This window comes from Theropithecus gelada, chromosome 5, assembly GCF_003255815.1.
Source record: "Theropithecus gelada isolate Dixy chromosome 5, Tgel_1.0, whole genome shotgun sequence".
In the NCBI taxonomy this organism is placed as follows: Eukaryota; Metazoa; Chordata; class Mammalia; order Primates; family Cercopithecidae; genus Theropithecus; species Theropithecus gelada.
This window is the reverse complement of record NC_037672.1, coordinates 86,752,978-86,897,156: the sequence shown is the minus strand read 5'-3', so window position 1 is coordinate 86,897,156 and position 144,179 is coordinate 86,752,978. Positions and strand designations below refer to the sequence as shown.

The window sequence follows — 144,179 nt, the reverse complement described above, 5'->3', positions numbered from 1 at the left end:
GTCAGGAAGGTCTGAGACAAGGCAGCAGTTAGTTATTCTCTGTGGGTAGCAGAGAGAATGACTTTGAAGCAGAAGGAGCAATGATGAAATGGTTTCTTTGATGAAAAAACGGGCAGCTTTTGGAATTGGGGTGAGCCGGAGTGAAAGGAAAGGTTAAAGGCTCAACAAAAGGAAACAGCTTCCAAGATTCCACTCTCTGAGGGGAGAATGAGACCTGGAATCCAAAGGGCACACCCAAGACAAATCAGTTGGAGACAAGGGGCCCCATCCCCGTGTGTTTTGAATCCCCTTACAGTTACAAGTATGGCTCAGTGCCTTCTGAAGCTCTCCTGGAATCTGGCCTTGGCTCACAGAACTTTCAGACTGAATTGCTCCTTCCTGACTTTGCTTGTTGCCTAATGCCCTTCTCTTGATCACCTTGGTCCCTGGAGTTCCCTTAACCATTTTCTGTTCAGGGCCACTCTAGAAATTAGATCTAGCTAAATGATGACCAACACCTCACAGAACTGACCCTCCCCTCCCTCCATGGGGTTGGTGAATTTACTGTAATCATCTGTGAATTAACAGCCCGTTGTTAAAGAGGCAGAGTCACATCTACCTCTTCCTCTTGGGGAAGGGGGTGTTTTGAAAAAACACACCTGGTATTCAGGTGATTTTTTAAAACACATTTGGTTTTCTCTCTCATAGCCATTAAAGTTCTAGAATAGAGAGGGTGAGCTAGAAGCTTGTGTATTTACAACCCTCATAGCTTCCCAGTTGATACAGTTTGGCTGTGTCCCCCGCCAAATCTCACCTTGAATTGTAGTTCCCCAAACCCCCACTTGTCGTGGGAGGGACCCAACGGGAGGTAGTTGAATCATGGGAGTGGTTACCTCCATGCTGTTCTCGTGACACTGAGTGAGTTCTCACAAGACCTGATGGTTTTATAAGGGGCTTTTCCCCCTAGTTCAGCGCTGCTCCTTCCCACCACCTTGTGAAGAAGGTGCCTTGCTTCCCCTTCACCTTGTGCCATGATTGTAAGTTTCCGGAGGCCTCCCCAGCCATGCTTAACTGTGAGTCAATTAAGCCTCTTTCCTTTACAAATTACCCAGTCTCGGGCAGTTCTTTATAGTAGTGTGAGAATGGACTAATGCACCAGTGTTCTTGGGAGACAGTCAACACTCCCCAGCAGCCTTCCTTCCTCTAGAGCTGTATTTTTCTGAGTCCCCTGTTTGCTTACTGAAGGCATAAAAATTTCTCTAAGGGGCCCTGCTTTTTACTGCTTAAATGTATACATCTGCTGCCTTGCAATACTCTTCTGGCCCTTTCTTCACCTGGCTAAATCCTACTCACTCTTCAAGTCCCAGCTTAGTCAGTCCTCCTCAGGGAAAGATTTTCTAATCCCCCAGACTAAATTGGGCCACTGTACTTCCGGAACTTAGCATGGCACCTGGCACATAGTAAGTGCTCAGTAAACATTGATGCTTCATAAATTCATTTGATGAACAAATGCATGAGTGACGGAACAAAAAGAGAAGCTAAAATCAATGTGAAAAACAAAGTTTTTAATTGGAAGATCAAGATAACAAAAGTCCCTACCACAAAGAGAAGGAGAAGAGAATAAAAGACAACGGTACAATATTTTAAGGTCTGATGTGCTTTTGCTTAAGGCAGTATCAGGTTGATCAGGTCAATCACCTGAGAAAGCAATGGGGTTCTAGGGCTTACCGTCAAAAAGTAATATGGTCAGCCATGTGAGCTGAGACTACAATGAGCTGGATTTCCCCTGGCAGAAGGGGTAACAGGAGGACACAGCCAGGAGAATCAAGCACATAGTGAACACCCTGCTTGGAGGGGTGAAGAAACTATACTGCAAGAACACAATTTCAAGTGTTTGCTCTGTCTTGATTCATTGTGTATGACTTTGGACAAGTCACTTAACCTTTGGAATTGCACTTCCTTTTAAAAAAATAAAGATGGGGGTCTTCTTAGGATGCCCAGGCTGGTGTTGAACTCCTGGGCTCAAGCTATCCTCCTACCTTGGCCTCCCAAAGGCTGGGATTATAGGCATGAACCACTGTGCGCAGCCGGAATTACACTTTCATTGTCCAGAAAAATAAACTGTGGGACTACTATGCGGATATTGGGAGAAACATGAATATTAGCCAAGTTCACGTATGGCCCAAGGTCCCACACAATAGTGGTATTATTCATGATCCCCAATGCTATCCCCAGCTGTTCCCCAGTAAGAGTTTATTAGTCCCACTGCTATTTCCTGATTTGTTTCCATTCAGGAAGCTTCGAACTAATGGTTAGCAGAGGAGCACATTGCAAAAATAAAAATTCTCACTTTTAACTTTTCCATCCCCTTTAATCCCCACTGCCCAGCCTTCCTCTCCCCGCAGCGAGGGCTGGAGTTGTGCCAACCCCGTGATCAATCACACACTGGGGAGCGCCTCGTGGCGGGGTGGAGGCTGCGGGCAGGGGGAGAGCTGGCCCAGCGCGTCTGTTGAGTGTGATGTCCTTTTGTGATGCCCTTACAAACAGAAGCGAGGAAACAGGCCGTCATTTATCATGTGGCTTTGTAGTGGATGCTGATAATGCAGAACAGCCAGGCCGCTCTTGAGGTCGCTCCAGTGAAGTACTTACTGAGTCAGCTGTCGGGAGCCAGTCGGAAAGGGAGGTTCCCCATGTGACTTGCCCTTCTGCCAGGGACCTCCCCGCGGTAACAACTGCCCACTCCTCGATGGAATGGAGCCTGCCATTTGCCCTCCGGAAGCCACCCAGCCTCCTGGCATATGTGCATTGACAGTTTTTGGCCTCTAGGGGGAGCTGAAGACTTCTCCCCATTCCAGCCCACTCGCCCCACTCACCCCACAGCTCCCCAAGCCAGGCACACCATTGGACAAGAGGGTGGAACTTTTTGGTGAGATGGTGGCTGCATGGTCCTTGAACCATTCACTGTGGCAGGCGCCATTCTGTTTAGCCAGACCTAGGTCACTTGCCTGCTCTTGGTTGGGGGTAAGGTAGCCTTAGCCACATCCTAAGCTCAGAGACACATGTTTCCAGAAGTGAGGGAAGGGGCAGTGTGATGGGCACTATAGCGACCACTGGCATAACGTCTTCTATTTCTCTGAATTTCCTCTACCCTCACCAGCACAACATCTAGAACCATGCCTTGGCCCAAAGGAGGGTTCAGTCAATGAATTTACTGGCAAGAAAACACTTAAATCCACAAACGAACACATCGTGAAAGCCAGGCAAGGGCAGAGCTCCCTGGAAGTGCTCTTTTAAAAGGGGCTTTTTCTCCACCAGGCACTCACCTAAGAAGATGCTCAGCCAAGAGAATGATATTGCTAAAAGGTCAGCCTCTCAACACAGCTATACTCTCTCCTTTTGACCTTGGCTGCTCTTTTCCATGTCATGACGGCCTCCGTGTTGCTAAGTTTGGTCCCATCTGACTCACCCCATCAGCAACATTTGACCCAGGTGATAACTTTCTTCTCCTTGAAACCTTTTCTTCTCTTGACTTTTAGGAGGTCACACTCACTTGGTTTTCCTCCTACCTTCCTGGTCATTCCTTCTCAGCTTCTTCTGCTGGTTGTCCTCATCCTTCCAATCCCTGATTGTTCAGCGCACATAGATCAGTACTTGGGCCTCCTCATTCCTATGGACACTCACTCCCTGGGTGATCTCATCCAGGTTATGGCTTTAATACCATCCATGTGCTACAACACCAGTATGTGTGTCTCTAGCCTAAATCCCTTTCCTGAACTCCAGATCTTACATCAGCCTTCCTATCTGAAATGTCTACTGGAATGTCCAATAGACATCTCCAACTAATCCCATCCAAAACTGAGCCCTTGATAACTCTCCCTCCACCACTACCAAAAAATACAGCTCCTCCCATAATCCTCCCATAATCCAGGCAAGCAGGCAAAAATCCATAGTGCTGTTCTTGAGTTCTCTCTTCCTCTTACACTCCACGTCTTATCTATTAGAAAATTCTATAGGCTCTATCTTCAAAAAATATTCAGAATTTAATACCACCTCCATTGCTACCACCCTACTTTTAACAAGTATCCTGCTTCCTGACTTTGCTTCCTACCCCACCCTTATCCTCACAGCCCATTCTTAACATATTAGCCAACTGATCCAATTAAAATATCAGTCAGATCATATTAATCCTCTGCTCCATAACCACAGTAGCTGTAAAAGCTGTGCCCTTGTGCCCTGGGTGGCCTATGCGATCTGCCTGTCACTCACTGTATCCCACTTACTAACACCCTTATTCTCTCTACTCCAGCCTCTTGGCCTCTGTCGTCAGATATTCCAGGCATGCCTCCACCCCAGGGCCTTTGCGCTTGCCTCTTTCCTCTTCCCAGAATGCTCTTTTCCTAAATATTCACACAATTCCTTCTCAACTCCTTCAAGTCTTTACTTGAAGGTCACTTTGTTAGAGAAGCTTTTCCTGAAATCACATCTAAATTTCAACATGCCCACCCTTTTTGTCCCTCTTCCCTTCTTATTTTTTTCCTTTCATCACTACAATTTATATATTCTTTTTAATAGTATTATTGATTATAATATTATTGTAGAATATTTATTAATATTCTTTAAGGAATATTTATTTGTTTAATATTTAATATGTAATTTATTTAATTGATATTTAATTATATTCTTTTTACCTATTTTATCTTTTTTTCATTTTGAGACAGGATCTTGCTCTACCACTCAATCTGAAGTGCAGTGGTGTGATCATGGCTCACTGCAGCCTCAACCTCCCAGACTCAAGCAATCCTCCCACCTCAGTCTCCTAAGTAGCTGGGAGTAGGTGCACGCCACCATGCCTTGCTATACCTACTTTATCTTGTATATGCATCTTCTCCAACTATGCTCCATAAGGACAGGAATATTTTCATATGTTTTGATCATCAAAAACAATTATCAATGTATTAGAAACTACAATAGTGCTTTCACATAAAAAAGAAAGCAAACAATATAGCCTAATTGTACAGCTAAGATCTGAGTCTTTTGAAATTCATACTATTTGGCCTTGACTTCCAGCTAAACTCAGTGATCAGGCAGGATGGATTTCCAAGTTTTGAGGCTAATTTTTGATAGAGAGGCAGCCATGAAAGTTTTCTACTCATGTCACTTCCTAGCTGAACAGTTTTCAACAGCTTCCCATTGCCTCTACTGCCTTAAGGAGCCAAGTTTATACCTCCCTCGTCCATACCTTTCTCAGGTGGTGTGCTGCATCAGCAATACATATAACTTCTTCAGCCAAACTGCCTTATCCACTGTTTCCCCAAATAGCCTTGAGCTTCCCTTTCTCCATATTCTTTCTCATTCCTTTCTTTCTTCGGAAATATCCTCCTTTATTTCCTCTATTCCTCTAAGTCCACAATTGTTTTAAAGACATGCTTTCTTTACCACCTGCTGATGGTATTTTGCTTCTACCTTTATTCCATCCCATTTCACAGTACAGTCACGCAGTAGTCCACAGCAGAGATTTGGAGCCTAAGTTGTATGACTTTGCACAAGTAATGTGGCCTCTCTGTGCTTCCGTTTCTCTCTCTGTAAAATGAGGTTAATAACAGTTCCTACCGTATAGGATTTTATGATGATTAACATGTAAAACACTTAGAACAAAATCTCTCCTCTGAGTGTTTTGATGTTTTTACTGCTGTTAGCAATTCTTTATTTTCAGTCCACTTGACTTTGTTGGGTGAAACATCACAGCTGGATTTCTTCTAGTTGCTTAATACATACACTTTAACCTTATTAAATAATGAGTGTATCATTTCCTTTTTCTCAATTTGGAGGTGCAGGTAAATTAAATCCAATGTAAAGAATTATTGATACTATAAACAATTTTATTGATTTTTTTTCTGAATACACAATGCATAACCACAATGCCAGAGTTACATTGAATTGAATTGAATTCCGATGTATTGGATTCAACTTAATCACACATGCTGTGAGGAACAGAAAGATGAAGACAAGGCCCTGACCTCATAGAACAACTATCTCTATTCAGCAAGATTAATATATACACAAGTAACTTTCCAATATTTGCTATATGCTGCATATCATATGGTTCTTTTACTTATATCTTAATGTTTCAGTTTTTCTCAGTCTTCCAATATCTTTTTATTATTTTGAACCCAGGGTGCATTAGTTCATTTGAACCAGTTTTTTGTTTTAATGTGGGAACATAAGCTATTAGTTGTAGTCTATTATTGTCTGCTTAATGAAATTGTTTTTGAAACCCTGCCCATTCACCTTTAACCTTGAGGCCCATGCATAGTTTCCGTATTTATTAAATGATTAACTCAGTTACTAGAGGTATTTATGAGTTCTTGGCTCAGCCTGAGCCTGCCAGGCCTGGTCGAGAGATAGGAATGGTTCCAGAATGACCTCCCCAGCCTTCTGCTGAGACACATCTCTCATCGCCCCCACGTGTCCTCCCTTCCTGATCATCCCTGCATGCTTTTCTTCCACATCCACTTCACTCTCTTCTCCAGGAGGTACAATTGCATCTGGTCCTCATTGTGGTGATAATTTCACTTTGCAGTTATTTTTATAAATGTTTAATCAGGTGTGCAGGCAAAAAGATGAAAAGTGAAGGGTGGCTGTTTCTAAATATTTATTCAGAAAACAAATTCAGCAATATTCAATCTAGCCTCTTCCCCAGGGACACTGGCATTGACATCCTCATAGCAGCAGCCTAAGACCTTCAGTCCTTGAAGGTGAGTCCTGGAACTATAGCCTAATACCCATGAAATTGTTTTTTCACGCCTAATAGTGTCCTCACCCTGCATGCTGGATAAACAGGCACTGAAGTGGTTTCTAGGCCAGATTTGTTTTCCTTCTGAAACATGATCCTTAAAGTAACTTCAGAAAACAGAAGGTCAACTCTAAAGACAAAAAAAAAAAAAGAATCCATGGTTATGTAAAAAAGCCTTTCAGTAAACTGAGATGCTATTCACAGAAGTTGTAAAATAATCTTTTACTAGTTCATAATTTTAAGTATTTAGAATAACAGGACTTATGAGGAAAGTGCCTATGAGCATCTAAGGGTAGTACCTTGGGTCATTTTTCTCAAGGTGATTAAGATGAAACAAAGTGCTCTTCATAGTATGATACAGGCCACTTTGAAATATAAAGCTCTGAGTATTTAACACTTAAAAGGTACAAAGAAATGTCAGATGATAACATGGATGCTAAAGGTTATGGCAATGATTCATTTTCCTAGCAAGCCCACAAGGCTGGCCAAGAGAGAATCACTTTCGCTTTGGAAATACATAAGTTTTACCTTCCAGGTATCTTTGGAAAGCAAGATCAGGGATTATGAATGAGCTCTCCCAAATACTCTCAGTGTCCTTCGACCTAGGTTAACAACAATGAAGATAAGACACAACGTTGTTTAAGAATCTGACCTGATTCTTAAACAGGTCCTGATTCTTAAATAGGAAGACTACAGGAAGCACTAAAATTCATATTGGGTAGTTTGGAAACTACTTTTCCCATCGCAGCTGTAACCACGCTATGACCACAAGAGTTTTGATGGACAGAGCCCTACCCTTTATCAGGCATGTGAACATCCCAATAAAATGACTATACCACTTACAAAAGATAAAGGAATTCACATGGTTTCCCAGACCAAGTTCTACTGATAGGATATGAAATTCAGTTAATGATCACAGCGAGTAAATAAAACAGAAATTTGAGATTACAAACCTTAAGGAGATGAATGAGGTAGATGAGGCCCTCCTGGGCAGAAAAAGCAGCAGAAGCAACAGTGATCTTCAGCCATGGTGTTCAGAAAAACAAATTGTGTCAGATAAGATTGAGTTATCAGAGGATTTGACTGCACTTTGCAAGCTTACATAATAAAAAGGAGAGGACCCATTTGTTCTGCTGAACAATGGTTTTCTGAAACTTCATCAAATTGAAAGGGTAATCCAGTTAATTAATCAGACTCTATCAGATACATATCGACTGGAAGCAAAAACCAACACTCGTTAAAATGAGGGTGAGGTTCTTGTGCCACAGTGAAAGGTACTACAACCTTTGCCAGAAGGTGTATGAAAATACTCTTTTTTAAAAAATCACATTACTTTTATTTAAAAATTTTTTATTTTTAATTTTTGTGGGTACATACTAACTTTTAATTTTTGTGGGTACATATTAATAGCACATATTAATAACCACTTTAACTGAGGTAAGATGATATCTCATTATAGTTTCGATTTGCATTTCTGAAAGTACTCTTTTGTGGAAAAGAAAACAAATGTCTCTGGGTGAGATGTTAACATTAAAGCAAAAAAGTACTAATCAATTAAAAGAAAGAAATCAATCTGCACCAGATATTTGTATCATTTCATCTTCTCAACATGTGAGGTTACAAAAAAGGAAGTGGAGGCTCAGAGAAGCAAAGTAGTTTAAGGACCTTTCCATAGCTAATAAGTTTCTAGCCAGCATTTCAGTTCAGAATTAGAAGTATCCATAGCCCCAGCTATTTCCACAATATGCTGCCACCATTTGAGGCAATGGTCTCTGCGTGGATGAAAGGAGAGAAGGGCCAAGGGAATGCTCTGAAGAGGTAAGTAGGAAGCTTTCCTGTCCTGAATAGTAAGATAATACCTGAAGGTTAAATGGGGAAGCTCTTCTGCATGTGGATGCTAATGAGATCACATTAATACGTCAGCTTTTGCTGGCTCCAAAGCTCAGCAACTAAACTGCAGGAAACCTACTCCCTCCTATTCAATATTCTCTTTCCTTTAGAATTTCAGGGAGTCCCTAAGTTTCACACTGCACAGCAGACTAATGTCATCCTTTGGTGACACTGCAGCCATCCCATCCAGCAGGTTGGCCCAGCTGCTCCTCCTTCACACCCCTCAGGGCTCTCCCTGCAGCGCTGCCACCCCCCCAGCTATTTGTTCAAAGCTGATGATTGATTACCTGAGCTGCTTCTCTGTTCCTCTCTACTTCGGTTCCCTTCTCTGAGTTCTGGGCCTATATACACAAATGTCTTTCACACTTCTCAACAGAATGTCCCAAAGATATCTCAAATACAACACATCCAATAAATAAATACATTATCTTCTCTAAAAATATTCTTTTTTCATGAGCTGAGTTTTGATAAATAAACGACACCGGTACTCACAGTGACTCAAATAAAAAACCTGGAGCCACATATACTCTGGCTTTTTCAACCTGACACCAAGTCCTATCAATTCTACCTTCTTCTCAACTATGATCTCTTTCCTCTCTATTTCCTGAAGGCTGAATGGGTAAACCAAATGCTCTGGGGTTCTATCCGCATTCCCATTCCCTTTGTCCAAGGTCTCATCAACTTTCTCCTCTTACTGACTTCCATGTTTCTTACCAGGGTCACCTTTCCATAATGCATATTGCACCAAATTACCAGGTTCCCTATGGTACAAAGTTCTAATGACCTTTGGTTTGGCATTGAAGGCTCTTTATGATTTGCCTCTCCTCATTTTTCTACCAAAGTTGAATCCATGGCACAATTATACTTTCTTAAATTTACTGACTCCAAAACAGCAAGAAGAGATGATGTACACTGGGGCTCAAGATGTAGACAGTGAATGATCGAGTTATGTTATCCAAGAATAATAAAGTTAAATAATAACCTGGATATCTTAAAGAAGAAACATAAGATGGTTTGCTATTTGGAATAAGCAATATGAGGGACAGAGAATACTGAACATCAGCAACTCTCTAAATTGTATCTGTGTTCTGTGTTCCAACAAATGAAAGAATATTCAAAACTAGCAAGTTTAGAAGGCAAATAACTTTATTGAGAATGTATGGATTGAATGTAGTCCACCTAAGAGGCATGGCTAAATGAATGTTCATGAAGGCCAGAGATGTGTGACCCTAAGAAACAAGACTGATGGTTTAATAAAGAACCAATGAAGACCAAGAAAAAAGATGAAAATGCTAACACTGAAAGATAAAACACCTGCTGCAGGATGTAGGAGAAATTTCTACTAACTGTAAAGCATGTGGTTTGAGGTGTTCATCTGCAAGGACGTGTATTGAGAAAACAAAATGGTGATTGGCCTATGCTTTTCTCATGAAGCAGAGCAACTCCAGCAGCCTGAGAGAAGGCAGAAAGACACATACGTTAATTTGTCTTGCTCAGACACACAGAGTCTATCTAAGAAGAATTGAATATGAGAGTGCTGTCTTTTGAGGTGGACATAGAACTCTTTCTTACTCCACCCCAACCCAAATTTCTAGATTTATTTGGAGACTACAACCTCCCTAAAACAACATGGGGTGTGTGTGTGTGTGTGTGTGTATGTGTCTGTGTGTGTGTGTGTGTGTGTGTGTGTGTAGCAAATGCATTATATAAGGCTGGCTCCTCATAAGTAATAAATAAAGTAATAAAGATGTGAGTGGAAAACAAAAGAGTTCATTCTAAGAATTGTGGTCCTTTTAATAAGAAGAAGAGGAGTAAGGAAAGAAAACATTTTTACAGAACTTAATGTGCATTTTATGTATTAATTAGTTCTGAGGACAATCCTATATTAGAATAGCATAAACTATGTTGTGGGAAAAAGAAATTTAAAACTCGAAAATCTTGGTAATTAAGTTAGCACAACACAGGTTTATTTCTTGCTCATGCCAAGTTTGATTTAGGCAAGCAGAGACTCTCTTCTACCTGGTAACTCAAGGATTCAGGCTCTCCCCATCTTGTGATACCACCCAAGTGCTCTGTGGTAGAAGGCACATCAGCTCTTAACTGCCTCAGCCTTGCAATGACACATGGTACTCCTACCCCCAGTCCACCAGTTAGAGCTAGTCAAATGGTCCCAGTCACACCAAGGGAGGTTAGGAAATGTTGGGAAGCTCATGAATATCTCAGCGAGCACTGTCTCCTCCATGCCCCTTGTGAGGAATGTAATAGCATGAGCCCCATGATTTTTACAGATGATGAGAAAGTGGCACAAGGGAAAAATAATGTATCCAGATTCACAGTGCTAGTAAGTGGCAGACCTGATCTTTCAACCAAACAATCTGGTTCTAGAATCCATACTTTTAAAAATTGTATTGTCTTTCAAACACAATAGAATTACCAATGACTTTATTAATGATTTATATTAGAGAAACAATCTATGGATGAAGACAGAAAATCCTCCCTTGGAACCCAGAGCCTTGCTATATGAGCACCAGCTGGATGCTGGTAATTAGACAACAAAATACTCAATCACTTTTCTGTAGACCTGAGAAGGGATTGAACAAGCAGGCTGGTGGTCAACAAGGGCGACCGAGGGAAATCCCTGCATCCTACCTATTGGCACGCATCTAGTCCAGACATGTCTCTCTTACTGACAGTAAGAGAGTTTAAAAAAAAAAAAAAAGTTCAGCCTGAGACATATGGGAAAAGTACTGAAAACCCGAGATAAAGGGAATAAGAGACTGACAAATACAGGAGTCTGTTCTCTAGAGCAGGGGTGGGTAAACATTCCTATAAAGGTCCATCTAGGAAATATGTTAGGATTTATGGAACCCTACAGTTTCTATCATGACTACCCAACTCTGCAGAACTGCAAAAGAACATTTCCATAAATGAAAGGGTATGGCTGAGACCCTATGAAACTTGATTTACAAAAACAGATTTGGCCCATGGGCTATAGTTTGCCAACCCCTGCTCTAAAAGAAGGAAACTGAGAAGAAATATAAATGATCAGTAAACATTTGAAAAATACTCTATTTAATAGGAATCCAGGAATTTACAAATCTAAACAGTGACGTAATTGTCATCAGCAAACAACTGACAATTTTTTTAAGAATTTATTGTTAGACGGTTTCTGTGACATGACTTTATATATTTCTGATAACAATGTGAGTAAGTATAGTTTTTCTTGAATTTAATTTGTGGACATAGGTCAAGAATCTACACACCTAAAATGTTTACTTCCGATATTAAAAAATAATCAAATAGGAGCTCCAGAACTTTTTTTATAAGTATTATTATCCCAGCATTACTTATGAAGTTTTTTAAATGAAAAATAAAACATTAATACAGCATATTATATTCAACCATGTTTCTGTTATTGTTTTATTTTTTCTTTTAAAATCTCATTTTGTTTTTGCTTTTAAAATTTCATTTTTGAGAACTATCTAGTGATATGAAAAATAAGACATAATGCTAGGTAAAAATAGTACAGGATATTATGTGTATATATGCATAGTATGTTAATATATACTCATATATATGTGCCAATTTCATAACTATGTATTTAAAACTGCAGAAGATAAGGACAGAACAGAAATCATAAATAGTAATAATCAGGATATAGAAATATAGGAGGGTGCCTCTTTGTTTTTCTGAGTTATTCACATTTTCTATGAAAACATTTCATAATCAGAAAAAATGTATAAAATGCAAAGTAAAACTCATGAGCTTTTGAGTCAGACATGATTTGAATTTTAGCTCTGCCAAAATCACTAGTTTGTGATCTTGAGCAAATTACCATATACCTTTGTACTTCCATGTTCTCATTTAAAAGATACAGCTAATAGCACCTACTCCACATGATTTTTTCAATGATGATATGAGTTAATATATATAAAGCCTCTAGTACATATTATGTTCTCAATAAATATTAGTTAATTACACTTTTAGAAAAGCATATGAATTTGGGATTGCACAAAAAAGACTGAGACTGGGAATCTGGGAGTGGGAGTGGTCATGATAAAAGTTGTAAAAGTTGGAGAGAGGGATAGCCAAGAGACTTTTTTGTGTAGGATTAGGGTAGGGGAAGATGGAAGGGAGAGACAGAGAGAGGAGACAGAGAAAGAAAGCAGGTGGGGAGGGAGAGAAACCAACTATTGTTTCAGAGACAGAGATGCTTTTCCCAGTCTGGATCAGGTGACTGTGAAACAGCTTCAGTCAGGAGTTGAGAGAGAGAACTGAGATGCCAGAAGAGGCACTATCGTTCTTTTTCTGAGTAGGGACTAAAAGAACAACCTTCTCCTAGAGGGAAGCTGGTAAAGAGGCTCTCAGGGATCAGGGTTGAATGCGAAAGGAGGGGCTCAATGCCACATGGAGCTGAGCAAGTGTTTATGCCCGGTGAATAGGTGCCCCTTGAAAGGAAGGTCTAGGACCTCACCCTAGACCTGACCACTGTGGGTTTGTTCCCCAGGACTTCCCACATCGCAGCAAAACCTTTCAACAAAGCACAGGGGACGCGAAAACAAACAAACATTTGGGAAGTGGTGGAAGAGGATGTGAGACAAGAAGAAAGGAATACCAAGGAGAAGTAGTGAAAAAAGGATTTCCCTCTAATAGTAGGGTCTTCATGGCAGAAGACTGTTCCTCGTTCCTGTGCAGGTCACTAGGGAATCCTCTGTAGATGACAGAGCCCCGTATATGACACCAGTGGCGCCAATCGCAGTTGAGCAAACAGCTTCTCAAATATCCCTTGCTCCTTCTCACCTCCCAGCCCACAACAGGTATATCCTCACAGCAGGTGCAGTTTTCAAATGCATCTTGTCTTGTCTCTTCCCGAATCTCCTGCTCCTACCTAAACACACAGTACATGCATGAACACAAATGTCTGCTCTTTCTGGCTACCTCCTTATATACACCTTTACTGCTCAGCACTAATGTCCCTTTCTCTGACCTCCAAGAAGAGTCACCCAGTGACCCTGTCTGTACGTTTGCCTGTCCCATCCATTCGATTGTGGTGGGCTCCTTGAGGACAGAGACCATGTCTCATGGGCCATTGTTGCTTAGGCTCCTAATGCAGCATCTAGCACATAATCTAGCTGGTCTCTTATGGTCCTTTTTTAGCACGCCTCTGTCACCACCATGGCACTCAATATAGCTCTTTTCAGTGCCTTAGGCCCCATCTGACACACAAGACAAAATGACCTCATAAGTCATAGAGTGAGAAGAAAGAGGAGCTGTAGGCAGCAGAGACTTGGTACACCATGAAGAACTGTGGACTCGAGCTGTGGTAACAGAGAGAACCAAGGCTGCAAAACAATTGCATAACTCCAACCTGTCTCATGTTCTGCCAGCCCTCCCCTTGGTTTCACATTTTCTGCAGTATTGCAACATGTCTACCAAAGACTGGGCCAAGATGAGTATAGGAAATCAGTCTGCGATTCTCCAGCTTGGCTGGCAGTTCTTGCTCTCCATACAATTTTGAACTTAAATCTGTAGCTCATATTTCTTGGCAATAAGTCAGCAACCTATTCTTGGCAGAACTAAGGACATGATCTTGTCAATAAGGCAATTAGAACTACTATCTATTGAGCATGTATATACTAGGTGTTTTACATACATCATTTTCCTTAGTCTTCACAACAAACCTTTGAGGTGAGCAACACTGTCTCAATTTTGCATATGAAAAAATTAATGGAGTTTGAATAACTCACCCAAGGTCACACAATTAAAAGTGTTACAGTCAGGATTTGAAATAAGTATTTCTATATTACTTAAACTCTACTGCCAAGAACCAGGGATAGAAGAAATTTACTAGAGATTTCTCTGAAAGCCAAAAACTTAGTTAGGAAACCTGACCTCAAATTAGATGTTCACTTATGATAGTAAGTGACTTATCTAAAAGACCATGGATCTAATTGAACTGTTGATAACTTTGCACCCTTTAAGAGACTTGGGTTGTAGTGGTAGCATCATAGACCTCAAAAGCATGTCGGAAGTTGACCCCAATTAACACCACTGGGCATACTCAGTTTAGCTGTAATATCATGTAACTGCTACAACATCCTTAAGACCCCAGGTTCTGTTTTCCAGGGAGACTGATGACAGTTTTGTTTTCAGAACAAACAAGTAGAGTGGGATAAGGATTCCCAGGGGATATTTAGTCTCTAGAGATGTCTATGACCCACATTTTAAGCCCTAGAAAGAAATACAGTCCACTTGCCGAAAGGTCTTCCCGTGATGTTTGTTCACAAAAAGATAAACCCAATTAGGTATAACCAACAAAGTGAGGAGGGCTGCTGAGCAGAGGAAAATTCCACACCATTAAAAAGGCAGTAAGACAAATCTAGTTTTCTATGGGTTTAAGAAGGCCTGGGGTGACTGGATTAACTCTGACATCTGTGCTCAGATTCAAACTTTTGGTGGAAGAAAAGCTTATAGCTTAATTTTGCAAGACCCAGCATGAAACCTTTGTTGGTCAGTAGGGAGATGGGGTCTGAGAAAATTGGATTAGAGCTCCTGAAATAAGGACTTGAGCAATGGAGAGGAAAGTGCAATTATAAGCAACTGTATCAGACAAGACTTTTTCCTGTGTGATGGATGTTTCAATTCCAGAAAAGATCACAAGCTGGATAACCAAGTCTTTACTGGTCTAGATTTCAACTGGATTCACAGTAACATATGCTGGCCTTGTGATTAAAATGTTCTTAATGAAAATATTTTGAACATACATTTTTATAAAACTAACAGAACCCTGCAAGTTTTAAGCTATCAATCCTTTAAAAAAAAATAAAATGTGATTTCCAGGTGCTGATTTTTTTTTAAATAAAATAAAATAAAATAAAAATGAACATGTATATTTGGGGGAAAACAGACATGGAGACTACAATTAAGAGATGTACCATCTATCGTATCAGAGTATAAGAAAGAGGTAGTAGAGAAAATGTAGAAGAAGGCAATATTCAAAGAGATGGTGACTAAGAATTTTCCCAAATTTATGAGGAAGAAATCCTAAGACATAGAAAACCAAATAAAGCAGAATAAATAAAAAGAGATTCAAGGCTAGACACTAGATACATTGTAAGATACTGCAGAATATCAAAACAAAGAAACAAAGAAAAAGGGAGGCAAATAGGGAGGGAGGAAAAGAGAAGGGAATATAATTTTTTTAATGAAAAAAAGAAAGCAAATCACAGAAGCAGCCGCAGAACAAGTCAGATTGCCGGTAGAGGTACAAATTTGATTGACATCTAACTGCTCAATAGAGAAAGTAGGGCCTATTCGCAATAGTCACAAGAAAAATCAGAAAATAATGGATTTTTCTTAAGCAGAGAGGAAAAAACCATCAACCTAGAATGGTATTGTTACAGAAATGATCTTTCAAGAACAATAGCAAAATAAAAAATATTTTTTAGAAAATAAAAATTGAGAGATTCTTTTTAAAGGAACGTCTAAAAGATTTACTCCAGAAAGAGGGAAAATGAGCCCCCAGGGAAGCCTGAGATGTAAGAAGAAATAGTGAGCAAACAAAATGTTAAGTGAGCGGATTAATCTAAAGCAACCTTGTAATTTGGGGGCTTAAAGACGAGAAGAACTAAAATTCTGGATAATAATAGCAGTTACTCATAAGTTAGGATGGAGTGAACAGAATTAAGGGTGTCGTAAGTTGTTTATATTATTTGGGAAAAGAATAAGTGAATGAATCAACTTTAGCCTTTGCTAAATTAAAATACATTCTAAATTTCTAGCGAATCATTTAAACAATGAAAATAAAGATACAATTTGTAATTAATTGAAGAGAAAAATGAAATGGAAAAACAAACTCAATTCCAAAGGAAGTATTTAAGAAGAGGAAAAGACATATGAAATACAAATAGAAATAAAGACAAATAGAAAACACAATATAAAAAGTAAAATAAATCTAAATATAGCTGTAATCACAATAAATGTAAATTCTTAAATGCTCCAGTTAAAAACCAAAGGCTGTCAGACCGGATTTAAAAAAACATTCACCAGTATGTTACTTACAAGACTGCCAATTAAAAACTAGGGACATAAATAGACTGAGACTAAAAGGATGAATATTATCATGCATATACTAAATTTCTAAATTGACATCAGACAAAATCAACTTAAAGGAGCAAAACATTGTTTAAGGTAATAAATCACTACACAGTTTTTTAAAAGTTAAAGTTGCTAACAAGGTGTAACAAATATAAAATTGATACATCCATCATTATAGTAAGAGATTTTAATATATCTCCACTGGTAACTGAGTGATCAGGTAGACAAAGAAACCAGCAAGAATATGAACTTGACTAATATAATTAATTAACAGATTTGATATAATGACGATATATCAAAGAATGTATCTAAAATTTGGTAAATTGGCATTTTTTTCAAACTTACACAGAACATATATGAAAATTGAATATGTGTAAGGCCATTAAATAAATCTCAAAGAATTTCAAGAAATCAGAATTTACACAAAAGTTATCTGACTAAAATGCAATTATATCAGAAATCAATAATGAAACAACCAGACTTTTTTTAAAAAAAAATTAAGCACATGCTTCTGAATAACTCCAGTGAAAAAATAAATCATTTAACAATTATTTTTAATTTTTAGTATGAAAAGAGAATAAAAACATACGTGATACAGCAAAACCAATGCTTAGGGCAAAATCTGCATTTCTCTGCTTACTTTTCTAGAAAGAAAGACTAACAAATCAGCAAGCCAAATATATAACTTAAGAAGTTAGTAACAGAATATATATATACAGTAGAAAAATAATAAATATAAAAGCTAAAGTGGAAAAAGTAGTAAATATAAAGCTAAAGCTAATGAAATAGTAAACAGATTAACTAGAGATATCATCAAAGCAAATGTGAGTTCTTTGAAAAAACTAATAAATTAACAAACCTCTGAAGATATTGTGAAGAAATGAAAAGGAAAAAATAAACAATATTTGAAAGAATTAATCCAACTGAATTACCAATGCAGAAGAGTGACAGGATAACAAGTGAACATTAGTAACAAGTAAATTTGAAAACGAAGATATATAAACACATCTCAGGGAAAAAAATGAGAAAACTAATTCAGGAAGACAGAAAATCTGAATAATCCTACATTTACTAAATAAATAAAATCAATAATTTTAAATATTCTTGCAAAGTGAAACTAATTCTTGAACATTTTACCGGTGAGTTCTACCAAACACTCAGAGAACAGATACCGGTTGAGTATCCCTTATTTAAAATGTTTGGTGGCTGGGGGCAGTGGCTTACACCTATAATCCCAGCACTTTGGGAGGCCGAGGTGGTTGCATCACCTGAGGTCAGAAGTTCGAGATCAGCCTGGCCAACATGCTGAAACTCCATCTCTACTTAAAAAAAATGTTAGCCAGGTGTGGTGGTGCATGCCCATAATCCCAGCTACTCAGGAAGCTGAGGCAGGAAAATCGCTTGAACCCAGGAGGCAGAGATTGCAGTGAGCCGAGATCACACCACTGCACTCCAGCCTGGGCAACGGAGTGAGACTCTGTCTCAAAATAAATAAATAAATAAATATATTTTTAAAATACAATGTTTGGGACCAGAAAAGTTTCAAATTTTGATTTTTTGAGGTGGAGGTGGGGGGAGTTTCAGAATATTTGCATTATACCAGTTGAGCATCCCAAATCTGAAAATCCTAAATCTGAAATGCTCCAACGAGCATTTCCTTTGCATATCATGTCAACACTAAAAAGTTTGGATTTGGAGATTCTCAGATTTGGATTTTGAATACTAGGGCAATCCCTCACTGTCCAGCATCATGTTAGGGATACTGAACTTGTGATGCTAATCTTACACAACTCTCTCAGGAACAGAAATAAAGAAAAGAAAAAATCCACCCACCTCATTTCATGAGGTTTCATGAGGCTAGTATAACCTTCATACCAAAAGCAGTCAGGAAATAAATCTTAAATATTAAAAGTAGGAAAGCAGGAATGAAAATTTAATAAAATGTCTGAAAAATAAAATTAAGAAAAATTTTCAAAAGACATAAAGGTATAAAACGTGAAAGATAATGTTAGAAAAGATTAGAGAATGTAAAAAGTAAAGTAGAGGTTCCTCTTCAAAGACTTTCCTCTCCATTTAATTAGAAATAAATAATAACTTCTCTTAGAAGCAAAATGTATTCAAAGACCCGTGCTAACATTCCTAAATATCTGCTAGCTGTAATAAAGAAATCAATGTCTTTATGTTCTTAGCTCCCACAATTTAGCCTACATATTCATGCTTATACTGGTCCAAGCAAGCATTAGGTCATAACCTGTTCCTCTTCCTTATTTAAAGGTGTTTCTGCCTTTCTCAGCATTCCACAAGTTACTTCCTCTTTCCTTTATTCTCCTCTACCTTTGCCTCTTTTAAAAAGTTCTAAGTTGCTAGCCAATCAAGACAAATACAGAATGTTAGGTTCCGTTCCAGCCAATGGAAACTGGACACAGCAGTAGGGTGGACGTGTCAGGTTATAAATGACCCTGTCTCCTTTATTCGGTGGTATACTCTCATGGCAAAATTGCTGGCAAGTGTACCCTTTCTGCAGGAAGTAAAAATGGCCTTGCTGAGTAAATTAATGTTCAAGTGCTTTTTCTTTACGACACCAGGGAACAAGCATTTCAATCAGAAAACCAAAGAGAATATAAAAGTTATTACTAGAAAATTGAAAGAAACAGTCTACTATATACTACAGATAGAAGTTCCAAAACAGCAAACACCAAGAATGGTGGGGAAAATATTATGAAAGAAATAAAATAAGGAAATTTCCTAGAACCACAGAAACAAGTTTCCAAATTGAAAAAGCCCACTGAATATTCATTATAATGAACGAATATATAAATGAAGACACCACCACATTGCATTATTGCAAACATCAAAACACCAAGCTATGCTTAATGCTATATCCCCAATGACAATAACAAATATCGAGCTTTTTGTGAAGTGTATCATTTTAATATACAGGATCAGGAATTATAATGACATGGGATTTCTCGCAGAGACCCAGCTTCTGTTGATCCTTTCCTTGTAGTAGATGGTTTAAAGAAACAAACAAAACAAGTAAGATGTAGCTATTTTAATCTCTGGTTGGAGAAAAGTATGTTCATTGCAGCACTATTCACAATAACAAAGGCATGGAATCAACCTGAATTCCCATCAATGATAGACTGGATAAAGAAATGTGGTACATATATACCATGGAATACTATGCAGCCATGAACAGTATGAGATCATGTCCTTTGCAAGGACATGGATGGAGTGGAAGGCTGTTATCCTCAGCAAACTAATGCAGGAGTAGAAGTCCAAATATCGCATGATCTCACTTACAAATAGGAACTGAATGATGAGTTCACGTGGACACATGATGGGATACAGCACACAGTGGGGCCTGTGGGAGGGTGGTGGGGGAGGAGCATCAGGAGGGAGAGTATCAGGAAAAATAGCTAACGGATGCTGGGCTTAATATCGGGGTGATGGGATGATCTGTGCAGCAAACCATCATGGCACACATTTACCTATGCAACAAACCTACACATCTTGCACATGTACCCCCTGAACATTTAAAAAAAAAATTAAAAAAAGGAAAAAGAAAATTATTGCTATGATCTATAAGGCTATATGTTACAGTAAATTTTTGAAATCATAAAAAACTACATGCAATAAAAACATTAAAAATGTTAAAAAAGATATGACATACATGTTGAATTTATCTGACAAAGATTTTAAAGCAGCTATCATAAAAATATTTTAATGTGTAATTACAAGCACACTTAAAATAAATGAAAAAAACAGAATGTCTCAGCAAAGAAATAAAAGATACAACAAAGAACCAAATTGAAATCTGAACTAAAAACCACAATAACTGAAATAAAATATTCATTGGGTGGGTTCAACAACACAATAGAGAGGTGAGAGGGAAGAATCAATGAACAGGAAAGTAGAACAATAGAAATTACCCAATCTGAAGAACAAAGAGAAAATAAACTGAAAACATAAAATCACATACTTAAGCCCTAACATTATTAATTACATTATCATAAATGATCTGAATGCACCAATTAAAAGGCAGAGGTTGGCAGAACAGTTTTGTTTTGTTTTGTTTTGTTTTTAATGACCCAACTCAGTGCTCAAGGGCATTTTTGTCAGTGAAAAAAGCCAACCTCAAAAAGTCATATACCAGCCAGGCGCAGTGTCTCATACCTGTAATCCCAGTGCTTTGGGAGGCTGAGGTAGAAGGATTACTTCAGGCCAGGAGTTCAAGAACAGCCTGAGCAACATAGTGAGATTCCTATCTCTACAAATTAAAAAAAAAAAATAGTGCGGAGGCGTGTGCATGTATAGTCCCAGCTAGAGGCTGAGGTGAGAGGATCACTTAAGCCCAGGAAGTGAAGGCTGCAGTGAGCCATGATCATGCACTGGGTGCATACTTCGGTGACAGAATGAGACCCTGTATCAAAAATAAAAAAGAAGTCATATACCATATAATTCCATTTGCATTACATTGTCAAAATGACAAAATTACAGAAGTGGAAAGCGGAGTAGTGGCTGCCAGGGGCTAGGGATGATGGGGGAGGGGGCTGGATATGATTACAAAGGGATAGCCTAAGGAAGATATTTGTGGTGATGGAACAGTTCTGTGTCTTGACTTCAGTGATGCTTATGTGAATCTATATACAGATAAAACGATAAAACAGTATGAACTATGCACAGGCATTGTACCAATGGTAGATTCCTGGTTTTAATATTGCTTTATAGTTGTATAAGCTATAATCATTGAGAGAAACTGAGCGAAATGTAAGTGGAACCTCTCTGTATTATTTTTACAACTTTCTGTGAATTTATAATTATTTCAAAATGAAAAGATTTTTAAAAACTTATAAAGCACATCTTTTTCCCAGGTCTTAGGCACACAGAGATGAATAAAACAGAGTTACTGCCTTCAAAGTCCTGCCATCTGGTTAACTATAAAATCCTTTTGGGAGGATGGGTAAAACCCAAAGATACAAAAGATAGAAATAGCCATTTTAAAAGGAGTTGTAGCTATATGAGTGATTATAAAATCTAAAGATGCCAAGACTCCAAGCACTGGGTCTTTTAATAACAATTTAAAATTCAAAGTGTTTGCTGGGCTTAGTTGCTCACGCCTGTATTCCCAGTACTTTGGAAGGCTGAGGCAGGAGGATTGCTTGAGGCCAGGAGTTCGAGAATAATTTATTATGAAACAGTCTGTGCCTACAACAGAATATGTGCAAAAGTATGAACTCACTCTGACCCGCCAGCAGACTAAAGAAGTCCCACATTAACCATACAATTGAAGATCACCCAACTCCCATCCTCCTCCCCTCAGACATAACTGCCACCCTGAATTTTGTGTTCATTATACCCTTGCTTTTAAAAATTAGTTGACTACAATGTAAGTATTCCCTGACAGCATTTGTTTAGCTTTGCTTGTGTGTTTGTTAATACACTTTTTTTTTTCCTTTTTTTTTTTTTTTTTTTTTGAGATGGAGTCTTGCTCTGTCCCCCAGGCTCAAGTGCAGTGGTGCGATCTCAGCTCACTGCAACCTCCGCCTCCCAGGTTCAAGCAATTCTCCTGCCTCAGGCTCCTGAGTAGCTGGGAGTATAGGCAAGCGCCATGACCATGACGCCCGGCTAATTTTTGTAGCTAATACACTCCCATTAACAGTCTGATACGTATCTCCCGGTGCACATGTGCAAGAGTTTCTCTAGGGTACATACCTAGGAGTGAAATTGCTGGGTCATAGGAATGTCATCTTTACCTGTGATTGATAATGCCAAATTGTTTTCCAAAGAAAATGTACTAATTTACAGTCTCAACAGCAGTACATAAGATTCCGTTTTTCCACATCCTCATTAATACTTAATATTGTCAGACTTCATAATTTTTTGTACATCTAGTGGGTATAAAATGATATCTTATTGTAATTTTAATTTGCAAATCTGCATTTCTCTGCTTACTAATGAAGTTGAGGGACTTTAAATATGCTGAATAGTCATTTATATTTCTTTTGTGAATTACCTAATCATGTTTTGGGCGCACTTTCAATGGGTTATAGTCATTCTTTATATATTCCAGGTCCTAGTCCCTTCTTTGTCAGTTAGATGTAGTGTAAAGGTTTTCTTGCACTTTGAGGCTGACCATTTTACTCTCCTTGTGGTATTTTTGGTAAACAGAAGTTCTGTATTTTAATGGCATGAAATGTATTAATCTCTTCCTCTTGGTTTGTGCTCTTTGTGTCTTTTAATTCCATAGAGAAGGAAGAATTTTACTTTAGAAAAAAATATAGGGGAATATCTTTATGACCTCTGGAGAGGGAAGGATTTCTCAAACAAGATCCCAAAAGTACTCCTCATAAACCTTTGCTATTTAACAAACACTTCTAAGGATTGTGAGGATGAATCAGGAGGATACGCTGAGCTCTGGCCACTTTTATTTTCATTATTTCCTTGGAGAAGTAGGTTGCCCTGTGTTGCTGTTGAATGGGGTGGGCTCACAACAAAAGACTGTTAGCACAGCCAAGGCAACTGCCCATGCCCTAGTTGCGTCCATCCGGCCTGCATGGCTACCACCGTTTCAGGAGAGAGGCAGAGGGACCCACCACAGTTCGTTCACCTTTAGTTCTTCTTTGTTACTAGCTTCCATGGGGGTCTGTTTCCGCTAATCTTAACTGTGGCAAAAATGCTCCAGGATGTCTATTCTTCTAGTTATATATGGAATTTCCTGGACTTCATCTGATTGCTTGGGATGGGGGCTGAGTAGATGCAGCTATTTCCAGGCATCCTTGCCTTTTCTTTCCTGAAAAACCATTGTGTTAGCAACATAGTTCTAGGTGGGGCAACACTATTCACATACATTTTGTTTTTTACTATATCATTTCAAACCAAGTTTTCTTTTTAGAAATATGCATATACACTTGCAGCTAATGCTACTTTCAACAGTCCTCTTTGTAATACTATTTGTATGTTTCTTTTAATTGTTTTTATCATTTTAAGGCCCATTTTTTTCCAGTGCAACTTCAGGAGGCTTCCTCCCCCTCCCCCACCACCCCCTCCCCACTTTCCCATATATCTGTTTATGGGTCATTATCCTCTTCTCCATCAACATCTTCTCAGCATAACTGAATGCCCTAGGGAGATTGGGTTGGTGAGGCTCTGCCATGATGAATGGATTTCTTTTCACTCTTCGGTAATTGGCTGGCTTCCACTAAGGGCAGCTAATGTCTCTGTAGCTAGTTGGATTAAGTAGATTAGGTTACCAGTATTGCTGCTTATCTCATTCTAGAATCAATGATCCAACTCACACGTTCACCACCTATAAATCTGGGGAAACTATTACACAGAAGCCCTAGTAATTGATTAGTGGGTATTTCCTGAAATGAATCATTTATAAGGTGATACCTTGGTTCTCAGCCTATTTCTGAGGCAATTAGGACCTACTGAGTTGCTTATTTGTTTACAGTTTGATGACAGCCATTTATTTCTGGTCTAATGTCTGAATCTCACACCCAGTTTCTTAATGTTCTGGCCACCAGCTCTTTCTCATTTCTTTGTTTGTGCTTCTTTCTGAAACCTTTTCAGCCAGTTGCCCAGTTTGTGACACAGCTGATCCCCAGTATCTATCTGTCTGTTGATTTTGATAGCGCTGAAATAGGATCATTTTGATCCTCGGAGCGAACTGTAGCCAGGACCCACCTCCTTCTGCCTTTGACTTCCCAGTGCTCACTGGCCATGCCAGAGGAAAAGCCTGGAGGGGATGTGTAGGTAGAGGACACTTGCAGAGTGCTCTGACTCTCCCTCCCAAGACCTTTATGTCAACAGAGCCTGCCAACAGAGAACAGCTTTTCTTCAACATGAGAGTCTACTTCAGGCTGGAATCCTTTTTTACAATTTATTACTTCAAATATGCCAGGCACTAAATTACAGACTGTACCTTAAAATCCGGGTGGGGTGGGAAGTCAGGTAATAATTGCTACCACACACTGAGCACTTCTATGAGCAAGGTGGTTTGTGCTAAGAGTTTTTCCTACAGTATTTCATTTAACCTTATAGCCATCATGTGTCCTGGGTGTTATCATCTCATGCAAGAAACCTAAAACTGATGGAGGTTATGTACATTTTCTGGGTCATTCAATTAATAAGTGAAAAAATTCAATCAAGCATTGACTTAGCTAACTCGAAATGGTGCTTTCAACCAGTACAGCATCCTGCCTCCCTCTTGAAAACATAAATGATTGGTCAGAATTACATGGCATTAACTAAAAGGAGGTCTCAGAAAGGAAAGTTCATGTAGGCTGGATAGCCCTGGGCTATAGAGTAGAAGGAAAGGAGTCCTAGAAAGCATATAATCCCATGGTTCTCAAACTTTTTTTTCTTATTCTGGTTAAGAAAAACATAACATAAAACAAAAGATGGGATGCTTCACAAGTTTGTGAAGATACAGCAAGACAACTGTGCATCTTTGCACAGGGGCCATGGAATCTTCCCTATATTGTTGCAGTTTTAGGATATATGCTGCCAAAATGAGCGCTCCCAAACTTTTTAACTTGCAACTCACAACATGAAACACATTTTACATCATGACTCCATAGACACATCCATCTATAACCAAAATGAAATTCTACTTTATAATCCTTGCACTTCTTCCATGCAGTACACTACATTTTTCTATTACATTTTCTATTTAAAAAAAAAAAAAAATCTGGCCATAGCGTATTAAGTGGACTTTACAACTTGCAAATACTGATCTCTAAACATCAATGGATGGGGAAATGGAGGCTCCAGGATGTGTTGGATACCTGGAGCAGTGCCTGGCAAATAACAATCCTGAGTGTCTTTGCTTTATCTCCCTGTGTGACACAGCAAGCCTGTGTAGTACCTCACTGGCAGAGCTGGGATGGAATCCAGGTTTCCCAATTCCCAATTTAGGGTTTCTCAATCAAGGAAAGTTTGTCAAAGAGGAGGGATTCTCTTGTGGAAGAGTTTCTTCACAGGGGTGGGCAGAAGTGGGAAGAAACAGTGACGTCATGGAAGACTCACAGTGCCCACCATGGGCCTTGCCCAAGGGCACAGGATACTACCACAGAACTGTCTAATTCCAAAGCCCACTCTTTTTGTGGTTGTCTAGCCCGGTTGCTCCGTAAAACCACCTAGGAACTCATCAACAGTACCAATGCCTGAGCTACATTCATCAATTTAATTGGATTATTTAGAGGTGGAGTGTTTTCTAAGGATCCCCAGCTGATTTTAAAGCAGAGCTACCATCTCAGTGCAGTGTAGAAGACACCTCATAAAACTGTTCTCACCAAACTTTCAAGCCTCAGCTGCAAGGCTGCCTTCTGGACCCTAGGGAGTCCTGACTTAAAGCAAAAGACAAAAGTAACTGCCCTTCTCTTGTATCTCTCCAGCATTCACAGGTCCCTCTATCTGGTGCTTATCTCCCCTGCTACATGATGCCGGGCTTATGCCTTACTCACTGTTGTATCCAGTGTGGAATAAATATTTACAGTATGCCCTTTGCTCAGATGGCTCTTCTTTTCCAAGTCATTCAGGCTTTTCAACTCTCCTATGATTTAGCTGTAACTCCTAAAGAGGGTGATTCAATTCTCCCTATCGAAGTACTATCTCGGGTAGATTTTTTTTTAAATTCTCCCCAGGATCAGTTCCACAGAGGACAAAAGGAGCTCTCACTTCACAGTTGCAAAATCTTGACCAGTGAGGACCTGTCACTGAAGGCAGTGAGACTGCAGTGTACCTTCCCACGTGGCTGGGTTTTCTCTCCCAGTCTCTCCCCATCCAGTCATCTCCTCTAGGTTTTCAAATCCTCCAGGGTTTCTGACAAGGCAGTGTTCCCGGGGTGCAGCGCTCTGGACAGGAAGTAGGGAAGATGGACTTCCTGTCCAGGTCATGACCATCAGTGTGTCACACCTTGAGGCCTCACTTTTCTGTTTTGTTAGCTGGGAGTGAAAACATTCCTAACTCAATTGTCACCCTCCGCTCTTTTCCCCTCGGGGATTATATAAGAACACTTATACATGAAAACAAGCTTTGTTCGGGTCCTTGAGCTTTTCTGAGGACAGCTTTGTATAAATATAAGATACCTTTTGTTATTGTGTGTGGCCCAAGGGATTTCCAAAAAGAAGTCAGGAGCCAGCAATGCTCATTTTTGTAAGCAGAAAATAGCTGTTGGAAAAACAACCTGATGTGTGGAGCACAATGTTCTTATCGAGTAGACCGAATTATCTTTCCCAGGCAGCCATGAAGACGAAACACCTGGTGCACACGTTTCCTGCCTCTTCACATATTTTGAAAGAAAGAGACCTTTACCCTGCCCTGTCAAGCAATGATCTTCATGAACTTCTGTTCACAGACTCTGACTGTTATCTTGGCTTGCTTCTGTGGATTTAAATGGTAAACATAACTGATCCTCACTAATAGGGCATCTTCTCCAGATATCACCCAGACCTTATCAGATCCACACATGCATTTCTTCTTCCTTAAAATGCAGCCACTGGACAGGGCTCACCTCACGGATGTCAGGGGCTAAGAGCCAGGGGCTTCCTGCTTTCAGCCCAACACAGTGTTGGGTGCTGGTGAGGAGATCAGGACCTTGAAGACTTGACCCTGACCCGACAATGACTGAAAAATATTTTGGGAAAGAAAACAAAATAAAGCCACTGAAAACATTTAGAGAACTATACAAACCTGTAATAAAATTTACTGTCTACCTTGAAGGCTTGAAAGTGTTTAAAGAGTGTAGAAATCAGTGTAGGAAAGGTCCATACAAAAGCACCAATACATGTAGAAGGTTCTCAATAATATTAGTTAAGTCAATGAAGGAAACCTGAAGTGGATGAAAAGCATTTGAAATGGTGGAGGAAGGAGCCAGCAGCTGCAGAAGGCATGGAGCACAGTAGTTTAAGTGTTGATTGTGAAACAAGACAGATTGGCCTGAGTGTGCCACTCACCAACTGTGTGATTCTGAGCAAGCTGTGTTACCTCTCCAAGCTTCACTTTCGTCTTTCATAATAAATAACTAACAATAATAACTCCATCATAGGCTCAGGGGGATAATTGAGTGAGATAAATACAGGCAAAGCTCTTAGCACAATGCCAAGCATGGAGTAACTGTTCAAACAATGTTGAATATTATTGTTGTTTATATTATTATTAGGGAAAACATGAACAAAGGCAGGAATTACTTAGTCTGTGCATGGGAAAATCTATTTTCCTTACAATAATAAAATAACCAAAATACTTGGTTCTATTATTTAAAACCCCATCTCCTAGGCTAGATGAGATGCTATAAGCCATGATGCCACAGGTCATTAGGGCTCATACGAACTGTTGCAGGGAACATAACATGGAATTTGAGCAGAAAGAGCCTGCCCACTGCAGTATTGTGAAGGAAAGAATGTGTATATTAATGACCTCCTTCCAGCTCTGATTTCTTGCCTCTTGCCTTCTTTCCACACTCCTCCCCATCCCCACTACTTCCGTTTCCCCATGTTGCCACAGTGACCTCACATTGTCTCTTCTCAGCTCTCCCCTCCCCACTCCCTTTCCACCCTTCCACCCAAAGTTAAAATCTCATCTCCCAGGCTGGATTGACAGCCTGGTGAGTCAGGGGAAACAGGACTGCCATGGAGGCCTCTCAGGCGATGGTGATAGCATATGGGGTCAAGGGCAGAGATTCCCTTGGTTATTTCTTGATCTATCGGTAGTTGCTCACCTCTTATAGATGGAGCACTCAGCAGGAAAACTTCGAGTTCCCTTACAAATCAAATTTTCAAGTGAGAACTTAAGGAATTCTTCATTTTTCTAATAGAAGAAAACAAATGTCATAAGTAAGCCATGATATCACAGGTCATTAGGGCTGTTACATACTGTTGCATTGTTTGTGCACTGCACACAAAGGCCTGATGTAGACATCTGCTTGTCAAGCTGTGCACTGATGGGGCTATGGGCATCCACCCTGCCTCATTCCCAATTTGTCCTATGGGTGACAGTCATGGTCCCACTGAAATGGTCTTGCCCACATTTTTAGTTTCATAAGGCTATCTTGGCTCCAAGTTACCTACAGGATAAAACCCCAATTTTCTAGCCTTGCAGAGAAAGCTCTTCCTATCCATCCCTGCCTTCCTCTCCTCATCTCCTGCAACGATAAACTCCTCCTCAGTTCCAGTCCCCCCGCCGAACACTGTATCTTTTCAAAACATTGTCCTTCAATCTGAACACTATCTGTAACATTCTTCACTGATAAACTCCTCCTCCTCTACTAGAACCTCCTCCGGTATCATTTCCAAAGTAAAAGTTTTCATGTCTTCTCCAGCCTTTGGATTCTGCAGTTTATACCTCAAATATTTAGCACATAGTGGATGCTTAGAAATACTTCTTAAATGAGGAAGTTCTAACTTCAATAATAGCATTTATCGAGAGGTATGGGAATCGTCCTATTTTCTTACTGGTTTCCTCATCAGACTGTGAGGTTCTCAAAAGGGTGAGGGGAGGGGAGATTGTGTCTGTTATTTTTGTTTCCTCAGAACTAGTACAGTGACTCATATCATAGACTTTAAAGCAAAATTTGACAAATGAATGAAATTCTAAGGTATCTTTTGCAAAATGATTTTTTTCTCATTCTACATTCTTTCATGACTAGGCTTCTCTTGTCTCTTAATGCTGAGTTGGAAGAGAGGGAGGAGACTAGGGATTTTTTGTTATCTTACCTCTCCAGAATATAGGTGAAAATGTAAAACAGGCAGGGACAGGAAGTCTCCTGTCTTAGGTTAAGATCCCTAACATCAGACGCTGCAATGGCAGAGTTGGGGGTCTTCTGCAAGCACATGCAATTGCTTGTAAGGCAGTGAGGGAAGCAAGAGAGGGCAGGGAAGAAGCAAAGTAAGGATATGTGTTGAGCTGCAGTTCAGTCTCTGTCTGGTCCCACATATAGCACTGGAACAAGGATGGCTTCACAGAATTGTCCCAACTTGAGGCAAGGGGGCTGGGGTTTTATACCCCTGTATTAGTGATTGACTGCAAGCCATACCCAGAGGTTAGAGAACAACCTCTCAGGTATTTCTGGGTGGATCAGCTCCTGTAGGCTAAGGGCAAGGCTTCAGTGAAAGGTGCAGCTGCAAGCCATTGATCACCAACACCCACAGAGTTGAGTGACAAGAGAGCTCATCTGGTAAACAGATATGAACAGCACTGCAACAGCCCCTATCAACCCCTAAAACTAAGGAAGATGATAGAAAGTGTTTACTCCAGAAGGGTCATCCAGCCTTTATTTAAAACCTGTCTGCTCCTGCTTGATCAACATGTCTAACCAACCTGGGTTATCTGAACTGGTTCCTCACTTTTTAACAAATTCGAACCAACAAGATAGAAGAGGGAGCAGAAATTCTTAAAGGTAAGTGCACCAATAGAAGCAACTAAGAAACAGGAACTCCAAAAAGCACAGCAAACTGGAACCTTGTAGTGTAGAGCTCCAGAGGGTTGTGAATTAAGAAAAGACTAAAAAAATTGAGATTTACAATGATGCATTAAGAAGAAAATGTTAAATAAGCCAGATTTGGCATTCTATGCTTAAGAATACAAGGTGATGTGCAACATAATTTTAAATGATGTCATTTAAAAGTCAGAAACTTTAGCCAGGCTCAGTGGCTCATGTTTGTAACTCCAGCACTGTGGGAGGCCAAGGCTGGAGGTTTGCTTGAGGACAGGAGTTCAAGACCAGCTTGAACAACATAGTGAGACTCTGTCTCCACAAAAAATTAAAAAATAAAAATAAAAACTTTGGAAGTTTTAGGTATGCAAACAATCACGTAGACATTTTATTGTTGCAGTATATCTCCTTCTCTGCCATCCTGGATAAATGAGGCATTACTGATCTATATCTTTGAGAATTTCTGAGACCCAGGATCCCACTGAAGCTTCTCTCTCTTTTTTTTTTTTTTATTATTATACCTTAAGTTCTAGGGTACATGTGCACAACGTGCAGGTTTGTTACATATGTATACATGTGCCATGTTGGTGTGCTGCACCCATTAAATCGTCATTTACATTAGGTATATCTCCTAATGCCATCCCTCCCCCCCGCCACAATAGGACCCGGTGTGTGATGATCCCCTTCCTGTGTCCAAGTGATCTCATTGTTCAATACCCAGCTATGAGTGAGAACATGTGGTATTTGGTTTTCTGTTCTTGCAATAGTTTGCTGAGAATGATGGTTTCCAGCTGCATCCATGTCCCTACAAAGGACACAAACTCATCCTTTTTTATGGCTGCATAGTATTCCATGGTGTATATGTGCCACATTTTCTTAATCCAGTCTGTCATTGATGGACATTTGGGTTGACTCCAAGTCTTTGCTATTGTGAATAGTGCCACAATAAACATACATGTGCATGTGTCTTTATGGCAGCATGACTTACAATCCTTTGGGTATATACCCAGTAATGGGATGGCTGGGTCAAATGGTATTTCTAGTTCTAGATCCTTGAGGAATCGCCACACTGTTTTCCACAATGGTTGAACTAGTTTACAGTCCCTCCAAGAGTGTAAAAGTGTTCCTACTTCTTTACATCCTCTCCAGCACCTGTTTTTTCCTGATTTTTTAATGATTGCCATGCTAACAGGTGTGAGATGGTATCTCATTGTGGTTTTGATTTGCATATCTCTGATGGCGAGTGATGATGAGCATTTTTTCATGTGTCTGTTGGCTGTATGAATGTCTTCTTTTGAGAACTGTCTGTTCATATCCTTTGCCCACTTTTTGATGGGGTTGTTTTTTTCTTGTAAATTTGATTGAGTTCTTTGTAAGTTCTGGATATGAGCCCTTTGTCAGATGAGCAGATTGCAAAAATTGTCTCCCATTCTGTAGGTTGCCTGTTCACTCTGATGGTAGTCTTTTGCTGTGCAGAAGCTCTTTAGTTAAATTAGATCCCATTTGTCAATTTTGGCTTTTGTTGCTGTTGCTTTTGGTGTTTTAGACATGAAGTCCTTTCCCATGCCTATGTCCTGAATGGTATTACTTAGGTTTTCTTCTAGAGTTTTTATGGTTTTAGGTCTAACATTTAAGTCTCTAATCCATCTTGAATTAATTTTCGTATAAGGAGTAAGGAAAGGATCCAGTTTCAGCTTTCTACTTATGGCTAGCCAATTTTCCCAGCACCATTTATTCAATAGGGAATCCTTTCCCCATTTCTTGTTTTTGTCAGGTTTGTCAAAGATCAGATGGCTGTAGATGTGTGGTATTATTTCTGAGGGCTCTGTTCTGTTCCATTGGTCTATATCTCTGTTTTGGTACCAGTACCATGCTGTTTTGGTCACTGTAGCCTTGTAGTATAGTCTAAAGTCAGGTAGCTGGATGCCTCCAGCTTTGTTCTTTTGGCTTAGGATTGTCTTGGCAATGCGGGCTCTTTTTTGGTTCCATATGAACTTTAAAGCAGTTTTTTCCAATTCTGTGAAGAAAGTCATTGGTAACTTAATGGGGATGGCATTGAATCTATAAATTACTTTGGGCAGTATGGCCATTTTCACAATATTGATTCTTCCTATCCATGAGCGTGGTATGTTCTTCCACTTGTTTGTGTCCTCTTTATTTCACTGAGCAGTGGTTTGTAGTTTTCCTTGAAGAGGTCCTTTACATCCCTTGTAAGTTGGATTCCTAGGTATTTTATTATCTTTGAAGCTATTGTGAATGGGAGTTCATTCATGATTTGGCTCTCTGTCTGTTACTGGTGTATAAGAATGCTTGTGATTTTTGCACATTGATTTTGTATCCTGAGACTTTGCTGAAGTTGCTTATCAGCTTAAGGAGATTTGGGGCTGAAACGATGAGGTTTTCTAAATATACAATCATGTCATCTGCAAACAGGGACAATTTGACTTCTTCTTTTCCTAACTGAATATCCCTTATTTCTTTCTCTTGCTTGACTGCCCTAGCCAGAACTTCCAACACTATGTTGAATAGGAGTGGTGAGAGAGGGCATCCCTGTCTTGTGCCAGTTTTCAAAGGGAATGCTTCCAGTTTTTGCCCATTCAGTATGATATTGGCTGTGGGTTTGTCATAAATAGCTCTTATTATTTTGAGATACATTCCATCAATACCAAATTTATTGAGAGTTTTTAGCATAAAGGGCTGTTGAATTTTGTCAAAGGCCTTTTCTGCATCTATTGAGATAATCAAGTGGTTATTGTCTTTGGTTCTGTTTATATGCTGGATTACATTTATTGATTTGCATATGTTGAACGAGCCTTGCATCCCAGGGATGAAGCCCACTTGACACTTGATCATGGTGGATAAGCTTTTTGATGTGCTGCTAGATTCGGTTTGCCAGTATTTTATTGAGGATTTTTGTGTCAATGTTCATCAGGGATATTGGTCTAAAATTCTCTTTTTTTGTTGTATCTCTGTCAGGCTTAGGTATCAGGATGATGTTGGCCTCATAAAATGAGTTAGGGAGGATTCCCTTTTTTTCTATTGATTGGAGTAGTTTCAGAAGGAATGGTACCAACTCCTCCTTGTACCTGTGGTAGAATTCGGCTGTGAATTCGTCTGGTCCTGGACTTTTTTTGGTTGGTAAGCTATTAATTATTGCCTCAATTTCAGAGCCTGTCATTGGTCTATTCAGGGATTCAACTTCTTCCTGGTTTGGTCTTGGGAGAGTGTAAGTGTCCAGGAAATTATCCATTTCTTCTAAGTTTTCTAGTTTATCTGCATAGAGGTGTTTATAGTATTCTCTGATGGTAGTTTGTATTTCTGTGGGGTCAGTGGTGATATCCCCTTTATCAATTTTTATTGCGTCTATTTGATTCTTCTCTCTTTCATTCTTTATTAGTCTTGCTAGCGGTCTATCAATTTTCTTGCTCTTTTCAGAAAACATGCTCCTGAATTCATTTATTTTTTGGAGGGTTTTTTATGCCTCTATCTCCTTCAGTTCTACTCTGATCTTAGTTATTTCTTGCCTTCTGCTAGCTTTTGAATGTGTTTACTCTTGCTTCTCTAGTTCTTTTAATTGTGATGTTAGGGTGTCAATTTTAGATCTTTCCTGCTTTCTCTTGCGGGCATTTAGTGTTATAAATTTCCCTCTACACACTGCTTTAAATGTGTCCCAGAGATTCTGGTATGTTGTGTCTTTGTTCTCATTGGTTTCAGAGAACATCTTTATTTCTGCCTTCATTTCATTATGTACCCAGTAGTCATTCAGGAGCAGGTTGTTCAGTTTCCATGTAGTTGAGTGGTTTTGATTGAGTTTCTTCATCCCAAGTTCTAGTTTGATTGCACTGTGGTCTGAGAGACAGTTTGTTATAATTTCTGTTCTTGTACATTTGCTGAGGTGTGCTTTACTTCCAACTATGTGGTCAATTTTGGAATAAGTGTAATGTGGTGCTGAGAAGAATGTATATTCTATTGATTTGGGGTGGAGAGTTCTGTAGATGTCTAGTAGGTCTGCTTGGTGCAGAGCTGAGTTCAATTCCTGGATATCCTTGTTAACTTTCTGTCTCGTTGATCTGTATAATGTTGACAGTGGGGTGTTAAAGTCTCCCATTATTATTATGTGGGAGTCTAAGTCTCTTTGTAAGTCTCTAAGGACTTGTTTTATGAACCTGGGTGCTCCTGGATTGGGTGCATATATATTTAGGATAGTTAGCTCTTCCTGATGAATCGATCCCTTTACCATTATGTAATGGCCTTCTTTGTCTCTTTTGATCTTTGATGGTTTAAAGTCTGTTTTATCAGAGACTAGGATTGCAGCCCCTGCTTTTTTTTGCTTTCCATTTGCTTGGTAGCTCTTCCTCCATCCCTTTATTTTGAGCCTATGTGTGTCTCTGCATGTGAGATGGGTCTCCTGAATACAGCAAACTGATGGGTCTTGACTCTTTATCCAATTTGCCAGTCTGTGTCTTTTAATTGGACCATTTAGTCCATTTACATTTAAGGTTAATATTGTTATGTGTGAACTTGATTCTGTCATTATATTAGCTCGTTATTTTGCTTGCTAGTTGATGCAGTTTCTTCCTAGCATCAATGGTCCATACATTTTGACATGTTTTTGCAATGGCTGATACCTGTTGTTCCTTTCCATGTTTAGTGCTTCCTTCATGATCTCTTGTAGGGCAGGCCTGGTGGTGACAAAATCTCTAAGCATTTGCTTGTCTGTAAAGGATTTTATTTCTCCTTCACTTATGAAACTTAGTTTGGCTGGATAGGAAATTCTGGGTTGAAAATTCTTTTCTTTAAGAATGTTGAATATTGGCCCCCACTCTCTTCTGGCTTGGAGAGTTTCTGCTGAGAGATCTGCTATTAGTCTGATGGGCTTCCCTTTGTGGGTAACCCGAACTTTCTCACTGGCTGCCCTTAACATTTTTTCCTTCATTTCAACTTTGGTGAATCTGACAATTATGTGTCTTAGAGTTGCTTTTCTTGAGGAGTATCTTTGTGGTGTTCTCTGTATTTCCTGAATTTGAATGTTGGCCTGCCTTACTAGGTTGGGGAAGTTCTCCTGGATGATATCCTGCAGAGTGTTTTCCAACTTGGTTCCATTTTCCCTGTCACTTTCAGGCACACCAATCAGACGTAGATTTGGTCTTTTCACATAATCCCGTATTTCTTGGAGGCTTTGTTCATTTCTTTTCACTCTTTTTTCTCTACACTTCTCTTCTCACTTCTTTTCATTCATTTGATCTTCAATCGCTGATACTCTTTCTTCCAGTTGATCGAGTTGGTTACTGAAGCTTGTGCATTTGTCACATAGTTCTCGTGTTATGGTTTTCATCTCTATCAGTTCATTTAAGGTCTTCTCTGCATTGATTATTCTAATTATCCATTCATCTATTCTTTTTTTCAAGGTTTTTAGTTTCTTTGCGCTGGGTACATAGTTCCTCCTTTAGCTCTGAGAAGTTTGATTGACTGATGCCTTCTTCTCTCAACTCATCAAAGTCATTCTCTGTCCAGCTTTGTTCCGTTTCTGGCCTTGAGCTGCGTTCCTTTGGAGGGTGAGATGCGCTCTGATTTTTTTAATTTCCAGATTTTCTGCACTGCTTTTTCCCCATCTTTGTGGTTTTATCTACTTTTGATCTTTGATGATGGTGACATACTGATGGGGTTTTGGTGTGGGTGTCCTTTCTGTTTGTTAGTTTTCCTTCTAACAGTCAGGACCCTCAGCTGTAGGTCTGTTGGAGTTTTCTTGAGCTCCACTCCAGACCCTGTTTGCCTGGGTATCAGCAACGGAGGCTGCAGAAGATAGAATATTGCTGCACAGCGAGTGTTTCTGTCTGATTCTTGCTCTGGAAGCTTCATCTCAGGGGTGTACCCTGCCATGTGAGGTGGGAGGTGTCGGTCTACACCTAGTGGGAGATGTCTCCCAGTTAGGCTACTCAGGGGTCAGGGACCCACTGAGCAGGCAGTCTGTCCGTTCTCAGATCTCAACCTCTGTGCTGGGAGATCCACTGCTCTCTTCAAAGCTGTCAGACGGGGGCATTTACCTCTGCCAAGGTTTCTGCTGCTTTTTGTTTAGCTATGCCCTGTCCTCAGAGGAGCAGTCTACAGAGGCAGGCCAGCCTCCTTGAGCTGTGGTGGGATCCACCCAATTCAAGCTTCCAGGCAGCTTTGTTTACCTACTTAAGCCTCAGCAATGGTGGGCACCCCTCCCCAAGCCTCACTGCCGCCTTGCAGTTAGATCTCAGACTGCTGTGCTAGCAATGAAGGAGGCTCCATGGGCATGGGACCCTCTGGGCCAGGTGTGGAATATGTGCTGTTTGCTAAGACCCTTGGTAAAGCACAGTATTAGGGTGGGAGTTACCTTATTTTCCAGGTGTTGTGTGTCTCAATTTCCTTTGGCTAGGAAAAGGAATTCCCTTCTCCCTTGCACTTCGCAGGTGAGGTGATGCCTTGCCCTACTTCAGCTCTCGCTGGTTGGGCTGCACCTGCGGACCAGCATCAACTGTCTGACATGCCCCAGTGAGATGAACCCAGTACCTCAGTTGAAAATGCAGAAAGCACCCAATTTCTGTGTCACTCACGCTGGGAGCTGGAGGCTGGTGCTGTTCCTATTCGGTCAATTTGGGCACACCCCCCTGAAGCTTCTTAAGAGTAGCATAATTTCCACCTTGTTCGAAAGTTTTGGTAGTTTGTAATCCACCTAGTGTAATTAAATAATCAGGACTGATTGAAACCCTCTTGAGTCCCCACATACACCCACACATGCATCAGTCTGATATGGAGAGGGCTTTAGACTAGAATCAGATAGACTTCAAGTTCCTCCCCTGCCATTAACACATGTTACCCTAACCAAATCACTTATTTTCCCCAAGTCTCAGTGTCTTCATCTGTAGACAGAAAATAAATATTAATATTTATTATATTATTAACATTTATTGTGTTATCTTACATATACTATATATCACATATATTTACATATATAGTCACATGTATAATCACATATTAATATATATTATTTTATACAATATATTAAATACTTATATTATAATTCTTAATACACAATAATCATATGTTACATTATTAGATTTATTATATTCATAATATTAGTGTGTCTCATCAGTATCTTGTGATGAGCAAATAAGATAATGTTTATGAAGTCACTTTGTAAGGGGCAAAATATAATCTAAATGAAAGTGAAGTATTTTGTCCCTTTCTTCCTTCCAATGAACTCTTTGACAGTTATTCTACATCCATAAAACTGGTGAGACACACATGGATGCCATTTCCTATAGATTTGGTCTGTCCCAGTCCACTACCACCTGGCCTCTTATTCTGCCATCCCAGGGGGTGGCCTGGACCCCCATTTCTAGCTGTAGTTTCAGAATGACTGTCTTTGGAGAATGGGGTTTCTCAGGAAGGACATTGCACAATCAGAAAAAGGCTGATCTGCCAAGTCTGTAACATTTTTTTTCCTGGAGCACTTTCAGGAATGTGTCACAGGAGGTGGGGGAGATAGGCAATGGAACAGAGAGTACTAGACACCAGCAACCAGGTAATAAAATGTTCAAGCATTCCTTTTCAAAATCTAATGAAGACATCAATCTTCATTAAGTCAAAGGGTCTGGGGTCCACAGTGGTGAGATGTACTGAGCCGCTTCAAAAAGCTGGAGAAACAATGACCAAAATGAAGGCCATAGAGCAACAGGCAGTGGATTCTAGAACTCGATGATGTCTATTTTCAACAAGTGTTGAATTTGCCAATAGCTATTAGCCCTAAACACAATCCTGCAGCTCAGTGTGTGCTGCAGTCAGCTTGCACTGGCTCAAGAGAACTGACTCTTCATGGCTGTTTCCAGCCATGCTCAGTGATGTCATGGTGGAGCTTGTAATTGGCCATGGTGGCACTATTTGCATCATGAAAGTCAGCAAGTGCCACAAATTTTCCCCCAAAGGACCCTCTTACCAGCACACTACTGCTTAACTGCGTATCCAAATGCCAATAAGATGCATGGAACCCTGAAATCACTTTCAGAAGAACAATGTCATTCTTGAATTTTCGTGTGACCCTCTGAAAAAAATGTATGTGTGTGTGTATATATATATAACTTGTGTGTGTGTGTGTATATATATATATATATCTTGTGTGTGTGTGTGTGTGTGTATATATATATATATAACTTCTTTGCATTTATATTCCAAATTCACCTTCCTCACATAGCCACTCTTCTAGGCTGAATATGGAAAGTGGCTGCTACTGACCTGAGAAAATGTCTGAGGCACTGTTTTATCCTTGACGTTGTCAACTTCTTTGCTTTTTCCATGTTTCCCAGGCTCTACCCTCCACCAGTATAGAGGACACCTCCAGAAAGCAGTTTTCTTTCACAAGGAGTATACCTTGAGGTGTCCTATAGATCAGTGTGAGCAAGATGCTGTTCTTGCTTGCAGGAATTTTGCAAAGCAGATTGGATCCAGCTGAAAGAAACCAACCTTACTACAATATAGTTTTCTTCTTTCTTTTAATATCAAGTTTGTAACATACATGTAATTACAGTCTTAGAAGGGAAAGAGAGAGAGAGAATCGGGCAAAAACAATGCTTCAAAAAATAATGACTGGAACTTTACAAATTGGATGAAAACATGAACACATGGCTCTAAGAAGTTCAACAAGTCTCATGCAAGATAAATACAGAGAAAGCCACTCCTAGACAAATGACAGCCAAATTGATCAAACATAAACAGAAAGAGAACATCTTAAAAGCAGCCAAAAAAATAAAAACATATATAGCAGGAACAATGATATGAATGGTGGCTAATTTCTCTTTCTTTCTTTCTTTCTTTTTTTTTTTTTTTCTTTTTTTGGAGTCCCACTCTGTCACCCAGGCTGGAGTGCAATGGTGCAATCACGGGTTCAAGCGATTCTCTTGCTAAACCTCCAGAGTAGCTGAGATTACAGTCCTGCACCACCACACCCTGCTAATTTTGTGTATTTTTAGTAGAGATGGGGTTTCACCATGTTGGTCAGGCTGGTCTCAAGCTCCTGACTTCAAATGACCCACCTGCCTTGGCCTCCCGAAGTGCTGAGATTATAGGCATGAGCCACCACTCCCAGTCCAGTGATGGCTAATTTCTTATTAGAATCCATGCAAGACAGAAAACGTATCAGAAGACAATGGAATAGTATTTAAAGGAAATAAAACCGTTGCCATAAAATTCTATATCCACCTAAGAAAAATTCTTCAAAAATCGAGGTAAAATAAAAACATTTTCAAATGAAAGGCTGAGAGAATTTACTACAAACTGACCTACACTGCCACAAATGTTTAAGAAAAATGTTTAGACTAAAGATAAATAATACCAGATAGAAACTTGGGCATACAGAAAGAAAAAAAAAAGAGAAAAATGATTAATGAACTTCCAGTTTCCTGTGAATTATGTGAGGAACTTTGACGTCACCATTCTGTCCTAACAAGTAAAAAGCTGGACAAACTGTTAAGTAAACAACCTTTCTTAGATCCATCAGAGAAATGAAGTCACAAGGCAAATCAATGCCCTCAAAATTGAAGAAACAGGCAAATACAGAGAACCACAGCTTATTAAAGCAAAAATTCTTGAGCAGAAACCACCTTGGGTACAAGTACTGAAGTAGAAAAACCTAAACTGTAATCGATCAATTGCCGGAAACTCAGTGCAAAACAACTCTGAGAGTTAAAAACCAGTCACAGGAAGGCTCCCACACTTTTGTGAGTTTGATCTCCAGGAGATCTACTTGAATAGAGAGAGGGGGGATCTACTCCTCCTAAGTAGATCTCCTGGAAGTCAAACTCATACAAGTGAATATTGAATATTGGGGAAAAACAATGAATATTGGGGGAAAAAATCCCCTGTGCTCTGGCAGCAGGGAGGGGAAATGGAGTTATTTTGTAATATGTCAGAACATTCTATTCTTCGTAACAAGGCTTGCCCTCAGGAGAAATTATTTTACCAGAGACTAACTTGCTGAGGTTTTATCATTACCGTAATACCAAAACCAGACAAAGACATTACAAGAAAAAAAAACCCTGCAGACCAATATTGCTCATGAACATAAATGCAAAAATCCTCAACAAAATATTAGCAAGTCAAATCCAATCAGGTATAAAAAGAAGTATACATCATGATCAAGTGGGATTTGTCCCAGGAATGCAAGGCTGGCTCAACATTTGAAAATTAATTAATGTAATCCATCACATCAACCAGCCAAAGAAGAAAAGTCGCATGATTGATCATATAAATAGATACAGAAAAAAAGCATTTGAAAAATCCAATTCCCATTCATGATAAAGCATTCTCAGCAAACCAATAATGGAGGAAAATTTTCTTTTCTTAACTTGATAAAGAACATCTAAAAAAACCTACAGCTAACATTATACTTAATGGTAAGAAACTTGTAGCTTTCCTGCTAAGATCAGGAACAAGCCAAGGATGTCCTCTCCCCTCCATCTCTGCTTTTCAACATTATACTGGAACTCCTAGCTAATGCAATAAAACAAGAAAAGAAAATAAAACTTATATAGTGTGGGAAGGAAGAAATAAAATTTTCTTTATTCACAAATGACATGATTGTGTATACACAAAATCCAGAAGAATCAGCAAAATCTTAGAATTAGTAGGCAATTAGAAGAAGTTGTAGGATACAAAGCTAATATACAAAAATTCAATATATATCAGCAATAAACATGTGGAGTTTGAAATTAAGAACACATCACCATTTACATTATCATTAAAACATATACTTAGGTATAAATATTATAAAATGTGTTCAACATTTATATGAGGAAAACTCTAATGAAATATATCAAAAAACTAAATAAATGGAGAGCTATTCCATGCGAATGAATAGGAATACTCAATATTACCACGATGTCAGTTATTTCCAACTTGATCTGTAAATCGAATATAGTCACAATCAAAATCCCAGCAAGTTATTTTGTAGATATTGACAAACTGATTGTAAAGTGTATGTGGAGGAGCAGAAGACCCAGAAAAACCAACTCAATATTACAGGAGAAAACTATGTTGGAGGACTGACATTACCTGACATCAAGATTTACTATAAAGCTGCAATAGTCAAGGCAGTGTGGTATCGGTGAAAGAATAGACAAGTAGAACAATGGAACAGAATAGAAAGCTCATAAAGAGATCCACATAAATATAGTCAACTGATCTTTGACAAAGGAACAAAGGCAAATGGAGCAGAGATAACCTTTATCATAAAAAAATTCAAAATGGATCACAGACTTAAATATAAAATGCAAAACTATAAAACTCCTAGAAGATTACACAAGAGAAAATCTGTATGTCCTTGGGTACAGTGATGACTTTTTAAATTCAACACCAAAGGCATTATCTATGAAAGAAATAATTGATAAGTTGGACTTCTATAAAATGTAAAGCTTTTGTTCTACAAAAGACACTGTTAAGAAAGTGAACAGACAATCCATAGAATGGAAGAAAATCTTTGCAAAAGACACATCGGATAAAGGATTGTTATCCAAAATACACAAAGAACTCTTAAGACTTAACAAAAAGAAAAAGAAACCTATTTTAAAATGGGCAAAAGGCCCGAACAAACACATCACCAAAGAAGATATACAGATGGCAAGAAGGCAAATAAAAAGATGTTCAACATCATATGTCACTAGGAACACCAATGAGATATTATTACATACCTATGAGACTGGCCAAAATCTACTAACACCACCAAATACTAGTGAGAATGTAGAGCAACAGGAACTCTCATTTATTGCTGGTGGAAATGTAAAATGGTACAGACACTTTGGAAGACAGTTTGGCACTTTCTTACATAGGTAAACATACTCTAACCATATGATCCAGCAATTGCATTTATTTGTATTTATCCAAATGTATTGAAATTTTATATCCACACACAAGTCTGCACACAGATATTTACCTAATTTTTTTCAGAATGCCAACACTTGGAAGCAACCATGGAGCAAAGGGCAGCCATTGCCACTGTGCCCTGTCTGAATTCCTGATCTATTCCTGATACACCATTAGCCTTTGGAATAATTTTTTATGAAGAAATAGATAACCAGAACACTAACCATATCAATAATTATATTAAACATGAATTAACTAAACCCTTCAAATAAAGGCAGAGACTATCAGATGGATTTAAATTAGGCCCAACTATATACTCTTTACAAGAGAAACTCTTTGAATAAAATAATATTCATAAGTTAATGAAAAAGAAAAATGTATAAACATTAATCATAAAGACAGTGTGAATATATTAATATGAGGCAAAGTACACTTCAAGATAAGGAGTATTATTAGATGTAAAGAAAGATACTTCATAACAATAAAATGGTCACTCCATCAAGAAGACAAGAGAAATTTTAAATGCCTCTGTGTCTAGTAACAGTTTTACAATACAGAAAAAATTGGTAAAATTAAAGGAAGAAATAAAATCACAATTATAGGTGGAAATTTTAACAGTTATTCCTTAGTACTTGATAGAACAAATCAATATAAGTAAAGATACAGGATATTTGACTAACATTATCAACCAAGAAGAAAACGGAGAAACAAACTGTGGCATATTTGTAAGGTGGAATACTACTCAGTAATAAAAACAAATTATTGACATATACAGTACAGATGAATCTTAAAAACATTATGCTGAGGTTTTTAAAGCCTCACATACAAACAGTATATGCTATATGGTTTCATTTATACACAGTTCAAAAACTGGGAAAGCTAATATAAGGTAGAAAAAAATCAGAACTGTGGTTGCCTTTGGTGAGGGAGGGAGTTGGCAGTGACTGATTGTGAAGGGCATAAAATAACTTGCTGGTCTTGATGGTACTATCTTATACTCTTAAAGTGGATTGGGTTATAAGGCTGAATGAGTTGTCAAAATCAGCAAATATACACTTAAGATTTATGCATTTTCTTGTTACTAAATTTTACATTAAAAGAAGAAACTACAGTAAATACAAAACTCAATGTTATGCATGCTGAAATATTTAAAAGAAAGCATACTGATGTCTGCAATTTACTTTGCAATACAATAAAGAAAAGATGAATTAATAGAGGGATAAATAGATAGATAGATTAATGATAAAGCAAACACAGTTTAATGTTAGTAGACTTGAGGGGGAGGGTATACAGGTGTTTACAATTCTTTCACCTATGCTGTAGCTTCAGCTTTTTCATAGTAAAATGCTAAAAACTTAAAAAAAAAAAAAAAAAAAAGCCAAAAGTTATTTAGGAAAGGAGTAGAGGACAGGGGGTGAGTAGCTAGGGAGTTGCTTGCTCCTTTTTCTTGGCTGTGACTCTTGCTTTATAGATAGAAGAAAATGCTTCTATAAAAACTGAGTAAACAAAGAACCCAGTAGAGTGGAATTTTACAGGATATCTATATTAAGTGGTTTTCAAATCCTTCCAGAATATGTCGGAAATGCCCAGGTTCCTGAAGTTGTAGGAGATTTCCTTGCCTGAATTTGCCATGGTGTGTTCATGGCCTGTGGTCTGTTTGGGAGTAACTAGAATTCCCAAATGCAACAAGCATTTGCTTCCAAAAACACTCAGATCGAGAGGCCTGTTTGGAGTATAAGGTCTATAAATGGACATCTCAAAGGATCTTGTTGTTCTAATATAATCCAAAGAATGTTTCCTATATAGCCCTAAAAAGGATACAAGATGTGGGGTGGGGGAAGTCTCCTGTAATATAAACTCCATGAAGGCAGAAACATATCTACCTTGCTCACCATTTTATCCCCATACTTAGTACAGTGTCTAGCACAAAGAAAACTATTAAATATTTGCCAAAAAAATAAATGAATGATGATCCCTCCTATTGGAAATCGTGTGGAAACTTTTAAAATAAGTGATGACATTTCAACTGTTCTCTACTCTGAACCAGTAGAAACAACTTCCCAGCCAGCAGGGTCTTGATCAAATACAGAATTTTATATCTTTGTCTAAATGGTTAGTATGTCTTCCCAATGAGAGAACAACCAAAACAACAATTCTTACTGCTATTACCATTTATTGAGCAAGTACTCTAAAACTAGTAACTGTGTTAAGCTGCTTACCTTGTTGCCAGTTCTTACAATAATGCTGAAAGGTACATATGAGATGAGAAAAGCAGCGCTTAGCCAAGATATTAATTCACCGAATGATATACTGCTAGTAAGACTCAAAGCATTCAAATATAAGCTGCCTGTCTCTAAATCTTTTTGCTACAAACATCTAGCACAGCATATGGTATGCATGTTCTGTACAATATAATAAACAAATGTAGAAAGGCTACTATATCTACATTGCTTTTCCCCATGTGCATATGTGGACAGTTCACTCTTGGCAAACACCTACTGTAGACCATGGTGTGTGTGTGTGTAGTAACTGCCTAAACAATTAGAAGGAGGAAGGAAGCACATCCTCCCTGGCCTTTAGCCTCTCTCTTCCTCACTCCCTGGTCAACACAAGCCCATCTAAACCAGAAAGCTCTTTCTGCCTCTAGTAGAATTAGTGGCTCCAGAGTTATTATTCTCCACCCAGCACAGTTGTGTATTTTTTGGATACTTGTTCTCAGGAGAGGACTCCTCCTGGGGTTTGTTGTTTCTCCGTGCCCTTAATGGACACCCCAGAACACAGTTCCCCTTCTCACAGAAACTCTATCTAAGCACTGAATGTGTATGAATGCTCCTGTCCTGATCATGACCATTCCTAAACAAGAGCACAAGAATAGCACCCATGTGGGGACAAGAGACCATAGACCTGGGGAAGAAACTCATCCTGCACAGAATTGAGAAGTACTTAAAATATGTCTTCAGTGCAATCTACCACTCTTTCACTAGTGCCCCTCTTCTCCATGTTGGAAACTTTCCTATCCAGCTAGAGTCTATTAATACATGGGCCTGAATTAGGACAAGCATTATGAGGCCACTGTCAAAATGCCAAGCTATTACAAGTAGACACTCTTGGTTCATTTTATTTTATTTTATTTTTATTTTATCCAGCCTGGGTGACAAAGCAAGACTCTATCTCAAAAAAAGAACTATATATTAAAGCCTTAACCTCCAGTGTGGCTGTACTTGGAGTAAGGAAGTAATTGAGGTTAAATGAGGTCTTAAGAGTGGGATTCTGATTCAATGGGACTAGTGTCCTTGTAAGAAGAGACATCAGAGCTCTCTCTCTCTCTCTCCATCTTTGCTCATGAATGCAATGAGGAAATTCTGTGTGAAGATACAACAAGAAGACAGACATCTACAAGCTAAGAAGAGAGCCCTCACAAGCAATTGAAGTGTCCAGAACCTTAATCTTGGACTTCTATCCTCCAGAGCAGTGAAAATAATAAGTTTCTGTTATGGTGGCCCAAGCAGACTATACAATGCCTAAGTTTGCCTCCCTGAACTTATCAAACCACATGTGTCAGTTCCTTAACGCATTTTGCTCAGGATGATAACTTCTTCCTTTGATACTTTGCCACTGGTAAAAGAGAAATAATACATTTACTTAATCTTCTCTTAGTATGAAAGTGTTTGAATTCACTGTTGTGATCATGCATAGAAACAATCAAAGTTGTACATCTCACAGACAAGGCCATGCATTCTCATCTCTGTTGACTGCATTAATTTAATGCCAACAGACTTACAATAGTTATTTCATTTCCACTCTCAGGCAGCCATCAAGAGGTTTGGGGATTGACTGGATACACCTCACCTGAAACCTGTCACAGGTATTTCAGTTTCAGTCTTTTCCATAGTGAAAAATATGTAATCTTAAAACAATCCTTTCTATTTAACATTCAAGTTTCCCTCAAAGATGGAAACATTTTTCTACAATAAGACACAGTTGTAGGTCAATGTAATATGCCACGTAGATATAGATATCCGCCTCCACCTCTCAAACACATGGAAATGATGAGTTAGAAAATATGGGATCCACAGAAGATATCTCAAAGAAAGCAAGAAAATCTTTAGGTGCCAGTACCCTGACAAGTAACTAAAGCTTAATAGATCACAGGTATTTCTGACCTGAAGGTCTTTAGAGCCTGGAATGTGAATGCCTAACAAGGATAGGAGATAAAGTACTCACATGTCAAGGAGGAAGACCTGGGTTCCCTCATGAAGTTAGGGGACAGGAAAGGTTATCTTGGTGCTTGGGAACACCAATAGAGTAAGCTGGTCATCTAGTTATGAGTGAAAAGGAGTGAAAAGAAAGAAATCACTTGTGAGAAATTAGAACCTAAATCTGCTATGAGTACTACAGGAATTTCAAGCTAAGAAACTGAAAAATGGTCCTGGTCTAGAATATCTATAAAAAGCTGTCAGAGGCATATGTGAAACCATCATATAAGACTCCTCTACAGCAATCTTAGACTTGAACAAAAATCACAAGACAAACAAACCACTAGTGAAGATAGGTTCACAGAAAATAAAATTACTTATATAAGAATAATGCAGCAAATGGAGCAAATGGGAGAAATCACACCTAAAAAACAGAAAAAAAAATGGAATAATCTGAAGAATAATCTGAATAAGACTGCCACAGTCTGATGTGATCTCCCTAAATTCATATGTTGAAATCCTAACCCCTAAAGTGATGATATCAGGAGGTGGGGCCTTTGGAAGGTAATTAGGTCATGGGGTGGAGACCTCATGAATAGTTTTAGTGCCCTTATAAAAGAGGCCAATGAGAAAGTGCCATCTCTGAATCAAGAAGAGAGCCCTCGCCAGACACTGAATCTGCTCATCTCGATCTTGAACTTCCCAGCCTCTAAAAAGACCAAATCTACGTCTGATTGGGGTGCCTGAAAGTGAGGGGGAAAATGGAACCAAGTTGGAAAACACTCTTCAGGATATCATCCAGGAGAACTTCCCCAACCTAGTAGGGCAGGCCAACATTCAAATCCAGGAAATACAGAGAACGCCACAAAGATACTCCTCGAGAAGAGCAACTCCAAGACACATAATTGCCAGATTCACCAAAGTTGAAATGAAGGAAAAAATCTTAAGGGCAGCCAGAGAGAAAGGTCGGGTTACCCACAAAGGGAAGCCCATCAGACTCACAGCAGATCTCTCGGCAGAAACTCTACAAGCCAGAAGAGAGTGGGGGCCAATATTCAACATTCTTAAAGAAAAGAATTTTAAACCCAGAATTTCATATCCAGCCAAACTAAGTTTCATAAGTGAAGGAGAAATAAAATCCTTTACAGATAAGCAAATGCTTAGAGATTTTGTCACCACTAGGCCTGCCTTACAAGAGACCCTGAAGGAAGCACTCAACATGGAAAGGAACAACCGGTACCAGCCATTGCAAAATCATGCCAAAATGTAAAGACCATCGAGGCTAGGAAGAAACTGCATCAACTAACGAGCAAAATAACCAGTTAATATCATAATGGCAGGATCAAGTTCACACATAACAATCTTAACCTTAAATGTAAATGGACTAAATGCTCCAATGAAAAGACACAGACTGGCAAACTGGATAAAGAGTCAAGACCCATCAGTCTGCTGTATTCAGGAGACCCATCTCACACGCAGAGACATACATAGGCTCAAAATAAAGGGATGGAGGAAGATTTACCAAGCAAATGGAGAACAAAAAAAAGCGGGGGTTGCAATCCTAGTCTCTGATAAAACAGACTTTAAACCATCAAAGATCAAAAGAAACAAAGAAGGCCATTACATAATGGTAAAGGGATCAATTCAACAGGAAGAGCTAACTATCCTAAATATATATGCACCCAATACAGGATCACCCAGATTCATAAAGCAAGTCCTTAGAGACTTACAAAGAGACTTAGACTCCCATACAATAATAATGGGAGACTTCAACACTCCACTGTCAACATTAGACAGATCAACAAGACAGAAAGTTAACAAGGATATCCAGGAATTGAACTCAACTCTGCAGCAAGCAGACCTAATAGACATCTATAGAACTCTCCACCCCAAATCAACAGAATATACATTCTTCTCAGCACCACATCGTACTTACTCCAAAATTGACCATATAATTGGAAGTAAAGCACTCCTCAGCAAATGTACAAGAACAGAAATTATAACAAACTGTCTCTCAGATCACAGTGCAATCAAACTAGAACTCAGGACTAAGAAACTCCATAAAAACCGCTCAACTACATGGAAACTGAACAATCTGCTCCTGAATGACTACTGGGTACATAACGAAATGAAGGCAGAAATAAAGATGTTCTTTGAAACCAATGAGAACAAAGATACAACATACCAGAATCTCTGGGACACATTTAAAGCAGTGTGTAGAGGGAAATTTATAGCACTAAATGCCCACAAGAGAAAGCAGGAAAGATCAAAAATTGACACTCTAACATCGCAATTAAAAGAACTAGAGAAGCAAGAGCAAACCCATTCCAAAGCTAGCAGAAGGCAAGAAATAACTAAGATCAGAGCAGAACTGAAGGAGATAGAGACACAAAAAACCCTCCAAAAAATCAATGAATCCAGGAGTTGGTTTTTTGAAAAGATCAACAAAATTGACAGACCACTAGCAAGACTAATAAAGAAGAAAAGAGAGAAGAATCAAATCGACGCAATTAAAAATGATAAAGGGGATATCACCACCGACCCCACAGAAATAAAAACTACCATCAGAGAATACTATAAACGCCTCTACGCAAATAAACTGGAAAACCTAGAAGAAATGGATAATTTCCTGGACACTTACACTCTTCCAAGACTAAACCAGGAAGAAGTTGAATCCCTGAATAGACCAATAGCAGGCTCTGAAATTGAGGCAATAATTAATAGCCTACCGACCAAAAAAAGTCCAGGACCAGATGGATTCACAGCTGAATTCTACCAGAGGTATAAGGAGGAGTTGGTTCCATTCCTTCTGAAACTATTCCAATCAATAGAAAAAGAGAGAATCCTCCCTAACTCATTTTATGAGGCCAACATCATCCTGATACCAAAGCCTGGCAGAGACACAACAAAAAAAGAGAATTTTAGACCAATATCCCTGATGAACATCGATGCAAAAATCCTCAATAAAATACTGGCAAACCGGATTCAACAACACATCAAAAAGCTTATCCACCATGATCAAGTGGGCTTCATCCCTGGGATGCAAGGCTGGTTCAACATTCGCAAATCAATAAACATAATCCAGCATATAAACAGAACCAAAGACAAGAACCACATGATTATCTCAATAGATGCAGAAAAGGCTTTTGACAAAATTCAACAGCCCTTCATGCTAAAAACTCTCAATAAATTCGGTATTGATGGAACGTACCTCAAAATAATAAGATCTATTTATGACAAACCCACAGCCAATATCATACTGAATGGGCAAAAACTGGAAAAATTCCCTTTGAAAACTGGCACAAGACAGGGATGCCCTCTCTCACCACTCCTATTCAACATAGTGTTGGAAGTTCTGGCTAGGGCAATTAGGCAAGAGAAAGAAATCAGGGGTATTCAGTTAGGAAAAGAAGAAGTCAAATTGTCCCTGTTTGCAGATGACATGATTGTATATTTAGAAAACCCCATTGTCTCAGCCCAAAATCTCCTTAAGCTGATAAGCAACTTCAGCAAAGTCTCAGGATACAAAATTAATGTGCAAAAATCACAAGCATTCTTATACACCAATAACAGACAAACAGAGAGCCAAATCACGAATGAACTTCCATTCACAATTGCTTCAAAGAGAATAAAATACCTAGGAATCCAACTTACAAGGGATGTAAAGGACCTCTTCAAGGAGAACTACAAACCACTGCTCAGTGAAATAAAAGAGGACACAAACAAATGGAAGAACGTACCATGCTCATGGATAGGAAGAATCAATATCGTGAAAATGGCCATACTGCCCAAGGTAATTTATAGATTCAATGCCATCCCCATCAAGCTACCAATGAGTTTCTTCACAGAATTGGAAAAAACTGCTTTAAAGTTCATATGGAACCAAAAAAGAGCCCACATCTCCAAGACAATCCTAAGTCAAAAGAACAAAGCTGGAGGCATCACGATACCTGACTTCAAACTATACTACAAGGCTACAGTAACCAAAACAGCATGGTACTGGTACCAAAACAGAGCTATAGACCAATGGAACAGAACAGAGTCCTCAGAAATAATACCACACATCTACAGCCATCTGATCTTTGACAAACCTGAGAAAAACAAGAAATGGGGAAAGGATTCCCTATTTAATAAATGGTGCTGGGAAAATTGGCTAGCCATAAGTAGAAAGCTGAAACTGGATCCTTTCCTTACTCCTTATACGAAAATTAATTCAAGATGGATTAGAGACTTAAATGTTAGACCTAATACCATAAAAATCCTAGAGGAAAATCTAGGTAGTACCATTCAGGACATAGGCATGGGCAAAGACTTCATGTCTAAAACACCAAAAGCAATGGCAGCAAAAGCTAAAATTGACAAATGGGATCTAATTAAACTAAAGAGCTTCTGCATAGCAAAAGAAACTACCATCAGAGTGAACAGGCAACCTACAGAATGGGAGAAAATTTTTGCAATCTACTCATCTGACAAAGGGCTAATATCCAGAACCTACAAAGAACTCAAACAAATTTACAAGAAAAAAACAAACAACCCCATCAAAAAGTGGGCAAAGGATATGAACAGACATTTCTCAAAAGAAGACATTCATACAGCCAACAGACATATGAAAAAATGCTCATCATCACTCGCCATCAGAGAAATGTAAATCAAAACCACAATGAGATACCATCTCACACCAGTTAGAATGGCGATCATTAAAAAGTCAGGAAACAACAGGTGCTGGAGAGGATGTGGAGAAATAGGAACACTTTTACACTGTTGGTGGGATTGTAAACTAGTTCAACCATTATGGAAAACAGTATGGCGATTCCTCAAGGATCTAGAACTAGATGTACCATATGACCCAGCCATCCCATTACTGGGGATATACCCAAAGGATTATAAATTCTGCTGCTATAAAGACACATGCACACGTATGTTTATTGCAGCACTATTCACAATAGCAAAGACTTGGAATCAACCCAAATGTCCATCAGTGACAGATTGGATTAAGAAAATGTGGCACATATACACCATGGAATACTATGCAGCCATAAAAAAGGATGAGTTTGCATCCTTTGTAGGGACATGGATGCAGCTGGAAACCATCATTCTTAGCAAACTATCGCAAGAACAGAAAACCAAACACCGCATGTTCTCACTCATAGGTGGGAACTGAACAATGAGATCACTTGGACTCAGGAAGGGCAACATCACACACCGGGGCCTATCATGGGGAGGGGGGAGGGGGGAGGGATTGCATTGGGAGTTATACCTGATGTAAATGACGAGTTGATGGGTGCAGTAGACCAACATGGCACAAGTATACATATGTAACAAACCTGCACGTTATGTACATGTACCCTACAACTTAAAGTATAATAATAATAAATTAAAAAAAAAAAAAAGAAAAAGAAATAAAGTTTTGTTGTTTGTAAGTCACACAGTCTATAGTAGTTATAGCAGCCCAAACAGACTAAGACAGAGACCCCTTCCAAAATAAATACATTGATATCTACTTATCTATATTATACAACAAGATAAGTATAAGGAGACTGCTAAGGAAAAATAACAGATTTGAACAGGAATGAGATAGGAATTCTAGAAACATAGTCAAAAGCTTAATGATTGGGTTAGGTAGCAATCAGCTGAAGACAGAATTTATGATTTAGAAGATATATCAAAGTAGAATGTAATAGCATTAGAATTACTACTAGTAAGAATATTAATAACTAGTTTTTGGAAGATTCAGGCATTATTCTAAGTGATTTATGTACAACAATTCATGTATTAGTTACCTATTGCTGCATAAAAAAATCACCTCATAACTTAAATACTTAAAGCAACAACTATTATTATCCCACAGTTTTTTTGAGTCAGAAATTCAGTGTGGCTTAACTGGGTGCCTCTGCTTCAAGTCTCTCACAAGTCTACAATTAAGATGTTGGCTGGGGCTGCAGTCTCATCTAAAGGCTCAATTGGGAAAGAATACATTTCCAGGCTCACTCATGGTTATTGGCAGATTCAGTCTCTTGTGGGCTATTGGACAGAGAGCCTCAGTATCTTGCTAGATATTGGCCAGAGGATTTTCTCAGTTCCTTAACACATTTTGGGCCCATCCATAGGGCAGCTCACAACATAACAGCAGGCCTCCCTCAGAGCAAGTAAGCAAGAGAATTAAGGACAGCAAGCAAAATGGAAATCACAGTCAATTTGTAACCTAATTTAAGAAGTGACATCCCATCCCTCCTATCATATTCTATTTATCAGAAGCAAGTCACTAGGTCCAGACCACACTCAAGGGAAGGGGATTACACAAGGGTATGAACACCAAGAGGTAGGTTACTGGAGGCCATCTTGTAGGCTGCCTACCACAACCCATTTAACTTTTCCATAAACCCTTGGTATGTGAGAACTATTTGATCTACAAGTCACAGATGAGGAAATTAAATCAAGAAAACCTCAAAAATAAAATGAAAATCTCCAGCATCCCATACATCTAATAGAAATTCCAGAGAGAATAGAAGAGAGGCAATATTCAAAGAGATTACAGGCAAAATTTTTTCTGAAAATAAAGAAATAAGACCTCAGGTTGAAGGAGAACACTATGTCCTAAATAACATAAATAAAAACAAATTTACAACTAGGTTCATTGCAGTAGAATTATAAATATTAAACTCAAAAAGAAAAATCATGAAGTTGCAGTTAACAGTTAAAGGAAAACCAACTATCTCCAAAGAAATAGCAATTAGATAGGCAGCAAACTCTTCATTAGCAATAATAGGTACCAGAAGACAATGGAATGATAGTTTACATTATGAAAGAAAATTTTTAACAAAGAATTGTGTAACAGGCTAAACTATCACTTAAGAGTAAAAGTGAAATAAAAACATTATTAGATTAACAAAGGTTAAGGAATTTTTTTATGTGTAAATCCTCATAGAAAAGAATGTATCCAAAAAGAAATTGAAACCAGAAGAAATGTAATGTATAAGTAATGGGGAACAAAGAAAACATGGTAAATGTTGTTAAGTTTAAATAAAAATTAATTTTTCAAAAACAAAACTAATTTTAGATTTTTTTTTTTTTTTTTTTTGAGACAGAGTCTCACTCTGTTGACCAGTCTGGAGTGCACTGGCTTGATCTCGGCTCACTAAAACCTCTGTCTTTCAGGTTCAAGTAATTCTCCTGCCTCAACCTTCTGAGTAGCTAGGACTGCAGGCACGTGCCACCACACCCAGCTAATTTTTGTATTTTTAGTAGACCAGGGGTTTCACGACGTTGGCCAGGCTGGTCTCAAACTCCTGACCTCAAGTGATCCACCCACCTTTGCCTCCCAAAGTGCTGTGATTACAAGCATGAGCCACCATGCCCAGCCTAGATAATTTAAATTCTAGTTAAAAAGGGGATATGGTTTGGCTGTGTTTCCATCCAAATCTTATCTCGAATTGTAGTTCCCATAATTCTCATATGTCATGGGAGGGACCTGGTGGGGAGTAATTGAATCATGGAGTTGGTTACCTTCATGCTGTTCTCGTGATAGTAGTAAGTTCTCATGACATCTGATGGTTTTATAAAGGGCTTTTCCCCGTTTTGCTTGGCATTTCTCCTTCCTGCCCCCATGTGAAGAAAGACAGGTTTGTTTCCCCTTCCGCTATGATAGTAACTTTCCTGAGGCCTCCTCAGCCATGCTGAGCTGTGAGTCAATTAAACCTTTTTCCTTTATAAATTACCCAGTCTTGGGTATGTCTTTACCGGCAGTGTGAGAATGGACTAATACACATGGAAAATGGATAAGGAGATAGTTTAATGTTAACTTATTCTGGGGCCAGGCACAGTGGCTCATGTCTGTAACCCCAGTACTTTGGGAGGCCAACGAGGGAGAATTGCTTGAGGCCAGGAATTCAAGGCCAGCCCAGGCAACACAGCAAGACCCCATGTCTACAAAATGTAATTTAAAAATTAGCCAAGCATGGTGGCATGCACCTGTGGTCCCAGTTACTTGGAAGCCTGAGGCAGGAGGGCAGGAGGATTGCTTGAGCCCAGGAGTTTGAGGCTACAGTGAGCTATGATAATGCTACTGCACTCCAGCCTAGGTGACAGAGCAGGACCCTGCCTCAAAAAAAAAAAAAAAAAAAAAGAGAGAGAGAGAGAGAAATACATTTAGATTGTTTCCAAAAGTTTACTATTTTAATAATGCTACTAATAAAATTTTCATACAGATAGCCTTCTCCCTACTTTTGTTTAATTCAGTTTAATTCCTCAGTATATATTCCTAGGAATAGGAATTCATACACATAAATATTTTTAAGGTTTTCAATACAGCTGGACAAATCCATGCTCTACCTAAGGGGCTTTCCTAAGGTATTGTACCACTTGCTGATAAATTAGCAATAGTTGTTAAGGATTTAGAAATGCTCTTAACCTTAATTCTGCCTCCAGGAATAGATCTCCAAAAGAAAATAAATTGACACAGTGAATGTTTATCTAATCACTATTTATAATAAAGAAAACATAGACAAGAAATAAATGTCAAACAACAAAAGATAGGTTATTACAGCACATTTCACAATGGAATCCTGTGTGACCATTGCACAGTGGCATGTGCCTGTAGTCCCAGCTACTGGTGAGGCAGACTTGAGCTGGGAAGGTTACTTGAGCCCAGGAGCTCTGGGCTGTAATACACCGTATGATCATCTATCTACACCAAGTTCAGCATTAATATGGAACAAGGACCACCAGGTTGCCTAAGAAGGGGTGAACCAACCCAGGTCACAAACCAAGCAGGTCAAAATTCTCATGCTGATCAGTAGTAGGATCACACCTGTGAATAGCCACTGCACTCCAGCCTGGGCAGCATAGTGAGACCCCCATCTCTTTAAAAAAAAAATCAGAATTTAGAAGAGTATTTAATGTTTGCATTGTATCTTTAGTGAGAAAGTAGATTTATAAAACATCATATATATTATTATCTCATGATATTTATACATATATGTGTATATATGTATGTATGCGTGTATATGTATATCTACGTGTGTATTTATATAAAGATATATATAATCATATATAAGCATATAAATATTAAATAGCTATATGTATAGTATAATGATATATATGGTTAGATGCCAAATATTAATAATGTTATCTCAAGGTAAAAAGTAGTAAGTGATTATAATATCTTGAATTTTTTTTTTCTCACAAAGAACATATAGTACTTTTGTGGCCGGAAAACAAAGCAGTGAAAAGAAAAATGAAACCAAACATTTCACTCTAGTTCAACTCATCCTCATAGAAACGATACCCTGGTGAGCACTGGGTTGCCTAGTCTCATCTGTACTTCCTTTTCCTTCACAAGGAACCCCAATTTGTTTAGGCACACAGTCAAGGGCTTCATGGTGAAGCTTTAGGCTTTGGCCATCCCATCCCAGGTTCCAAGAGAAACCCTGATTGGTCTAAGGATAATCCCATTCTCCTTGCTAGTGGCAGAGTTAGCAATGGACCACCACTGACCAGTGAACTGTGAGGTGAGGTCTGAGGTAGGGGTGAGAGCTTCTGGGGATCATTTGCTTGCTTCTGAGAGAAAGCTCAGGATGAGATGATATCTCTTCTTCCTCCAAATTTATGTGTTTTGACCAAATGCAGCCATTTTGCTCCCTGTGTGATGCTGAAACTGCCACTGAAGGCAGAAAAACAAGAGATCAGAAAGCCTGGGTCCTTGAAGGTTTCACAGAGCTGCTGATTTCAGTAAGACTGAAGCCCGCTCTACCTCCAGACTTCCTGCTTTGTGAGGTGATAAGTTTTCTTATTGTTAAAACCAGTGTTTCCCAACTTTTGCTATGACTCAGAATCCCTACGGGGATTTAAATAACACTGATCCCCAAGTTTTCCTAATGTAAAGTCAGGGTCTTCAGAGGCCAAGCACTCTGAATCAGGGTTTTCTGTTAGTGACATCAGAAAGCATCTTGACTGATATAGACACCTTTGAGGATATCTCCACCATTTTTGTTGTTCTTATTATTGTTGTTTTGGGTTTGTTTTTTTTTTTAAACCTTCAAAGCAGAGATTTGCTTTGAGATTTTCACACCTAGGTTCCTCCTGGAACTGAGACCTTGGCTTCTAAAGTGCAGCATTATTGATTTCTTCTGTTTCCCGGGCCTTTATAACAAAACCCATCCAAAGCCAATTCCAGGTGACTTTGGATATTTGTAACACATTAAGGATTAAAGATGTGAAAGAACCTGCTCAGTCATTTAATAAAAGTATATATTTTATGTTTTCCAGAAATACTTTGTAAAGAGTTACCTTTTTACTGTATTTTTAGCAAATATTGAGTTTGGGTAGGACTGTCAAATGAATACAGTATTTAAATATCTCATGGTTTTGGTTGGTACATTGTGAAAAGTACAGGCCTTTACAATCTTCATACCTTGGGTTTCTATAAATTTCCAACAAGCTTCAAAAAGTTTTTTTATGCAAGTACATCCTTAAAATCATGTTTAGCAGAAGGCTATTATAAATAGTACCTGTTTAAAAGAGGGTTCAACAAGCTCTCGGATATCTACTGCAGCATCACTTCTTATTACACACCATTGAAAGTACCATATCTAAAGAGTTGGTGGGTGCAACGGCATAACAAAGCTGTCTCTTGAGATAAATAGTGAAAAAAAGCAGAGAATCCCAAATGAGAATGACAACTCCAAACTGGTCCGCCACTCTCTCTGCCCTGGCCCCGGGAGTACACTTGCCTGAGGAGACAATCATGCACCTTTCAGGCACTAACACTTCCCAGTCACGGCTGTACCATCAGCACAAGCTGTGTGCTACCAATAAAACATAATAAGCCAGATCCCAAAACCTCACAATTACTGTGGGAACCCGGTCAAGCCCACCACACTACGGATGGTTTTTGTGCCATTAAACAGCAAGTAAGTTAATAATTGCAGCAATTTATCTCAATGCTCCCTGCTGCTTTTAGTGCTTAACTCAAATGTAACGTTCACCAGCTTCTGCCAGTAGGCAAGAGGGAGAGCTTTATCAGAAAAAGTAAAGATTGCTTTGTGATTATTATTTTGCCTTAGGGCAAAGCTATCCTTAAGTGTCCCCACACAGCTCCTGGTGGGACGTTATCTCCTGAAGGCTCTGGAAATGAGCACCATGGCATTTAGATTTCCATCCATGCCTACCCCACCCCACCCCCAACACACTTTTAAAAAATTGAATACGGTGCTGTCTTAAATCACAGAAAATGGCAATTGATAAGATATAGAGTAAGCTATATTTTCTTCCCAGCAGAGCCTGGCTGACCTGGGCGCTCCCTGCTCCAGACCTACCTGGTCCTTGCTTAGCCGCAAAGGCCACTTACTGTCTTGCCTTCCTATGTGTATCACTCACCTGGTGTGTAAAATGTTCAGGACTGTCATACTGTCTCCACGTATGGACTCAGTGTTTTACAATACAGAGCTTAGTTCTTGCAGACTAAGAACCCAGCAGGTTGTAGAGGCCAGGAGTAGCCTGGGACTAACTTTTAATTGAGTGTCTGGTGGGAGAATCTTTTGTTGTTTAAGAGAAATCATTTAAGCTTCCACTTAAAGTGATTCTGCCCCTAGGCATTTTTTTTCATCACATGTCAGTGGATTGAAAATTCAGATAGCATCTTAAAGAAAGCAGTGACATCACAGTTTGCCTCTCGTGAATGTAAATTGTATTTGCAAAGCAGATATTTTCAGTAGTCAAATATTTCTGAATGAAAGATGCATGGAGAAGAACAGAAGAGAAAGAGAATGTCAACTTGCGAAAAGGTCTTATCTGTGTAACAACCATCTCCCCAGAAGCAACTGCTGCTGCTCAGGCTCCCACACTCTCCAGAGAGCCTTCTACTGGAGGGCTAACTGGCCAATTCAAAGGAAAGAACCTTTCTCAAGATTTTACTTTTTTCTTTTTCTTTCTTTCTTTTATTTTTTCTGAGATGGAGTTTCACTCTTGTCGCCCAGGCTGGAGTGTAATATCATGATCTCGGCTCACTGCAACCTCTGCCTCCCAGCTGCAAGTGATTCTCCTGCCTCAACCTCCTGAGCAGCTGGGATTGCAGGTGCCCACCACCATAACTGGCTAATATTTGTATCAGTAGAGATAGGGTTTCATGATGTTGGCCAGGCTGGTCTCAAACTACTGACCTCACGTGATCTGCCCGCCTCAGCCTCCCAAAGTGCTGGGATTACAGGTGTGAGCCACCGTTCCCAGCCAGATTTTACTTTAAAATCCTGAATTTTAACTTGTGATAATCTCCCCAGCATCCCATTCCAACTGTTGGTTATTTGTTTGAGAAGTCTCATTTCTATAAAATATTGAAGAAATCCAAAGATATGATAGCAAGTGCTTTTCACAACTGCTCTGTGCTTTCACCATCTCCAGAAGTTTCCCAAACAATGTAAAGTTAATTATGACGTAAAAGCCCCAGTGAATTTCCAAAGATCAGGCTAGACCAGGCAAAGAGAGAATATATAAAAGAACATATTATTATAAGCTCTGTCAATACATCTTTGTCACTTATTTTTGGTTAGTCTTGATATCAATTGGAATCTGAAGAATGGCAGATTTTTCCACAAGGCACTGAGAAATGTTACTAATGAGCCCCAAATTATTTGTTACCATCATAAATTCTGAAATCAGTTTCTAGAGTTAAAACCCAGATCTACTACTTACTAACTGTGTAAGTTCGGACACATTAAGTTAACGTGTCTAAACCTCAGTTTCTTCATCTGAAAAGTGGTGATAATATCAGTGGCTAGCTCATAGGGTTGTTGTGAGAAATATATTAGATAACAGGTATGTAACTGTGTATTACTCTGCCTAGTGGAATTAGCTCAATAATCTTAGGTTATTATCATTTTTGTTATTATTATTAATATTAAATCAGTGGAAATGACATTGGCTCATAAGGTGAAAGCCATTTAGTAACTGCTTGGCTAGAAATGAGACCTAGAGCCTCCAGACTGTTAACCCCATGCAAAGCTACAGCTTTAATGGGCTTGCCCGGCATCCATTGGCTGTTCTGCAGGGGAAGCAACCTTCACCAGGATCCCCTAGCACTTCCATGCAACCTAACATCACAGTGCCAAACCCTGGAATTAGCAGAAAACACTGAGTGGCTGCCATACTGTGAGTTCTTCAAAGCTGACTTTATTATGGAAATAAAAGTCCTGAGGGCCCTTGGTCATTCATGTCTGTGGCTCCTCCATGTCCTGTTTCCTTAGGACCCCGTAAGTTCACCCTCCTGATCCATCACTAGCTGCCATTCTAATGATCTATCAGGATAAGATACCTGCCATTGACTCGATTTCCCTGGGGTGTTCTCACAGTAATTTATGAACCAGCCAGAGTGCCCTCTCCTCACGGACTTAATACGCTTAACAGCTAATTACATCTGTGTAGGGATTACACTTTACATTGTCCAGCGTTATGAAAACAAACCCTGGGCTTCCTCAGATTCCCTTAAATAGTTCCTTATCTCTAAGGCTGTGATCCTTATCAGTGCCATATGTTTGAGGGCCTGTGCAGTTTCCAAATGATCCCAGGAACGTCTTCTGGGGTCTCATTAGTCTACAGGCCGAAGGACAGGCCTGAACAGGGTCCTATCCTGAACTAGAAACCAGCAGGCCAAAGCCAAGGGGAAAGATTCCTTCCTGCCTTCTATCCTCCATAAACCAGTCAAAGGTCGAGGGTCCAGGCCCAGATGACCACATGTCAGTTCTACTCACAAAGTGACCAGCACATCCGACGTCAACCTTCATGCAATGTGGAGCTTGGGTGCTCAAGTCCCAGGGGATCATGGGACATCTTTAGCCAAAGTCAAAGTGAAGTATTTCTCTTTCCCAAAAATGCTGTGGGAGGACTATTACAATAGTAACACTTGTGTTTAAAGGATAAAAGTCTTTGGCTTTTTAACACAAGCTAGCTAAACCCTTCCAACCCCCAAGGAAACAAGTCAATGCTGCTGGCTTCCTTTTGCCATCATGGCAAGGGAGGTCCCCACAGGGAAGCAAATTTGCCTCACATACTATTTTCTCAAGGCTTGGGAGATTCCCAAGCTTGGCAGACACTAAAAACACTCCTTCCCTTGGCTTATAACAATTCAGCTAAAGACCTTGTCTTAAGAAACTCATGCAGGGAGGTGATGTGGAGTGCAAAGGGCAGGAAATGTCTCCCTGTGTGAAGAGCCTGGAGCAGAGGGGCAGGCTGTCGCTTTCCAGCCTGTGACTCACAGAGTCACTTCCCTGCTTCCCCCATCCTGGACTCGGTTCCTCGGCCACTGTGTCTCAGCTCCTCTTCCTGTCTCCATTCCGCCCAGACCCCTGAACAAAGCAGAAGTCTGGAGTCCACAGCAAAGACTGAAGTGTTGTGTATATATTTGGGCGTCATCTGTGGAAGCAGCTATTTTGAAAACAAAAAATAACTTTCCTGCCCTCAGAAGAATTTGGTGAGCTCTTAGAAGTGTTTCATTTAACCATTTGAGACAGAAACGTTGGTTATCACTCATTGGAAAAAGAGAGGTAGACACCCTGCATTCATTTTCATTGATCTGTAATAATAGGTAAGGCGGCCTCTCGGGTTGGCCTGGTGGATAATTGCTCCACTCTAGAGCCAAATGGCCCTGGATTTGATTCCCTACTTGTGTGCCCTAGTTCTCTCATCAGCAAAGTGGAGAAAACACATTTTCCTCATAGAATTATAGCAGAATTGACATCTTCACCACAGTGATTTTGGCTGGGCACTGTGGCTCACGCCTATAATCCCAGCACTTTGAGAGGCCAAGGAGGATCACTTGAGGCCTGGGCAACATAGCATGATCCCATCTCTACAAAAAAAAAAAAAAAGGTAAGGCATTTATTGCTTGTTATGTGCCAGGCACTGTCCTAAGTGCTTTACATATAGTATTTTATTGAATCCTCACAACAACCTTATAAGGTGTGTACTATTATTATCTCCACTTTATTAATGAGGAAACTGATGCTCTGAGAGGTTGAGTAAGTTGCACATGACCACACAGCCACTAAATGGTGGATTCAAACACAGGTCTGTCTCACTTGAGAGCCCAGTTGCTTGGTGCCCAATATGCTAATGTAAAAGGGAACTTGAACTTGGAGGCCCCCTGGTCCAAATGCCTTCCTGACTCCTTAACTCCTGGCAACTTCTTAACTCCTTTCCAGCAGCCTTACAGAGCAACCTCCTCTTACTCCAGGAGGGGAAGAACCTGAGAGACATAAAGGAAAGGACATGTGATTGGGAATCGCATGATCCAGGGTCTACCATTCTCATGGTTTCTATCCATTGTCTAACTTTGCCCTTTGGGAAGACCAAAAAAAGCCAGAATGCTTTCCTTGAAAACCTCTTCATATATTGAAAGAGAGCCCTTGCCCTCAAATCTTCCCCTTTCTACTTCCAGCTTCCCAGCCATTCTTTCTGTAAGATCACCCTGGTCAACCTCTACTGGGTATGCTGCAGCTTGTCAAGTTAACTTCTTAAATGTGAGTGCGAGCATTGAGTATCAGAATCCAAGGGGGTCTGACCAGCTTGTAGACAAATAGGATAATTCACTTTCTTGTCTCTACTTGTTTATCTAGTTATACAGTTGAAAATTTCCTTTGCTTCTTTGGAAACCCAATCATATTCTGAAAACACATTCACCAAAAGTCCATAAGTATTTTTGTTCTTGCTGGTGTCAAGGAGAGCAGCTTAAAGGTACTAAAAATCAATTTGCTGAGGGTCAACTAGCTACAATTCAGTTCACCAAAAGACCAATTTTATCATTGCGTTCCACAGCTATTTATTGAGGGCCTACTATTGTTAGGCACTGTTCTAGGTCCTGGGCATAAAGCAGTCAACACAATAGACAAAACTTTCTAGAATTTCTCTAGCCACTTTTGAGTTTTTCTGACTCCTTTGGAATATCATTTTAAATTTTTTCAATATTTGCACGTTTTTACCATTCTTTCAATAATGCCTCAACTGGTAAATAAGACTTAATTTTGCATCTCTACCAATTGGTGAGAAAAATTCAGCACTTCAATTGATGTGATCAGTTTGAGTCCTTCTATGGAATTTTCATATTAATGGAAAATATGTAACATAATTTTATATGAAAATTGATAAATTTGAATAAGTCATTGAAAATGATAAAATATATTTATGAAAGGTTTAAGCCTACATTCCTCAACTTTTGGAAAATTGAAACTTCCATAAATCCTGCTATGAAGGCAGAGTGAAAATTAGTCCATAAAAACTTCATAGAACTCTTCAATTCAAGTTGCTATAAACTTTATAAATAATTTTGAAGAATTTTGGTTTATTGATCAGTTTAATTTGTTGAGTTAGTCATTAGGCAAATTGTTCATTTGACAACCTGATCTTTAGTAAATTGATCATTGGCTAATTGATTTTTGGCAAACTGACATAACTAATTAGCAAACTAATCAACTTAAATCTGTTTCTATGCCTTGTGTCCCACTAGTGAGCTCTTTCTGAGTCTTGACTATTATACTTCAGCCTCCCCTGGCACCTGTCACCCAGCAATTTGTTCTTCATGCTATGAAAGTCTTTGTGCAGGTCTTTTAACCAAAGGAAGCAAGAAGAGCAGTATATTTCTTTGAAGGCCTCCATGCAGTTTGTTGAGGGTAGGTTAACTGACAATCTTTGAAAACTGTTGTTCAACAGGATATGTCTACCACACTTCGCTACTGCTAGCATCATCACAAGAATATAAAAGTAGCTAAGCTTTCTTGAATGCTTGCCACATATGAAGTAGTGTACTACCTGCTTTACACGCACCTCATTTAATCTTCATCCAGATGAGGAACATAAGGCACACATAGGTTAAGTAACTTGCCCAAAACCACACAGCTAGTGAGTAACACACTTTTTCCTCTAGAAGTTAGATGTTTATTACAACGCTGAGCTTTTGTGTTCAGTCATTTTTTAGTGGAATTATCTCATAGGTAAAGCTACCCTAAAGATGGGAATATTGAAGCCAAGACATATTGACTAAGACAGTTTAAGGTCCGGGTCACCTTAATACGTACCTGTCATTTGGCTGGTTGATTTATTACAGGATGCGTCTGCTCACTGCATGCCATCAAGAGAGATCTCATCCTGGCTTTTATCTCAAGTAAGAACATGTGCCCCATGTCTGCAGTAGACTGGATTCAATCCTGGTATGTGTGACCTTTCATACTGAGGCTTCAAGCCTTAACTGCCCATCTTCACTTGTAACATGGTGATAACGGCACCTAATGCAAGGGCCTTTGCAAGGATTTAATGAGAAAATATATGAGGCTCAATGCTTAGCGTGTGGCAGATGATCAATAGCAGTTCTCCACCCTTCCAGCTGCTCACGCCTGAGTGATTGCAGAGCTACTTAGATGCCTATCACCATGAAATAGAGAAAAATAATGCAAATTAAGTTCATTATATATATTTGTTTTTAAATTCTATTATGCTGTGATTAAACTTGCTCCAGCATATCTGTTGTCCAAAATTAATGCTCACTGGTATTTTTTTAAGTGAGCATTATTAACTAATTAACTAATTTTGTAAGAGCCAACTTAGGAATGGATTCTGGCATAACATCTTGCTCGTTTGTCAAAGAAGCAATAAGCCTTCCTCCAGTACAAAAGGTCACAGGAAAAAAAACTGGACCAAACTCTGAAATTCACTGATGAATAAGATGATAAGAGAAGAATGAGGATGCTTTTTTCTCTCTTCATGACAGATCCTCAAGGTAATTTGCCAACCATATTAGACAGAGGAACAGGGGAATGGCACAGCAATACATCATGATCTATCCACAATGATTGAATTGAGGGAAAATTCATTTCTGTTGACCCAAGTACAGGCTGTTGAAAAGATTCTGAAGGTGATTTATACAGGAGTACAATTTGCTTGGTGAAACAGGTGTATTTGTGAAGTGTTGTGTGTTCCTTGATAATGTTTTTGAAATCCCCAGGAAAAAAATCATTATATGAAACAATCCCTACTGAATAATTCCTGGTAAAACTAATGAGATGATAGAATGTATTCTTTCTGTACTCTGTACTATGTTCATCCATTAGAAAAGTAAAATGCAGCACGAGCACGGTGGCTCAAGTCAGTAATCCCAGCACTTTGGAGGGCAAGGCGGACGGATCACTAGAGGTCAGGAGTTCAAGACCAGCCTAGCCAAATTGACGAAACCCTGCTTCTACTAAAAATACAAAAATTAGCTGGGTGTAGTGGCACACACCTATAATCCCAACTACTCAGGAGGCTGAGGCAGGAGAATTGCTTGAACCTGGGGGGCGGAGGTTGCAGTGAGCTGAGATCACACTGCTGCACTCCAGCCCAGGTAACACAGTGAGACCCTGTCTCAGAGAAAAAAAAAAAAGTAAATTAAAATGCAGAACAGTAGTATAAAGGACAGTACAGCACTACTTAACGATTACACCAAAGATTCCTTCCATGTTTCCATTCAGTCCCTGCCAACATAGAGTTCTTCCAGAGCAACAACATAATCTCATCTTGCTTTACAAGTGAAATGCAAATTTTGCAACATGAGGTGAACAATACAATAAGCTTAATTTCCTCAGCCTTCTGGAAGAGGGTTCTTACCTGGGTTTTTCCCATGAGCTCCCTGACTCTAAAGTCAGCTTAGGTGCCTCCATGGTAAATCTATGCATTCCAATACCTAAAGAGGTTCCTGAAGTCAGATCTTTACGTAAGAATGACTAAATAAAGAATAACTGAGCCAATAGTGAGAACTATGCTCGATTCATCAAAGTAAGACCATAAAGATACGTAGACTGTTCTGGAATAAGAGTGGCCTTCCTCCTCTCTGTGGTTTTGCTGATAACCCTTAACCCATGAACTTAAGGAAATAAGTTTGACCACTGCCTAATAGGTTGTCTGGCACATAGTAAATCCTTAACAAACACTTGTGGAAATCATTAATGAGACTCTTTTTGTGCATCCTACTCTGGCCTACCCACCTGGTCTGCACTGTGATACCTACATCTTGCTTGGGGTCTCAATTACTTAAATGAGTTCATATTAACCAGTTTTGTAAAAGAATGTCTGACACATTTAATCATGTTATAGATGCAATTAAATATAAGCGAATAAATATATATACATTAAATATTACTCACTTAAAGTTTAGTATTAAGGGCTGAATCTGGACGTGACACTTGGTTTCTATGGAAGGCCTTGCTTTTCCCCACTATGCGTTTTGGGATGTCTGCCAGTTTTCTTGTTAACCTGGGGAGTGACTGTGAGATATTGCTGTTCACTTCTGTCTGGCTTGAGTTCTCTGCCTTCTATCTGGGTTTTCATTCCAGTTATGTTCTCTCTGTGGCAATGAATGGAATGTTTTCAATCCCCTTTGTCAGGATAAGTTATTTCAGCTTAAAGAGATCTCCCATGCAAAGCACCAGAATCTCGTTAAACCTCTCCTGGTAACGTTTGTTCAGAGGGCTCCTGGTGAGTCATTCCATGCCTGGATCCTGTGAGCTGCACATAGACCCAGAGTCAGACATTGTGAAAGTATCTTTAACTGGAAGAACTCAACCCACAAAATGATCTTTCTACAAATACATGTGTTTTCTAACTAAAATCTGAAATCATGAAAAATGTAGGAAACAAGCTAGTTTGGCATTATTGCAAGTATAGGTCCTGCATCATGTGATTAAGAAAGGATAATTTTATCAGTCAGTGAGCCTTGATGGCATGCATTTCTTTGTTCTTATTGTGCTAAAGGAAAATAACGGGTTGATTTCCAGAGATATAGCTAAAAGGAAATGTGGCCACAAGTGTCTAGCTGTTCATGTCCCTGCCCATTAATTTTCTTTAGAGATAATCAAAGCTTTTGTATACATTTACACTGAACAGTAAATATATAATGAAATTTGTTTTTGAATCGCTGTCTTTCCTGAATTTATTCCCTCAAAATATTATTTTGTGAAGAAAGGAAAAGATAAACAGGGCAATAAAGGAAACAAAGTTGGAGCAAAAACCATTTTCTTATTGTTTTTCTACTGCAATGTCTAAAAGTTGACAGCTTCAAACAATTAAGGTATGAGGGTCCTCCATCACCAGTTTTTGGTAAGTACACTGATTATATGTTCTAAAGTGCTTGGCGTGAACAACAGGTGAGTATAAAGTAAAAAATTAAGCCACATATTTTCTTTTCATTTTTTTATTTTTAAACAAAAAAAATTCAATAAAGTGCTGAATTTAATATCTTGGAGGCGTTAAGTAATTACAGGAAAGTCATATGTGTGTTATAAAGCAAATAAAATCTACGGTGCAATTTGATGTCTTCTCAGTAACATTCACTTGATATCAACCACAGTTTACTGTAAACCTTGTCTTATCAGTAGTTTTCATTAGAATACTTTTTCCTAACTCAGATAATTCCCTCCTTATCTCTGAGTTAGACCTCTCCTGGGGCCAGTGTGTTCTACTACCAGAACTTCAGGTCAACTTGACTGTTAATTTCTCTCTGGGTTACTCCTCCCAGATTCTGCCACTTTTCTCCATTTCAATCAAAAGACAGAGTAAACCATATTTTACCATTTTAATTTCTTTAACACCTAAGAGCAGTCTGTAACTTTTCCGAGAGTTAAACTTAAATTTGCTTTCACAAAAACACTACAGATTTTTACTTATGCCTAAACCCTTAAATGGAAGAGATTCATTTAGAAAATGCAATCTTATAAAAATGTGTTAGAACCCCCTCTGAGCTGTGTTCACTGCATACCCAAGAATACATGGACTTGCCCAGTGCCCTTAAGGGAAAGGCCCATGCAAATGAGGAAAGATGTATATGAACAGCTATTTTTTTCAAAGACTTTAGCTTTCTGGGTTTGCCTGCATTTTATCATCTGCTAATAAATATCTGAGTCAAAGGTAGAAAGAAAGACATGCTGGGGGTACAGGAAAATTGGGTTAAGTCAGCAACTAGAAAGTTGTGGGTTGTGGTTTTTTGCTTTTCTTCCTTCCTTTTACTGAAGACGGCAAAGGAATGTTCATTGATAGGAAAACCTAATCTGGGGTAATGAACTGAAACCCTCCCATAGCTCTCACCTCTCCTGCTGGGGTTGGGGGTGCAGAGAAGAAGGTGAGTGGAAAGAGAAATGGAAGGTGAGGAGACAAGAGGGTTTGAAGGGAGGGAGAAGGACAGAAGTGGATCAAGGGAGCGAAGGAGAGAGGGCAGGAGCCAGAGGGAGAAACAGCAGCCTCACCTAAAACACATCAAAAGCCTCCAGGGAAAGCTTTGAAAATAAGACCCTGCAGGAAGCACTTTTAGAAACCACAGATTTTTTTCTTCAATACAGGGGCAAATGAGGAGAAAAAAAAAATGCTAAGAACAAGAGGCATGGAAGACAGAAAAGAGAGGAAGAAGGCCAAACCTCACCTCCTAATCATTCTGCCTGAGGTGCTGAAAGCATTTCTTAATAAAGTGTGAAGTTTCAGCTAAATCCAAATTTCTGGCATTGGAAGCAATGCCAGGAGCCACTTATGAAAAAGAAAATCTTCTCTTTTTCTTAAAGTGAAGAAAATCCTGGGTTTTCGTACAAGATCTTCTCCATCCCAAATAACCTAGACTCTTCCACTCATTTACTGAAAGAGACTGTAACAACAGTAACAGATGAGGAACTCTCTGCAAGGACAGCCTGACCCACAGTTTACCGATGTCCTTCAGGAGACCCTAATGTTNTCTGCAAGGACAGCCTGACCCACAGTTTACCGATGTCCTTCAGGAGACCCTAATGTTCTCATCCTCGATCTGGAAGTGCCATCCCCAAGAACACACAACAGCAACAGCCCCACCCTTCATAACATAGCTGTGCAGAACATCTCAGTAACGTGATCGTTTTGAACCATGATACAACAGGGTTGTTGCCAACCATGGGGAAAACAGAGATATTTAATAAACGGTGCTGCCATGATTGATAATCTGCTTGAAAAAAAGAATAAAGTTAGACTGCTATTTCCCTTTGCTCCATATATGAAAATAATCCCAAATGGATTTAAATGCAATAAAAGAAGAAAATTTAGAATTGGAGGTTATTTTGGAATTGGGAAGACCTTCCTTAATAAAATTTTTTTAAACCTAGGAGCCATTTTTTAAAAAGAGAGAGAGGCATATTTGATTAGACAAACATTTCAAAATCTTGTATTAAAAAAATCACAAAAATTCGGTCAGGCGCGGTGGCTCACGCCTGTAATCCCAGCACTTTGAGAGGCCAAGGCAGGCGGATCACGAGGTCAGGAGATCGAGACCATCCTGGCCAATATAGGGAAACCCCGTCTCTACTAAAAATACAAAATATTAGCCGGGCACGGTGGCAAATGCCTGTAGTCCCAGCTACTCCAGAGGCTGAGGCAGGAGAATGGCGTGAATCGGGAGGTGGAGCTTGCAATGAGCCGCGATAGCACCACTGCACTCCAGCCTGGATGACAGAGTGAGACTCCGTCTAAAAAAAAAAAAAAAAAAAAAAAAAATTCACGAAAATAAGGTCACTTATTTGGGCCAATAATTTATTAAATAACTCCTCCTACTGAATTCGGGTAATAGTCATTCATTCAAAATGGCAATAATGGATCTTATGTTCTAACTCTGTGAGTGCAGTGTAGAATATTGTTAGAGACTGTAAATCTGGTCCATGCCTCCCTGCACTGCCATGGGTCTGATCACCTGTCTCTGGGTCTTTCACCCTGAGTTTCATGACTGGCTATTCTAACAGATATGAAGTGCACATATCTCTGTTTTAACAATCTCAAAAGTGCTCAGAATATAAAATGAAAAAGTGTGGGAGTGTGTGTGTGTAGGGGTGTGTGTGGGAGTGTGGGTGTGGGGGTGTGTGGGGGTGGTGTGTGAGTGTGTGGGGGTGGAGTGTGGTGGATGTGTGTGGGAATGTCCGTGGGGTGGGTGTGTGGGGTGTGTGTGTGGCAATGCGTGTGGGGGGGTGTGACTGTGGGAGGGTGGATTGTGTGGGTGTGTGTGTGGGGTACGGGGTGTGGGTGTGAGTGTCTGGGGTGTGGGTGTGAGTGTGTGGGGTGTGGGTATGAGTGTGGGGGGTTGGATGTGTGGGTGTATGTATGGAGGGTGTGGGTGGGTGGGTATGTGGGGGGGGTATGTGTGTAGGGGGTGTGCGTATGTGGGTGGGTGTGGGTGTGTGTTGGTGGGTGTGTATGGGTATGTGTGTGGAGGGTGTATGTGGGTGTGTGTGTTGGTGTGTGTTGGTGGATGTGTAGGTGTGTGGGGGTGGGGGTGAGTGTGAGGGGGGTGGGTGTGAGTATGGGGGAGTTAGATGTGTGGGTGTGTGAGGGTCCTGGGGAGAGGTGTGGGTGTTGGGGGTGTATGCTTGGGCGGTGGGTGTGTCTGTGTGTGTGTGAGCATGTGTGTGAATTATTTATGATGAAGAAGAGGGAAGGAGCAGTTAAACTTTAAACCAGACATACTTATCCTCAAAATAGTTGTGGTGATATTATACCCTCATACTTTGTACTACAAATACATTTACTGGTTTGTAAAATATATAACCAGGTTATGAAAATATCCCTTATAAGAAGAGTAAGAAAACCAGTAAAAATGTAAAACAACCGTATGGAAAATATGTCTGATTGCTTCTTCTCCATTTTATTTTATTTTTACCTTTTTTCTTTAAGATGGAATCTGACCATGTTGACCAGACTGGTCTTGAACTCCTGAGCTCAAGCGATCCTCCCACCTTGGCCTCCCAAAGTGTTGGGTTTTTAGGTGTGAGCCACTGTGCCCGGCCACCCCTCCTCCAGTTTAGAAATGATGGGTACGGTAATGCAACCTTGCAAAGGGATTCCTTCAAGTTTTTCAATGTTTTTTAATAAAATGACATCGATTGCTGAAAGCATTATGACCTTTGTTATGCTACATAATACTGATACAAAATGTGAATAGTACAAAGTTCATTATATATAATATAAGGCTTTAATATATTACATTTGTTTCTACATAAACAGACTATAAATATATGTGCCATAGCATGTCTTATAGTCATTGTTCCCAGCATTTCACACTATGGTACCAAACAAAAAACACATTTTCTTTTTTGAAAAAAAGGACAGAAGAAGGGCAAAAATCAGTAGAAATAGCTCTATATGTTAAAAGTCTAAACAATACAATAGATGTTATAATTTGGGCTATAAAGTAATTTTGAAGTCTGGCTAATAATCATTCAGAGAGTGAACAAACTCTCTGGAGTTTAGAGGTTTACTGGAGTGTAGAGGCCAAATAACTAAAATCCTGATGGGTTGTGGGGTGACAGTGGGTTGGGGACGGGGGGAAGAACAAAAGGGTGAAATCCTTCCTGAAGCTTTGACACTACACACAGCTTGACATTGAACCTCCCGCCTTCAGTCTCAGACATATCACATCAGGATAGATATGAGGGTATTCATCCAGAAGAAAGCAGAAGCTGGTTTGTGCAGTCAGAACTCTTCAACACGGCAGGGAGCCTTGAGCTGAATGTCCTTACTTTGTGGTGTTCTGAATAAAGGATCAGCCTGAGAGACAAGGAGCCAGAGCTGCATAATTTCCTTCCTGGGGCTTGGCCAGGAGACACGTAAGGGTCTGGAAGGAACTCTCATTAGGAGTCGGAAACAGCACAAGGAACTCTCCTTCAGCCCAACTGCGAAGAACACGCAACCTTCTAAAACCAGAAACCCCATCTGAAGCCTTTACATTTCAGAACAGACCCCATGCCCACCTCCACCGGAGCCAACACAATGCATTTGCAGGCTCCAGTACTCTCTCAAAGCAAGCTAATGTTAGTCTTCCTTTCTGTCAATCTGAATTCCACACTTAAGGCTTGGCTTGGGACCGACGTCCTAAACAAAGCCTCTTGGATAGACTGAGCCCTGCGAATCCTTCCCATCTGCAATGCCCCAAACACTTACATTGCCTGGTTTTTCTTCTAGTTTTATAGAAGTGTCAACTCCCCAGGTACTGCTACTTCTTTGAGGATGGGGCCATTTCTTGAACGTCTTTGTTCTAACCCATGGTGAGACCCGCAGTAGGCGCATGATAAATGCTTTTTAAATGAATGAAAAAGAGGATCAGGTTAACACTGGGAGAATACACAGACACATTCTTGGGTCACAAGCCTCTTCCAGGATGTGCCTAGAAGACTAGCTCCCTGCAGTCCGAGGTCCTTTTTTTGTTGTTGAAATGAAAATCAAATGCGGCTACTTCCTGCTGGTGGAAAGAACAACACTTGAAAATCTGAGCAGCACCTCTTATGTGATGTCCAGGAGTTGGGGGCGTGGGTGCTTCCTTTTAAACAGGAGGGGAGCTCAATGTGGTCCCCGAGTCAGGCTGGAGAATCTGGGCTGTGCTGCCGGTTTGCACTCCGATCTCTATCAGCTTTAAAAGTTCTGCTTCCTCACTGGAGTACACAGTGGTGTCTGTGTCGTCGGAGTGATATCCGGACTGGTAGCCACTTGTCTGGTTTGAGCCCTCAGATGCCACAGACTCCCTGCTTTTGCTGGGCACCATTCCACTGTGGAAGAAATGGCAAGCAAATGAGTTGGCGGAGAGAAGACAGTTCTTTTGCTGACCCCAGCCCCCTGTCTCTCCCAGTTGTTAATCAGCATATCAGGTTTACAGGGACAAGGTCTATTTTCAGGTACTCGCATGAATTAGTAGTTGCAGATAAATCCTCTTATTCAGGTCCAAGTCTTTCAAGCCTCAAATGAGATGAAAGGCAGTTCTCCCGAGTTATGCAAAGGCCCCAACCGATGGAACATGTTTATGGCCTTGCAAATTGACAAGTTTGTATACAATGACAGGCGCAAAGGGCCACTTGCATGATATTCAAGGAAACTGGGATGTTCTGAAATTTCACTTGTGCTTTTTCCATTGTGGCAATTTGGGAACTACGGGGCATGTGTATGGTGGTAATAAAGTTCTTGAGCAACTTTAAACTTTAGTAACTTGAAGCGTGTGTGCAGTCAAGCCAGATATGTCAAACGCTGCTTTTTACTCATCAAAACCACATTCCTTGGAAGGACTGAGGACCCCAGTCACTCAGCAGCAACTAGAAAATATTTTCAATGGCATGGAATCCTGACAGATGGTAATCATGTCAAAGCCTAGAAATGTAGGCTGTGTTGATCTAAAATTTCAGGATTTACATTTTCACAAACCATTCTAAGGTGTTTTTTCCCGGTAATAGGTGTTTTACCCAATTTCTTCATGTTAAAACTGCAAAAAGGAATTTTAGTAACTCGTGTTTATACATAGTTTAAAAGTTACTTCAAATAATGAGAAATACAATTTTTTCTTTCAATTCAACCCCAACAAAACTAATGTAGGTGTCTTAAGCAATGGCATGGTGTGCTGCACATGATACTTGCCGAATAAACATTTTTTTAATTAATGAATGAAACATACCATTGACTTTCACAACTTTTTACCTTGGACCTTAAAGAAAACAATAAAATAGCACAATGGCACCTTTTAATGTGGTGGGTTTTCTTTTGTTTGTTTTCTTTTTGGTATGAGCATTATTCAAAAACCCACGAGTATTCCCATTTTATATAAAAGTTAGATAATAAGCAGATCAACACCTCCTCTATTCTTACCTTTAGGTAAGAACACTCTAGCAAATAAACTCCAGCAAATACATAACTACACTTATCCTATTATTCTTATAAATATAGATTTTCATTTATTTGTTATGTTAAGAGAACATACACGTATTCAAGACAACTACAAATTCCTACTGAGCCATAGAGTGGAGATTATATTTAAAACTCATTTTAATACTTTTCCCACAACGAAATACTTATGAATTCAGACAATAATATTTAAATGTCTCAAACAAATAGATATTGGCTTATTTATATATCATACTTCTTAAGCACAGAGGCACCCATTTGTATACAGACTTAAAAATTCTTCAGAGTCCACAAAGATTACAATCATATTGACAGCTTTAGGGATCACATCCAATCACCTTTTTCATTTAGCCATTACTGACTACAGTAACTATACTCAGAAATTCCCTAGTATTCATGAATTCTCATAAAAATTGACCAAATTCTCTAATTTATTTCAGATTATTTTTAGATTTGTCACTTAATTTTATCATGTGGTTTGTTTCCTTCTTTATTTGTTAAATTGATGTTAATTTCTCCAAACAACAAAGACCCCATAGGGAAAATTCTGCACTTATATTGAAAGTCCTAAGTTGCTTCCAAAAATTCCTATTGAAATTTGTCTTTTTAATGTGGCTGAGTCTTACCTAAAAGATGGAGCTAATTTGGTTCTGTCTTCCAAAGTTTTCAGCTCTTCTGAGGCAAGAACCATACCACTGTCCGTCTGGTTGTCCTTTTTCAGAGACAATGAGATGGCACAGTTAATTGAGCATATAAAATGACCAACTATTTAATTAAGGTGATTTCTCAACCCATCTGTCATGACTATCAAATAAGGTCCTGTGGAAGAACATAAAGGTATAATAGCCACAAATTGTCCAAGCTACAAAAGGAAGCAACTGCTTCCTATGAGTAGACACAGGCCAGGGAGAAGAGAAAATGTTCACATCAGCAGCTGAGAATGCCTGTTACCATCGCTTTCTTCACCATGACACTACTTGCACTTTAGTGAAATTGGCCAGAAAGCTACATTGTCTTGAACCTTGGACCAAGGACTTTACTTATGTAAAAAACAGAGTTCCATCTCCATAATGACCCCATGATACACACACTCGAGGGCAGCCTTCTAATGAGGCTCCAAGACTTTAATGCTTAGGCTAATATTTATCTAACTAGTGTTTCATCCTTTGTATTATTTCTAAGACTATTTTTAAAAGATGTACTTACATCTGGGATTACTTTTACTTCTGGTTCTTCTAATGGGATGTCTTCAAATGTTTTTACACTCACAGGCCGGCTCTTTCGCTTACTGTTCTGCAGATACTGACTGCAAAAGAACAAATATTTATATTTTAGTGGTGGTATATTTGACTGCAGATACCACAAGTGATACCTAAGTTCATTATCTTTCAACCACAAACTTAATAGCAACCTTCAAAACATCCTTTAGAAAAACAAAGCAAAATAAAAATCTTTCTCTGCTAGCACACATGGAAGGCTTAATTTCCTGAGAAAGTCCATTTAAAAGTATAATATAACTGAGGAGTCTCGATGAGCCTGTTCTTTTGAACCCTACTTCTGAGGTCCAGTCCTGGACCAAAGACAACAATAGCAGAGGGAGTTATCAAGTGCCTTCTGCTTGGCTTCCTGATTGCATGGGATTCCTCCATCGAGCTCTGGATATATTACCGAGTGTTTCACATCTGTCTGGCCATCTCCCGGGAAATTTTTTCTGGATAATGCTCACAGAGCAACCATTCAATGAAAGATAGGCAGAGGAATCATCTGAAGGTCTCCTTAAAGGATACTGAACCCAGCACTGATTTGAAGACAACCTCTTCCTTTTCTGTGTAACAGAGGCTTAGTGTGCAAAGGGAAGGTGGACTGAGTCTCACTGTCCCCTCATTTTTGCCCCCAGAGTTGCTGTCTCAGGAAAGAGCAGTGGTTTGAGAGTAACAAGATATTTTGCCTATTTCAGAATCTACCACTGACTGCAGAAACTTGAGAAAGTCATGAATATTTCCGTGACCCTCTTTTCCCATCTGTAAGATGTGTTGGCAGTAGCACTCCCTCCCTAGCTCACGGAGATGTTGGAAAAATGAATGACATGGAGAATGTTGGGCTTATTGTTCTTAGGAAGAATAATGCTCTCTCAAACAAAGCTCATTTTTCTCCTTTGACTTCCAAAGCTTCCTTCAGGAGTCCAAATAATAAGACTTTTCGAACAACAGATCCTCTCCTTCTTGGGAAGGCTCCTTCCCGGCCATGTGGCTTTGGGTGAGTCTAGTTGATGCTATCAAAATCACTTACAGCCCAAGTGAGGGAAGGGAAGTCCTACTCACTGGGAGGACCCAACGAGACAGAAAATGCACTCTTCATTCCTATACCAGCCTACTTCCCACTACAAGCAGCCTTCTGGAACATGCTGCATAGACCTTGGGCCACAGGAGAAGAATGGAAATTAAATCTCTCTCCCCTACCCCAAGAGGCTGGTTCCTCCCTGTACAGAGAGGAGAGAATGAGATTTACAGGTGACACCCTCACTCAGGAAACTCCACAAGTTAGAGGATATGATACACAGGGTGCGATCAAAGGCTACTTTCTTGTAAGTCCAACCCCTAAAAGTAATGGTTGTCAAAAACTACTGGTACCATAGTCAATCATTCCTGCATTCACTTGTTCAGGAAGCCCTCACTGATAATCTGCCACATGCCTGGCACTGTGCCAGATGCTGTCTAAGCAGCATTTCATGACGTGTTCACCACGGTACCACTCTAGGGGTGAGTATTACTATCCCAGCTTTTCAGATGAGGAAACCAAGGCATAGAAAGGTCAAGGAACTTATCCAAAATCACATTAACTGGAATGTTTGGATTATTATTTTGAGGGCAAGGAGGAGCCACTGAAGGATTTTAAGCATGGAATTGACAAGATCAGATATGCCCTTTAGAGAATTGACTGTGGATTGAAAAGAATAAGACTAGAGGCGTAAGACCCATGAGAAAAATACCGCACTTCCTCAGGAGAAAGAAAGGCAGCTTGGCTAGAAAAATGGAATGCCCATGAGGTTTGGAGACATGGGTTCATTCTAGAGATATCTAGGGGATAGAATCAACTAGGGTTGGCAAGTTTGGAAAATAATTTAGCTGCCTTAGAAAGGGCAGCTCCTTAAATTCTTCATCCAGTAATTTTTTAAATGGCATGATCCTTTCATGATTGACAAAGCATTTCCACAGATCATGGTGCATCTGTTCCTCCTAAAATGGAGAAATAGGTCTTTTAATTATTTCCCCTTTAGAGATGAGGGAGCCAAGAATTAGGGAGAAAATGGCTAATAAAGCGTAGAACTGGGACTCAAACTTAGGCCTTCAGACACTAAAGCCCATGTGAAATTTTTGTTTTTGTTTTACTCTACTCCATACAGACTCCCTTGGAAGAGTATCAGGAGGGAAAAGAAAGAAGAAAACAGCAGACACAATTGTTCAAGCCGTTATTAAGCACCCAGTATGTGAACGGCGCTGTTCTCTTGTCATGCATGCACTGATCACGCAGTAGCAGGGTCAGGGGTGTAAGTATGGGATATGAAACAGACAAAAAGTGCAGAAAGGACAGTCCCACTTCAAGCAGTCTAATGGTAGAGCCAAATTCAGGAATACCTAGCTAGCAGGCTATCCCAAGCATCAATCTACAAGAGCCATTTAATCATCACTAACAATTAACCAAAATGAAGAAAATGGTATGCACCAAAACCTTTCTCTAAGAAAGTACTACAAAGAAATTTTTGATAAGCTGCTTGATGTGGGAGGTGAAACTCCCAGAGAAAATGACAGCGATTGCAGATGGTCCCCAAACTGCCCTCAAAGAAAGACGAGTCCAGTGAGTATGTGCTTTCTTGCAGGAAGCATGCAAACTTGAGGCCAGAACCGATCCACAGGGGAAATTAGAGGCAAAGCTAAGTCTAGACATGAGTGGTCCCTCTCTAAATAAATGCTAAGTAAATATTTTTCAAATGGTTTAAAGGGGCCACAAATCATGAGGCTAGCTCCCACAGTGATGTCTCTGTCCAGCTCTATTTATAATGCAATAGGATTGAAAATTAGAAGGAGAAAGACTGCTCAGCTTTTGTACTTGGCCAGAAATGCATAAGAGGATGGAACAAGCCCCCTGAGAAGTACCCCAGCCTCAACTCATTCTCCCCAGAGAAACAGAACCCCAGGAGAGCAACAGAATGAAGCATGCCATGTGCAAATGCCTCTATCTGCTTCTCTTCGAAACCAGATGACTAAAATGTGACCATGAGTTTTATTTTATAAAAAGGAAAAAAGGTGGAGGAGGTTGAGAGGAGATGCAGACAAAAGACTGCAATTTTCATTTTATTTTTTAAATTATGGTAGGATAAAAGAGAAACTGGACTGGAAAAAGCAATTCAAAAATCACAGACAGAAAATAGGAGCCAGGCCTGTGCTGGGAGAGTGGTGTCACATTGGTCCACGCTTCTGGGGATAAATGTTAGCAGCCCTTTTATATATCCAACATCGTATTTGGTGCTTCCATTACACAAACATGATTTCTTCTCCTTCTCAGCACCATATGCAAAGCACCCGGCGAGCCAGGAGGCTGCTAACTCGGAGCATCACTTTACTTGGTCACAGAAAACACAGGGAATATAGTTCATGATCAAATGGCTTTCCGATAAAGGGGGAGGCAATAATGGTGTGTGGGGAACAACTGTCACACTAAAAGGCTGGCTGAACTTGAACTGGAAATGTGTAAACACAGGAGTGGAACTGTAGTCTCATTTCATTACTGTTTCTCTCTGAGGGCCCTCCTTGGCATGGGAGGAAACAACATGGACTCAGGTGTCAGAGGAACTGGATTCATCTCAAGGATGTGATTTTAAGCAGCTCACTTAATAGGTATCTTTTACTGAGAGCTTTCAAGGGTCAGGTGCTTGGAAATAGATTATATCTTACAACTCTCAAAACAGCCATTTTCCAACAGCACCACTGACCTTGTGTCATTTCACAGATAAAGAAACTGAGGCAGAGGGTAGATGATTTGCCCCAAGTTTCACAGTTGCTACAAGGCAGACTTGGGGGTCCTACTCAGTTTTATCTGACTCTAATACCTGATCTTTAACCACAAGTTTGTACTGCCCTCAGGTAACAGAACTGAGACTTGCATTCAATCATACATCAAAAAAAAGAGATCATTGTTTCTACCTTGCCTGACTCTGAGTGTTATGATGTTGGCAACATCTGATAATATATGGCAAAGTTCTTTAAAAATATGCCTAACGCTTTTGACTTCGGTGGAACAGTCAGCTCACTTGCTGGCTTCTAAGCTTTCTTCCTTCCAATCAGTGTTTCTGCTGCCCTGCACAACTCTAGGAGGCAAACTGTCCACCAGTTTCTCCTTAGCATCCCTGCCATGTGGCAACCTGGCCATGCTCTGGACATGAGAGAGCTCCCTGCCCCTCCCTGCAGCCCGGGCACACTCTGGCTGGCAGGCTGGACCCATGCTGTCAGGGATTCCATTAAAGCAGGAAAACATCCAAAGGGGTTGGGAAAGAAACAAAGCAAAGTGAAGTAGTCCCAGCCTTGGTAAAGGGCAATTTTAATATCATATTGTAGAAAACCACACCAACTCTTTCCTTATGCACAGGTGCTGGGAGAGAAAAAAAAAGAAAGCTGCCTTCAGAACCCCTCTGCAAACCAGGAAAGGACTGCAGTGCATGTGTTTTAAATAAGCCCAGACTTCCCACTATGCAAATAAAATACTGAAAATCAGACGTGGGAGGGGCTCCTGAGATGCAGCATCCAGTCTAATTCAGGACACAGACCCATGGCATTCTGTATCCTTGCCAGAGAGCCATAAGTGTGTTCTCATGCATGCACAGAACTCTTCCTTTCTGAGTCTCTCCTAAGCCATTTAATTCACATTAATAAAAGCATACATGGGGATAATTTAAATGCAGATGTCTTTGTAAAACTGGTCTCTTTATTCCGGAGATTAGCAAACTGTGGCATTCCAGCTATTGCAGCTGCAGGGCTTGGAATTCTTAAAGGCAATGCTGTGGCAGCAGCGTGGGCTACAGATGGGAGGAAGCACACCTACCCAGGCCCTCTTCTAGGAGCATTCCCCATGATGTTAACCTCAGGGCTAAGGTTATGTGGAAGTAGGATGCAGCAGCCTTAGACATGGTCTTCCTTCCACTTCCAATCCCCCTCCCCGAGATGGCCTTGAAGTTACCCTCCCCCAGGGGATGTTAGGCCATATACTGTACCTGATTCCTGCTGTGTTGTCATAATGGAATTTGGGGTCACATACTTCCTCCTCCTCCATACAGGAAACAGGTGAGGTAGGCAGAGAGAGTCCAGAATCCTCTTCCATGCTCAAAGTCTCTGATATCGGAAGAACAATATAGTCTTTGCCGTCCTGAAACAATAAACACAGAAGACTGTTGTTATGGCTTCAGTTCTTCAAGTGCCTTTTCATTAAAAACAAAGGGCACAGGGGCTTCTTGGCTACATAGGGCATGTGGCTTTCATATCTGAACACAGAACTTTAAGACAACATTACAAATCATGTGTCAGAAACAAAAAGCCGTTGAAATGGAAGGTATATTAAAGGAGAGAACTAAAAACGAGATGGGTAAGGAGCCCACAGGGAAGTGCAGTTACAAAGAAGAGAAAGCAGGCTGTGGTCAGAGAGGTAACAACAGAACACACGGAGCTACATAGAACAAAAAAATCACTCCTTCACAGAGCCCTAACCGCACGAGCCAAGCCCTTCAAAGGGCATGGCATCCAAGTTTTAGCTACCACATTTCAAGGCAATGGAAAAACTGATGACAGTCTAAAGAAAAGCAATAAATGGATACAAAAATGGGTCTTTTGAGAAAAGGTTGCACAACTTAATATTATTGCATCAAGAAAAAGAAATAAATGACTATTTGATATCTGTAAATGTTTGGAAGGTTTATTGATAAAAATAGAGCTGACCTATTGTCCCCCAGCTGTTCAAAAGAAAAGAAAGAGGAAATTCGCTTCCATTGTAGTAAGAAGCATTGACTGGAGATTAAATAACATTCCAATAGTAAAGACTACAACTCTAAAATCTTCCAGTGGAAGTTATAAGAACCTGGGATGATACCAAGACAGAAACCATCTCTTTTGCATAGCTTAGATGTATTTTCGCCTGCAGAATTTACTAAAAATTTCTTGAAATTTCTTCCATTGTTGATCTTCTGTGGATCAACCAGATTTTTTGTTTGTTTGTTTTAGCTTTAGAAGAGCATTTGAAGATATAACAAAAAGATAAGTAGGTAGAAATCAGAGTGGTCCGCTCCCAGGTCATAAATTAGAATCTTATCTGCCTAAAAGGGTAATTGCAGCTTTTAGAAAAGCATTATTGCTCAGATGTAGAAGAATACAGTAGATTATTCAATGGCTGAGAGGATGGCATGGTAGCCATGAGACAGTTCAGGCAGTAGGGAAGTCCTTGACATCTAAGTACTCTTTGTAGGCGCTTCTTGGATGGAGGTGACAAACCTGCTGAGCATTAGCTTGCAAGAGATTTCCCAAATGTTCCACCAACTCTGAAAACGTGGGTCTCTGACTGGGCTCCCCGTGCCAGCAGTCCAGCATGGTCTGGTACCTAGAGAAGCAAAGCACTGATTTCATTAAATGCCTCTTTCTTCCTGAATGATGAAAATAAGTACTTAAATGAGTACACATTTATAAAGAGCCCACGAGTCGAGATGCTAAATAGGGGTACAAAACTGTGTAAGACACAGAGTCCCATACTCCCGAGGCTCAATGTGTATAAAAAACAAAACACTTAAAGCAACATCTAATAAAAACTAACTGGTTGCTTTGAATAATAAAGTACTATCTTTTCAAAAAGTGATAACTCCATGCTTGAAATTATCAAGAAAGGCTCCAAAGTAAAAGCAGGACACTAACTGGGCAATGAAGAAAGTCTATATAATGGAAAGTCTTCCAGGCAAGGAGAATTTGCGAGCAAAGAAAGAGAACAGAGGAACACTTCTTAAAGTCTTACATTTCTGGTGTAGTATAATCGGGGGCCCTCATTCTAGTTCCTTCTTTCAATCGCCTACAAAATTCTTCATCAATCTTTACCCCAGGATATGGAGAAGCACCTAGAATAAAACAGGGAGGAGACATTCTTTAATTTTATTTTCTCTTATAGAAAACCCTGCGCCTGAATCTTGCATATCCTCATCACCTACATATCTTTTTTTTTTTTTTTTCAAAGCTTCCTAGAAGTTTCGCCTGATAGACGTGAAGTACAAGAGAGGAAAAGACAACTTTTGTCTTCCTCTTTGGAGTCTGGATGGAAGGACAAAGAGAAATGGCTTACCCAAGGAAAATATTTCCCACAGCAACACACCAAAAGACCAGACGTCACTCTGGATTGTGTACACTCTGTCAAAAATTGTTTCTGGGGCCATCCATTTCAAAGGGAGGCGAGCCTACATGGGTAGAAGACAAGGATTCAGAACCCAAATTAGCAAATATCTGAAGAAAAAAACTTCCTTTGTTCCTGAACACAGGTCCTGAAGCTCTCTATGAGGAGCTTTAATTTTGTTACTTAACCAAGCACTGGATTCATGTTTGAAACTTACATCTCCTTTTCTGACATAATCTGGATCTTTATAAATATCCCGGGCCAAGCCAAAGTCACAGATTTTAACCACATTCTTCTCCGATAAGAGGATATTTCGTGCCGCCAGGTCCCTGTGGATACACTGCAAAGAGAATCGTGTGTGCATTAGGTCTCGGCACAGCTGATCTCTTTCACATCTGTTGTGACCTCATGCATCAAAAAAAATCCCACATCAGAAAGCCAACTGATTAATAAGGACTGGGTTAGTATCTTTTAACAACACTTCAGGAAAAAACTCTGTGAGCTTTGCTGAGACACACATCTGCTCATTCCATAAACAGCCCCAGCCTTTGGAGTTAAATAATTAAGTTCTAATATGATGATGGAATCATAAATAGGCTCCTCTAGGACACAATTGAAAGTGTGTTTCTGGTCACATCCACACATCCCTTTTGCCTGGCCCCATATTTGGTTAAAAACATGTTATTCTAGGGAGGTCCCAGAATGGGATTTGTTTTTTGAATGAATGCACGGAAATCAGAAACAAGGGGCTCTCATTGGTTTAGTGCTCTTTGTTGGCTTCCCCCTTGCGTATGAGGCTGAAGCCAGACTGGCTCTGATAAACAATTCCCAGTGGGGCTTCCCCTGATTTCAAAGTGCTGGGCTATCATAAATGTCTATTAAGGCAATTTCAGCCTATCACAAGTCAGGTTAGTTCTCTGGTGCATTAATAATACAATGAGATTAATCTTGACTTTCTTTCTCTTCCTTTTAGCCTCTTAGTTTCTCCTTTCTCTGTATCCTGCAAACTTCACCTAACTTCCTACTACTCGGCAGCTTTAGCTCCATGTGATATTTTGTGAGAAAATGAGTCTTGGGGAGCACAAGAAATGAATCAATGGCTTAGAAGAAAACTTTTTTCTTTTTTTTTTTTGAGAAGGAATCTCGCTCTGTCACCTAGACTGGAGTGTGGTGGTGCAATCTCAGCTCACAGCAACCTCCCAGGTTCAAGTGATTCTCCTGCCTCTGCCTCCCAAGTAGCTGGGACCACAGGTGTGCCACCACACCCAGCTAATTTTTGGTTTTTTAGTAGAGAAAGGGTTTCACCATGGTGTCCAGGCTGGTCTCAAACTCCTGACCTCAGGTGATCCACTCACCTTGGCCTCCCAAAGTGCTGGAATTACAGGCATGAGCCAACATTCCCGGCCAAGGGGAGAATTCTTAACTCATTGGAGGAGTGATCGTGTAAGCCAGGCATTGCTGACCTTCCCACACCTCAAATCTGTATGGCAGTCTCCTCTGAACAAGGCATATTCAGAAGCACATTGTCTAACACAATTGAGCAACACTGGGAATTCCGAAAAACAGACAGTATTTTTTACTTTTCCCCCCAAACAAAATGTTTCCTTTTTTAACCCAACAACCAAGTAGATTCAAGAAGTCATCTGGTAGATATAAAACAAGTTAAAGGATTCCCACATTCATGTCCATTCTCTTCCTAGTCCCCAAAAGGAACCCTGAGTAAGTGGCAAATTCCAGCCATAAAAAAATAGTAATAATAAATCATAATCTCCAAGCAGTGTAAAGGGCCTTTCTCTTTGGGAAAACCCTATAAGGCCCCAGTTCTCCTCCTTCCCCTTGGGAGAGAGAACACAAGAGCTACCTAGCAGAAACATCAAAGAGCCTGAGGCCTTGAATGCTATGAGAAGCTTTAAACCTCAGGGGAAAACATGGGCGGAAGATTTCATTCTAATTTAGGAAACACAAAATATATATATACAACTTAAGTCTTTCTTTCTTCATTAGGCTGCACGAATACATTCTGTCAACTGATAGTTCTTCCTGATCTTTAATTTGAAGTACTGCTACTTAATAAAAAATTACACATTTTACCCTTTCCAGGGGAGTCACTGCCACCAGCCTTGCTCCCTGCTTGGTGTTTACAACCTTTGGAATAGTTGTAACTTGTCACGTCCCCACCTCAGCCTTTGTTTGGCCTACTTTTCTAATTTTAGCTCTTTTAATCGCTCTCATCTGAAGCCTGTCCTTCCTCGTTTCTAATTATACTCCTAACAAATACTTTTTGATGGATGTTGATGAATGTAAAATAAATTAAAAATGATTCTCATGCCAAGATATCTGTAGGGCTCAGCCCCTCCCCTTTCCAGGTCATTGCTCAAATGTCAAGTTCTTAGTAAAGCCTTCCTCGTCTACCCTGTTTAAAATGGATGTACACACACAGAGAGAAGCATAAACATACACAAGTGCATTGCTCCTGTATATTCTATAACCCTTTCTTGCTTTATTTCCCCATAACATTTACTCCCATCTAACCTACAACATGTTTTACTTGTTTATATTGCTTATTGTTTGCTCTACCCACTAGAACTATAAACTCCAGGACGGTAAAGAGCTTTGCCTGATTGTTCACCCCAGTATCCTCAGTGCTCAGAAGACTGCCTCACACTTAGTAGATGCTTGACAAGCCTTTATTATACAGCTTAATTTCATGAACTCCTTAACCACTCTTACTTAGCAGAAACAGAGCCTCCCCAGTAGAGGTCTTCTAAGAGCCGCAGAAGTGGTGAATGAATTACAATCCCAAAAAAGCACCAATGGCTGACATTGGACATCCTATTTCCAAACCTGTGATCTGAAAAGATAGCTGATTTCCCCTCAACCTGTCTTACCTTTCGTGATGCCAAGAACTCCATGCCCTTAGCCACTTGGAAGCTGTAACAGATGAGATGCTCCAAGGTCAGGAAGTCCTTATATAGGTCTTCAGGAGCTGTCCGAAGAGGCAAGAGGATGGAGATTAGTATTTTCATGAATTGGTGTGATTTGTTTCTAAGTTTGCTAGAGTAATAATCTTTTTAAGACTTGGGAGTTAAATTTTCAGGAAATAGAAACAGAGAGTCAATGCTTCTATCTTCTATAAATCTCCTGAATCCCAATATCATTAGCTTCTATCACATCCTTTAGGAACAATACTGGTTTTTCCATTTTAGCCAAATTGAACCAGTAAATCCAGGAGGTAGAGTAAGGTAATATTGACCTAGATAATCTGGGAAAGAAAGAGGGCATTTCCAAATTTGCCACTTACACTGTTTTTTGTCATGTACCCAGAGGGATAAACAATAGTTTAATATCAAGAACTCTAAAAATAAGACAACAATATTCAGGGTCATTGAATAGCTTCTCTCCAGGATTTGTCCTGGGACAAAGGCCAAAAGTCAAACTATAATCTGCAATAGATAACTAAAAATACTAGAAATATATTTAATTCATTTTCAAACTTTAAAAGTGCTGTAAATACATTAAATCTGGCCTGGGAGGATATTTTTTCCTGAGAGATAACAGAAACATGGAAAGACACATTTACGTAAATTGGTGTATTTACTTCAGTGCAACTGGTACAAATAAACACTAAGATATTAAATGGGTGTTTCAAAATCATCTCTTTGGTCAGATAAGACTTATGGCTTCTTTCCTGGAGACAAAGACCAGAGTAAACAAAAACTCAGTTGTAGTAATAACCTCATAAGTACTTAAAAGGCTGTGAGCCTTTTTCTCAACAACTCAATCTCTTAGGTTTCTGGCTCACTGGCCACTGTTTCTTGAAAGAGAAAGAGCAGGGTAGAGGCAGCACCACTCGATGTGGGCCCCGCTAAATGAAGCCTAGATCACCTCCCCATGTGCTTCTAGACCAAGTCCCAGCTTCACACTACCTTCTCAGCTACTAAGGAAAAGGAGTTAAATGCAAATTCTCTCTGTAGCCTCATGTCAAGGGAAACAGAGTGGGCTTCTTTCACTATTCCTCTAGACTTATGCCTCAAGGGGAGCCAGCCTGTCACCCATCTCTACATCCACGACGCTATCTCTGCTCCTTCTGAAGGAGGTAGAAATACAGTGTGTCCTGGAGCCGGCCGAAGTCCTGGAAGTTAGGCTTGGGACCAGAGCTCCACCCATAAAGAGCACTAAAATATCACTGAGGCCGGGCGCGGTGGCTCATGCCTATAATCCCAGCACTTTGGGAGGCTGAGGCAGGCAGATCACCTGAGTTCAGGAGTTCGAGACTAGCCTGGCCAACAAGGTGACGCTCCATCTCTACTAAAAATACAAAAAAAAAAAAAAAAATTAGCTGGGTGTGGTGGCAGGCACCTGTAATCCCAGCTACTCAGAAGGCTGGGGCACAAGAATCACTTGAACCCAAAAGGCAAAGGTTGCAGTGAGCCAAGATTGCACCGTTGCACTCCAGCCTGGGCAACAGCATGAGACTCCACCTCAAAAAAATAAAAATAAAAGCAAATAAAAAAAATATCACTGGAAACATAACTTAAAGGCCAGGATATTTATCAAGACTCCCCTGAGGAATAATGATTGGAAGGAAGACTTGATAAGCCACTTGGCCTAGGGTAGAAACAACAGATGGCTCCTAAACTGCCTTTGGGATGGTTAGGTATAATGAAAAGAAAGACTTTTGCACAGGTAAAGCATGCAACGTGGGGCAGCTGAACCACTCTGGGGCTCTCCAGTGCAATGGAGAGGCTACTCAACTACCAGAAAACTTGTAGCCTCTCCCACTAATAAATGCCGAACCAGTATTTTAGGAACACTGCTGTGGTTGTAACTGACTGCTTATCCCACTTGGACCACCTAGATTTCTCAGGCTAGCCTTGCTTTGCCTCCCGGTCTAGGGCTTCCACACTTCACTTTTGGGGAGACAGGATGGAGGCAGTCTATTATAGAAATTCAGGTCTCTTTCAAATTATGAGGTAGTATTGGACTTTTCCCACGATCAAATTCCTTGTAACACCCTATCACCCTGTCTGCTCCGACGAGAGTATGCCATAGCCTGCAGGAAGCACTGGCTGGTACCTTCCTCTTCTTCTACATCACTGAGGGACTTCTCCTCCACAAATCCAGAGCTGGCTGAGCTCTGGCTACTGGTGATGCTGTCCAAGCGCCGTTTCAGATCCACAGGGATTGCTCCAACATAGTCTTTCCCTTGACGGAATCGTGCCCCTTTGGTCTATAAAAAAGCAAAGGAAAAAACAAACTCCTTGAACACAAAATAAGTCTTTAAAAGTTTACAACCTTTAAAATGTGATAAACGGTGGAGATAACAGAGACTACTAAAAAGCAGACAAGGAGGACATCAATTTCAGGATTATGCAATCTCTGAACTGAAATTTGGTGCAAGTTTTGTGCATAATAGGATTTCTTCCACAAAGCCTAACTCCTTCTTTAGCTTAAAGAGACAAATGCCACTTTGAGTTGCATTCAGACACACTCTCAGCATTAGGGAGCTCTTCACAGAGGGATTTACACTCCAGGGGCCAAATATGGCTAGGGGAGAGACAGAATAACCCAGAGCTGTCCCCTCCCCTTTCCTCGATCATACCTGCCTTCTCCCCCATGTCCACACTCTATAATGGGTCAGTAGATTAAAATCACAAAAATAGAACAGAAACATATGGCCCCCAGAAGGTAAAAGAGGAAGTTGTAACAGCCAATAGGTAATATGAGAAGACTCCTCACAAGTTCTTCACAAAATTTCAACTAAAAAATTAACCTGTACCGTTTCTAGTTTCCCTTCATTTTATAATGTGGCCAGAGCAGGATTAGGAAATGACATACCTTGTAGGGGACAAATTCATTTCTCTTGCTCCTCAGGTAAGTGGATAGGTTTCCAAACTTGCAGAATTCCACAATCACCATGAGTGGCCCTGCAGGCAGCATGTCCAGGAAGGAAAATGGATATTCACTGGTGTTCCTCACTAAGTGTTTAATACAGTGACGAACCCAAAAACACCTTAGAAGAAGGCTACAACCTTTCATTGGGACAGGAGTGTAGAAATCAGCTGGTCCCAATCCCCTTATATAAACTTGTTTATATTATATATAGCTTTTCTTTTTTCCAGAAGACATTTTCACAAGATTAACCAAAATTTCAAAAGAAAACCCACCCATCTACTTGCTTTTCAATGCAATCACTTGATATCATTCCATTTTGGGGGTAACTACCCTTAAGCTTTCAAGTTTTAGGGAAGTTTACTCTTCTCATCTAGACATCTGTTACACAAGTAGCAAACTGAATCATAGTGGCATGACATTTCTTAATTCTGAGAAAGTTTTATAATAATTTAATTCTAGTGCCAATTAAACCGCCGTGAAATATATTTATTCCTAGGAATCCGCAAAGTATTTTAAGCTAAGAAAATCAAGTCCATGGGAGTTGACTGCTTTCCCTCAAACACTATCAGAGAGGCATGTTAAAATTGGGTGACCCAAACCATCCACAGTTACTCACCTCCTGGCTTGGTACAGGCACCTAGAAGGTTGACCACATTGAGATGGTGACCAATATGAATGAGGATCTTGAGTTCAGACATGAGGGCTCGATGCTCACTGTGTGTTGCTCCTTCTAAAAATACAGTACAAGGAGGGAAATCTTAGGTGTGGACATTTCCTTCGGATAACTGGGGTCCCTCCTTCCCTGCATGCCACTATACAACTTACCCTCCAGGGGTAACACAGCTGTGACCTAGTTTACAGATCACATGCATTTCCCCAAAAGTCAAGTGTAAATTCTATTTTCCAATTTGAAATAAAATTCATATTTTAACTGAGCCAGAATGTTTGATATTTAAAGGAATCCACTGTGAAATCTTTTGCAAAGTGGAGAATACATCTGCAATGGAATAATGCCCAGATTCTCTTCTTTTACAAAACTGTATTTTTGCATTTCAGGTTCACTACGATCCTGAGGGTCTGATCATTTCAGTGCTTCCTCATAGGGAAGCGACACCATGTATTAAATATCTTCATGTGTTAGGGGCTATACCAAAGGTTCCAGCCAATCTGTGCCAATCTGTGCAGGCAAATTAAGGCCAGCTGGAAAGACCAGTTGACACATGAGGCTGATGGCACTAAGACTATATGTTTGATCCCGTTTGGACGGCTACATTTCCCTCTAATTCACAGGCATGGTCCACATCTAAGGCCCTGATGAGCCACCTCAAAATTACATACTCCCTTGGCCACCAGAGAAAAAAGGCAAATGGAGAAAGATAGCTTTGAAACGCACAAAACCTATTGGCAAAGGGTCAGTGGCACTGCCTTCATCAATGAAAGAACATCACAATTGGAGAAAGAAGCTTTATTGTCTATCCTCTTGAAATGAAAATGGCCAGACCAGAATTCCATTACTATTAGAAATAACAATTATTTATAAAGCTTTTCATTTAAAAAATATAACCCATTATATTTTATTCTAACACAACCATTCTTGTTTTGCAAATTATCTTTTACATATGAACATCTTTTACATATTCCAATTCTAGAGAACATGCTATTTTTGCATTCCACTATTTTCCTTTCCATGTCTGTAGATGGTCTATAATTATCTGATTCCACAATATATTAAGAAACAATTTTAATATAACCACAGTCCTGTTTTCCTGTAACCAGAACCACTAAGTACAACTGTGTTGGCTGAGCCCTGCACAAGGATAACCAGGCAAGAAGGTGAAACCCATCCCCAACTTTACTTGCCAGACCGTGCACCCTGGCATAAAGCTACAAAGGAGGATCCTTTTTCCAATTTGCACAAGGACATTATTTAGGCTGGCTGCATGTGTGGCTAGTAGGCCCACCTAAGCATAAAGCTACGGATACAAGCCTTGCAACATGTTTAAAGACTAGATAAAACAGAAAGATCACCACATAATTTTGCTTTTACCTTTCAACATTTTGACTGCTACTGTCCTGCAAGTTGCTGTCTTGTCAATTCCAAAGGCATCTGCTTCAATCACTTGGCCAAAGGCACCACGGCCAAGCGGCTTACCTAGAGTCAACAACAATAGCAACAAGAAAACGGACTTGGATTACTATACAACCAAAGTGATATGCAGAGATGTCAACTAGATAGGGTGACCACACATCCCAATTTAACATGGATAGTCCAGTTTACTCCTTTGTCCTGGCTTAATTATTTAATAACTCCCCCTTCACTCTCCAAATGTCCTGCTTTGGATGATTACACAGGGACCCTACCTCTAAGTGGCTAAATGAATGACTATCCAAATTCAAGAGATGGAATTAATATTTCTAAACCAGAATCCAACATCTGAATACACCACATTTGTCATCGTTCTAATGGAGGAAGAGACGGCCTGGTAAATACAATATCAAATTAATAGCAATTGAAAATGCACCTAGCTTCAGCCGGTCTCTGGGGAATTCCCATTTGCTGGCATCATAAGGCAGTCGTTCACAGTGTTCGTCCAATGGGAGTTCATCAGGATCCATGACGATGGACAAGTAGCCTGTCTTCAGTTCTCCTCCATTGGCCTGGAAAGCATCAATCCTTCCAGTCATATACACACTGTCGTTTGGCTGTTGTTTTGTGTGCTTGTTATTGCTGTTTATTGGAGCCTCTTTCCTGTCTCATTTTCCAACAAAACTCATGGAGTTTGAGAGTGGTCCTATTATAACCCTGCTTCTAGTTTCCCTTGTCCCCCAAAGGAGCTCAGAATTAAGGTTTTAAAGTTTAATTACACTAGACAGTTCAAGCCCTTTTCCTCTCTAGTGGCTTCTATCAATTAAATCCCTGAGATCCAGCCAAAAGAAAGTGGGCAAGAATGTTATTGTATTGAAATAAAATGTGCCCATTGAGCCAATAACAATGGGAAGAAACAACTCAAAGAACCCCAATCAGTTTTCATTAATCATGAAAACCAATGTGCATGGGCAGAAGGGAAATTATTTTGTTACCCGCTTAACGGTCCGTAGAATGATGACAAGAAGTAGCCAGAAGAACATGGCAATCACTGCCGTGCCTACTAGAATAATGATTTCCAAGTTCGTCTTTTCCTGGGCACCTGGAAAGACACAATTAAATGGTATCAACAGTTGGAAACTTATATTTTTGTAAGATGACAAATTTTAGCACTAAAGCAAGATCCCAAGCTTACCAACTTGGAAAAAGCCTAGAGGACAGTAGTCACACACCCCTAACTTGAATGGAGTCTACAGAATTCTTTCTTTTAACTTAATTTTATTTATTTATTTATTTTTAGAGACAGGGTTTCTTTCTATGCTCCAGGCTAGAGTGTCATGACACAATCATAGCTCCTTGCAGCCTCCAACTCCTAGGCTCAAGCAATTCTCCCACCTCAGCCTCCCAAGTAGCTGGGACCACAGGTGCATACCACCAAGCCCAGCTAATTTTTCTTTTATTTTCTGTAGAGACAGGGTCTCATTACATTGCCCAGGCTAGTCTCGAACTCCTGGCCTCAAGCCATCCCCTGGCCTTGGCCTCCCAAAGTGCAGGGATTACAGGCATAAGCCACCATACCTGGCCTACAGAATTGTTCATGGAAAATGTAAAGCTTGCAAAACACTGCTCATGTAAACTTCCAACAATAAAATTCTGAAGTAATTAAGCATAGAAATAGTAATGCCTTAAAAGTCAAACATAGAAAGTGTTTAGAGGAAGAGCAGTCTTTGATGGAAAGAAAACAGATCATTCTCTACAGAGAAAAAAAAAATATTTCTATTTGAGGAAAACAAAAGTCTTCTTTTAAACTGATAGTCAATATATTCATCTGTGCAGAGTTTGCAAAAGGATCATATTAGAAACCAAGTAGGGAAATAAAGTTTTTTGACCTGAGAGCTACTAATGACCACATATCTACTATGTGGTTATCACTTTAAACATGCCATTCCACTTAATCTCCTCAACAACTCTCAGTTTTCAAATGAAGAAACAGATGATCAGAGAGCTTAAGCTACTTGACTGAGGGCACATAGCTATTCAGTGGTTCAGTCAAGAGATAAAGAGGCCTGTCCAACATGAACTAACCATTACATGCACTACCCCGTCCCTTGTGGCAGAAGCCTGAGTGAGGAGAAAAGGAAGAGTCAAGATGAGCACATCATGCATGGCCTGGTAATGGGAGTTTCAAACCACTCATGAAAGGAAAGAGAAGCGGAAACTAGAGGTCAGCAAGCAAAGCTGCAGATGACCAGGGCTTCAGAGGACAGCTCTGAGTGGAAGAAACAAAATGCAGAAGCAGGCTTTCCACTAAGAGTGATTAGCAAAGAGATGATAAGGAAGCAGTCATCACTTGGGGCCTCCCATCAGAAGAGTGCAAGGAGAATCAAACCGGGCCACAAACTGTGCGGATGGCCCATTACAGCCTCAAGAGAGCAGAAGACAAGTAATAAACTGGTTTGCAAAATAAGTAATACATTGGTTTGCAAAATAAAAGTTAAGTTAACCATTGAGAGACAAGCACAATTATGCTTGGAGTAAATTCTGTTTCTCTGGTGGTCCTAGGGAAGTAATTCTCTATTTATACACACAGATTTAAAAGTCCAGTTGTACATAGAGGATAAAAAGTTCAAAGAGTCTATTTTCTATGTATTTTTATATCAATATTCTCACATAACATTTGGGAAACTAGCAGGAGTATTAAATATCTAGCTCTGCCTTTCTTAGCATTCACTCCAGGTAAGAAGTAACTATAATCTCTGTGCCAGTGTTACCTAGTTAGGCATCTGTAACTAGCTGCGGGCCTCCAACAAGAGGTAATGCAGAGCACCGGAGACAATCCAGAAGTCATTCTGTGGATTTGCCCTAAAACATGAATCACTTTGGAAATGACAAAACTGCCAAGGTCTTTGAAGTCTTTATTTGCAAGTGTAGTTTATGAAACACTAATAAGCTTATACATTTGAAAATATGTCAACCTATCTCGATGCAATACTTGGCATCATAGATTTGACAGAATAAAGGGACCAAAATCTAGACTTTGAGAGACACGTTAGGATGAGTTCATAGAAATCTATCGATCCCTTCTATCACCATACTTCTTTCTTACTCTTGCATACCATACCTTTACCCACACAACACAGTTTTATTCTTCCCCTGTGGGCTACAAAAAAAAGTCATAGGGGTGTACTTCTTAAGATAAAATATTCTGCCACAAATTACTTTTCCTAGCTAAGAAAATGACAGATTTCACATCACTCCTGCATACACACATATTGAGATAAAAACCAAAAATTTTCCGTTTCAGAAGAGCAATGGTCTGTTGTTCAGAAGGGAATCTTAATTATTTCTAGTCCAATTAAAACTCAGAATCCTTGTGACTATCTGGATAGCATTGACTGCCATGATTAGGCAGCAATTCTAAAGTTTTTCCAAATAAATATAAAGGCATCATTTCTATAAGTTAATCAAGCCATTCAAACAAAGACAGAATCAGGGAGAGGAGGCTATTCATCCTGCCTGGTTAAGAATTTTTCCACAATAAGAACTGCAGGAATAGGAAATGTGATGCAAGCAGAATTATAACAATATTAATTATGTTCACTGTTTAAAAGAACACATACTTACTGAGAAAATGTACAAAGTTCAAAGAATATTAAAAATCATCTGTAGTTGCCCTACTTAAAGTGAATGTGTGTCTATAAGATACAATCTAATCTTTTAAAAAACCACAGGATGTATCTATGACTTCCCACTGACCTTCTTTTTTTCTTTTAAGTTCCGGGATACATGTGCAAAATGCTCAGGTTTGTTACACAGGTAAACATGTGCCATCGTGATTTGCTGCACCTATTAATCCATCTTCTAGGTATTAAGCCCAGCATGCATTAGCTATTTTTCCTGATGCTCTCCTTCTCCCCACCCCACAATAGGCCTCAGTGTGTGTTATTCCCTTCCCTGTGTCTATGTGTTCACATTGTTCAGCTCCCACTTATAAGTGAGAATGTGTGGTGTTTGGTTTTCTGTTCCTGTGTTAGTTTGCTGAGGATAACAGCTTCCAGCTCCATCCATGCAGCTGCAAAGGACATGATCAGATTCCTTTTTACAGCTGCATAGCATTCCATGGTGTATATGTACCACATTTTTTTTTATCCCACTGACCTTCTATTATGAAAAATGCCTCCACTTTTGCACAGCCAAGAACACTGCATGCCTGGCAGGTGTAGAGGCCTTCGTCTTCCTTCCTCACTCTGCGGATAGTGAGGTTCCGGTTCCCATCCTTCAATACAATGCCTAAGAGAGGAAGAAAATGATCATTCTCATTTATGATGATGTGGTCTGTGAAGTTTTTTAGGGAAATTTAGAAACTATAAATGCTGCCCTTCATCTTGTTCTATTGTCTAACTTCGTAGAGTCACATGGGATCTACTCCTGACTAATCTCCTATGCGGCTTTCATGAAAATTCAGCAAGGCCCCATACTCCAATTCCAAGTCTATGAAATCAGCCAGGCCATGGACACCAATACTGCTTTTTTTCTACATTATATCAAGAAATAACATAGCTTTTTATGTCATATCCCTGGGAAAGTTCTGCAACCCAAGAGTAATAGCCAAGTTCTATTTACCTGAGTCTTCTACAAGGGTCTCATTATCTTTAAACCACATGATCTGTGGAGGGGGATTCCCAGATGCCGTGCATGAGACTTCAATGGTTTCCCCAATACTCGTCGTCTGATTCTCCAGGTTTCCTGTGATCATGGGTGCCACGCGCTCTAGACACACAAAAAGAAAATCACAGAACATGGAATTATAACTTTTGAAATGGCTCTAGTATCACCAAACTTTTAAACAGTTTAAATTTAGTAAAAAGAAACTTGTTGATTTATTAGGTTGAACATACACAGAAGTTAATAACGGCACCATTGGTCACCGGGTAAAGTTAAATGAAACAAGTCAGTCAGGACACTGCAAACAGATTAACGGCTTTTAACATTCATATTAGTGATACTAGCTGGTAATCCCATCACAAAAGAAAGGTTCAGGGTCACCTTTATGGATTTTTCCCGTAATCAGGCACAGCCTCCCCAGCTGAAAACTTCCCTCCTGTGAAGGTTCTAGTCAATGACACCCTAGAATCCCTTCAAATTTCTCTTGGAAGTGCCAAATTTTAGTATCATTCAACAAATAATGCCTTACATTTATTTGGCAATTCTTATAAAGTTTGTTTATACAATTTGTGTTCCTCACTGTTGATCTTACGTAATGAGCAGAATAGGACTGTTAGCGTTATCTCACAGATGAAATAAATGATGTTCAGTGACATTAAACTACTTGTCCATGTCCCTACAACTAAGTAAACACTTGAACTGTTTACTGAATCTGGTGAGGCTAAAAGACCAGTTCAGTGCTATTTCCACTAAAACACAAGCAAAACAACAATACCCTAAGGGAAGTCATGGATTTAAAGAAAATGAAGCCCATGAGTATTTGTTTAAATGTACAAGAACACTTTAGATTTATTCTTTCTTCAGATCATCAGAGTGCTGTGGAAATATCTTGTCCCAACCAACTGAACATCAAAAGGAATCATGCTGAAAAAATCCACTTCAACGCTTAGCAAAATGAGATTACCTCAACAGCGTACTACATTGAAGTCTAAGCAAATGTACTGGATTCTAGCCTATTTCTAAGAATAGATTTTAGGAAAACAAGTTAGGAGTCCTTAAGGAAGCAAACCAGCTAACTGTGAGCACATATTTTTCTGGGCAAAGTTAGGCCAGGAGCCTACTTCACATCTCTTTCTCAATTCTTCCATAACCTTGAAGCCAGACCAGCCAACAGAAAATCCATGGTGAACTATGTGGTGTGACTTGAAGGGTCCTGGGGATGACTTGACCCCAAAGTATCTCTTCTTATGACACCTGAGTCTTAAAACTAGCGAACTTTATGCTAGTGTCTGTCAGAAGCTGCCTCTTCAAATACGTCAAGGCCTCTGATGAAGACATTACCCTCAAACAGTGGTATAGATGAATTTACTTGGGCAATTTCCTTTCTAACAGTCCATATGTAGAAAAAAAAAAAAAAAAAAAACAGAGGGCACATATACCCTAGGAATTGAAAGGGACACCAAAAGAGGAGAAAATAGAGAGAAGTGGCGCAAAGAGACGCTCCCCAAATTTGCCTGATTTTCCCACAGACAGAGCCATGGCTGCCCAGTTTTTCCACAAGGCATGAGGTTAGACAAGGGGTAGAGAGTGCCCCTATGGAGGAATTTACAGAGCTATCTGCTCACTGAAGTGATCGTCCCATTGACCTTGGACTATGCTGGACCATGTAGGTTGACCCAGAGGTACAGACAGACCCAGAGGTACAGACAGAATGTAGCTTTCTTCCCATGGAATCTTCTAGGTCTTAAACTCAGCCCATCATCCCATTCTTCATGAAGCAGGTGCCTTTTTGAGCACTTAGTGTATGCTGCTATGCTGTATGACTAGAGCTACAGCAGGTAGCAAAACAGAGGACAATTCCTGTCCTCACGGACACAGAGACCTCACTGTGCTGTGACTTCCCAGTGATTGCCTATGTTCCCCTCCTTTCCTTCATGTTTACCACTGTGAATTTCTGACACTCTCCTAGCTCATAACAGGCATTCCACAAATATGCATCTGTTTAAATAAATAGATGCCCAAGATAAGGCAGAAGTTTCCCTGGTTCAAGCTAATCCCTTGCATATACTAGTGAATTACTCCATCATCAGGTTTTGTTATTTTCTCTTTTCAATACATCATTTCATTATTAGTAGCTTCTTTCTGCCTCAGGGACTTTCAGTGAAGAAATGCGCACCAGTTTACAACACAATCTCCTAGAGAACAGTAATCTTTGCATAGCACCTGAATTGCACTACATTTAAGGCATTCCAACTGCCCCTACACAATGATCCAGAATTGTCTCCCTACCGAGGACTGTGAGCTGCCTGACCACGCAATGTCTTTTCTTGGTCTTCCTGTCTTGAGCAACGCACACATAGTCTCCTTGGTCCTGCAAGGATGCATTCTTAAGCTCCATGATCAAAATGTCATTTGTGCTATTAGAGAATATAGTGGCATTCAGTTTCCAAAGAGTATCCAAGTTCTTGCAAACAGGTGTGGGCAACTCTCCCACGTGGACTGGCAGAGGCTGTGGGCCAAGCTTGTACCATGTGAGGTTCTCAAATGTAGATTTGTCTGCAGTGCACCACAAAGACACGCTCTCCTGTTCAGTGGGCTGCAAGTCAGGTTGCAAAGTAATTTCAGGACCCCCTAAAATGTAAAGACCATTGTTACTGAATGGTGATTTAACTTGGTACAGCTCACTATCATCTTGCTGCTTTCAGACTACTACAAAGTACCAAAAGAAATGAAGCTCTATCAGTTCCAGGTGATGTACTACAACTTGACAAACAAACTAGACAATTCAGGTTCCAAAATATCTTATTTGGCTAAAACATATTACTTGAAAATGTAAATGAATTCCTCAGATATTTACCACATCTCCACTGTGAACTCTACGCAATGTTTAATATTTTAAAAATCCAAAGCAAAATCTCTAATCCTAACAGAATTTTTAAAATTAGGTCTTCATTAACACTAACACTCAATGATATGACAGCTACATTTATGCCAATGAATTAGCCCTGACTATAATATTCCATTCAGCACAATCAGCTAAAGCGTATCCATCAAACTAAGATGCACAGGCAGAATCAGCAGCATTGGGAGGGCACTGCTCCTATGTCATTCTGATTGCCTCCAGAAAGCCCACCCTTATCAACTGCTCCACAGCAAGCCCACCAATATGTACTGAAGCTCAATAAGCCATGCACTGTGCTAGACTCTGAAGACTGAGATGTAAATAATGACACAGAGCTTGTGGTTTAAAGCATCTGTGAAACCATTCTCTCTGCAGTGAAGTTAGAAGCACTGACTTAAGCCCAGGAGATACCTGAGGAGTTTTAATTTATGAATGAAAGCATCAATGATCAATCCAAATCCTCTTTCCTCAATGCCATGCCACTCACATGAATGGCAAAAACAACAGGAATTACACAGCTTAGTACCCACTGTGTGAGTGATCCAACCCAACCCTCCAGAGAAGAGTACTTACTGGTCACATGGAAGGAGATCACCCTCTCTCCTCTCCCGACTTTGTTGACCGCTTCACATTTGTACAAAGCTGACACATTTGCCGCTTGGATAACAAGGGTACTTACAGTCTGTAGGGGGAAAAACAAATCTCAGGCCATAAACAGTGCAGCTTGTTTGTGCACAAGTACTCAGTCCAGCAGTCTCCACAATCACTCCAACCTGCCTATGCCATTCCCACTTCCGCAGTGATTGGACACTTTTGAATTTATGCAATTATAGGTTGAGTATCCCTTATTCAAAATGCTTGGGACCAAAAGGGTTTTGGATTTTGGATTTTTCTTGATTTTGGAATATTTGCATTGTATACTTACCAGTTGAGCATCTCTAATCTGAAAATCCAAAATCCAAAATCCAAACAAGCATTTCCTTTGAGCATCAGGTCGGCACTCAAAAGGTTCAGAATTTGAAGCATTTTGGATTTGGGGTTTTCAGGTTTGGGATACTTACTCAATTTGTATAATCATGCTGCTGTGCAGCTTACACATTATATAAAAAGGGCTTTGGAAACCATGAAACTATTGATGTGTTTTAATATATGATACACATTTTTTCATTCTCATGCTTATAAAATTAGAATCACCCTACACAGACGCATAGATTTAATGTCATAGACTTTTTATTTTTCTCTAATAAGCTATTAATAATTTAATGGTATGGCTAAAAGTCTATGGTATTTTCAAAGTGACTTAATATGCTATTATTTTATCACCTAGACTATTTGATTATTAATCTCCAATATGCCTCACATATTATTGTAGCATCCTTCCGTTAAAGAGAGATTTTCAAATTTTAAAACTTCAAACTCACTTTGTTTTTTCCTTCAATTAGAGCAAATTGATTTTTATTGACTTCAATTTTATTTCCTCCCTGGAAGTCCTCCACACTTCTCCATTCTTCACAAGGGTATGGGTTTGTCACTGAGACAGCTTGGCTATAAGAAAGAGATAACAGAGCATATTATGATTTAATTTTTCTTTAATTCTAGTCAAGAGTAAGGAAAAGATTCAGACTTTGGTTATTCTGTTCTTAGAAATAACTTCCAATGCAGCCTACCACGGTACAAGACTTGGCGCCAATTAAAAATAGGCATTGACTATGAAGGAAAAGGTTCTAGGTAGATTCATTCAGGATACGGGAGGGAAGCAGCTATTCTGGGAACAAACCTTCATTCATAAATTGGATCGACAAGACAATTCAAGTTAATTTAGTTCAAAGGAAGGCAAGGAAACTTAGAAACCACTGGGCTCCTTAAAGTAATTTCTCTGGGACTATAGTCTCTGTGAAGGAAATGATCAGCAGCTGAGGAAGAAGCTCGTAGTGGCCATTTCAAAAACAACAACAGGAAGTGGACTGCTTAGGGTGGTAGTGGGTTGGCTGCTGCTGTTGTGTTTTTCCCTAAGGATGTCTGGACATGTGTCAGAGCATGATAAGCTGGGCCTGAGACCCTGAGGACTGGGGCTGGGTCTATCACTGCCTCTCATCTACCAGCATTTCCTCTGAGAGATGGATCTTCACACAGACAAGAAGGAGCGATGTGATATTCACCAGTTGATTGGTATTGGGGAAAAAACCAAAGACTGGCAATTAGCAAACTGAGCAAATAGCCTGTGTTTGGAGAAGTGTACCTCAGGGATAACCCAACAAGGCTGAGCTTAGCTAATCCCAAAGTAGGATACTCCAAGCAAAGACATCCCTTAAAATGTAAGACACAGAGAAAGATGGATGGAGATTCAGGCTACCTCTTGAGAGAAAACTTTCTTCGGTTTAGGCTTCTCCATTTAGAATGGAGTCATATCATAGCTCAGCTGTAAGAAATGCAAGACGGCAGGAAAGCAAAGAGCGTGTGGCCTTACTCACCTGGGCTCGTTGGGGCACTCTTCCTCCAACTGCCAATACCAGTGGATGTGATGCGGGGGAGGAATGGCATAGATTGTACACGTCAGCGTTTGAGTGGTGCCGTACTGGTAGGAGTCCACAGGAGAGATCAGAGATTTCTCACCAATCTGGGGTGGGACTGAAGATAGGAAAAACAACCTTTGAATTGTCAATCAGCTTTGAAGAATGGGAAATAGAGGATTTCAGCAACTAAAGCTGACTTTCTTTAAGCATATGATTTTGCTTCCACTTCCTTTTTTGAAGAACACTTAGATGTGGAAACAAGAGACCTGAGTTCTAGTGATACTCATAAAAATAACAACTAGCCAGGCATGGGGGCTCATGCCTGTAATCTCAGTATTTTGGGAGGCCAAGGTAGGTGGATCACTTAAGCCCAGGAGATCAAGACCAGCCTGGGCCACATGGTGAGACCCCACCTCTAACAAAAAAAAAAAAAGAAATTGAATAAAATAACAAAATAAAATAAAAATGGCAATAAGCTAATAAACTAACAAGCTGAATGACTTTATGCAAGTGTTGGAATCCTGTGCCTCTCATCTGCATTACAGAGATAGTTCTCTCTGTCCTCTCAAGTTCACGAGATCAAGGGAAGGCTACAGAAAATAGCTGAAATAACACAGTAAATACATTTATTATGTGCCAAGCATTGTTTGAAGTGCTTTGCATGAATTCATTCACTTAATCCTCACAACCACTATTACTATCCTCAGCTTTATACACGAGAAAAAATGAAACACAGAAAAAAATGTCTTGCCCAAGGTCACTCCGTTAACAAACGGCAAAACCTGGAACAAACCTAGACACTCTGACTTCTGAACCCAAACACGTAAACCACCTCATGTTAAAGGAAGGCATAAATCTTTACAGAATGCATTACTGCCACCACCATCTGAGTCTTTTATTCCCTCTCCCTCTTCCTCCCTCCCTCCCTCTCCACTCCCTTTCCCTCTTCCCCTTTCTTCCTTCTCCCTTCTCTCACTTCCTTCTTTCTTCTCTCCCTTTTTCCTTTCTTTCTTTTTTGACTCCAAAGTCAAAACTGTTTCGTTACTACTGTCAACTTAAAGCCTCAGGTTATGCTTTCAAGACTTGACTTCTTTTTTATGTTTATTTCACATAGCAGAGTATATGCTAAAGTGAATAGAATATTTAGTGGCTTCATGAACTGATGAAATGGGCTATTTGCTGTCCATGTTTTCTTTTTATTTCCCGTTCATTTTCTCCTCCCATCCTACTTATACACTTTCCAGTTTCTCCTCTCCCCAGTCCCCTACACCTATGCTGCTTCTGAACAACCTCTGTGGAACCTGTTATCTTGTTTGTTTGGTTTTTTTTTTTTTTTGAGACGGAGTTTTGCTCTTGTCGCCCAGGCTGGAGTACAATCTCAGCTCACTGCAACCTCCACCTCCTGGGTTCAAGTGATTCTCCTGCCTCAGCCTCCCAAGTAGCTGGGATTACAGGCGCCCACCATCATGCCTGGCTAATTTTTGCATTTTTAGTAGAGACGGGATTTCATCATGTTGGCCAGGCTGATCTCGAACTTCTGACCTCAGGTGATCCATCCGCCTCGGCCTCCCAAAGTGCTGGGATTACGAATGCGAACCACCATGCCCAACCTATCTTTAAAATATTCCCTGAAAAAAAAAATAACGCCAAGTTCAGCAGCCTACAGAAGAGTATTAGGACACATAGGGAAGCACCTTAATGTCATGGGAAAATATCCTGAAGTTTTAATATGCCATACCAGAAGGGGGAACAAAGAATTACAACAGAGAAGCATTTCTCAAACTGTTTGGAGTGAGAGATTAATGAATTTGCTCAGGGGAAAAACGATGCTCCAGTGAAATAGGTTTGTTAAACCTTGAATACTCTATGTCTCTCCCCCTAGAGAATACCAATATACGTTAGTATATAAAAGGTTCTGAGAAGTCCCTGTAATAAAGAAACCTGTTACACATCTACACATCACCTTAGCACCTCTCACACTCACTTGACCATGGCACCCTTCTCACCACTCCATTCCAAACACTTATTTGTACCTTTCAGTTTCAGAAAACAAAGTTCAAATCATGTTTAAATCAAAAACGTACTATTTTGCCTTTACAGACTCAAAATCAGATCCTGAACTCCTGTCAAAAAGGGAAAAAAAAGCTCCCAACCAAGCCAACAATGCCAACTTCAAAAGCCTTCAGAGTTGGAATCTGCCTGTACCTCACTGATACATCAACTATAATATCAAACTAGAAGCTTTGCACAAAATCTAAGGAGAAGGGTCTTACACATCTGTGTGCCAGGTGGGCAATTCCATGAGAGGGGAACATTGTAGTATAACTTAACTTGACAACTGTCCCTGTGGGCATTATTTTTTCACAACATTTAAACTATCGAGGGTATCACTACTTTAATCTTGCATTTGACCACCACGAAGCTCATTTACATGGCCTCTTAAACAAACATGGCCAGAGCACACAGTCCTACATTTCACTTCAGCTTCACCACCCCAGATGACTTTTGTACATAGGCCCAGCCATGATGTGAGTGAAGCAGCTGGAGGCAGAGGAATGGTGGCCTGGCTGATTAGGAAGACAATGTATCATAATAAATCTTGGGCAGAGAGGAAAATTGAATGGACTCACCATACACAACCAGAGAGACCACGTGACTCTGCTTCTCCTTTGAAATGGGATTGGTAAGGATGACAGTGTAATTTCCTGTGTCTCTTTCGCTCACTTCCATAATCGTCAGTACATGCCCCACTTTAACTGTGTGATTGGACTCAAGGGGTATTCCATTTTTATACCTATGAAAAAGAATTCTCAGGAATTAGTACAGTCGAAGGATTTGCTCTCACATGAAATGATGCTTTGTGTTTATTTCTAGTAGTTACCATTTTATTTCTGGGGGCGGGTAACCAAGGTACTTCACAGGGATTCTGACACGCTCCCCCACCGTGGCTTCCACCAGAGATTCCATGCCACTTCCAAAAGCAACAAAAGGTTTTTCTGCAAGAAATTTTTTTTTAAAGTCAGCTTATTGTAAATGGTCGTTTGGTTTAGTTTTTCATTTCAAGTGAAACATCAAAAACATTGAGGGTCTGAGTAGCTGCAGTTCCAAGATTCCATGTACTACCTTTTAGTGGGTCACATTTCAGCTTCTCCCACACCTCCCGTGTTTCTCCCACACCTCCTGTGCTTGCATTTGCTTTTCTCTCCCCACTAGTGCACTCCCATAAGCCTAGTGATTGCTCAAGTCTCAACTCAAACACTTGCTCCTCTGTGCAGCTTTCTCTAAGTCCCCCAGGGATGCTTGGGTGCTCCTTCTCCTCTGCTCCCAAGACACACTCCACACACCTCTTCCACCATGTGTTAATAGGCCCGAGGACTCAGTCCTCAGACCTCCTCTTTATTTACACCTTCCTCTAGCCTCAAGTTTAAAGTATCATTCACATACCTCCTAAATATGTGCCTTCTGCCCTGACTCCTCTGGGTTTCAGGTTGATATATTAAACATTTCCACTTGGATGTTTCATAGGCATCTCCAGAGAAACATATCTAACATTGTTTCCCTAAATTTCACTGCCTCCTCGATCTTTGCCATCTCAGTAAATACCACCACCATTTACTCAGTTGCTCATGCTAACAGTTGGGTCATCTTCCACTCTTTTTCCCTTATACTCCACAACCAGTGAATTGATCAGCAGACCCTGTTGACTCTACCTTTGAAATATATCCAGAAGCAGATCACTTCTCACTATCTCTACCTCAACTACCCTTGTCCAAGCCACTCCTCAACTCTCACCTGGATAAACGTAATTAGCCTCCCAACTAACCTCCTTGTTTCTGCCCCTATTTCCCTGAAGTATCCTGGAGAACAAGAGTACTTCTATCAAAACATAAGCCACAGCACATCTCTCTCTGTGTATTTTGGCAAGTGCATCTTGGCAAGTGAAATAATTTAAATAAATTTAGGACACTTAGTGATTTCTATTTTGTTCATTCAGAAGAAACTTTCAAGTTCTTGCTAGGGATGCCACATGACCTAGAGGTCAAGAGCATAGCTTTGTAGTCAGGAACTTGAGTTCCAATCTCAACTACTAAGATGAGATGAGCTAATAAAGTAAGGGCTCACTAAATCATACTTGTTGTAGTTGTTGCCACTTTTATGATTACAACTCTAATAAATAGTATTATCTAAGGTATTTTTACAATTCCACTTTATTGATGCATTCTCATGATATAAAATCCAAAATCCTTTCCAAGGCTTATAAGTAGGATGCCACACAAATTACCATGTAAACTCAGACATTTATGTAAATGAAAGAGACTTAACAAAAAATTAAGGTGATTTACTCAAAGCCAGTTCAATTTAATTCCAGTTCAATTACAGTTGACCCTTAAACAACATAAATTTGAACTACATGAGTCCACTTACAAGCAGATTTTCTTCCACCTCTGTCACCCCTGAGACAGCAAAACCACCCCCTTCTCTTCCTACTTTTCCTCAGCTTTCTCAATGTGAAGACAAGGATGGAGACCTTTATGATGATCCACTTACACTTAATGAGCAGTAAATATATTTTCTCTTCCTTATGATCTTCTTAATAACATTTTCTTTTCTCTAGCTTTATTATAAGAATATGGTATATAATACATATAACATATGAAATACGTGTTAATTGACTGTTTATGTAGCAGTAAGGCTTCCAGTCAATAGTAGGTCATTATTTACATTTTGTGGAAGTCAAAAGTTATACCTTGAAATTTTTTTTTTTTTTTTTTTTTTTTTTTTGAGAAGGCGTTTTGCTCTTGTTGCCCAGGCTGGGGTGCAATGGCACAATCTCGGCTCACTGCAACCTCCGCCTCCTGGGTTCAAGCAATTCTTCTGCCTCAGCCTCCTGAGTAGCTGGGATTACAAGCTCCCACCACCACGCCAGGCTAATTTTTTGGATTTTTAGTAGAGATGGGGTTTCACCATTTTGACCAGGCTGGTTTTGAACTCCTGACCTCAGGTGATCCACCCACCTCCACCTCCCAGGGTTCTGGGATTACAGGCGTGAGCCACCACACCAGGCCTATACATGGATTTTTGACTGCAGAGGGAGGGTCAGTTCCCCTAACCCCTGAATTGTTCACAGGTCCAACTATATATTGCTAAATGTTTCCCCAGTTTGCAAAGCTCATGCTTATTCAGGTAGGCCTCTCAGCCTTATAATAAAACAAAAATTTAAAAACTACCCTAGCTAATACTATTTATCATAGTAATAATCCTAATAGCAGCAACAACTATAATAAGTAATACTAAGTGAGCTCTTACTATATATCAGCACATCTCATCTTTAAAGTTGAAGTTTGAACTCAAGTTCCTGACTACAAAGCTACGCTCTTGACCTCTAGGTCATGTGGCCTCCCTAACAAGAAGAACTAGGAAGTATCTTCTGAATGAACAAACTAGGAATCACTAAGTGACCTAAATTTATTTAAACTATCTCACTTGTCAAGGCACAGAATAATTTCCAAGGAGACCATAACTTACCATGGACCCTGACAAATGTGGTATTCTTCTTGGTCATCAGCCCACTGGACGCTGCACAGGTGTACAATCCTTGGTCACTCCGGGTTACACCATCTATAGTTAAGGTGCTCAAAAATTTCTTCATCTCACTCCCAGACTGGGTTTTTAGATCTCGGTTTACAAGTTTCTTATGCTGATGCTGAAAAAAGAGTTGACTGAACTTCCAAAGCACAGCATATAACATTACCCAATAACTTCTAGTAACACAGAGAATTAAATCTTGGCCTTTGGTAAACATTATTTAATGCTAATAACAGGGACACCAGAACTTTTAACCTCATGCAGCCAACGATGTATTTGGTTTCAGGAGAAATAAATGGAACCAACTGAATTAGGATTTTTAAAACCTCACATGGTGAAAATGAGATGGATATAAACTGCAGAAACACAAGTAAATGTGACCACTGTTTAAGGAGCAGAGTATCTCATGCCACCTCTTAAAGAGAAATTCCCTTAAAAGGAATGTAGATCAAAAACTTTGGAGAAAAGAGAAATGACATAATGTGGAAAGATGTAATCACCTAGAGAAAACTAATATTCATAGACTGGCTGTTGCAGAACAGGACAAAATTCCTGGTATTTCACCTTTTTGTGGGTGCTATCTGTTCTGCAATTCCCTTAACTTGTGTGTGTGTGTGTGTGTGTGTGTGTGTGTGTGTGTTCTAAGACTTTTAAATTTTATCTGGCCAAAGAGGCCCCTATCTCTCAAGCAAACTTCATTGGGGCTTATTATCTAAGTATTTGGAGGTCTGGCTTTGAATCATTAGTGTTACCTTCGAAGAAGGGTATTCCCAGTTGAAGTCAATCCCCACATTTAGTTCAGTTCTTGCTGTACAATTTAAGACAAGCTTCTCTCCAACAGATAGTTCAACTCCATGAGACGGACTCAGAACCACATCATAAATCCTATACCCTAGAGTAAGTAAATTGAAAAAGCAGAACATGAGAGAGAAAATAAGCCTATAACTTTGCACAAATTTATTTTTTAAAGTAATGCAACTTTAAAACATGCCACATTGTTTTTCCCTGCAGGCCTCACCAATACTTGGTAGCTCCCAGGAAAATGGCCAACGGAGATTTACAAAGCACTACCTTCACAGATCTCAAAGATGTTGTAACCCAGTGGATAGAAAAGTAGCAAACTTTCAGTGGTCGGTAGCCCTAGGCCAGTAGGGCCAGCTTTAGCAAACTGCTGAAGTTTCCATAAAATAGATATAATTGAAATAACTGATAGCAAGCAATGCTCTGAACATTGAGCATAAATGAGCTCCAGTAATACCATTCATTTTCATCCTTTTTTAAAAAAAAATTTCTTTTTCATCCTTGATCTTGGCAAGAAAAGAGACAACCTCAATTGCACATGGGTTTATTTGGTAGAGAAGAGCAGATGAATTGCCCAACACCATATCCTGAGTTCCTATACTTTTCAATATCCTTCTTCACTGTACATCGTTATCTCCAAGATCTTAATACAAGGAGTTACTCTCTACTATCTGTTATTAATGATATGGAAAGGAACTTTCCTCTTACCTACAACCACAACTATGTACATAATAGACTGGTAACTTTCATCATTAATTTTTGCTTCACAGAAGACCATGCCAGCATAGCTGATCATATAGCTGGGAATAGTAAAGCCCTTCTTGCTGTCCCAGGAAATTCTGTTACCATCAGGAACAAATCTCTTTTCTGGGTACCTCTGGGTAATAAAAAGAAATACCAAATATTTAATCCAGTACCAAAAATGAGAGCTATGTACAATGATCACTGAAGAATTCATCTTATTTTTAAGAATACTAATTAGTTTTATTCAGTGTATTTCGCCCTTCGTAAAGGATCCTGAAAACTCATTGTGAATATTATAAACAGGTTACCCGTCTTACTATTAGCTTTAAAATATAAAAACTTAAGAGACGATTGGAGGAGATGCAACTTACTGCACAAAGTGACACGTTGAGATTTGAAATGGACCCGAGACATGGAATCACCACAGTTTTGTTTTTGTTCTCAGTAATGTACACGACTCCATGTTGGTCACTAACAGAAGCAATAAATGGAGATCTGTAATCTAGAAGAAAATTTAGTTTTATTAATGAGTTAATGGTATTTACTAGAAAAGTTGGTCATTTTTCAGGTTCCTAAACTCTAACCAGACAAGTGAATGACTGGAAGTGACACCTCACACAAGCAAAGGCATCCATAGCTTATTCTACTGATAGACATCTGGCTCCAAGACATCTGGCTCCACACTTGGATGGGTGTGTGTGTGTGCGTGTGTGTGTGCACACATGCACGTGTATGTATTTGTGTGTATAAAAATTTTTTTTAAAACTCCCAGTTGAGATTGACTCCTTTCACAAGGTTTATTGACAAGTAGAATATATTTTTATAGATTTCACATTTTAAAAGATTAATCATTATATTTTTTTCAAAAAGAAGGATAATATTTACTTTAAAATTTAAAGTTAAATCTATACACTTTACCAACAAGTTTTACTGATGTTTAAAATACTCATGTGCTCTCTCTTTAGGTAAATAATGTAAATTCCATGAAAATCAATGAATGGATCCCAAAGGATCTTTAGATTAACAGGAAACAACTAACATTTTTGAATTTGGTTATTCAAGAGGACCTTTTATGGGAGCATTTTAAGATTCTGAAGACTAGGGATATGATTCTTTCTAAAATCATGTTTAATTGTTTTTGCATTTAGTTTAACATTTAGCAGTCATTGATATCTTCAGTGACAAACATTTGAAAAGCTACTGTTCCAAAGACTGAGAAAACTGAAGAGATTCTGACCGGATTCAGTGGCTCACGCCTGTAATCCCAGCACTTTGGGAGGCTGAGGCGGGCGGATCACTTGAGGTCAGGAGTTTGAGACCAGCCTGGCCAGCATGGCAAAACCCCATCTCTACTAAAAATACAAAAAACTAGCAGGGCATGGTGGCATGCGCCTGTAGTCCCAGCTATTTTGGAGTCTGAGGCAGGAGATTCGTTTGAACCTGGGGGACAAAAGTTGCAGTGAGCTGAGATAGCACCATTGCACTTCAGCCTGGGCAACAAGAGCAAAATCCATCTCAAAAAAAAAAAAAAAAAGAAGATTTCACAGCCATTCATTACTCATACAATGTTAATATGCTGTTGGAAACTTAGTCCATTCCCCAGAGATAGAGATGATGTGGTATGGAGTCATGCTTGAAATCTCAGAGAGATAACATTTCACATTGCTATGCCCAACACATCTGATCAAGCATTTTCAGAGCGCTTCATAATAGTCAGTCAAAGTGAAGAAAGAGTTAATTAAACCACAGGGGACAAAGGCAACTAATTCCCTGCAACAGCAGAAGTTTGATTTCCTTCCCAGCTGGAAAGCACAGAAAAGCAGCCAATCTAGCCCACCACATGCCATAGTCATTATCTTATGAGGCCAGGGCTCACTTCCTGGCTCCATCCATTGCTGAAGAGAATAGGGTCAGAAGATTAGGGAAGTAAGGTGGGGACCAGAGGGGACATTAAACACCTATCCATAGAGAATACTACAGTGTTTCCTTTCCCATTATTTAACTTCGTGGCCAAAATCTTGGACAGCCCAACTCCTAGAACTTTAGGCTTAGACAGGAAGCAGAATTTAATGGTATACCCAAAGACAGGCAGTATACCAATAAACAGTGCTAGGGATTGCCACTTCTTAATGTTGTCTACCTTTCATCCACATGTTAGGAAATATTACATAACTTGCTTACAGAGCAAGCCTTTGGAAGCTAAATTAACCCTTTGACGTAAGACTAAACCTGTTTAATAAATCAGTTCTATTTCGGTATCTCAAAAAAAGGAAATAAACAAAAGAAACCCAAACAACCACTCAGCCTCTCAAAATAAAATATTTACTGAAACTCATGAAATGAATTTTCACATGTCTCCAAGTTTCCTGACTTAAGAAGAAGTAAATAATGAGATATTATGGGGGAGGTTCATCTTGTAGTATTTCTAGACAGGCTGAAAGCAGGAAATCCTTGCAATCTTCTGACCGAGCTGCATCTCTCAAGACTGCCAGGTCAAAAGGAGCCAGAAATTCTCCAAGATGTGAGACTTGTCTCTTTCAAATCCTGTGGAGGGAAGGAGGAGGGCACAGAATTCTATCTTGGACAGTGCTTACTCTGGGCAAAGATATTTCTCAAACGTCATGAATCCAGTGGCACAGTTTATTTTCATATGGTCTCCACTTTTTCATTGCACTGACCATATTACACTACTGAAATGTAAGCAGAGATATGCAAGTGTGTTTCCCAAAGCTGATGAAATTCTTGCCTTGTAAAAGCTTTTTTCTGAGAAAAAAGTCTAAGTCATCTTCACCTGTCTCAAATACTCTGGGACGTAAAGAGGCATATACATAAATACATAAAATGTCTGTTTATCTTCACTGAAAGGAAAAATATTTGGTACATGCAAGCAAACTATGATGCAACCCTTACATTCCTCAAATTCATATCATAGGGATCTCATTAGTTAAGTCAGGTTTTCACAGAAAAAATAAGATAGTGTACGATTTTTGAAACAAAAGAATGCATAACTCATTATAAATGCTGAATATGTGTGATATTTATTTTATACTATATGGACGTTAAGTCAGCCTTCATAATATTAATCCCAAATTGCACACCCTAGAAAGATACAGCGTATCATCCAAGATCTCAGACCAAACAAGCAAAGGAAAGAAACATTGTCCTGAAAAGAGTCTGAAGCAATGTCTTTATTTGCACATGAGTATGGGAATTATTTTCTATGAAGTATTAGTAAGAAAAAAGTTCCTGTGTGCAAAAAACTCCAGAGCCCTTGGCAAAAAATGCTTTCCTATGCATTCTTGGGAAAATCTCCTACTCTGCTGTAGATAACTTATTTCTCCACAGAAATTTCTCCAGAATTCACCCCCAAATCTTCCTCGATTTCAAGAATTTTCAGTTTTCTTCTCAAACATAAGAAGACTTTTTATAAGTCTCAGTGGCCAATAGTGAACACAGATTTACCTTAGAAACAAAGATCAGACCCAAACTAATTGGGCAAAAGAGAGATAACACAGCCAAAGCTCCAGAATCAATCAGTCTTATTTCTCAGAGGAAGCCTCAGAAGAGAAGAATTTTGTGTATTCCTCTTGGCAAACAGCCTTTAGACCAAGCCCTTTGTAGTACTCAATTCTTCTTTGAGCCTATTGTCTTTTATAACTGGTAAAGAGACGTGGGAAATGAATTTTATTCCACCACTTACCTTGAACATAGACATAAATGACCGAGGCCAAGTCAGTTTCCCGGTAGAAGCACTTGTAGGCTCCAGTGTCATTTCCGATCACTTTTGGAATTGTGAGTGTCTTACAGAAGAGGCCATCGCTGCACTCAGTCACCTCCACCCTTTGCTCACTGCCACTCTGATTATTGGGCCAAAGCCAGTCCAAGTCCCTCTGTCCCCTGAAAAATTAATTTCAGGGAGGTATTAATATGAAGTGCCAGACTGTGAGGCTATTTCTAAGAAAAGAGAAAATTTGGTTTTGAAACTTAAATAAACTCTTTAACAGACACAGTCAAAGTCTTCTACCAGCCAGGCATGGTGGCTCATGCCTGTAATCCCAGCACTTTGGGAGGCCGAGGCAGGTGGATAACCTGAGGCCAGGAGTTCGAGACCAGGCTGGGCAACATGGTAAAACCCTGCCTCTACTAAAAATACAAAAATGAGCCCGGTGTGGTGTTGCATGCCTGTAATCCCAGCTCCTCAGGAGGCTGAGGCATGAGAATTGCTTGAACCTGGGAGGTGGAGGTTGCAGTGAGCCAAAATCACATCACTGCATTCCAGCCTGGGCAACAGGGCAACCCTGTCTCAAAAAAAAAAAAAAAAAAAAAAAAAGAAGTCTTCTACCAACAAGTCAGATTGACATATGATAAAAAGTTATAAACTCAGCTTCAGAAGTCACTTTTGGCATTCCTGAGTTTTCCACTAATTAATGCATTCTTTCATTCAACAAATACTTGTTAAGCATCTACTATGTGCCAAACTTGTTAAGGACTAGAGAAAGAACAGTGAACAAATCAGACAAAAATCAATGCCTTTATGGAACCTCAGTCTAACTGGAGAAAACAGGCAATTAAAAAGTAAGTCAGATTTATTGTATAAAAGATGGTATTTAGTACTATGAAGAAAAATATAGAAGATGCAAAGAAAAGGGGAAAGAATTTTGCAGGAGGTGGTCTTGATAAAGCCAGCCATAGGAACATCACGAAGAGCAGTATTACAGGAGCACAAATAGCACATGGAAAGGCCCTGGAGCAGATGCATATCTGGAGTATTAAGGGAACAGCCAGGAAGCCAGGCCAGCCAGGTAAGAGTGGGCAAAGTGGAGTAAGAAGTGAGGTTAGGAAGGAAGGCGGTGGAAGTAACAGTCCCTCAGGACCTTGTCAGGGCCTCGCATTAAAACATAGATGGCTTGTACTGCAGCATTTCTCTACAAGGCCCCAAGGAAGATAAGACAATAGTCAATGTCAAGAAGAATGTAATATTATTGGCCCTTCATTCAAAGAATTTAAAATTTCCAGGAAGTTGCAGCTAAATCAATGAAGTTACTTTTAACACACTCCATGGTTTTTTTCAGAACATAAGAAATGTTTATGCAGAGTTTTAAAAAGGGAGCGTGGGATCCTTGGGGATTTCAAATAGCCTTTGTTATCAAGGGTTGGTAAAAGGAAAATCTAATGGGAAATGTGTCTTGAACGAGTAAAGCTAGAGAAACAGCACCTGCTACTGTATTTTTTCCCAAGTGCTGGGTATTGGTAAGGGGCTAGGGTATTCTTTACACTGCAGTCTAAAATAGATGTTGTCATTCGGTTTAATGCTTAGTATTCAACAAGCATGAAGCAATGGCAATAAGCTACCCAAGGTCCTTTGTGGACCCCCAGCACTCTTCCAGGAGGGAAACATCACCTCCTCTTTTCACAGTCCCTACCAAAAACACACAGGTCCTAAGAAGCCTCCATGCCTTTCATGTGTGATCACTATGTTAAACCCACGGGTCTTCTGTCTTTCATCCTGGGGTAAGGGCTGAAAGGCAAAATGTAAAGGCCTCTTCCTCTTGACAAAGAAGTCTATTCCTCCAGTTATCAAAAATCAATAGCATGACTTCTTGCTAGCAAATGGGGAAAGATGTATTCCAGAATATCAAGGCAGAGCCTGAGCTCCATTATTTATGCAGATCATGCACTCAGTAATATTACCCACTAGATATTAAATTACTATTAAATATTACTGCCTAAATATTAAAATTAGAGTAATAAATTTATTATAAAGCAAAGTTTTTGGAAAGGGATAATAAGATGTTCAAGAGTCATACTGAGCATAATAAATATAGTCCCCAATTTTTTCAACTCTGTTCCTTAAATGTATGCCCTCAACTTCATTTATTCATTCACATTTATTGAGTGTATGTCCAACATATGCCAGGTGGCTGTGCTGGTTATTGAAATGTGGGCGTGTGTGTGTATTCATGTGCATGTGTGTCTGTGTGTATGCATGTTAGCAGAGAATAGTATAAAAACACCAGCAAAATGGTACAGAATTTTTTAGAGAAAATTCTTCTCATTTTTCATTATTACATCAGTCTTAGAAACCTCACCACTTATGAACAATTACTACAAGCTCTATTACAATTCTACTCTACTGGAAATTATTTCCACTCAATAAACAATCAGTTACTTAACACAAGAAATCTAGATCTAGAATGAATCCTTACCTGCAAGTAATTTGAAGAGTTGTATTAGCCTTAATTGTAAGTATGTCTTTTTGTATGCTGAGCCTGGGCAGATCAAGAGAAACACTAGGCAAACCTAGAAACAAATTAAATAAATGAATGTAGTTGCCACTGAGTTAGACCTAATAGGAAACACCTTCCATAAACAATGCATACTCTATACTTTAAAAGGCCTCTTCAGCAATTCATTGTATAAAACTGGGAATTTACTTTTACCATTCTCAGTAAAAGTTCACAAGCTGTGTCATAACAGGAAGAATGGGCAGATGGTCATAAACCAACACAACAGTTCTGCAATTCATGGAGCTAGGGTGGAGTTCCTGTTTTCCTGCATTGCCAACTTCAAGGTCTTACAAAAGGATATGGGACATTGAAACCAAATGAACCTTCATCTGATGATCTCACTCCCTTGGGAAAGGACCCACTGACATTTCTTATAAAACATAGGATGTACACATTTGACTAAATTGCTGATTAATGAATCCCACTTAGAGGGATTTCTATATAGTTCATCTATGTACCCTGAAGGGAGTGAGAGAATCTATGACCTTGTCTCATTTTCCTTTATCGATTTTCTAGTGTGCTTCCTCTGGTAACCAAACTACCACAGCTGAAATAATGGCTCAATAAAGACTGTACATTAAAAGCATGGGAGAGAAATTGAGGAAGAGAAAACATTCCCCAATTCCACACATACACGCATGTTAATATACTTTTATATATGTGTGGAATTTTCCCAATTTCACACATACATGCAAATTAATATACTTTTCTCTCTACTGTAATTCATTAGCATTACCCTTTTTTAAAAAAGCATATGAATTTTTTGGTGAAAAATTTTCCCAATTTCACACATACGTGCAAACTAATGTACTTTTCTCTCTATTGTAATTCATTAGCATTACCCTTTTTTTAAAAAAGCATATAAATTTTTTTAAGTGTAATGCTAATGAATTACAATTGAGAGATCTGAACTTATTCATCAAAGCCCTGAACTCATCCTGACATCCAGCTTCAGACATAAGAAACTTGTCTTTACCTAAAAGGGATAAGAACCAGAAAAGTACCACGGCATAGATTCCTCATCACAGGTCACTCTACAGCAAGATAATTGAATTCTCTGTCAACTAAATGTGAAGAGCTATGAGGTGTTGAAAAAGCATGAGAGAAAGAAAAATTGTCCACTATGCTAGAGTCTTAACAAATATCAAGACTTAGAAAATACCAGCTTTAAAAAAGTAATTGATGCTGGGCAGGCACCCAAGCTTTCTAAGTCATATCAACTGAGAAAAAAATGACTCCCTAGGCCTAAACTGGCATTGACCTTGCTGGGCAAATAAGAGAGTATGAACAAATATGAGGAAGTATGAGACGGTATAAATAGAGAGAGTATAAGTAAATATCCAGTGCAAACATCCAGTGCATTGAATCTGAGAACCCCAATGTGAACAAATGCTGGCAAAATGAATAAGTGACTGCACATGTTCTCACACACTGCACAGATGTGCAAAATAAGTTACTGACATAACTGGTCCATATCATGGTCTTTAAATCAATAATGTGGTTTTAAAATAACTGAAAACTAAGTTATATCAATATATCTCAGAAATTAACTGGCGTTGGTACTGACTTATGTTTAGGGCAGTTTTGTTCTTAAGACTTTAGACTGTGTCAGAATATCCCTGGGTCTACAAATCTGCATTTTTAACAAGCATTTCAAGTTACCCTAGCACAGATGGTCTATGGGCCACTCTTGGACTGCTGCTGGTCTGGGTGGTCATGTTTAATTAATTTGCACAGTACTTTGTGTGTGGAAGGGGGGTTATATTTATGTTTTAAATAGAGAATGGGATCTCACTATGTTGCCCAAGCACTTCTTGAACTCCTGGGCTCAAGCGATCCTCCTGCCTCTGCCTCCCTAAGCACTGGGATTACAGGAATGAGCCACTGCACCCAGCCTGCACAGTACTTTTTAATATGAAAGGAACGACTGCCCCCAAAACAGGCAAACAAAAAACCAAAGTGTTTAAAAGCAAAATGAAACCATCCCACTTTGTCTAAGAAAAGGAAAATGAAAACAATTCATTTGGATAACACAGATTTCAAACTTGACTGGGGAACACTAGGTTGAGAAAGATGCTGAAAACGTGATGTACAATTCACACTACAATCCAAATGAGAAAGAATCCATTATTTGGGCACATTCTTGTGAGAAAAAAATGGCAGTAAAAATAACTCAATAAGCTGCGCCCACTCGGCTACCAAAATGAGAAACTCTTGAAGGTCCCTCATCATTTATTGCCACAAATCACATTCTAGACACACTTTCCTATGTAACAAATATTTTTAAAAAGAAAAGGTATGTCCTTCATTCATAGAAAGCTGAGACAATGCCATACTACTCTAGAGACAAGTCTACGACAAAAATCTATTCAACAAGGCTCTCTATAACTTCACATTCATATTTGTAGACCAACAGTTTTTTTTGTTTTGGTTTGGTTTGGTTTTGGTTTTGGTTTTTTGGGGTTTTTTGCTCCATTTAACTTCATTCATTTCATTGGCAAGCTTGAGCTGGACTCTTCAGAAAGTTCTAAAGAAATAACTGTAAGAGGTACATATGCTACTACTCAATAAAAAGCCCTTCTATGTTCAAATCCCATAACCAATATTAATTAATTTGTGCACTGTTTCCCTTCCAGCTCAAAGACGGGAAGGAAAAACAACAGTGCCTCTGTCTCTAGAATTTGATGGCACCAATTACAGCCCAATCCAATTAAGCAAGTAATGCACTCCAAAAGGGCAAGTTCACCATTATATTCAGGGCGACCCAACTGCCGACTGCAGTTACTACTGCGCTAGGAAACACCCCAGGCTTAAAAGCAACTAACTTATTTGTGGACTACAGAGAAACCACATGTTCCAGACCTTCATTCTCTTTCCATAAAGGGGAAGAGAGAGGGTTTGTCAGGGACAAATGAATGTCCATGGTGGACTGGCCCCGTTGAACCAAGTCATTATAAAGAAAATTCAATAACCATGGACAGATGATCTTGGTACTGTATTTGGGTGTGAGTCTTTTAAGACATGTGATTCTTGTCTTAGGAAGTAAGAAATTTTTTTCCCTGAATTATTAGACCTTTTTTTTTCTTTCTCTGACCCTTTCCCCTTTCTCACCCTGAAAGGGTGGAAATCTGGACATCAGCAAACTGGCTGCAGGAAAGAAATATTATCTAAGAGGTGGGGAGAGAAAGGGAAGTGAGGAAGAAAAGACAGACAGCTATTGCCTCAAGAACGTGTGTGTTCCTAATTGAAGGAGACAGAAATTTTAGGTGGCAGGGAGAGGAAGGAATGGCACTAAAGCTAGGTACCAAGTACCACAGGAAAGGTTTTCGGAGCTTGAACTTCTGACTATGCGCTTACTCCAAGGACCACGGCGCTTTGGAAGATGTGCAATGCTTTACGCAGGACAGTTGGCTGTTACTTGGAGACCCTTAGGGAAGCTGTCACAGCCCCCAGGACAAGTCCCTATTTCCCTCCTTCTCTCTGCAAGGAGAGTGGCGTCCTGCACCATAGAAGGAAAAAAGGTTTCTCTCCTCTCCAGACCCCACTTCACACAGTGGGTGTGCAAATGTGTTCGAGCATAAAGACAACAACGGGCCGGTTCGCGGCTCTACTCGCAAAGAGGCAGAACCGAGTGTATGGTGCGATCCGGGAGACCCGGCTTGAGATTCCTGCAAGGTTTCCTTCCTTAGGCCCGAACTAGGATGTTGCGCGCAGCCAGACAACTTTTCACCGGCTATTCTCGCCTGCGGAGGCACCTCCTGCCTGCCAGCCCGGGCACCTTCCCACCTCTGCCTGCCAAGAGCCTGACGGTGTGTCGGCATCTCAGGACACGCTCCAGCCGAGGTCCCTGTCGCAGACCAGAGTCCTGGAAAAGGAACTGGGCTAGAGCACAGGAGACCACAGACTCGCTGGATAATCGGGCCAGTCTCTGAGTCTCAGTTTCCCTACTGGTCAATGAAAGATCGCAAAGTGTCAAGTCCCCTCCAACTCTCCAGCTCTACGATTCTGGAGTTAGATCGGGCTTTCAGGTCCTCTCCGCCCTCACCCGACCTGTCCTCCTTCCTCCTCGGGAGTGGGCTCCTTACCCACAGAGGCGGCCCGGGTCTCCACGCAGAGCCACAGGGCGACGGCCAGCAGCACCTTGCTCGCCATCCTGCACCTCGAGCTGGGCAAAATGCTCAGAACTCTGGAGCCGATTCTTTCTCCCAGCGCCTGTCTAGAGAAGGAGGCGCGGAGACGGAACCCGCGCCACCGCGCAGCGCAGGACCGTTGAGCGCACACGGCTTGGGAGCCCGGGTGCCGACCGCGGCTGCAGGGGCGTCTGCGGATGCCAGTAGGAGAGGATATCCCGGCTGCCAGACTGGCTCTCTGCGGCGCGCAAGTGATGCCCGGCGCAGGCAGAGGAAACGCAGTGACCACACACCGCCTGCTCTCCCGGGGTCCCCGGACTCAGTGCGGGGTGGGAGCTGGGGCCGAAACTCTAGAGCGCGGGGGCGGGGCCATGCGGGGCGGGGCCGGGGCGGAGGAGGGGCTCTCCCATGCGGCCAGCCCCTCCCCTCGCCCGGGTGCGCAGCGGCGATCTAGAGCTCCCCAAGCTTGTTTACATCTCCCCATTTCCCCACACGCACGGACTGCGCCAGGCCTCAAGTCGCCCAGGAGAGAACATCCCGGAGCAACAGCTTTGTTTCTGGTGTAAATAAAAAGTAGTAGGTAACAGGCGCTGAGCCACTCCGAGGCTTAATCGCTTGCGGGTCCCGGAAATTTGGGGAGCATCACCAGGAGAGCAGCGAGAGGCACCGCGCCCTCACCAGGCGCGTCAAAGTGCAGGACCCTCTTCGCCATCGCTCGCGTCTAAAGTGGCCGAGAATCTGCAGCAGTTTGGAGCCACAAGGGAGAAGCGGATACTGAGCCATATACGCCGGGTCGCAAGCTGGCAGCGGCTCCAGTCAGTAGTTTTGGTTTTTATATTAGGGTATTTTGTTTGGCCAGCATAATTGTAGTTTAAAAAGCTGAATCTGGTTGCTCTTAATCAGAAAACGCACTCGCCCTGTTCGCCAGCATTCCCGCTATTTCCCAAAATATTTGGCGGCTCCAAGTTTGAAGTGACCTGCCTAGCCCCAGGAAGGCATTTTGGTTTGGGACCCCTGCCTGGCTCTCGCCAGAAAACCTATAGCAGGGCTCCAGGGAACTGGAGTATACTGGGCCCGTCCCTGGCATGAGGCTTTCCGTAAGAGAGGGTTTTGTCCATCGTGTTCCCCAACGAAGAGCCCTAGTGAAACTGGCCAGGCCCCTTTTCAGAACAGAGCTTCCAACCAAGATATCCTTAGGCCCAGGGGAAGGAGGCCAGCTGCCAGCGGGCTTCAGTGGAGGAGCAATGAAGCAAAAGCACCTAGGACACTCTGTGACCAAATTGCACAACTGTCTCCACGTGTGTGGACTTCTTGCGGCAGCTGTTCGGAGGGGAACTCCAATTCCTTCCTGACCACATTCGTTCCTTCTTGTTTTCTGTCCATATCTCCCCACACCTGGGGAGTGACGTCAAATGTCCCTTTACTTCATTAAATATGAATCTTGCAAATGCCTATGTCTCTTACCTCCCAGAGGAGCTTTTTAATGACAACCTAAAGGACCATTCTTCACCAAGATAAACACACAGAATTATTATATCTACACCTAATTCAAACTGGATTGACTGTATACAATTAATGTAACCCGTTATTTATCTTCCTCTGTTTTTAAATATTTACTGTATTCATCCTTCTACCTTTCCAAGTTGACAGATGAAATATTTTAACACTGAAATATAATGAATGTATATGGCAAAAAAATTTTTTTTGGAAAAACACAAAAAGGTTTAGAGCGAAAAGACTTTCTTTCGGCAGAGGAATTTTTATGTTTCCTTTTTTTCCCAAGCAGATTCTTAAACACAAGTATGTAGATATGTCACCCTCCTCTTTCCACAATTGCGTGGTATAAACGCTGTTTGAGCCTTGCTTTTTTCCCTTTAAATTTTATTTATTTATTTGAGACAAGGTCTCATTATGTTGCCCAGGCTGGTCTCCAACGCCTGGACTCAGTCCATCCTCCTGCCTCAGCCTCCCAAAGTCCTGGGATTACAGGCATGAGCCACCCTGCCCAGCCTTCACTTTATAATATACATTGGAGATTCATTCTACATCAACCTTAAAAGCTCCATCATTTATTTATTTATTTATTTTTAAAGAGGCAGAGTCTCACTATGTTGCCCAAGCTGGCTGCGAACAAAGCTCATCTTTCCATCTTTTCAATGTTGGCATGGTGCTCTACTGTATAGATGTACTCATATTTATCTGGGAGGTATTTATTTGGGGAGGGGAGAGAATCTTTAAAGAAACTCCTCTCTTCCTGCTAGTAAACTTAGCAAATAAAATAGGATGGACTCTGGCAGTGTTGGATAAAGTGGTGGGAGATGGAACCTGGTAAGGAGAGGGCAGTTTTTATCCATCTCCATCACCAAACAATTCCCTATCAGCCTTATTTACAATTCATGACACTTCCTCTTCCATGTCTCATTTAAGAAGATAGCGTCTCCTCTGAATGCAAACCAGAACCTGCAGGCCGGTGGTAATAGCCCCCTTTAGAAGTCTTGGAGGAAATGATGCGTCTTTGATGGCCGCAAGACCAGAATTTGGCAGAGTCTCAATGAAATCAGTCTACCACTTTCCCTCCCACACAGCACTTAGAAGTGCCTTAGGTTCACACACACACAAAAAAGGCAAAGTCTGTTTAAAAAAAAAAAAAAAAAAAGGAAAAAGAAAGATAGAAAAGTCTGTTCCATGTGCAGCACCCTCTCATTAGCCAACATTGCAAAGGAGTGACTTTTGTGAGTTAACCCAACAGTACTGCAACCACCTAGCAAAGTGCCCCAAATGTGTTGAGTGTTCCACAGATGCTATTCAGATGCAACAGCAGAATAGTAGCTAAGTGCACAGACTCTGGGGCCACTGCCTGGATTTTATTCCCAGATCTACCACTTACTATCTGGGTGGTCTTTACCAACTTACTAGTAACTTATCTATGAAACACACAAAAAAATTATCATAGTACCTTTTTCACAGGGTTCTTACAAGAATTAAAGGAGTTACTGCATGTAAGGCACTTGGAATAGGCCCCAACACAGCTAGTAAGCACAAGATCTTGGACATAGTAAGTACCAGATACACATTAAGAAATATTCAGCAAAGGTTAGTTATACTACAATGCATGGGCTTCTTCATGCTGCTGAGATCTAAACTGCAAAGAAGGTTCATTCATTCAACAGTTTTTGAGCACCTACTACATGTTAGGCTCTGAACCAGGAACTGGGGTTATGATGGTGAAAATAATGGCAAGATGAGCTTAAATGAGGAATCATTGTAACAGCCTCACCCAAGACAAATTTAATTTAATCTTTAAGCACTTCTTGTCTCCAGCTACTTTTCTGGGCTTGTACATACAGAATATACATTGTTCATATTCAAAGCACACTGCATAAATTACTCTCCATGATCTCCAAATTTGGTTACATTACCAACAGTATTTTGGACTCCATGTCTTAGCAAGTTATATGAAGATTGGTCAAAAGTTAATAACTGTGGAAGTTGAACAGTGGGTACTTAAAGATTCATTTGACTGTTCTCTCTACTTTTATGTGTTTGAACGTTTCCATGACTTAAAAAAAAAAATCGATTTTAAATGACTGTAATCAAAGGGATGCCCAGGCCAATATACCTCTAATTTTCCATTGTCTTTTCCTTGATATGGTGAAAATAAGGATTTGGAATGTCCTTGAGCATTATCTTTTAATCATTTCAGTCAGAGGCTTCATCATTTGTCAATGAAAATAATAATTCTTACCTACCTTAAGAACTGCTATGAGACTCAAATGAGATCATCTCATGAAAGTGCTCTATAAACTGTAAAATGCTGATGATGGTAATAAGGATTCAATAGATGTTTAATTTTTTTTCATTAAAGTACTTGTTACCAAAGCCTTTAATTAGGTGTCTTCCACGTATACCTTCATCACCTAAGAATATCAACGGTTCAAAAATATTTCTGGCCAACTGTGGTGGCTCATGCCTGTAATCCCAGCACTTTAGGAGGCTGAGGCAGGAGGACTGCTTGATGCCAGGAGACTGAGGCTGCAGTGAGCTGTGATTGCACCACTGCACTCCACCCTGGGTGACAGAGTGAGACCCTGACTAAAAAAAAAAAAAAAAATAGTATTTCCCATATTTCTTTGAGATAAAGATATAAATATAGAGAAGAGATACATGGAGACATACATGATTAACAGAAAATTTTGCAGAAAATATCTAGAAGGGTACACACCAAAAAAATACCTACCTTGGGGAAATGGTTGAGGCACAGAGGCAGAGGGATGAGAACTTGTACTTTTTGCTTCATATATTTCTATAATTTTTTTCAAACCAAGAAAGTACTACTTTTACAAATAAAAAATACTATAAAAGAGATCAGCTCTCTTTTCTAGGGGTTTTTGTATTTTTAAATATGACCATTTATTGATTACATGTTTGCATTGACACTTTCTCATGTTTACTATATTTTTCTTTCCGTGTTCATTTATTTTCAACTTACCAGAGCCTATGACTACCTCACCAGATGCTGGCTCAGTTTCATAGCCCATCCATACTTACAACTATTGTGCCTTGGGAGATCATAAGCATACCCTTTTTTTCTCATTATCTACCTTCTTTAAACGTCTAACTTTATTTTACTTCCTGTGTGATTTATACATTTAACTTAAGATATATTTGTATGTTCAAGAAAAAAAAGGCTATGTCACCACAAAGCCAAGCCTGCCTCGAATGTGTCCAACAGTGTTCGATTTTATTTATAAAGCCTTATATTCTAGTAAATATAAAGCAAATTCTCCATCTTCTTTGAGAAAGAGATTAAAGAGAACTTGATTACTTGCTCCCTGCAAAGGAAAAAAAATCTCAGTTACTATAAATATGTATAACTATGTTCCAGTCCCAAACTCTCCCATATAGTTTCTTGGAATATGTCACATAAGAATAGATATAGTAATTGTTAAATGTGTAAAAGATGCAAAGAATTTAAATAATTAACTGAAAGCCCACACAGCACCGGAGAAGGGTACTAAAAACTAATAAGAGCTAACACTTTTTGAGCACATCATTTCAGCAGGGTCTGTCCTGAATACTTTATTTCTCATTTCATCCTTATAACATCCCATGAGGTGGCAAGCACTATTAGTATTCCTTAGAAAGAAAAGAAGTAAAGAGAAAAAATATTTATTCTCAATTTAAGTAAGTGTCCCTTTGCCTTCCTAAAAGTCTTACCAAAAAAAAGTTGTTATATTTCTTTGTAAATAATCAATGAAGTTTTTCATCATTAATTAGGAATATGATAAAAGGAGGGCATTCTTTGCTTTTTTCAATAACGATAAAAAGAAGGGGTAGATTTTGGAGCACTTACTATGTGTCAAGTATTTTCCTTGGATTATCTTATTTAATGCACATAATAACTCAATAGAAAAGATACTAAAATTATTCCCATTTAAGGGAGATGGGAAAATGAGGTTTAGAAAGTTTAAGTAACTTTTGCAATGTCCCATGACTGTAAGTGGTGGAATCAGGACTTAAAAGCAGAGAGGTATTAAGCACCCAAAACAGACCCCTCCAAGCACATACAAATAGCTTTTTGTTTTTGGTTTTTTGTTTTTGGAGGACTAATCTCATTCAAGGCATGAGGCTGAGTGAATTGATGCCACTGACTTCCTCTGCCTCTCCATAACAATAGCTTCCATTTTCCTAGATGGATGAAAAGCTAAGTGACTTAGAAGAGGCACTCTGAGATGGCTGACCAAGGAAGAATGCAAAGCAGGTAATTAGATTTTGCCCTCCCCACCTGCAGAATCCCAGCCACATTGAATATTTACCTTCCACCCAACCCCCAAACCACAGATCTTCTCTTCCAAAAAAAAGAGTAGTTGCTTCTATACAAATAATCACTTGCGCATTTGGGGCATTTCTTTTCTACGATAATTTTTTGCCATTTGTTCTCCCGGACGTGCCTTCCATACCCAGTGCAAATATCTGTCTGAAGTGATATGTTTTGTTTTTTTATTCAGCTGTCTGCTTCAATTCAGACGCTTCTAGAAGAAATAGGCAAAGACAAATCTTACTTGAGCAAGTAGTTAAGTTTGGAAGGATAGTTGGTAAGATCTAATAAAAATGGTTAAGGACATGATGATGGTGCCTATTAATAAAATCTATTTTGTGTACTATAGACTTATTGTGTTATGTCTAATTAAGCAAAGCTATTGTAAAGATACTTTGGGGTTAACATTATATGTGCTAGCTATGTAAAATGTACTTTATATGATTATTCTCAAATTCACATTTAGATAATAGTCATCCATTTAATAAATATATCCAGAGTTATACTGAATTTATACTTTACCATTGACAAATTAATGTGGACTATTTTGTTATTCACAGAACTAAGACATTATTTTCCTTTTCCTGTACACACATAGCACTTATGCAACATCTGATAACATAATCACATGTTTATGCAAATGTTTCTCCCTCAAATCAGGAATTAGGTCACATTGATTTTGTATTCCCAGTGCCTAACACAGTCCCTGTGCATACTCACCTCTCGACACATTAATGATGTCCAAGTTATTTTTGTCATTTCCATTTCTGCTGCTCTTTGTTCCTCCTTTGCTTTTTATTTTTTCAGAATCACATGCCTCTGGAGTATCCATTTCAAATGTATTTACAGAGAGCAATTTGTGGGAATAAAGAGAACTATGCAATGTCAACATAGACACAACGGAATGAAAGAGTTAGTTCTTAATTTTTTAAGCAGTAGGGATTGAAGATTTTTGTTTTTGATTTTGAGTACAATGAAGAAAAAGAAATAAAGCATTTATAAGAGTTGCATGTATTCTACAAGAAATGTGTGATTGAAATGTTGCATCTGTGTCATTTGCAGACTTGTAACCATTTTCCAGTGAATTAATACCATCTTCCTCCTTAAAGCCTATCAAGTTTTCGAAGAACTGAATAGTGCAAAAAAACACTTTTAGTTCCCAGAGAAGTGCTACAGATTACCATTCCCTTACAAGAAGAATGTGTACACTTCCAGGTTAATTGTATTAGTTTGCAATACTGTTCACATTTTTATAGACTAAAGATAATGTTTCCCGGTAATGCCACTTTACCAGTGTTGAGAGCAAGATAACGACAGCAGAAAAGTTTTATGTTCTTTGTATATAAATTTAGTCTCCAGAGTTTCCAAAACATTGGTGAAAAGTTCCTAGAGGCACAAATAAAAATTTTTTCTTTGAGCAGTGTTTCTGAATGTTCGTTTGTAATATATCACTGCCTTGCTTCACTTAATAAAAAAAAAAAAAAAGAAAGAAAGAAAACTCACCCAGGAATGCCTCACAAAGAGAGAAATTTTTAAATAAACTGAAAAATACAACTTAAAATCTAATTGATAATGATCCAATAATTGGTCAGGCTGGTTATAGGCAGATGAAAGACTGTAAGGGAGTCATTTCATGCATCTCATCACACAATATAAATAGAAGATCCAGCTGTGGAGAAAATGATTCTAGTAACAAAGCACCACATCAAAAATATTCCACAGTAAAATTGTCTTTGGATATATACAAAAACACTGTATTTCATTATCCTAAGAAAACTTGACCTTGCTGCTCCCTAAAGCTACTTAGTAGTCTAGTACTTTGACCTTTCCCTCAAACGAGTTCTTGAAAGATAAAATGACATCCCTCACCTTCTCTCCTCATGTGCAATAACTTCTTACTCGACTCTGCCCAGCATCTCCACAACAGCCATCCCATTGTCCACCCTCTTCTTGAACCTCCGTCTTTGCTGAAGCTTGAAATACTGATAGGTATACTCCTGCCTACCAGCCAATGCCCTTCACTGGCTGACGTTCCTTTGCTCAACCCTAAACATAAGGATCACCAAATCCATTCTTGGTCACCATCCCTTGTACTCTTCCATAACTTTCTCAGGAATTTTATTTCCTCTGTGCCTTTGACTGTCTTCCTTACGGAGAAAACTTGAAAAATTGTGCTCTTCAACTCTGATTTTCTACCCTAGCTCCAGCTTCTAATCTCTAATTCTTCCTGGACATCTCTGTGTATGTTCCACCAATTTCCTAAATTCAAAGTGCCCAAAACTGAATTCTGCCTCCTTAAGCCTTCTCAAGCTCAAAGTCCCTCTAGATGCTTATACTACATTCCATGCTGTCCCCTGCCTTTTATTTTCCTCTCAAATCCAATTTTGTCTACATTCTTTACTTCCCTTGTATCCATCTCCTATTTTCATTCATCAGACTGCCCTGACTTATGACCAGTTTGACTTTTTCTTGGAATATTCCAGTCCACTCATCACTCTGCTGCCAAAGTTATCTTCCTAAAACACAAAGTTCATCTGTCCTTCACCTTGGACAGTTGACGACTATACACAGCATAAAGCCCCACATCCTAAGCCTGTGTTTAAAGGTTCTGTTCTTTGCTGCTTCCTATTTATACAACTTACCTCCAAGTATACCATGGACATACTATTAGTCCAACTTTCTAGATTTCACTGGCCACCTCCAGAAAATGTGTTACATTTCGTCTCTTGCTTACTGTGTTCTCTATGCCTTGAATGTGCTTTATTCCAATATCTGCCCATACACAGTTGGTCCCTCTTTAAAAAGAGGCCCCAAGAAGTCTCTGCAATCCCTACTCATCCTCATCTCCCCATCTGACTTACTCTTTCCATGCCTGCAAGAGTAAGGATTCCTTAAGTTGTAAGAAACAAGAAAACCAACTCAATTTGGCTTGAATGTATACGATCATGTTGTTGTAAGTTATGGTCTGGCTTCAGACAGTTTTGTCCAGAGTCTCATTGTGTCATCCTACTGTTTTTCTCTGTGATTTTCTCAATTCTGCCTTCAGGCTCTCTTCATAATAGAAAAAAAAAATGGCTACACATTCTCACTCCACATTGTCCACAGAAAGACAGTGTCTCTTAAGAAATAAAGGGGAAGATCCTTTGATCCTTTGACCTAAGCACATCTTAAGTCTCATTGCCTTATCCCTAAACTAATTACCAGAGGCAGGAAGGATCTAATAGGCTATGTCAATCAGAGTCCACCTTTGCAATTAAGAATAGGCTCAATAACACCAAAACTACATAATTGAAATCGAAAAGGGACTGTTCCTCAAAAAAATCTAAATATTTTTCTAGGAAGCAGGGGGAAATGCATGTTAAAGAGACAACTAACCAATGACCATTATATTCCCCATGCTCCAAGAATATCTGTTGTAGCATATAGGATATCATGCCTTATAACAGGTTTATTTGAATATGTGTGTCTGTCTTTCTCATTATATTGTAAGATGAAGGACAAGTTTAATGTGGTTTACATAATCGTTTTCTCTAAACTTCCAAATAATTGATGACAAGCTTTTCATTCTTCTTCTGAAATAGTTTTTTCTGCATCCAACAGTATCATCATAATAATGACTAACATGTATTGAGTTACCATGTGTCAGGCCCTGTTGTAAGCATTTTACGTATGTTGACTCCCTTAATTCTCACCATCAGGTTACACATTTCATAGATGCAGAAATTATGGCTAAGGGAGGTTAAGTAACTTGCCCAATCCTAAGCAACTTATGTATGGGGGAGCCAGGACTTAAGTCAAAGCAATGAGAATACAAAGTCTACACTCTGAAGCTGACTCTTATGCTGGTTATATTTATTAATCTCAATAAAATGTACCTGTTGGCAAAACAGTCACTAAAAAGCTATTTATCTTTCAGCCCACCCATTTAGACTACTACTCAATCTTGCCAATTCTTTTTTAATGTATCTGTCCTTTATGGTTTGTTCTTACATTAAATTGACCATTCAAATTCTGACCATCTCTTGGCTAGAATTCTAGACTAATATATTTAAGAATCAATCCATCTCATATTTCCACCCAAACTATACGCTTAGCCTCAATACTTTTCTTCCTGACCTGATCCCCAATATAAAGGTGGAACGTCTTTCATCTCATAATCAGAAGAGAATAAGACCATCAGAAGTTAAATATCTAGAGTGGCTTGTGACAACAAGTCTTATGGGACAGCATGGTAATTGATTCTTTGATGTTGTCCTGACTCTGAGATGGAACCCATATAACTGTGAGAGCCCTTCAGAGATTATACAATGCAGTGCCTTCTCTTCAGTCAGGAATCCATTAACCATTAAAGATTAATCTTGATTATTAGCATCTTGAAGAGGCATTGAAAAGTATGGTTGTGGAGACAAAACCATACTTGGAAATACAGAACTTCTCCCCCTAGCATGTGCCTGTGACGGGGGCGTGACATGAGGTTTCACCCAGTGCTATGTACCCAGTAGCCTGCGGCAGTGCCAGAGGTCTGCTCCTTGAGCACAGATCACAGATTGCCAAGCAGTCTCTACCAATTCATTACCTTGCTTTCTAATAGCAAGGTAATTATGACATATCTATGCAAACACCAGCATTTTAGATGTTTTAAAAGTATTACCCATGCACTAGATACGTTGTTCCTTTTCTTAGAGAATTTATGGATATGTATCATTTTATTTTTAAGTTTTAACTTTATTATTTATTTATTTATTTATTTGAGATTTATTAGTGTTAAATCAGTGGTTCTCAACCCTGGCTACACATTAGAATCTGCAGAGTCTGCGGAGCTTTGAAAACCTGGTACCTGGCACCTTCCTACATCATAAATCAAAATCTTTAGGAGGAAAGATTTGATCAATAGATTTTCTTGTTGTTGTTTATTTGTTTTCTACTGTGATTCCGTTGTACAGCCAAAGTAGAGAGACATCATGTGAAACTCTTGCTCATGAGAACAGAAATATCTTTCCAAAATTTAGAAATAAAAACTTTATAGCTTCAGGATGCTTCCGTCCATTGGGTACAAATGCCACAGTGAGCTTTCCAAAGAGCACCAAAAATACATGAGATTTGAAAACCATAACACATAAGAGCAAAATAATTTATTCCTAACAAACTCAAACTTATGAAGAATACTTTTAAATACATTTTACCCCACAATATCTGTTTCATGTGAATGAATGTTAAGGTGTTTGGCACGATTCAGGGTGAGTCGTCCACATGTAAGGGCACTTGTAACAAGTTCTTAAAGCATTCTTGAGTATTTCAAATTGCTATTTAACATTTGACTAGATGAAATGTTTCTATCTACCACTCGGAAAAAAAGTAGAAGTAAAAAAGTCTGAAGTCAACAGTCTGGTACTAATAATTCACTTTGATAAGAAGAATTACAGCTTTCCAAGTCTTAGCTTCAAACAGAAGATAAGCTTTTTATGTTTGTTGAGGCAGCTGTCTCCTTTTTTTCTGAGTTATGCTTTTTGTTAAATGCTACTATGAATGAAAGAAGAACTGCTTGAGGGGGATTGAGTGGGAGGAAAACACCAAAATTAAGTTTCAAGAAATATAGATCATCTAAATCAGTTAATCTGATCTACAAACATTGCTGAACATAATGGAGTACGTGGTGTCATCTTTTGCCCTTCCTGACTCCTAAAATCAAAAGTTAAATTCTAATAAACTATATAGAGCTAACTATATAGTATAAAATATATAGAGCTAATAAAATATATAGAGCTAACTCATATCCAGTTAAAAGAATTCTTTAGGGTCTAGAATAAGGACCCCAGAGTACAGCCACCTTTAAAATTCTTGGCCAGGCGCATGGCTCATGCCTGTAATCCCAGCATTTTGGGAGGCCAAGGTGAGTGGATCACAAGGTCAGGAGTTCAAGACCAGCCTGGTCAAGATGGTAAAACCCCGTCTCTACTAAAAATACAAAAAAATTAGCCAGGGATGGTGGCAGGCGCCTGTAATCCCAGCCACTCAGGAGGCTGAGGTAGAGAATTGCTTGAACCCGGGAGGTGGAGGTTGCAATGAGCCGAGATCGCGCCACTGCACTCCAGCCTAGGCAACAGAGCTAGACTTGTCCCCCCCAAAAAAAAAAAAATTCTTTATAAGCTTATGTTTCAGAAAGTTTTAAAACATCTGTATATGTGTGCTTGTGTACAGAATACACACTAAAACCATACCCATCAGAATTTAACAGCCATTATTCCTCAGTGAGAAAAATATGAAAGACTCAAATTTTCTTCAACTATCACATAATACTTTTTATATGTATATGCATAGAAGAAAAGTCTTGAAGGGCTCATATGAAACTTAATTACTCCTGAGGAACAGAATGGGGTAGTAATGATGGAAGGGATCTCATTTATTACTCTATATTCTTTCATATTATTGAATATTTTTATTAATAATTTGTAATTGAAAATGATAGTTTAATAATAAACATATGATAAGAATTTGAATTTTAAAAGAGCCATTAAAGACCATACTCATTCTTTCCAATTGGGAAGTGTCTTTATTAATATCTCATCTGCCCAGGTGGGTAAGAGAACGTGAACAGAAGTGCTCTCACATTTTTCATATTTATTATGGCAACATCTCACTTCCAGGTACCAAAACCTGTGTTCATTTTCCATTACTGCATAACAAATGACTCCAAAACCTAGTGGCTTCAAATAAAGAGAATTTATTATCTCAGTTTTTGTAGGTCGGTGAGGGCAGTCAAACCGGGTTGTTCTGATTCTGGGTCTCTCATGAGCTTGCGGTCAAGATGTCAGTAAGGGATGTGGTCATATGAAAGCTTGACTGGGGCTGAAGAATACATTTCTGGTGCAACTCACTCCCACGACTATTGGCAAGAGGACTCAGGTCTTCACTGAAGATTGGGACTCTCTATAGGGCTGCTTGAGTGTCCTTATGTCACGGAAGCTGCCTTCCACAGAGCGAGTGACCCAAGGTAGCAAGGTAGAAGCCACACATCTTCTATGACCCAGACCTGGAAGTCATACATATACCGTTATGTCCACAGTAACCTACTAGTTCACAGTTCAGCCCTCTTCAGTGTGGGAGAACAGTAATTCCAGGACTTTCATACCAGGGGCACGGGTCACTGGGGGCCCTCTTGGAGTTTATTACAATTTCTGTCAGTAGTGTTTTATAGTTTTCAATCTCCAAATCCTGACCATATTTTTATAGATGTATTCCAAAGTCTTTCATATTCTTTGATGTCATTGTAAATGGTACCATTTTTAAGTTTTAATCTCCAATTGTTTTTTGCTATTATATAGAAATACAATTCATTTTTATATTCTCCTTGTAACCTGTGCCCTTGCTAATCTCGCATATTAGTTCTAGTAGGTTTTGATAGATTTGGGGATTTTCTATGTAGATAATAATGTTACCATTAATAAAGACAGTCTTAGTTCTTCCTTTCCAGTCTGTATGCCTTTTATTTATTTGTTGGCTTGTCGCATAGACTAGGATCTCTAATATAATGTTAAATAGAGGTAATGAGAATGTGCATCCTTGTCTCATATCCAAGCTTGAGAAGAAAGTATATAGTTTTACATCATTAAGTATGATGCTATAGGTTTTTCATAGATACTTTTTATCAGGCTGAGGAAGTTCCCTTCTATTTCTAATTTATTGGAATTTATGATGAATAGATGTTGAATTTAGTTAAATGCTTTTTCTGACTCTATTGAAATAATAATATGGTTGCACTTTTTTAGTCTGCTGCTATGTCAAATTGCATTGATCGATTTTTGAATGTTGAGCCAAACTTGCATTCCTGGAAAAATAACCACTTAGATATAGTGTGCTTTCTTTTTTTTAATATATGGCTAGATTCAATTTGCTAATGTTTCATTAAAAATTTTTGAACTTATATTAATGAGGGATATTAGTCTTCAGTTTTTTTTTTCTATTTCTGTTTTGTTATCTTGGCAATGATAGCATCGTAAAATTAGTTAAGAAGTATTCTCTTCTATTTGTTGAACCATATATATTTGCAGGTAAAATGATATTCCCTCGGACTTGCTTCAAATTATTTTGGATGAAGAGAGGGATGGATGTGAATATACATGATACAGGATAGACCAGGAGTTTATAATTATTGAAGATTAGTAATGATTATGTAAGGATGTATGACACTTTTCTCTGTGCCTCTGTATATATGTGACATTTTCAATAACAAAATGTTTTCTTTCCTTTTTTGAAACACAATATTGCCCCGTCGCTCAGGCTGGAGTACAGTGGGCATGATCTCAGCTAATTTTTATGTTTTTAGTAGAGATGGCGTTTCACCATGTTATCCAGGCTCATCTCAAACTCCTGACTTCAAGTGATCCACCCTCCTCGGCCTCCCAAAGTATTTGGAGCACAGGCATAAGCCACCATGGCTGGCCAAATATTTTCTTTTAAAAATAAACCAGTGTCGCCGGGCGCGGTGGCTCACGCCTGTAATCCCAGCACTTTGGGAGGCCGAGGTGGGCGGATTACAAGGTCAGGAGATCGAGACCACAGTGAAACCCCGTCTCTACTAAAAATACAAAAAATTAGCCGGGCGCGGTGGCGGGCGCCTGTAGTCCCAGCTACTCAGGAGGCTGAGGCAGGAGAATGGCGTGAACCCGGGAGGCGGAGCTTGCAGTGAGCCGAGATCGCGACACTGCACTCCAGCCTGGGTGACAGCGCGACACTCCGTCTCAAAAAATAAAAAAATAAATAAATAAATAAACCAGCGTCCTTTCCACAGCTCTATCCTACTTTCCAATTAGTATGCTAGTAGAGGAGGTCATCTCAAAAGTTCAGCAAAGGGAGAAGTAGAGATTTAGACAGAGTTCATAATCCTTTTAATGACTGTACTTAATCCTTTTAATGACTGTACATTAGCATCCAAATGTGTATTAAAAGGAGGGTAGGATACACTGAGTACAGCTTCAATTCAGAAGTAGGATTTAAGACCATCTTAATTTCTTGGCTATTTCTTCAACTTAGTTTTGAAAAACTCTATCCTATAATGCAATGGTTGTCAAACTTTAAGGTGCATGGGAGAGCTTTTTGAATTACACATTGCTGGCTGGGTGCGGTAGCTCACGTCTGTAATCCCAGCACATTGGGAGGCCGAGGAGGGCAGACCACTTGAGGTCAGGAGTTCAAAACCAGCCTGGTCAACATGGTGAAACCCTGTCTCTATTAAAAATACAAAAATTACCTGGATGTGGTGGTGGGCACCTGCAATCCCAGCTACTTAGGAGGCTGAGGCAGAAGAATCACTTGAACACAGGAGAAAGAGGTTGCAGTGAGCTGAGGTAGCACCTCTGCACTTCAGCCTGGGTGACAGAGCGAGACTGTCTCAAAAAATAAAATAAAATAAAATAAAATAAAATAAAATAAAATAAAATAAAATACACATTGCTTAGGACAGTAAAACTCTTTTGTATGACATTACAATAATGGATTCACGTTATACACTTATCAAAACTTATAGCATATACAACACCAAGAGTGAACCCTAGTGTAAATTTTGGAATTTGGATAATAATGATGTGTCAATGTAGGTTTATCGACTGTAACAAATGCACCATTTTGGTGCAGGATATTGACAGTGGGGAAGCCATGCATGTGTGGAACTAGGAGAGTATGCCAACTCTGTACTTTTCACTCAATTTTGCTGTGAACCTGAAACAGCTCTAAAATATAAAGTCTACTTAAAACAGCAGAACAAAAACAAAAACCACATTGTTGGACTCCATCTTCAGAGTTTCTGATTCAGTAAGCTTGAGGTGGAGTGTACGATTCTGCCTTTCTAATGAGTTCCCAGGTAATAATTATGATGTTGGTCCATCAACCACTGAGAACTTCTATTCTAGTATAATGCTTCTGATCTCAGAAATTTGAAGCCTTCTCACAACTTAAACTCTGGCTTCCATCCAAATAGAATAGCACTTAGTTCACAAGCTGCATTGACTCTGAATTCTGTTAGATTCATTTTAGCAAACTTTGCTTGGACATCGACTATGTACCAAGGCTCTTGTTAATCTCTATAGATTCAAGGCCACATATTAATGCACTGTCCCTGTCATTAAAGATTTTATAGTCTTATGTTCTAATCTTCAGTCTTGTTTAGTAATTTTAGAAAATATTTATGTTCAATTCTAATCTGTTTCACTTCTAATGGATTATTTTTAACTTTGCTTCTTTAAAAGAAATTAACCATTGATTTCAGCTTATAGTATAAAACATTACGATTTTTTTCTACGTCTTGCTCTATAACATAATTCAGGTCTTCCTAAGTGTCCCCCAGAAGGGACCTGAGAAATCATCCCATTCATTCACTTATTCCCGTTTTACAGTTGAGGAAAGAGAGGCTCAGAAAAGGCAACTTTTCCAGGTCACTGAGCTACTAAGTAAGAGAACTAGAACTAAATTCAAGTTGTAGGATCACTAATGCTGTGCTCTTTCCATGACATCAGGCCTCATGACTTAAATTCCAATATCAAAGAAAATTATGGATCCCCATATCTAGAAAATATTACAAATTTCAGTAGAATTTCACATTTAAATTAAATTATTGAAGATCTTTGTGAATTAAAGAAGAAAAGGTGGGGGAAAAGATGAAGGGATGGGGTAGGGGTGGTAGAAGTCATAATAGTAGTAGTATAGTAGTCATAAATAACTTTCCATGTGTTACGTAGTGTGACTTTCTTAGAATATTCATTCTTCTCAATAACTCTTGAAGTATGTACAATTATTATATCCATTTTACAGATGAGGAAACTGAAGCACAAGAAGTTTAGTAATTTGCCCAAAGAGACATGGCTTTTCAATTCAATTTCATTTAGTTTTCTTGGGTATAGTTAATCCCCCAAATGTAACCAAATTCTGCTAGGAGAGAGATGTAAGTAATGTTGAATCATTGTGTAGAGTTTTGTACAGTTCTTCAAAGCACCAAATCTCTTTTGGGTAGCTTAGCAAATCTCAGTGAGGTAGCTGAAACATAAGGAAATTTAAAATTCTTTCTTCTGCACTTACTAAAAATTTATTTAACAGTTCTAGTTTTCTTAACAGGTCAAATATTAAAAAAAAATTGTTCTTTCCACAATCGGATTCATGAATAGGTCAAAAGGCTTCGTTGGAGTGGATGATGCAGAAGGTATACACGCATTCACACACGTAGACACACACACCCTCATTCAGTCTCATGCATAAACAAACATTACCTTATACCCTGGGGGAATATTTTTAGCTATCTTTAGCCAAACTGGTTTCACTTGGCAGACTGCAACCCCCTACAGGTGGCACCTATTTTCTGTGTAGTGTTTCCTTTTCCCAGAACTGAGACATTGGCACCACGTACCTCCTTGCTCTTCTCAACATCTGTTTCTTCTTATGTGCCAGATAGTGCCACCTGACCTGTGAAGGGAAACAAAACAAACGTTCATGGCTATTGTCTATCAAAATGTCATGTTTTGGTCCACCCAGATTGGGAAACTCAGTTGGAATGCCCAGCACTGGTCTACCGTAAGAAGGGGCTATGGGAAAAAAAATATTTTCCTTATTCAACTGTTCATGTTCATTAGAAAATAAGGTAGGACTCTAGACCTTGAAGTCTAGGGAAACCAATTCATAGAAAGATTAATCATTCACTATCATTTCTAAGGCATTGCATATTGCTGCACAGAGGGTACAAAGAATATAGAAAGGCATAAAACTTGCCTTGAAGAGGTTTATAAGATTAGGAACTCAGAATTGGTACATTAGAAAATAAGTATGTAAAGCTAGATAGTGTATCCAATATACAGGACAAACAGTAAGTATCATAGGCATTCCTTGGAAGGAGCGATAACCAAGGACTGGGGTGATAGGAGAACCTCAGTGGTGATGAAACTTGAAAAAAGTAACTGATTTCATTGTCATGATAAATGAAATCATTTTCTTTTAAAAGATTACCAGGATGAAAATGACCAAGTCATAACTGTCCTAAGACCCCAATCCCATAACACCCAAGAAAATCTGTGTCCATGTTTGCTAAATATGTTTATTTTCTGCTTCTCTTATTTTTCTATAGTCAACATTCAATTTATCTGCAGTTGAGGATAGAGACTGGCAAGAATAAATCTAGGGATATAGATAGTACCCTCTATTTTTGCCTTCAGGTTTCATTTCCAGTTTTCAAAACTTTTACTAGCGTTGAGTAATATGCACCCAAATGTAATTACTTGAATATATACATGCACAAGTCTACAAGTTGCCTGTAATGAGGATATTCATTGCAAAATTAGATGATTAAAAGGTTAAAAAAATGGAAACAATCTTAATACCTACCAGTAGGGAGGAGTTACATATATTGCTCATGGAGAAAAAGCAAGCTGCCAAGCAGCAATGTCTATGATTCCATTTCGTTAAAACAACAGCCAATAAGAATACCTGTACCCCGTGCATGTACCTCACACACAAACCAATTCTGGGATGCAATATGAGAAATTGTTAATAATGCTAATATCTGTGGGATTGGCATTTGGCATTTAGTTTTTTTACTTCATTTTTTCTTTGCTGGTCAAGATTTTAAAATATATATCACATTTATAATTTTTAAAAATAATATACATGTATATATGTAATATTTAAATTTTTGATTTTCAGATCTTCTGTTTAACCAACAAATGACCTGGAGACTCAAAGTGAAGCAGACTCAACAAACGGTTCAGAAAAGTCAAACATTAAGCAGAGGAATGGCCAGTAGGCACAGGTTTTTTTTAATTTAAGGGTATGGGTCATTGCCTCACAGAAAACCAAATTGTCTTCAAGCAATAGATGATAAATATTTTGGGCTTTTGATATTAATAAGTAGTTCAAAGCCTCAGTAGCTTGAATTTCAAAACTGAACAGGGCTCATGGAACTACTCATAAATTGTGAGAGGCTAATGGTTTAAGAAGTGGGAAAGACATTGCTAAGATGATCTGTTTGCTGATGGCATTCTGTGACAGCTGCCAGCCTCAAGCAAGATTGAAGAATGCTAGATGCTGAAATGGCCTTTCTTCTCCTTTGCCTGAAGAGCTCTGAGCAAGGCAGCCAGATGACCATGAACTCTGTGTTTGGGATCTGGAGATAAGTGGGAGAGGCTCAGAGCATCCTGCTGATGCACCAGTTCAGGGAAAGTTAGTTGACGCAGCCCTTTGCCTTCCGCTTGGCTTGAATAAAATCAGGAAAAGTGGCTTAGACTCAGTACTTTCTCTGCCCTCCTCAGGGTCCACATGTTTCCTGACCCTTAACCTTTTTTTCTGTGCAGGGGCAGTCACCTGCACATGAGCTTAGCTGACAATGACATCCTGCCCATCTCTATGTCCTGTACCCATCCTTGTGGTTCATTGGGCTGCCCATGTCTTCTGCAGACAACTCACTTCACGTCTAGCCATTGTCTAACCTAAACATCACCTAACCATACAGCCAAGATGGTTTTCTTATTTAACAGGATTGGAGACCTTTGAAATGGGCAAGTTGGAGGGAGTCCCAGTAAAAACCAACTAGCTAATTTACACAAACACAACTCTTAAGAAATAAATTGAACCGCCTTTTTTTTTTCTTTTTTTTTTTCTGATTCCTGTTAAGGAGGGTATAATGGCCAAATCTTTTAGGCTGATGATAAAACATCTGCTCAACACTAACTGTTCTGTCTTTTCTTTCCTTTTAGAAAAATATATACAAATTTTGGAGCTCTAGTGACAGAAATGGGTCAACTCTGTGTGTCCACTTTTCTGGTTACACCCTACAGGAAGTAAATGTATATCATAAATGACACAACTCCAAATTATGATATAGTGGAGAAAGCACTGAGCTGAGGGTTAGAAAACCTGATTTTTATATCAGTTCTGCCACTAAATACTCTGGACCCTGTTTCTTCATTAGCAAAATAATGGAGATGATTGCTGTCTTATTGTTATGAAATGCTTTGCCTCCGTGGATCAGCGGCAAGTCGGAGGCAGGAATCACACTCAGTTGCATTTTCTGCTCCATCTGGAGATCTACAGTCAGTTTGTCACCTGTCACAAGTGTCCTGCAATGAGGCAAACTCCCTCATTCTAGTAAATAATCAGAATCAATTATATCACTTGTCATGTTTGCTACTCTCTGAGAGACTTAGCTTTTTTTCAGAAATTATATTGTATGGTTAATTTTCCCCATGGTAGCCTGAGAACTTTAGTGTGGCAGAAGAGAAAGGAAAAGAAAGAAGGAAGGAAGGAAGGAAGGAAGGAAGGAAGGAAGGAAGGAAGGAAGGAAGGAAGGAAGGAAGGAAGGAAGGAAGGAAGGAAAGAAGGAAGGAAGGAAGGAAGGAAGATGATAGACAACACATAAATGACAGGTAGGTAGGTAGATGAATAGATGATGGATGGATGGATGGATGGATTGATGGATGGATGAATAGACAGATGAATAGACGGATGGATACATGAATACATAGATAGACAGAATCAAGTTTCTAAGCATGGTCTCTAGAGTCAGACTACCTTAGTTCAAACCACAGTACTACAACTTTCTGACTGAATCATCTCAAGCAAATTATGTCACCTATTTGTGACTCAGTTACCTTAATGGAAATGACAAAATTCAGATAACAATATTTACCTCATAAGGTGGTTGTCAAGATTAAGTAGGATTATTTATGTAAAGCTTTCAGCATAGTGCTGGATGTATAGTTAAGTACTCCATAAATATTAATTATTATTGTTATTATTATTATTTAGGAAATAGTATATATGTCTCCCTTCACCATCATTCCAACCACTAATCTCCCCGACCCCACACACACACCCAGAGGTAACCACTGCTAGTGTTTTCTCTTACGTACATACATATATACACATGCTCATGCACTCACAAACACACATCCCTTACACTTTTTGTGTTACTGTTCCCAAAAGTGGGTTATATATCATATATTGTTCTGAGATGATTGTTTTATTTTGCTTAGCAGTATGCCATATGGAGCTTTGTATGTCATGTATAGACATTATTCATACACCAAAATACACTAACTCATGCCTCTATTGATGAACAGTTAAGTACTTCCAAATTTTTCAATGGACAGCCTTTAATATGTCTTTTTTCTCCTGTGTAACTATTTCTATAAGATTGATTCCCATCTTGCTGAGTTATAACATATGTGCACTGAAATATCTTATATGTATCCTGCCCTATTATCTCCTAAAAGGATATTATGAATTTATATACTCCCATTGACAATTTATGAGTCTGTTTTTCCACACTTTTACTCTGATTGAATACAGTTGATATTTTAAAATCTGTAAATTTTATGAGCAAAATGTGCTACTTTATTTTAACTTATAATTCTCTATTTATTTATTTATTTATCTATTTATTGAAATTGACCCAGGCTTTTTGTAGACATTTACTGTGTTTTCCTTCCCCCAATCCAAACATTTTTCTGAAAATGTTGCCAAAAATGTGAACAAGACACTGCACAATGCCCAAGAAGGGTATCTCCTTCCTTGTGTTAGAGCCAAGAAGATTGGAAAAAAAGAGAGAAGTTTTCCATTAGAGAAGTTACATCCTTATTCTCTTTATTTATTTCTTTTGCATTCTTTCAATAGTTTGACTTGGAAATCCAACATTTGAAATTGGAACTATTCTAATACTATCATTTGAACAGTTTGCTTAATTACATGGGGAAAATCAAAACCCAAATGCTCTTACCATGGCAAATTTCCTTAATGATCTCATCATCAACGCTCGGTGCTAATGGGAACATGAAGAAAGGGATATTCTGATACCCTGCTGGTAGAAATCCATTGTGCTGCAGTCTTTAGGGGAAGCAACCTGTTAAGGCATCTGTTAAAATTAAAAGTATAAATACCCTTTGCCCCAGAATTTTACTCCTTGAAATCTAACTATAGAAACGATAACATTAATATGAAATGGCATATATACTAGGTCACTACTCAGTCTTCAATGTCAGTTTGAATTTCCTGGGGATTCAATTCAGTAGGCTGGGATAGAACTTAAGATTCTGCTTATCGAAGAAGCTCCCAGGTGATGGTAATGCTGCTGGTACATGGACCACACCTGACTGGCAAAGATGTTAACTGTGGTATTGTTCATTAACAAATTAAATTAAAAAACAAAAACAATGAGTGAATACTCATCAGGAGGCCCAGGAAATTATCAAATATCCACATCATTGAGTATTATGCAGGGATTTAAGGTAATGAAGTAAAAGTTTATTGCTTGATTTGGAGGGAGTTTTGTGTGTGTGCATGCTTGCGTGTATGACTTTATTATACAGAAAATATGAGAAAATATTAGTCAGGTTGTTAGTCACCTGTGGAGGGGATAAAGGTAATATAGCAGGAAAAAGACAAGCAAAAAAAAAAGGGAAGGGAAAAATCCAAAAGTTTATTTACTGAAAATAGCATAGTTGTAATCATATATATATATTTTTTTTTGAGATGGAGTATTGCTCTTGTTTCCCACGCTGGAGCGCAGTGGCACAATCTCTGCACACTGAAACCTCCACCTCCCGGGTTCAAGCGATTCTCCTGCCTTAGCCTCCCGAGTGGCTGGGATTACAGGCATGCACCACCACACCCAGCTAATTTTGTATTTTTAGTAGGGTTTCTTCATGTTGGTCAGGCTGGTCTCGAGCTCCGGCCCTCAGGTGATCCGCCTGCCTCCACCTCCCAAAGTGCTGGGATTACAGGTGTAAGCCACCACACCCGGCCTATAATCGTATTTAATGGACACTAACATATATATTAAGTATATGTGTCAAATTTTAAATGCTTAATACAAAAAAGTTAAAGAAATAAAAAAACAAATGTGATAAAATTAAACTAGATCAAAATCTAGGTTCTGATCCATGCTACAGGAAACCTTGAAAACATTTTACTAAGTAAAAGAAGCCAGTCACAAAGGACCACCAATTGGATGATGCCATTTATATGAAATGTCCAAAGTTAAGCAACTTTATATATAAAGTAAGTAGATTGTTCCTTGCCTAGGGCTGGGGCAGGCGAGAGTAGGGATGAGGAGGTTAGGGGATGAGGTGGTGGCTAAGAGGTGCAGAATTTCTTTTGAGGGAGATGAAAATGTTCTAAAATTTATTGTGGTGATGGTTGCACATATCTGTGAATACTAAAAACCACTGAACTGTACATTTTAGGTGGCTGAATTGAACGATATGTGAATTATATCTCCATAAAACTATTTAAAACTTCTGTGGGTGAAAACAGTTTTTCTAATGTGAAAGAACAACGAACTCCTTCCATTTCTTGAGATTTTTTTTCCTAATTGTTGACTTAATAATTTTTCTCCTTCGAAAGGCAAAAATCCTAACTTCAACTTTATCAGGAATTTTTACCCATTTTTGACATAGTTTCTGGTGCACATGCCAATCTAAAAAGTATATAATGCTTTCACTGTAAACTTATGCTCACCAATATTAACTGGACCCTGGAAACCACACTATGTCTCACTCATCCATTCTCCAGGAAACCCTCGCCAAGCCTTTTTCACTTCCCTCTATCCTTGTACCCCAATGCAATGGAAAAAAAAGAACAACCATCAGTGGGCTATCATGTAACCTGTCTACATCTGTTTCTGTCCTACTTTCGTTTCTTCTGACCCAAAAATAATCCCCTCTTCTGTGCTTTGGGCCCCATTCTCTGCCATTTCTTAGATTCCTAATGCTAAGAATAATTATTTCTTACTCCCACAGATTTTATTAATGCCCACTCTGCTTCATTTATATCTACCCGGTTTCCACAGTCATTGAAGCTTATGATGCTTGCTTATGTTATAATAGTGTTGTATATAACTTTGCATACTTTTTTCCACTTACATAATATAAGTATATTTAACAGGAAGCTCTTCATATTGTGTTTTACAAAATAAAAGGGACTGTAGAGTTAAAATATTCTTTTAATCCATTCATCTGCTGATGGATACTTAGTTTGCTTCCAAATCTTGGGTATTTGGAATACTGTTGCAATAAACATGGAAGTGCAGATACATCTTCTATACACTTACTTCTTTTCTTTTGGGTATATCCCTAGCAGCAGGATTGCTGGATTATAAGGCAGCTCTGTTTTTAGCTTTTTGAGGAACCTCCAAACTGTTCTTCATGGTGGTTACACTAATTTACATTCCCACCAACAATGTATGAGGGTTCCCGTTTCTCTACATCCTTGCCAGCATTTATTGCCTGTCTTTTTGATATAAGCCATTTTAACTGGGGTGAGACGATATTTCTTTGCAGTTTTGATGTGCAGTTCTCTGATGAAGGATGTTAAGCACTTTTTTACGTACCGTTGGCCTTTTGCACATCATCTTTTGTGAAATGTCTATTCAGATCTTTTGCTCATTTTTAAATCAGATTATTAGGTTTTTTCCCTACAAAGTTGTTTGAGGTCCTTGTATTTTCTGGTTATTAATCCTTTGTCAGAAGGGTAGTTTGCAAATATTTTCTCCCATTCTGTGGGTTGTCTCTTCACTTTGTTGTTTGTTTCATTTCCTGTGCAAGAGCTTTTTAACTTGATGTGATCCCATTTGTCCATTTTTGCTTTGGTTGCCTATGCTTGTGGGGTATTCTTCAAGAAATCTTTGCCCAGGCCAATATCCTGGAGAGTCTGCCCAGTGTTTGTTTGTTTGTTTGTTTGTTTTTAGTAGTTTCATAGTTTCTGGTCTCAGACTTAAGTCCTCAAACGATTTTGATTTCATTTTTGTATATGGCAGGAGATAGGTGTTTAGCTTCATTCTTCTACCTATGGATGTCCAATTTTCCCAGCACCACTTACTGAAGAGACTGTCCTTTCCCCTCTGTATATTCTTGGCATATTTGTCAAAAATGAGTTCACTATAGATATATGAAATTATTTCTGGGTTCTTTATTGTCTTCCATTGGTCTATGTATCTGCTTTATTTGTCAATACATTGCTGTTTTGGTTACTATAGCTCTGTAGTATAATTTGAAGTCAGCTATTGTAATTCCTCCAGTTTTGTGTTAATATGCTTTGTTTTGGCGTTGGCTGTTCTTATTTTGTTTGTGTGTGTGTGTGTGGTTCCATATAATTTTTAGAATTTTTTATTCTATTTCTGTGAAGATTGTTCACTGGCATTTATTTACTTATTTTTCTGTGTCTAGCTTATTTCTTTTTTCTTTTTAATTTTTGTGGGTACACAGTAGGTGTATATATTTATGGGTTACATGAAATATTTTGGTACAGGTATGCAAAGCATAATAATCATATCAGGGTAGAGTATCCATCACTTCAAGCATTTATCTTTTGTGTTACAAACAATCCAATTATACTCTTTTAGTTATTTTTAAATGAAAAATTAAATTATTTTTTACTATATTTTCCCTGTTGTGCTAGCAAATACTGGGCATTATTTATTCTTTCTAAATATTTTTTGTACCCATTAACCATTCCCCCTTCCCTCCCATCCCAGCTTCTGGTAATCATCATTCTACTCTCTATCTCCATGACTTCAACTGTTTTAATTTTTAGCTCCCACAGATAAGTGAAACATGCAATGTTTGTCTTTCTGTGCCTGGCTTATTTCACTTAACATAATGATCTCTAGATCAACCCATGGTGTTGCAAATGACAAGATCTCATTCTTTTTTATGGCTGACTAGTATTCTATTGTGTATATGTACCACATTTCCTTTATTCATTTGTCTGCTGATGGACACTTAGGTTGCTTCCAAAGTTTGGCTATTGTGAATACCACCGCAATAATCATGGAAGTGCAGGTACCTCTTCGATACCCTGATTTCCTTTCTTTTGGGTGTATACCTAGGAGTAGAATTGGTGTATCATATGGTAGCTACATTTTCTATTTTTTTGAGGAACCTCCAAACTTTTCTCCATAGCAGTTGTACTAATTTACATTCCCACCAACAGTGTACGAGCACTTCCTTTTCTCCATATCCTTACCAGCATTTGTTATTGCCTGTCTTTTGGATAAAAGCCATTTTAATTGGGGTGAGATGATATCTCATTGTAGTTTTCTTTTGCATTTCTCTGATGATCAGTAATGTTGAGCACTTTTTCATATACCTGTCTGCCATTTGTATGTCTTCTTTTGAGAAATGTCTACTCAGATATTTTGCCCATTTTTAAATTGGATTATTAGACTTTTTTCCTATAGAGTTGTTTGAGCTCCTTATATATTCTGGTTATTAATTCCTTGTCAGACGGGTAGTTTACAAATACTTCCTCCCATTCTATGGGTTGTCTCATCACTTTGTTGATTGTTTCCTTTGCTGTGCAGAAGCTTTTTTACTTGATGTGATCCCATTTGTTCATTTTTGCTTTGGTTGTCTGTGTCCATGGGGCATTGCTCAAGAGATCTTTGCCCGTTCCAATGTCCTGGAGAGTTTTACCCAGTGTTTTCTTTTATTAGTCTCATAGTTTGAGGTCTTAGATGGAAGTCTTGAGGAAAATTGGAAGTTCCTCTACACGCTATTAACACTGCACATATTGCCACTGTTACATATTTCTTGATTATTTGCATTTCATCCCCTGTGAATTGCCAGTTCGTATGTTTTTCCCACTTTTAAATTGGACTGATTTTTATGTCATTTTATAAAAGGTTTTTGTACATTACAGATACAAACCCTTCTTCTAACAAATGAGTTCCAAATATATTTCCTTTTGGTCATTGAAGTTTTTATTTTTGTTATGGTATCTTCTCAACAGAAGTTTTTGAATATTTATGTTGTCAGATCAATAATTTACCTTCATTTTTCTGGGGTTCTTGTCTTGCTTAAGGAATTTTCTTTGATTTCAAAGTTATATAAATGTACCTCTGGATTATCTTCCAATATTGTAATGATGTTATAAAAACATTGTTTTATGCATGCAACTTTTTAATTCATCTAGAATTTGTTTATATACCATATAAACTAGGTAAAGACCTAATTTTATTGCCTGATTCAAATCCTAGCTCTACTATTTAATAGCTGTGTAACTTTGGACCAGTTACTAAATCTCCCTGTGTTTCAGTGTTCTCATTTGTAAATAGGAATAATAATAGTATCTATCTCAAAGGGCTGCTATGAAGATTGAATACATGAAAAGCCCTTAGAATAGTACCTGGCATGTAGTAAGTGCTAATTAAATGCTAGCTATTAGCTAACCCAATCCTGATACCATTTATTAAACAATGTTTATATCAATAATGCCCCTTTTAGCAATATAAAGTTAGCATATATACCTAGATCTGTTCCAGACTCTATTGTGTTCCATTGATGTATATATGAATACCACACTGTTTTATTATTAGCTTTGTAGCACACTTTAAAATCTAGGGGTAGAAATCCCTCTCCCTAATCCTTTT

The 144,179-nt window shown here is 39.3% G+C and overlaps 1 protein-coding gene across 1 annotated transcript; it reads right to left on the bottom strand.

The window, feature by feature from the left end:
* Positions 1–69,913: 69,913 nt before the first annotated feature.
* Positions 69,914–117,282, bottom strand: KDR (kinase insert domain receptor). The gene is made up of 30 exons (XM_025385186.1): positions 116,920–117,282; positions 112,754–112,847; positions 110,248–110,444; positions 106,919–107,049; positions 106,512–106,680; positions 105,755–105,894; positions 104,943–105,120; positions 102,298–102,412; positions 102,047–102,210; positions 99,375–99,531; positions 98,325–98,448; positions 97,477–97,585; positions 96,291–96,632; positions 93,960–94,106; positions 93,495–93,626; positions 90,332–90,438; positions 89,773–89,908; positions 89,298–89,402; positions 87,867–87,980; positions 87,194–87,282; positions 86,432–86,585; positions 84,244–84,341; positions 81,573–81,695; positions 81,308–81,419; positions 80,987–81,086; positions 80,476–80,581; positions 79,209–79,360; positions 74,150–74,249; positions 73,570–73,655; positions 69,914–71,823 (listed from the first exon to the last, which is right to left on the bottom strand). The coding sequence occupies exons 1-30, from the start codon at positions 116,984–116,986 to the stop codon at positions 71,601–71,603; spliced, it is 4,071 nt and encodes a 1,356-aa protein (XP_025240971.1). The 5' UTR covers positions 116,987–117,282; the 3' UTR covers positions 69,914–71,600.
* Positions 117,283–144,179: the final 26,897 nt, after the last annotated feature.

Coding starts and splice junctions, on each gene's coding strand:
- KDR (XM_025385186.1), bottom strand. CDS start 116,986: ATGGCGAGCAAGGTGCTGCTGGCCGTCGCCCTGTGGCTCTGCGTGGAG. Junction 105,121..105,754: donor GGGAATACCCTTCTTCGAAG/GTAACACTAATG, acceptor CTCTTTTTTCAG/CATCAGCATAAGAAACTTGT. Junction 73,656..74,149: donor AAGTAAAAGTAATCCCAGAT/GTAAGTACATCT, acceptor TCTCTGAAAAAG/GACAACCAGACGGACAGTGG.